Source organism: Artemia sp. Qi Xiang Cuo, chromosome 14, assembly GCF_049724085.1.
Source record: "Artemia sp. Qi Xiang Cuo chromosome 14, ASM4972408v1, whole genome shotgun sequence".
NCBI lineage: Eukaryota > Metazoa > Arthropoda > Branchiopoda > Anostraca > Artemiidae > Artemia > Artemia sp. Qi Xiang Cuo.
The window spans coordinates 33,171,414-33,315,592 of NC_142807.1; the positions used below are offsets into that span (position 1 = coordinate 33,171,414).

Genomic DNA, 144,179 nt, shown 5'->3' on the forward strand with positions numbered 1-144,179 from the left:
ATCGGATTCAGCGTATCAGAAAACCCTATTGCGGAAGTTTCAAGCTCCTATCTGCAAAAATGTGGAATTTTGTATTTTTTGTCAGAAGAAAGATCACGGATGCGTGTTTATTTGTTTTTTGTTTTTTTTTTTTTTTTTCCAGGGGTGATCATATCGATCCAGTAGTCCTCTGCTATCGTAAGAGGGCTCATTCGAACGGAAATTAAAAGTTCTAGTGTCCTTTTTAAGTGACCAAAAAATTGGAGGGCAACTTGGCCCCCTCCCACACTCATTTATTTCCCAAAGTCACCCAATCAAAATTTTGAGATAGCCATTTTGTTCAGCATAGTCGAAAATCTAGTAAATATGTCTTTGAGGATGACTTAATTCCCCTCAGTTCCCAGGGGAAGGGCAGGAAGTTATGAACTTTGCCCATTGTTTATATATAGTATTGGTTAATGGAAGTATAAGGACGTTTCAGGATGGATTTTTTTCTGATGGGGGTGTCGGAGGAGGGGGTTATGGGGGAGGATCTTTCCACATGGTATGTGTCCGCGGGGAAAGGGACTTTTTTTTGAGAGAGGGTGCCGGATTTCCCAGCATTATTTAAAAAACGACCAGAAATTAAATTAAAAAAAACTAACTTTTTCAACCGAAAGTAAGAAGCGGCATCAAAACTTAAAACGAACAGAAATTATTATGTATATGAAGGGGTTCGCCCCCTAGTCAATACCTCGCCCTTTTCGCTAAATTTTTCTTAGTAGTTTCAAAAGAGCTATCTATTCTAATTAACCCGCCTTTGTGATTCAGGTGTTTGTGATTCGAACAAAATTTGATCTTTAGCGTAAAGAGCAAGGTATCAAATAGGGAGCAAACTCCCTAATATATGTAATAAAACATACGAATATAGAAGTTCTTTACGTAAGTTAATTCTTAAGTTACGTCAGAACTAAATTTCGAGAAAGCCATTTAGCCAAAAAAGTAAAATCAATATGCAAATTTTTTTTAATTGTTCATGTACGGTGAGCCAAAATCAAAGCTGCATTAATTCAAAAACTTTCAGAAATTAATTAAAAAAAACAATCTTTTTAACTGAAAGTAAGGAGCGACAGTAAAACTAAAACGAACAGAAATTATTCCGTATATGAAAGGGGCTGTCCCCTCCTCAATACCTCGTTCTTTACGCTAAAGTTTGAAAAAAAAACTTTATTTTTTAAAACACTAAAAAACTTTAGCGTAAAGAGCGAGGTATTGAGGAGGGGACAGCCCCTTTCATATACGGAATAATTTCTGTTCGTTTTAAGTTTTAATGTCGCTCCTTACTTTCAGTTAAAAAAAACTCGTTTTTTTTTAAATAATATGGGAAAGCGCCATTCATTGCTTAGAATAGTTTGAAAAAAAATTTCTTTAAAGGAGTTTAACTTTTCATATGTTTTTTTTCAGTTTTTAGCCGCAATTTGTGTTCTGGTGCTGTAATTTGAAACGAGTCATGACTGCAAATATTTGAATTTAATCTATTTTCCCCACAGAGTTGGACGGAACCTATGAGCCTTCAGCCTAACCTTTTCAATCTCCAAAAGAGGATTTTAGAATCAACATTACCCACAAGATCCGTTTTCACACGTACCCACCTTTGAAATCTGGTAATTTTTCATTTTGTGCTTATATAGTATATCTATAATTAAGACTAAAGGTTAATTTATAGACCCTAAAACCGACCTATTTGTTCTAGCTTCCGGGTTTCATGCTCATAGAACACATACATAAATCAAACTGACTAGACCGCTACTAATGCTGAGTACCTCTCACTAGTTAAAAAAAGAAGAATAAATAGTGTTAGCAATTTTTGTATATGTATAGATCCAAAGGATTTGTCCCCGAGATACCTTGGAAAATGGTAAATAGTAAAAATGAGTCGTTTCAAACGGTTTTTGTTCAAAAGTCCAGAGTTTCCGGCTAGCACTAAACGTGAAATAAAGTACTCCTGTACAAACAGGTTTTTTTTTTCAAAGTACTGTATATTTTCTAAGAGAATTTTCAAAGTATAGTCCTGTATTAGAAGTCTTTTTATGACTTTTATGATGCTACAATGTTACTTCAGCAGGCAAGGGGGGGGGGTACGCGTACGACGCTATGTGCGATTCTTTGTAGGAATCTCTGTAGCATACTATATACTTTGAAACGTCCTTAAATCGGGGGTCAAGTTGGCAAATTCAAGATACCAAATCTGAATCCTAAAATTTGAGAATTTTCGCCAATGATGACTTTGAGACCTTAAGTGAACCTAAATGTTGTTATGTGCGAGGGACTATCCCTCTTTAAACCTCATCCATTACAATTAAATTTAACTTCTACGTTTCTAGAATAATTTGGCATTTTGAAAAATGAAGACCAGTGCCTCTAAAAGCACGACGGTATATCATTAAGAAATGCCGTTTATATATCATTTTATACCCTTTATTCCGATTCAGTTTTTGCTATTTTAAAAAGACACTTTTTATAGTCTACACTTACTTTTTATTATATTTTGATCAAAAATATATAGAACTGTTGCCTAAACAAAACTATTTAGACCATCAATTGGTCGCTTTTGAAGCAACCTGTAAAACGTCTATAGAAAATGTATTATGGTTACCCCCTTTGGTGTAACTTATAGAGATATGTTTAAGGGTTCAGTTGAATTGAACTGAAACTTAAAAGAATAAAATTATGCGAAATTATGTCCAGATTTACAGTAATCATACTTGCACCCTCATGGGCAACCTAATAACGCAGTCCCGGTCACAAGTGGTCGCAGTTTCAAACAGTGACAGTCGCAAGTAGTCGCAGCTACAGTCAAAATAGTAGCAGCAATAGTTGTCCGAAAAATTTCAAGTTCATAAGCTTAACTGCTCCTTTGCAGATATTGCAGATACGCCCTTTTGACAACCAACATGCACATAGACTGTTGATTTCGTTGAATATTCTCCTTAAAATTTCCGAAAGTGGTCAGAAATTCTTTACTTTGATTTTAAACATAGTGTGTTTGGATTTTTTTCAATATCCTTCTAATAATTTCCTGAAAGTAGTCGTAAATAAAAGAAGTTGCAGTCACAGTCGCGAGTAGTCCCAGATGCAGTCATAAGTAATCACCGTCGCAAATCATCGTAGCTGCAGTCGCAAGTACTTACAGTTGCAGTCGTAATAGCAGTTGCAGTAGCAGTGGCCCCAAAGGTTTTGAAGGGAAACATTTACGCTTTTTAAGATATTGCAGGTATGACTTTTTAAGTATTTTCGAAGACCACACTGAATTTCCATGACGTACAAATAACAGTTCAATAGGGACAAGTCCTTTTATTTGACAGTGAAACAACAAAAAAATCGGGATATTTCAGTCACATATAGAGTGGCCGTCATCAGTAGATAAACTGGCTCCAAATAAGGATTTTCCCTTGTATTACTGCCCAGTCAGGCAGGCCCTCCCAAATTTAATAGTGTAAGATAACCTATTACAGAAATTAATCTTTTGCTGGTTTCTTAGCTATTGAATTTTTAGATGCCACTTTCTTGGCAGGAGCTTTCTTGACTGATGGCGCCTTGTTGAGCGTCGATTTCTTTGCTGGTTTGACTTTTTTGGCAACAGTTGTTTTCTCAAAAACCTTTAAAGGTTTCTTTACAGGTTTACAGGGTCTTTACATGTTTCTGTTTACCTGCTAATGACGGCCTTGTATATATGACCGAAATATCCAGAGATTTTTTTTTTTTTTCACTGTCAAATAAAAGGATTTGTCCCTATTGAGCTGTTATTTGTACGACATGACTCCCAAATAGCTTGAATGTGCATCGTGTACTTTTATTAGCTCAACTTGCCCCTCAACATTCCCCTAGAGTTTCTGGTCAATGCCCTTAGCCTTTACGGACAAATCAAGGACCAAACATTGCCCACTCTCACAATGATAAACCCTGGAGGTAAAAAATAGGCAAACGACATAACTTACATTACTTTTCCTGGGGGATGTGGAGGGCATAATATCCCTAGATGCATAACTATTATGCCTTATGACTATTCTGAACAAATGTTTTTTTTCAAAATATCTATCAGTGTTAAGGGGGGCATCTAAAAGGGTAAGGGGGCTGGTTGTCCTCCAATCACATTCCAACATGCCTTGCAAGTTTCAACTAAATACCCCCAGCCGTTCCTTGGATACTGCTATAATATATTGAAGCCTTATGGCTATCTACTGTAGGCAATGATAGAGCGTTGGCTCTGATAATCATCCTAAGAAAGTATAACGTTTGATTAAATGTTTCTAATGAAATACTAGAACTGGGTGAAAAAATGACGTAGTTTCATAACTTCTCAAAGCCTTGCGAATTTAGAAATTGAATCCATTTTGAAAATGGAATCTAGAATTTTTTTACTTCAAGAACTATAACATATGCTTTAAAAAAAAAAAAAAAATTTGGTCTGAGTGTTTGTTTCAACCATTTGTTTCGCAAATTATGTTTAAACTTTAGAATATAATCATCCGCAGTGGAAAATAACGAAAAAAGTTATTTTGGAAGCCTGTTTGTTAATATGAAAATCTGGTTCTTACCAATTCAGCGCTCTAGTATTCATAAAAAGGGGTATCTGACAGATCGGGAGGGTTCTTGAGCCGCCTGCTAATTCAGTTTATGCATTTTACACCAAACGATGAAGGGTAATTTTTAAAACTATTCTTAAATCCTTAACCAAATATTGTTTAAAATTCAACCCTAGTACAGATTTTTAGGTGGCAGTTTAAATGTTGTAATACGGTCCCTACCATGGTCTTTTACCAGGGGAAATAACAAAATATTTAGAGTTAATTTATTCAACAGCAACAAGAACAATAGCAAACTTGAACAAAAAGAGTAAGGAATTGACCAATAAATCCCAACCACAAGGGCATTTGGAGTTTGAATGGGGGGAATTTAATTATTCATACTTATTTCTGTTGGTTTTAGGTATCGTTTACTCATCCCTAGTAATGCCTGCTATCTTGTAACTTGACTCGAGGAGTCGTTGATTTTTAGAAATCACGTAATACAGGATGTATGGCAAGCGTGACGATAGTGTTCTAAGCTTGGTAGAGCTGTGCCAAGCGCTGTGATACTATGCCATGGCTATATGGTATAAGTTAAGAATTATACTTTACTTAGAAAACCAAATATACTGAATGAGTTCTTTTTCTAGAAGTATTGCTATGCAAGAGCTAAATTTTGATTTAAATTGTCGGGTTTGATGGGGAGGTCGCAATCCTTGCACCTAAAATAGCTCTGGGTATGCAAACCTTTAAGAACGGCTGCTCAAATACAAGACCAGTTGATTTGGAACAAGAAGTATTCTTAAAGCGCCATAAAGATAATTTCTTAAGCCACATTTGCCTGCCATAATGTAAGAAAAGGAAATGATCAAAAATGGGGTTTTTAACGCCAAACGAGAATACTGAATAGTATTCAGCATTATTCAGTATTCACTATATCAAAAAACTAAAAAAAAAAAAATGAGGGCGCCGGAAAAATCTTGTGGGGGACAAGAGGTTTAATCAGCTGTAGGTGTCTAGAAAGCATTCAATTGACAAAACTAGAAGAAGCAGATTATTTAACAGCAAAATGTAACTTCTGTAAACTTTTAGGAATCACAGCAAATATTCAGAATTAATATATTTATCAAGGAAATGGGATTTGACTAGGAAATGGATTTTTGACAGAATATTCAGAATTAATATAGTTATCAAGGAAGTGGGATTTGACTAGGGAGTGGACTTTTGATAAAGTAATATTCGGAATTTTAATTATGGGTTTCAACCCGGAAACGCCCACTTCCAAAATTTACAGATATGGTTTTTGATTTGTTGATTTGTAATTCAACGGACCTTGGAAGTGATTATATATTGAATTTCTGAAGCGTTCAGAGTTAGTTCCTCTTTTGACTTGAGTTAGTTCCTCTCTTGTCTTGATGCAGTCAAGCTCTTGTATAGTATTTGCTTTGTATAATAAACACATAGTTTATAGTAAAAGAGACTCTTCTACCTCCTTCACGAGAACCCATAACTGAATGATTCGGCTACGTTACCAAAACGCTTATCAAAGTAAACCCTTTATCAGAAGAAAAGAAAGGTTTACAAAGTGGTGGCATCGGCTTTCCGTGGGGGTGGATTTGTCAGCAGTGCTAGTAGTGAACTTACAGCTAGTGATTTGTGGACTGTACCTGATCTTTATTGGACTTGAAATTTGGCGAGTTTCACACCTTACCTTTGCACCTGTGCCTGTACCCCTCACACTGTCTGTGAAGTTAATTCAACTTTTGTGCTAAATACGTCTGCTGTATTCAAGTAATTTCTATCGTCGCTAGCACCACAATTTTCCGCCTGTTTTTCATCTTCACTGCCTGAAAGCAAAGCCTGCTTACTTGTGTTGGGTCAATGGCGAAGAGACATTTCCGCCATCGGCGAGGCCAATTTCCGCCAAATGCCATCTGGCTTAAGTGACTTTGTTTCTTAAGCGGGGAATTTATTCTCCAGTCTACACCTAGGATTTGCTATTGTCACCGTTGCCGTTCGTTGCTGTTGCGATTTGTCGTCTTTGCCGTTTGTTGTTGTCGCCGTTCTCCACTATGCCGTTTACCGTTACCATAAACTAATGGCCTACATCAGTAAACTGTGACCTGAATAAATTACTGGAAATCAAAGAAAAGTGAATCAGTAAGTCGCGCATTCAGTTCGCACCGCGAATATAGGAGCCTTGCTAGGAGTATATTCATTGTTTAAAGTTTGAGTTTATTGTGCATTATTAATTACCAGATTTTAACCGTTTTCTGCTCGTTGTTTGCTTGCATAAAATGAGTCAAATACCTATTCTTGACCCTTCTGATAGTGGGTATAATAAAGCAATTGCTCTCTTATTTTTGAGGGAAGTTAAAAGTAAAGACATTAATGTCCCGGGAAATTTTGATTCTGAAATTGAAGACTATGAGCCTGGTCTAGTTGTAAAATTTTTTGTTGGAAACCTCTTGGCCAAACAAAAAACCGATAATGAGGGAGGGACTTCTGGGCAGGGTGCAATAAATGGATTATTGAGAGAAGAGGGTCATGTTTACAGTGAAGGTCGGGGTGTGATTGGACCTATTATGGACCCCTTAGCAAAAATTCCAGTTTTAGATAATCCAAAGTTTATCAAGCCATTTTTCAGCCAATTGAAAAGGGTGAAAGCGTTGATCAACTGGTCTGATAGTCAAATGACCAATGCAATTCCGTTGAGGGTCAAAGGACCGTTGTTGAATTTTTTTTAGGACAGGTACTTTATGAATATTGTAAGTCTAGAGGAATTGGAAAGAGAATTGACCGAGGCGTATTTGCCGGGAAAAACGGCTCGAAAAAAATTTAAGGAAATAGCTGAGCTCAAGCAGTCAGCTAATGAAACAGTATATCAGTTTTATATGAGAATTGAGAGTGCAGCGAAAGCTTACGGGTTTGAATTGGGAACTCCAGCTGTTTTTCCCGAAGGGATAGCTTTGCATTGTTTTGTTGAGGGCTCAAGGGTGAATATAAAGAGGTATCTATTAGAACATGAGGAGGAGTATAGTACTTTGAAATAAGCGTATAAGGTTGCAAAATGCTATGAATCCATAGAAAATGCAGTTTTAGAAGAGAAACAGGGATTTTTATCGGCTGCCGTAGGGTTTGTCATGAGAATGACAGGGCAAGATGAGGAACTTCGTCGAGGCTGGCACGACGTAAAACGAGGTCAGGGAATAAGAGGTCACAGAAGGTCATTTGGTAGGGGATACAGAGTTAGAGGAAGAGGTCAGGATAGAAGTTATAGTGTAGATAGTGGAAACAAAGGATTTGGTTACATGTCCCAGGGAAGTGGTAGTAATACTCCCGCTACCAGAGAGTGCTACATATGTCATAGTACAAGTTATCTAAAGACAGATTGCCCAAATATTATCTGCAACAACTGTAAGAAAAGAGGATATGTGGCTAGGTTTTGTTCAAAACAATCAAGGGAAGTGCAGTATTGAGATAGAGCCTACTGTTTTGTATGTGAGAGTAAGGAACACAAAGCCTATGATTGTCCTAGCTGATACAGGGATCAGGACAGCTCTCAGGGAGCAGGCTCTACAGGTATGAATCAGGGAAACTAGAAAGCCATATAGTAAAAGAGGAGTTGGTATCTGATGTATTTGAAAATTCTCCTCATTGTGAATATTTGTGTTACCTGGGATTGAAATAGATTATCTCGGATTAGAATTACCAGAGTTAGCTCGGTTTCAGAGAAGAGACCCTGAGTTGAAGAGAGTCATTGAGGATCTTGAGTCAAATAATTGGGGTGATAATTCTTTGAATGGCATTCACGTTGGGATACGTGGTGCTGGGACTGGTGAAGGGGTGGACTAAGTCGACAGAGGGACCAGCCTCTAGGTTATAAGAAGGAACCTGGAAGGAGTGTAGTTCAGGGGATCCTGGATCAGGAAGGCCTGGACTTGGCGGGGAATGGGGTAGGCGGTGGATCACCGAGCCTCAGAAATCCTGCAGGTAGCGCGCCTAGTGAGAGAGATGCAAATTTGCCGAAAGAGAGTAATGCACATTTGGGCGACAAAGAGAACATTTCATGTGTGAAGAGAGATGACGTCATGTGTTCAAAGAGAGAGAGAGACTTACCGTTGTGGTTGGTTAGAATTTTTGACAGTTTATTTATGAAGGATGATGTTCTTTATTGCTATCCGGTAGGAGGCGTTGGCAATGAGAAAGGGTACGCTAGAACATCTAGAATTGTCTTGCAAAGCGTCCTAGTAGATTCCGCAATAAAGCTATCGCATGATCATTTACTTATTGGTGAACATATGTGTAAAGTTTCTGTATTCACCTCTCTGTGAATTGTCAGCTTCTCTGTAAAGTGTGACTTCTTCTCTTTGGAGTCTTATGGTAGCGTTGGCCTATTATCTTGATTCTTCCACTGGATGATGCCTAGAGCCTCTAACCATCACAAAGTTTATGTTTAAGAGCATAAAATGTTAATTTGTACATTTAATACAATGAATGTACATACGGCGAGGACAGATACAGAATTCGAACTGACTCAAATAATCTAAATTGGTACCTTATACGTTATTCAGCACAATATGCAGATACACGTCCGAACATTTGACAGAACTGCTCTATTTTAATCTGTCAACTTCCAGGAATTATAGAAAATATTCAGAATTAATATAGTTATCAAGGAAATGGTATTTGACTAGTAAATGGACCTTTTGACATATACTTAGAATTTTAATTATTGGTTTCAACGCAGAAAAACCCACTTCCAAAGTTTCCAGATTTTCCCCGGGGTTTTCAAAATCTAAAAAAAAACGATTTTCTATCCTCAAACAAAGGTACAATTAACAAGAGCATAAAATAAAATACTGACACTAAAACTGAATCAACAAGTCACAAGATATTATGTTTTTCCAATTGGCACTTTCATTTCACTTTATATTGTCATGCTGAGTTCGCATAAAAGTCGCATAGCTACACCTAATAGGAAAATTTGCACATCGTCAGAATATCTTTTAAAAGAACTTAACAGAACACTTAAACAAAAATGATAATCTTCAACTGAAACACAATGAGATTTTCCTTTACTTTCCTTTTACCAAAGCTTCAATTCTTTTTTTCGAAATTATTCGGTTCTTTTACTATTTATAAGATACCAAAAGGAAGTAAATATATCATTTGAGAAAGGTTGGTAACACATCTTTCGCTTGTCATTTTTATCTTTCTATTTTTCCTATTTCAAAGAAAGCATTTCTCGTGTCCAGTTAATCACCGGAAAAATCATCTATTTCTTCAGTTTGACTTAAAATCAATTGCTAACACTGTTCATACTGCAATAAAACACTAATCTTTATAATCATCTTACTCTACTTATCTCTATAATTGTTTTAATGTTCTCTATAATAACCTAGAGGCTTATTACTCGTTCTCCTATTGCTTCTCCTAAGACTACTTGATTCTCCACTCGAGCCTACTTTAACCTCTTTCCCCTTTATCTACTTCTACACTAACTAGACTAGGCTCCATTTGAACCTCATGTTGTTCGCTAGAAACGGAGCTATCCTCCATTATTTCTTAAGTTACTACTGGAGTCTCCACTGGAAGCTGGTATACAGATGATGTTGAATCGTTTCTCTTATGCCCACGATTCTCTAACTCCAATACTACAATTCTTGATTCGTCCGATATTGATTTATTTGTTATTACTGGTAGCTCAAGACAATTTTGAACTACCAAAAGTTTCTCACCCGGAAGCTGACGTAAGCTATAACCGTTGCTGCGTTTCTCTTTATCATTAGATTTTACTTTACTAGTAACAACATTAGTTTTATTTATCATATAAATTTTCTCCAGAAAAAAAGGATTCAAACGTAAAAAAGTTTCTGAATCCTTTACAGGCTTTATCAGACTACCGTTTACTGTTCTTCTCACAGAAGTCCCTAAAAGTTCTTGTACCAAGAATAGTGAATCTTTTAAAACTTTTAAAATTATATATGGTCCACGAAATTTAAGCTTTAAACCCTTGATCTCCCTTGGATTCTGAGCTTTATCTTGGACATAAACTAAGCTCCCTTCTCGAAAAACTGGCAATTCAACAGTATTTTTAATATATTGTTCTCTTTGAGATTTTCTCTGTTTTCCTATTTGTTCACCACAAATTCTGTAAATCGTGAATAAATTCCTAACTAAATTAACCATAAAATCCTCATAATTGTCAAAATAGTCAATTGAAGGCAATGAATATCCAAAAACGAAAGAGGCTGCCTACCAAAAATTACGTGATGTGGTGAATATTTAGTTGTGGAAGAAATAGTAGAATTTAATACATTCTGAACGAAAGGCAAATAAGTATCCCAAGAATTGGGATGATCCTGACAATAAGCTTTTAATACGGATTGTGTTACCTTCACACGATTCTCACATAACCCATTCGATTGAGGATTATAACTTGACGAAAAATGATGTTTAATTTTTAATTTTTCACACATCTGTGAAATGAGATTTGAACAGAAAGACTGATGGGAATCAGTGATCAAAACTTCAAAAAGACCAAAGTATGCTATCACTGACTCGCAAAGGAAATTACACATAGCTTCTGCTGTTATCCTCGGCTCAGCTTTCAGGATACAAAATTTTGAAAAATGGTCAACGCCAACTAAAATATGAAAATTTCTGTTTTCAGTAGGCCCACATAATGTGCCCCCCATGGGACCAGCAGAGTCCACTGAAAACACACGGAATGGGTATTTTGGCTCTTCATTTTTTCCTAACGTAGGTTTGACGTTCCGATGCATTTTATTCCTACGTAAGCACAAATTACAGTTCTCGCAATACTCTCGAACTTTTGCACCCATTCTATCAAACACAAAGATACGGCTCACTCGATCTAATGTCTTTTCCATAGACATTTGACCACCAATGAGTAAGTGATCATGAGCCAGTTTTATTGCCGAATCTACTAGGACACTTGGCAAGAAGATTTTAGCTGTTCTAGGGTACCCTTTGTCCTGGCCAACACCTCCTAGCGGATAAAAATAAAAAAAACTTTCCTTTAGAAATATGCCGTAAAACATATTCAATAGCTAAGACACAGAAGTTTTATATGTTATTTTCTCTGGCATGGAACTCTTATCCGCCCTGTCGACGTCTCGCACGGAACTCTTTTCCGTCCTGTCGACTATTATTGTTTTCTCTGGCCCGGAATTCTTTTCCGCCCTGTCGACTTCTGGCACGCTTTTTTGCGTCCTGTCGACTATTTTTTCCTCCGGCACCGAACTTTTTTCCGCCTTGTCGACTTCTGGCACGCTCTTTTCCGCCCTGTCGACTATTTTTCCATGGTACGAAACCTGCAGGGTTTTCGAGGTTCGGTGCTCCACCGCCTACCTCTCTCTTGGCCCATGGGAGCTCAGACCTTCCTTTCCCAGGATCCTCTGAACCCGTTAACCGCTCAGACCTTCCTTTCCCGGGATCCTCTGAACCCGTTAACACCTGGTCCCTCGGTCGACCGTCGTCCGCCTCTTCACGAGAGTCATCTCTCGACACAACGCCTCATCACGTTGGTTCCTAATAAATTATAATTTATCTGGTCCCTCGGTCAACCATAGTTCGCCCCATCACCAGCCTCGTCTCTTTCGACACAACGCCTTATTACGTCGGTTCCTAATAATAAATTTCTCGTATCTGTTGATAATACACCTTTCTAGATCTGTGCCTTATAAAAAATTGTCAGTTTCTCGTCATAATTTTTGTTTTTTTTTGTCCTAAAGTTTCTGCTTAAATTCCTAATATGACCCCTACATCCTGCACTAAAAAAAAATCTACCTATCCCCCTGGTCACGTTTTACGTCAGGCCAGTTCTGACGGAGTTCTTCATTCTGTCCTGTCCAACGAAATTCAGCATCTACGGTTGCTGAAAAAATTCCTGCTTTTCTTCACCAATTGCTTTTTCAATAACTTCAAAACGCTACGCTGTCTTATACGCTTCAAAGAGGGAATTGTAATCATCCTGGTATTCTAATAAATATCTCTTAATATTTAGTCTCGAGCCTTCAATAAAACAATCCAGGCCTATACTATCAGAAAAACCTACTAATCCGCCATACCCAGATCGATATGATTTTGTGGCAATCTCCACCCTCTTATAAAACTGATACACTGTTTCATTGGATGATTGCCTCAATTCAGCTAAATCTTTGAATTTCTTTCCAGCTGTCTTTCCTGGTAAATATGCATGTGTCATTTCCTTTTCAAGTTCCTCTAAATTTATAACATTGGAGGAATCCCTATCCTCTAAAAAATTAAGTAATGACCCTGTTACTCTAAGTGGTACTGCATCTATCACCTGTGAGTCTGACCAGCCAAGCAGTGTTTTCATCCTTCTCAGTTGGCTAAAAAAAGGGTTTATAAATTTTGCATTTTCAAGAACTTGAATATTTCCCAGGGGATCCATTACTGACCCAATTACTCTTTGATTCAAATTCTCCTTGTTGCTCTTATCCTCAATAGGTGCATCTGTTATACCGTCCTCAGAATTATCCCCCATATTTACACTACTTCTTACAGTGGCATTTTCTTTGGCCATTAAATTACCCACAGTAGTCAAAAATTTTTCGATTGAAGTGGGATTATAATCCCGACTTGAAGAATCAAAATTCAAAGGAACATTTAAACCTTTACTTCTTATTTCTTTCAAAAAGGATGAAGCAATATCTTTATAGAATTCAGGACCTGAAGGATCTAAAATTGGAATTGCGTTCATTTTAAACGAGAAAAAAAAATATTAATAAAACAAATTAATTAAGTCAAAGCTGTAAAAACAAGACAAGACCGTTATTTAACACTCCTATCGGATTTCCTATTGGCGCGCAAACTTAATATGCATGACTTACTTTCGTAAATTGTCCTTCAGCATTCTTCACTTCTTATCAACTACTGGACTCTGGAGCTAGACTCTGAAATAGAAGCTGAAACGTGGAACTGAAGCTGGAACCTGGAACTGAAAATTCTCGTTTTTGATAAAATAAATTTGAAAGTCAGAGAATTTTGTGAGAATTGTAGCGTGTGTCTGCGTAAAAACAAGCTTCATCGAACAGTAAAACCAACTTTAGGTCAGAATGAAGATCCGAGGTATCCCTTTCGAATCTTTTCGTTGGATTTTGCAGGTCCAATGGGAGGTACGTTTTGGTGGGCCTACAGAGGAAGGGAATTCACATATTTTGGTAGGTGTTGATCATTTTTCAAAGTTCTGCGTTTTAAAGGCTTTGCCGAGGATCACTGCTGAGACAATGTGTAAATTCCTTTCTGAGTCAGTTATATCTTATTTTGATCTTTTCGAGGTATTAATCACGGATTCTCATCAGTCTTTCCGATCGAAGTTGATTTCTGAGTTGTGTCGTAAATTGAAAATAAACCACCATTTTTCCTCTAGTTATAACCCACAGTCTAATGAGTTATGTGAGAATCGTCTGAAAGTGACAAAGTCTATTCTGAAAGCTTATTGTCAGGAGTACCCAATTTTGTGGGATAACTATTTACCCTTGATACAGAACGTTTTGAACTCCACCGTTTCTTCAACAACTAAATATTCACCAGATCAAATAGTGTTTGGTCGACAGCCTCTTACCTTTTTAGATATTCAGCTTTCAGTACCTACTGTTGATTATTTCGATTCTTACGAAGATTATATGATTAACTTGGTGAGGAATTTGTTTGGAATTTACAGGATTTGTGACGAAGAAGTAAGAAAGGAAAAGAAGGCTCAGACTTTACAATATAAAAAGAAAGCTGTAGATTTACCAGTTCTGACGGAAGGAGACTTGGTGTATGTTCAAGATCGCGCACAGAATTCTCATGAAATCAAAGGTTTAAAGTTGAAATTCCGAGGTCCATATATTATTTTGTATGTTTTGAAGGATTCGTTGTTTTTAGTCCAAGAGTTGTCTGGGTATTATTTAAGGAGAACTGTTAATGCTCGTTTGGTGAAACCGGTTAAGGATACAGAAACCTTCTTGAGTTTTAACCCGGTGTTCAGACAAGAAATTGAGAAAATAAAGGACCATAATAACATTAATGAGAGTAAGGGAAAGGAGAAAAAGATTTTTGAGGCTAAGGTTACCCACAGCTATAGTTTACGGAAAAGACCAGGGCTTGTAACACTATTGGGACAATCTGAGTCCCAACTTCCTCTAGCTGATTCTACCCAAACATCTAATTCTGCAACAGAGACCAGTTTAGAAGCGAGAGAAGATGAACTGGATCTAAGAACATTGGAAACTGAAATAAATTTTACGGGGTCTGAATCTGAGGTAGGTAACTCAGAGCTCGACAAAAATTCTGAACAACCAGAAATTTATTTGCTACAGATACCAACTATTCAGCATCTTGATGAACCAATTATGACTCAATTTAGGTTAGAGCAGAGAAAAATATAGGTAGTTTTGAAGTTAGGGAGCCAATTGCCGTAGGACCTTCTAGACCTAGTATACCTAGAACGGTAAGTAGACCAATGAAGTCAAGAGAATTTTACAAAGAATATTAGGAAATATAATTTGGTAGAGATAGTGCTGGTATTTTTCTTCAGATTTTTTTTATAGAATAGGACATTGGAATTTCTTCATTTTTTTGTCAGTTGGAATCTATGGTTTTTTTTTGGAAGGGTATATTTGGAAGTTGATTTTGGGATTTGCTGAAAGCTCATCAGCTGACAGTTAGAGAAAAAAAAATCAATTGAATTGAAAAATAAAAGAAAGGATAAACGCCTTGCTTTGTTCCTTGGAATATTTTAAAATCTTCATTTGTTTTTTTAAATATATGAATGGTTGTCTTTATTGACTGGCATTTATTGTAATGGTGTTTTTTCTTTAATGTCTACTTACTTGTTTAATCTGTACTGTGTATTTATTAATTAGGTGTAGGGAATGCGAGTTTTATGCGAACAAGATTGCAAGCGTGACTCAAAACAGTGCCACTTTATCAGTAGAAGTGACCCTAAAGGCACCACTGCTCACCCCTGCTGCCACCTACAACTTTTTTTAACACCATATATTGACACGAGAACCACGTGGTTTATGGTTTTTTTCCGTGAGAATGAAAAAACATAAACTTTCTCACTTTCATGGATGTCAACAGCAATTCATGACTGTTTTATGGTTTTTTTCATTGATAATTGAAAAACAGTAACTTTCTAACTTGTAAAACAATAAACCACGTGGTCCTGTCACGAGTAGCACCTGTGCTGTCGACCTCAATTCACCTATCGTGAATCAATAATTCCCCTTAGAAACAACAAATTAATTTTCCCTTTCTTGACAGATCAATCAATCAATGACATCATCTGTCAGACTTTAAAAATTTTCGCCTAGAAACATTTCTCCAGGAATAGATCCAAAATCATTAATGTCTTTGCCTCGGGAACAGTTCTACTGGTCGAACTCCAAAGGATATTAATAACCCCCGGCCATGGAAACAATTAGGCAAGAAACATCTTAGCGATGAATTGTTTTATCGCGCGAGAAGGTTTCATATTAATTTGAAATGCATTAGCACAGAGATGCCAATAACAAAGGAACACGCTGAATTTGCGTTTATGGATTATTTGGGCGAAACCGTTTTAGACAGGTTATGGAACTATTTCGGCGAAACAGATAGAGACATTTTAAAAGACGATTTTTGAAGAGATTTTGGAGGAGGTTTTGAGTGTGGTCGTTATAATACACAAGTTTCATTTGAACAGTGTTGTGAGGTCCTCTAACCCAACCCCAAAGGGTCCCAATCCTCCTACCCCCACCCCGAAGGAAGCCCCCTGTCCTAAAAGGTCCCCCAAGCTCCCAGAGCCCCAGCCCCCCCCCCCCAAACGCCCTCCTCAGACCCTCAAAGACCCTCCTCTGGTCCTCAAAGGGCACCCGGATCCCCAAAGGGCACCCCGGACCCCAAAGGCCCTCCCCCCGGTCCGCAAAGGTCCCCCAAGCGCCCCAAGAGCCACCGGCGCCCCCCAAGGCCCACCCAGACCTCCAAAGACCATCCCCGGGCCCCCCAAAGGCCCATCGATCTCCCAAAGGACCAACGGGGGCCCAAAGGCCCTCCCCGGGTCCTCAAAGGTCCCCCAAGCTCCCACAGAGCCAACCGGCCCCCCACGGGTCCTCCCCAACACCCTCCCGGGACCCCCCCAAAGAGTCCCCGCTCCATTTTTTTTTTAATAAATTTTTATTGCGTTTGTATATATTGTATGAACAAGTTACATTCATAATGTCATTAATAAACCCATTTTCCAACCTCAAATAGTCCCCTCCCCAATTCGTAAATACTTTCTTAAATTTTTTAACATGGTATTTTTTTAACTTTTTACGTATCTTAAAATGACATTAAATATGCTTACGGCTCTACCAATCGTACTATGTGATTGTTCATGGACACGACGCGGCGTTTCCACTGGTACTCTATGTTAGATTATCGACACTACCTAGTTTATTGCATGCATTAAATCAGTATTTTTTACGCAGTGGAAGGATCAACACACAATTCATATCTGTAAAAAGTGAAGATGAATTATTCGACGAAAGTATGTGCACATGAAAAAATCATTGTCGTGTTGAACGCTGACAAGGAGAAATACCTGAACTATGAAACGAGTGCAAGTTGAGATCTTATTGTCAATGTATGCATACGTTGTCATCACAGTGAGGAGTTAAATTCCTTTGGTGTACCCAAGAATTTCATTCGTGTAAACGGTGGATATGCAAGAGTATCATTACCAGAGAAATTAGTGCTCAAAGAGAATGCCAACTTAAAAATAATTGTTGATGATAGGGGACAACTCCTTGCTACGGCTTCTGGTAACACATTACCTGTTGATAAATCCTATCATCCTCTTTCCGGTATTAGCATTTCAAAGAGAACAAGAAAAAGACAAGCATACTCCTGCACCAACATCATAAATCATATCTTGTCAATGTGTCAAAACTGCCATCTATGTAAAAATAATGTGACAATAGACAGTGAAATCGCAGGCAGAATAAAAAGGACATTAGCAGACAATATCATCAATGAATATACAGATGAATTGACGGAAAGTGAAGCGCAAGTGTACTAATAATGTGTAATAATGTATTTAACGTATTTTTATATTAATATTCTACATGTCATTATTTCATTAAAAATATTTTATTCATTATTTTGTTAAGTGTTCATTATTTTAGGGTATGCTAGAACGTCAATCGTTCAAAATATCTATTAAAAAGGTCAGAGATGAAAGAAAAAGAATTTTTAGAGATAAAGGTACTACTAGCAGACTCAATTTTTCATAGAAGATAGAAAAGTTCAAGTTCTCTTCTGAATTTTACCATAGAACACATTTCAATTCTAATTTCACCAGAGAAAATAAAAAGCTTTTCACTTCAGTTTTAAGTTCACCGAGACATAAAGAAATTTAAAGTTCACTTCTAAATTTTTCTGTAGAAGATAGGAAAAGTTATACTATGATTTTGATTATTTTCTATGAAGGTAAAAAGTTCTAGTTCATTTTTAAATTTTCTCAACGAAGTGAAGAAAAGTTCAAGTTCTCTTTTTAATTTTACCAAAGAACACACTTTAATTCTAATTTCTCAGAGAAAACAAAAATCTTCCGCTTCAGTTGTTTATTTCACAAAGACATAAAGAAATTTAAAGTTCAATTCTAAATTTTTCGGTGGTAGATAGGAAAAGCAATACCGTACTTATGAAATATTTTCACGGAAGATAAAAAGCTCTAGTTCAATTTAAAATTTTCTCAACGAAGTCAAGGAAAGTTCAAGTTCTCTTCTGAATTTTACCAAAGAACACGCTACAATTCTCATTTCTCCAGAGAAAACAAAAATCTTCCACTTCAGTTCTTTATTTCACAAAGACATAAAGAAATTTAAAGTTCAATTCTAATTTTTCGGTGGAAGATAGAAAAAGTAATACCATACTTGTGAATATTTTCACGGAAGATAAAAAGTCCTATTTCATTTTTATATTTTCTCAACAAAGTGAAGAAAAAGTTCTAGTTCTCTTCTGAATTTTACCAAAGAACACGCTACAATTCTAATTTCTCCAGAGAAAGCTAAAATCTTCCACTTCAGTTGTTTATTTCAAAAAGACATAAAGAAATTTAAAGTTCAATTCTAAATTTTTCGGTGGTAGATAGGAAAAGCAATACCGTACTTGTGAAATATTTTCACGGAAGATAAAAATTTCTAGTTCAATTTAAAATTTTCTAAACGACTTAAATGAAAGTTCAAGTTCTCTTCTGAATTTTACCAAAGAACACGCTACAATTCTCATTTCTCCAGAGAAAACAAAAATCTTCCACTTCAGTTCTTTATTTCACAAAGACATAAAGAAATTTAAAGTTCAATTCTAATTTTTCGGTGGAAGATAGAAAAGGCAATACCATACTTGTGAATATTTTCATGGAAGATAAAAAGTTCTAGTTCAATTTAAAATTTTCTCAATGAAGTTAAGGAGAGTTAAAGTTCTCTTCTGAATTTTAAAAAAGAACACGCTAAAATACTAATTTCTCAGATAAAACAAAAATCTTCCACATCAGTTCATTATTTAACAAAGAAATAAAGAAATTTAAAGCTCAATTCTAATTTTTCGGTGGGAGATATAAAAAGTAATCCCATACTTGTGAATATTTTCATGGAAGATAAAAAGTTCTAATTCAATTTAAAATTTTCTCAACGAAGTTAAGGAGAGTTCAAGTTCTCTTCTGAATTTTACCAAAGAACACGCTACAATTCTAATTTCTCCAGAGAAAGCAAAAATCAACAACTTCAGTTCTTTATTTCACAAAGATATAAATAAATTTATAGTTCATTTCTAATTTTTCGGTTGTAAGATAGAAAAAGTAAGAACATACTTGTTAATATTTTCATGGAAGATAAAAAGTTATAGTTAATTTTAAAATTTTATCAACAAATTTAAGGAGATTTCAAGTTCTCTTATGAATTTTACAAAACAACACGCTACAAATCTAATTTCTCCAGAGAAAACAAAAATCTTCCACTTCAGTTGATTATTTCACAAAGACATAACGAAATTTTAAGTTCACGTCTAATTTTTCGGTTGGAAGATAGAAAAAGTAATACCATACTTGTGAATATTTTAATGGAAGATAAAAAGTTCTAGTTCATTTTTAAATTTTCTCAACAAAGTGAAGAAAAATTCAATTTCTCTTCTGAATTTTACCAAAGAACACGCTACAATTCTAAATTCTCCAGAGAAAACAAAAATCTTCAACTTCAGTTCTTTATTTCACAAATACATAAAGAAATTTAAAGTTCAATTCTAATTTTTCGGTTGGAAGATAGAAAAAGTAATACCATAATGGTAAATATTTTCATGGAAGATATATAGTTCTAATTCTTTTTTAAATTTTCTCAACTCACTGAATTAAAATTCAATTTCTCTTCTGAATTTTACCAAAGAACACGCTACAATTCTAATTTCTCCAGAGAAAACAAAAATCTTCAACTTCAGTTGTTTATTTCACAAAGACATAAAGAAATTTAAAGTTCATTTCTAATTTTTCAGTTGGAAGATAGAAAAAGAAATACCATACTTGTGAATATTTTCACGGAAGATAAAAAGCTCTAGTTCAATTTAAAATTTTCTCAACAAAGTGAAGAAAAATTCATGTTCTCTTCTGAATTTTACCAAATAACACGCTACAATTCTAATTTCTCCCAAGAAAGCAAAAATCCCCTACTTCAGTTGTTTATTTCACAAAGACATAAAGAAATTTAAAGTTCATTTCTAATTTTTCGGTTGGAAGATAGAAAAAGTAATACCTTACTTGTGAATATTTTCATGGAAGATAAAAAGGTCTATTTCAATTTAAAATTTTATCAAAAAAGTGAAGAAAATTTCAAGTTCTCTGCTGAAATTTACCAAAGAACACGCTACAATTCTAATTTCTCCAGAGAAAACAAAAATCTTCCGCTTCAGTTGTTTATTTCACAAAGACATAAAGAAATTTAAAGTTCATTTCTAATTTTTCGGTTGGAAGATAGAAAAAGCAATACCGTACTTATGAAATATTTTCATGGAAGATAAAAAGTTCTAATTCAATTTAAAATTTTCTCAACAAAGTGAAGAAAAATTCAAGTTCTCGTCTGAATTTTACCAAAGAACGCGCTATACTTCTAATTTCTCCAGAGAAAACAAAAATCTTCCGCTACAGTTCTTTATTTCACAAAGACATAAAGAAATTTAAAGTTCAATTCTAATTTTTCGGTTGGAAGATAGAAAAGGTAATACCTTACTTGTGAATATTTTCATGGAAGATAAAAAGTTCTAATTCAATTTAAAATTTTCTCAACATAGTTAAGGTGAGTTCAAGTTCTATTCTGAATTTTACCAAAGAACACGCTACAATTCTAATTTCTCAAGTGAAAGCAATAATCACCTACTTCAGTTCTTTATTTCAAAAAGACATAACGAAATTTAAAGTTCAAGTCTAATTTTTCGGTTTGAAGATAGAAAAAGTAATACAATACTTGTGAATATTTTCATGGAAGATAAAAAGTTCTAGTTCATTTTAAAATTTTCTCAACGAAGTTAAGAAAAATTCAAGTTCTCTTCTGAATTTTACAAAAGAACACGCTACAATTCTAATTTCACCAGAGAAAACAAAAATCTTCAACTTCAGTTGTTTATTTCACAAAGACATAACGAAATTTAAAGTTCATTTATAATTTTTCGGTTGGAAGATAGAAAAAGCAATACCATACTTGTGAATATTTTCATGGAAGATAAAAAGTTCTAATACATTTTCAAATTTTCTCAAAAAAGTGAAGAAAAATTCATGTTATCTTCTGAATTTTACAAAAGAACACACTACAATTCTAATTTCTCCAGAGAAAACAAAAATCTTACACTTAATTTCTTTATTTCACAAAGAGATAAAGAAATTTAAAGTTCATTTCTAATTTTTATTTTGGAAGATAGAAAAAGCAATACCATACTTGTGAATATTTTCATGGAAGATAAAAAGTTCTAATTCAATTTAAAATTTTCTCAACGAAGTTAAGAAAAAGTCAAGTTCTCTTCTGAATTTTACCAAAGAACGCACTTCAATTCTAATTTCTCCAGAGAAATCTAAAATCCCCCACGTCATTTCTTTATTTCACAAAGAGATAAAGAAATTTAAATTTCATTTATAATTTTTCGATTGGTAGATAGAAAAAGTAATACATTACTTGAGAATATTGTCATGGAAGATAAAAAGTACTAGTTCAATTTTAAATTTTCTCAACAAAGTGAAGAAAAATTCAAGTTCACTTCTGAATTTTACCAAAGAACACACTTCAATTCTAATTTCGTCAGAGAAAACAAAATCTTCCACTTGAGTTCTTTATTTCACAAAGACATAAAGAAATTTAAAGTTCATTTCTAAATTTTTTTAGATGGAAGATATAAAAAAGCAATACCATACTTGTGAATATTTTCACGGAAATAAAAAGTTCTAGTTTAATTTTAAATTTTCTCAACGAAGTGAAGAAAAGTTCAATTTCTCTACTGAATTTTACCAAAGAACACAATTCAATTCTAATTTCTCCAGAGAAAATAAAAATCAACCACTAAATTTCTATATTTCACAAAGACATAAAGAAATTTAAAGTTCATTTCTAATTTTTCGGTGGAAGATAGAAAAGGCAATAGCGTACATGTGAAATATTTTCACGGAAGATAAACAGTTCTAGTTCAATTTTAAATTTTCTCAATGAAGTGAAGAAAAGCTCAAGTTCTCTTCTGAACTTTACCAAAGAACACGCTTAAATTCTAATTTCTCAGAGAAAACATAAATCTTCCACTTCAGTTCTTTATTTCACAAAGACATAAAGAAATTTAAAGTTCAATTCTAATTTTTCGGTTGGAAGATAGAAAAATGAATACCATACTTGTGAATATTTTCACGGAAGATACAAAGTTCTAGTTCAATTTAAAATTTTCTTTTCTACATGTTTAAGTTAGGTTAGATTAACTTGTCATGAGCTCTCATGATAAGTTAACCTAACCTTTTCCGGCGAGTATGGTTAGGTTAGGTTAGGCTAGATTAAGTTAGGTTAGATTAGGTTAGGTTAAGTTAGGTTAGGTTAGCCCACGTACGCGTCACTTAGGTTAGCTTAGGTTAGGTGAGAGACAGGCAAAAAGTTAGGTGTATCATTAGGTTAGGTTAGGTTAGATTAAGTTAGGTTAGATTAAGTTAGGTTAGATTAAGTTAGGTTAGGTTAAGTTAGGTTATGCTAGGTTAGCCTACGTACGTGCGCGTACGTAGGCTAACCTAGCCTAACCTAACTAACCTAACCTAACTTAATCTAACCTAACTTAATCTAACCTAACTTAATCTAACCTAACCTAACCTAATGATACACCTAACTTTTGCCTGTCTCTCACCTAACCTAAGCTAACCTAAGTGACACGTACGTGGGCTAACCTAACCTAACTAACCTAACCTAATCTAACCTAACTTAATCTAGCCTAACCTAACCTAACCATACTCGCCGGAAAAGGTTAGGTTAACTTATCATGAGAGCTCATGACAAGTTAATCTAACCTTACTTAAACATTTAGAAAAGAAAATTTTAAATTGAGCTAGAACTTTGTATTTTCCGTGAAAATAATCACAAGTATGGTATTACTTTTTATATCTTCCAACCGAAAAATTAGAAATGAACTTTAAATTTCTTTATGTATTTGTGAAATAAAGAAGTGAAGTGGAAGATTTTTGTTTTCTCTGGAGAAATTAGAATTTAAGCGTTTTCTTTGGTAAAATACAGAAGAGACCTAGATATTTTAGAATAAAAATATATATAAATTATAAGTGTTTTATCCAATATGATAGTCCTTTAATATATTTAAAATGTAATATCGTTAAATGTAGATATTACACATAACAATAATAGATTACATATATTGTTATTTCTTTATGTTTTATATATATACATTAAGTGGGGGATTTTTGTTTTCTCTGGAGAAATTAGATTTGTATTGTGTTCTTTGGTAAAATTCAGTATAGAAATTGAACTTTTCTTCACTTCGTTGAGAAAATTTAAAATTAAACTAGAACTTTTTATTTACGTGAAAATATTCACAAGTATGGTATTGCTTTTTTCTATCTTCCATCGAAAAAAATTTAGAAATGAACTTTAAATTTCTTTACGTCTTTGTGAAATAAGGAACTGAAGTGGAAGATTTTGTTTTCTCTGACGAAATTAGAATTGAAGTGTGTTCTTTGGTAAAATTCAGAAGTGAACTTGAATTTTTCTTCACTTTGTTGAGAAAATTTAAAATTGAACTAGAACTTTTTATCTACCATGAAAATATTAACAACTTTTGTATTACTTTTTCTATAAACCAATTGAAAATTTAGAAATGATCTTTAACTTTAATTATATATTTGGGAAATAAATAACAGAAGTGGGGGAGGTTTTTTTTATTAGTTGTCCGTCGTCGTGTAGAGAGGGCTTTGTTACAATTAAGAAGAGAACTAGAATTTTTCTTAACTTCGTTGAGAAAATTTGAAATTGAATTAGAACTTTTTATCTTCCATGAAAATATTCACAAGTCTGGTATAGCTTTTTCTATCTTCCAACCGAAAAATTAGAAATGAACTTTAAATTTATTTATGTCTTAGTGACATAAAGAACTGAAGTGGAAGATTTTTGTTTTCTCTGGAGAACATAGACTTGTAGTGTGGTCTTTTGTAATATTCAGACGAGAACATTAATTTTTCTTCACTTTGTTGAGAAAATTTTAAAGTGAAATAGAACTTTTTATCTTCCGTGAAAATATTAACAAGTCTGGTCTTTCTTTTTCTATCTTCAAACAGAAAAATTAGAAATGAACTTTAAATTTCGTTATCTCTTTGTGAAATAAATAACTGAAGTGGTAGATTTGTGATTTCTCTGGATAAATTAGAATTGTAGATTGTTCTTTGGTAAAATTCAGAAGAGAACTTGAGTTTTTCTTCACTTTGTTGAGAAAATTTTAAATTGAACTAGAACTTTTTATCTTCCATGAAAATATTCACAAGTAAGGTATTACTTTTTCTATCTTCCAACCGAAAAATTAGAATTGAACTTTAAATTTCGTTATATCTGTGTGTAATAAAGAACTGAAGTTGGTGATTATTGTTGTCTATGGAGAAATGAGAAGTGTAGCGTGTTCTTTTGTAAAATTCAGAATAGAACTTGAACTCTAATTAACTTTGTTGAGAAAATTTTAAAATGAACTAGAACTTTTTATCTTCCATGAAAATATTCACAAGTATGGTATTACTTTTTCTATCTTCCAACCGAAAAATTAGAAATGAACTTTAAATTTCTTTATCTCTTTGTGAAATAAATAACTGAAGTGGAAGATTTTTGTTTTCTCTGGAGAAATTAGAATTGAAGTGTGTTCTTTGGTAAAATTCAGAAGAGAACTTGAATTTTTCTTCACTTTGTTGAGAAAATTTTAAATTGAATTAGAACTTTTTATCTTCCATGAAAATATTCACAAGTATTGTATTGCTTTTTCTATCTTCCAACTGAAATATTATAAATGAACTTTAAATTTCGGTATCTCTTTGTTAAATAAAGAACTGAAGTGGAAGATTTTTGTTTTCTCTGGAGAAATTAGAATTGTAGCGTGTTCTTTGGTAAAATTCAGAAGAGAACTTGAACTTTTCTTCACTTCATTGAGAAAATTTTAAAATGAACTAGAACTTTTTATCTTCCAAGAAAATATTCACAAGTTTTTGTGTACTTTTTCTAACTTCCAACAGAAAAATTATAACTGAAGATTAAAATTCTTTATGTCTATTAGATATAAAGAAATGACTTCTTGGCGTATTTATTTCTCTTTTGACCTGATACTTTTAGAGAGTTCTTTGGTAAAATTCAGAAGAGAACTTGAATTTTTCTTCACTTTGTTGAGAAAATTTTAAATTGAATTAGAACTTTTTATCTTCCATGAAAATATTCACAAGTATGGTATTGCTTTTTCTATCTTCCAACCGAAAAATTAGAAATGAACTTTAAATTTCTTTATGTCTTTGTGAAATAAAGAAATGAAGTTGAAAATTTTTGTTTTCTCTGGAGAAATTAGAATTGTAGAGTGTTCTTTGGTAAAATTCAGAAGAGAACTTGAATTTTTCTTCACTTTTTTGAGAAAATTTTAAAATGAACTAGAACTTTTTATCTTCCATGAAAATATTCACAAGTATGGTATTACTTTTTCTATCTTCCAACCGAAAAATTAGAAATGAACTTTAAATTTCTTTATGTCTTTGTGAAATAAAGAACTGAAGTGGAATATTTTTGTTTTCTCTGGAGAAATTAGAATTGTAGCGTGTTCTTTGGTAAAATTCAGAAGAGATCTTGAATTTTTCTTCACTTTGTTGAGAAAATTTTAAAATGAACTAGAACTTTTTATCTTCCATGAAAATATTCACCAGTATGGTATTACTTTTTCTATCTTCCAATCGAAAAATTAGATATGAACTTAAAATTTCGTTATGTCTTCGTGAAATAAGGAACTGAAGTGGAAGAGTTTTGTTTTCTCTGGAGAAATTAGAATTGTAGCGTGTTCTTTGGTAAAATTAATAATAGAACTTGAAATCTCCTTAACTTCGTTGAGAAAATTTTAAAATGAACTAGAACTTTTTATCTTCCATGAAAATATTCACAAGTATGGTATTGCTTTTTCTATCTTCCAACCGAAAAATTAGAAATGAACTTTAAATTTCTTTATCTCTTTGTGAAATAAAGAACTGAAGTTGGGGATTTTAGCTTTCTCTGGAGAAATTAGAATTGTATAGTGTTCTTTGGTAAAATTCAGAAGAGAACTTGAAATCTCCTTAACTTTGTTGAGAAAATTTTAAATTGAACTATAACTTTTTATCTTCCATTAAAATAGTCACAAGTATTTGAGTGCATTTTATAAAGGCCACATAAAAATTATAATTGAGCTTTAAAGTTACTTCTGTATTTGTGAATTAATCAACTGAATTGTATTAGTTTTTTTTTCTCTGTTTAAGAATACGTTTAGCGTTTTGTGTTGTAAAATTAATAAGAGAAATTGAAATCTACTTAACTTCTTTGAGAAAATTTTAAATTGAACTAGAACTTTTTATCTTCCATGAAAATATTCACAAGTATGGTATTGCCTTTTCTATCTTCCACTGAAAAATTAGAAGTGAACTTTAAATTTCTTTATGTCTTTTTGAAATAAACAACTGAAGTTGAAGATTTTAGCTTTCTCTTGAGAAATTAGAATTGTAGCGTGTTCTTTGGTAAAATTCAGAAGAGAACTTGAACTTTCCTTGACTTCGTTGAGAAAATTTTAAATTGAAATAGTACTTTTTATCTTCCGTGCAAATATTTAACACGTACTGTCTTGCTTTTCCTATCTACAACCGAAAAATTTAGAATTGAACTTTAAATTTTTTTATGTCTTTGTGAAATAAACAACTGAAGTAGAAGATTTTAGATTTCTCTGGAGAAATTAGAATTGTAGTGTGTTCTTTGGTAAAATTCAGAAGAGAACTTGAACTTTTTCTTCACTTCGTTGAGAAAATTTTAAATTGAACTAGTACTTTTTATCTTCCATGAAAATATTCACAAGTATGGTATTACTTTTTCTATCTTCCACCGAAAAATTAGAATTGAGCTTTAAATTTCTTTATGTCTTTGTGAAATAAAGAACTGAAGTGGAAGATTTTTGTTGTCTCTGGAGAAATGAGAATTGTAGCGTGTTCTTTGGTAAAATTCAGAAGAGAACTTGAACTTTCCTTGACTTCGTTGAGAAAATTTTAAATTGAACTAGAGCTTTTTATCTTCCGTGAAAATATTTCATAAGTACGGTATTGCTTTTCCTATCTACCACCGAAAAATTTAGAATTGAACTTTAAATTTCTTTATGTCTTTGTGAAATAAACAACTGAAGCGGAAGATTTTTGTTTTCTCTGAGAAATTAGAATTAAAGTGTTTTCTTTGGTAAAATTTAGAAGAGAACTTGAACTTTTCTTCACTTCGTTGAGAAAATTTAAAAATGAACTATAACTTTTTACCTTCATAGAAAATAATCAAAATCATAGTATAACTTTTCCTATCTTCTACAGAAAAATTTAGAAGTGAACTTTAAATTTTTTATGTCTCGGTGAAATAAACAACTGAAGTGAAAGCTTTTTATTTTCTCTGGTGAAATTATAAGTGAAATGTGTTCTTTGGTAAAATTCAGAAGAGATCTTGAACTTTTCTATCTTCTATGAAACATTGAGCCTGCTAGTAGTATCTTTATCTCTAAAAATTCTTTTTCTTTCATCTCTGACCTTTTTAATAGATATTTTGAACGATTGACGTTCTAGCATACCCTAAAATAATGAACACTTAACAAAATAATGCATAAAATATTTTTAATGAAATAATGACATGTAGAATATTAATATAAAAATACGTTAAATACATTATTACACATTATTAGTTCACTTGCGCTTCACTTTCCGTCAATTCATCTTTATATTCATTGATGATATTGTCTGCTAATGTCCTTTTTATTCTGCCTGCGATTTCACTGTCTATTGTCACATTATTTTTACATAGATGGCAGTTTTGACACATTGACAAGATATGATTTATGATGTTGGTGCAGGAGTATGCTTGTCTTTTTCTTGTTCTCTTTGAAATGCTAATACCGGAAAGAGGATGATAGGATTTATCAACAGGTAATGTGTTACCAGAAAGCCGTAGCAAGGAGCTGTCCCCTATCATCGACAATTATTTTTAAGTTGGCATTCTCTTTGAGCACTAATTTCTCTGGTAATGATACTCTTGCATATCCACCGTTTACACGAATGAAATTCTTGGGTACACCAAAGGAATTTAACTCCTCACTGTGATGACAACGTATGCATACATTGCCAATAAGATCTCCACTTGCACTCGTTTCATAGTTCAGGTATTTCTCCTTGTCAGCGTTCAACACGACAATGATTTTTTCATGTGCACATACTTTCGTCGAATAATTCATCTTCACTTTTTACAGATATGAATTGTGTGTTGATCCTTCCACTGCGTAAAAAATACTGATTTAATGCATGCAATAAACTAGGTAGTGTCGATAATCTACCATATAGTACCAGTGGAAAAGCCGCGTCGTGTCCATGAACAAACACAGAGTACGATTGGTAGAGCCGTAATCATATTTCATGTAATTTTAAGATACTTAAAAAGTTAAAAAAATACCATGTTAAAAAATTTAAGAAAGTATTTACGAATTGGGGAGGGGACTCTTTGAGGTTGGAAAATGGGTTTAGGAATGACATTATGAATGGAACTTGTTCAGAAAAGATATAATAAAGCCATAAAAAAGTATAAAAAAAAATGGAGAGGGGACTCTTTGGGGGGCCCAGGGAGGGTGTTTGGGAGGACCCTTGGGGGGCCGGTTGGCTCTTTGGGAGCTTGGGGGACCTTTGAGGACCAGGGGAGGGCCTTTGGGACCCCGTTGGTCCGTTGGGAGCTCGCGGGGCCGGGGGGGGGCCGGGGGTGGGTCTTGGGAGGTGGGGGGGGGCCGGGGGGGGGGCGGGGGGCTCGGGGGGGGGGGGGGGGCCCGGGGCGGCCGGGGGGCAGGGCCTTGGGGGTCCGGGGTGCCCTTTGGGGATCCGGGTGCCCTTTGAGGACCAGAGGAGGGTCTTTGAGGGTCTGAGGAGGGCGTTTGGGGGGGGGGGGGGCGGGGGGCGCTGGGAGCTGGGGGGACCTTTGAGGACAGGGGGCTTCCTTCGGGGTTGGGGTAGGAGGATTGGGACCCTTTGGGGTTGGGTTAGAGGACCTCACAACACTGTTCAAATGAAACTTGTGTATTATAACGACCACACTCAAAACCTCCTCCAAAATCTCTTCAAAAATCTTCTTTTAAAATGTCTCTATCTGTTTCGCCGAAATAGTTCCATAACCTGTCTAAAACGGTTTCGCCCAAATAATCCCTAAACGCAAATTCAGCGTGTTCCTTTGTTATTGGCATCTCTGTGCTAATGCATTTCAAATTAATATGAAACCTTCTCGCGCGCTAAAACAAGTCATCGCTAAGATGTTTCTTGCCTAATTGTGTCCATGGCCGTGGGTTATTAATATCCTTTGGAGTTCGACCAGTAGAACTGTTCCCGAGGCAAAGACATTAATGATTTTGGATCTATTCCTGGAGAAATGTTTCTAGGCGAAAATTTTTAAAGTCTGACAGATGATGTCATTGATTGATTGATCTGTCGAGAAAGGGAAAATTAATTTGTTGTTTCTAAGGGGAATTATTGATTCACGATAGGTGAATTGAGGTCGACAGCACAGGTGCTACTCGTGACAGGACCACGTGGTTTATGGTTTTCCAAGTGAGAAAGTTCCTTTTTTTCCATTCTCAATGAAAAAAAAAATAAAACAGACATTAATTGCTGTTGACATCCATTAAAGTGAGAAAGTTTCTGTTTTTTCATTCTCACTGACAAAAACCATAAACCACGTGGTTCTCGTGCCAATATATGATGTTAAAAAAAGTTGTAGGTGGCAGCAGGGGTGAGCAGTGGTGCCTTTAGGGTCACTTCTACTTTTATCTAAATAGCCTTATGAAAATTTTAACTCTAGAAATGTGAAAGAGATAAGTGATCGAAAATTCACATTTGGAACCATGAGAGAACTACAAGAAAAAAGTTTGAAACCATCTAGAGTTGGGTCACTCCTTCGAGACCCTGTGAAGTAATTCTGAATACTATAGAATTGTCTGTGCATATTTTTTTTTTCGCCTTTTAGTTGGTTTTTATGTTGGTGTTGGGTGGCTCAAACAAGGAAACTCATAGTGTTTGGAAAATTATTTTTGGTACAAATAGTTTCAAAAAGGGGGGGGGAATCTGTAAACTTTTAGGAATTACAGCAAATATTCAGAATTAATATAGTTATCAAGGAAATGGATTTTTGACAGAATATTATAGTTATCAAGACAGAATTTTTGACAGAATTAATATAGTTATCAAGGAAATGGGATTAGACTAGGAAATGGACTTTTGATAAAGTAATAATCGGAATTTGAATTATGGGTTTCCGGACCCGGAAAGGCCCACTTCCAAAGTTTACAGATATGGGGTTTTTGATTTGTTGATGTGCAATTCAACGGACCTTGGAAGTGATTATATATTGAATTTCTGAAGCGTTCAGTGTTAGTTCCTCTTTTGACTTGAGTTAGTTCCTCTCTTGTTTTAATGCAGTCAAGCTCTTGTATAGTATTTGCTTTGTATAATAAACACATAGTTTATAGTAAAAGAGACTCTTCTACCTCCTTCACGAGAACCCATAACTGAATGATTCGGCTACGTTACCAAAACGCTTATGAAAGGAAACCCTTTATCAGAAGAAAAGTAAGGCTTACACTTCATAAACTAACTGCAGCCGCAAAGAAAACACCAAAGCGTCATTAACTTTATCCAGCCGATTTTTTAGAAGAAATTCCAAGAACTTTATAGCCTTCTTTTAGCTTTTAAAAACCTCGATTTTGATCGTTTCCTTTTCTTACATTAAAGCATCATAAAGCTCTAGCGTAAAGAGCAGGAAGTTGAAGATGAGTCTTTTCTCTTAAGTTCTATTGTCACTCAATACTTTAACTTGAAAACGTTGTACTTCATTTTTATTTAATCTTCATAAAGTACCTGACATTTTTTCACAAAACTAATGCTTAATTAATGCTATCTCACTAAAATCACGGACATGGCATTTTCAATTATGCGATTGGGTTCCAATTCTTAAAATTTTTACAACTAATATGTGCTGCAAAATATGAAAAAACGCAATAGTGACTGTGTCCACAGTTTCCTGTAACTTCTGCATACTTGGCCTGTTGACAGCTATTTAGGTAATTTCCGTCCACCCAGTAAATCTTTCTTCATGGGTACCTATATTATGAAAGTACTTTGTGATAGATAATTTTATTTTCATTCAAAAACATTCACAAATGAGTTATTAACGTCTAACACAAATACAGCAATTGGACGGCCAAAACGGGAATGAAAGAATTGGAAAACCAAATAATGCTTAAACAAAACTCAGTTCTGGAAGTAATGCTAAAATAAAATTCTTCCACTTAAAGTGTAGAAGAAACAGCAAAGCACCATTATGACCTAGCGAGGACCTTAAGTTAAAACCTATATGCATGTCAGAGTACAACATTTAACTGCATTACGTTTGAAAACAACAAAAAAATTGTTCAAATAAATCTTGAAAACTTTGAACGAAAGTATCGATTTACGAAACTTCGATGTCATACGCATCGAAGGTTACGTTTCTGGGCGTAGTTCGTTATAAATTAGACCCTCAAACTGTTTGGAAGTGTTTCATTAGCCAAGAACAAGCAATTAAGATCACAGAATCAGGGGGAGGGGGGAGTAATAAAAGGGAAATCAAATGGAAAAGGTTATATTAGAAATCAAGACAAAAACTGAAATAAATTCTAATGTTTAAATTAATCTTAACTGTTGTAGTAGCAACATTAATCGTTTAACAACTTAATCACTGGACCATCATAATATACAATTTATTAAACAATATAACATACTAGACAGGGTATTTTAGTATATTTACAATAATTTATCCCTAGCAAATCTAGAAAATAATAATAATTTGATAAAGCTACGTAGCATGGTTATACATACATAAAGAAATCACATACAAGTAACATAGTTACAGACAAAGGCGGTTCTAGAGCAAAATCTTTGGGGGGGGGGGGGGGGGAATCTGAGAATGGCACCAATAATCGACCAAATTGACAAGTTTGTTTTTAAAAAAGGGTACAAAAAATGAAAAAAACAAATGATGGCGCCAGAAAAATCTTGTGGGGGACAAGAGGTTTAATCAGCTGTCGGTTTCTAGAAAGCATTCAATTGACAAATTAGAAGACGCAGATTATTTAACAGCAAAATCTAAGTTCATAAACTAAGTGCAGCTGCAAAGAAAACAGCAAACCTTCATTTACTTTATCAAGCCGATTTTGTAGAAGAAATTCCAAGAACTTTATAGCCTTCTTTTAGCTTATTCAAGCTTCAATAATTTTAAATTAGTTTTTGGCTTTTATTTTAGTGCCAAACTTAAAATATCTGTGCCAAATTAGATGTAAAATCCGGATAATGACAGCAACATTAGATTTTATCTTCATAGATGATAGATTTCCTTGAACCTAATTTTCTAAGTTGATTGTTCCTATAAGGACCACATACTTCTTAAATGCTTAAATGGTTCTGTGTGGTTGATCAATTAACTTTTGGAGGGGAAAAAAATTTCTAATCTTATTAAAAAGTCAACATAACAGTGTAAAAGGCTCTTAAACACCCTGGATCCTGAGCACCGACACGTTCAGAATTTCGGAGGAAGGGAGACGATGAAGGGTTCAACAGACACTAACACAGGAAATTATACAGAGGATGGGGATTCACTTCTACGAGTTCCCCTCAAAATCAAGAGATTTTATGATTTTTTCTACAGTGATTGGGACATTTTTTCCAAAATCAAGTCTCAACTCGTGAATAGGGAACAAATTTCTGTATTCATACTTGACTATATTCAATATTAAATGACTGATTTTTCCAAGTAAAGTGCATCATCGGTATTAACATTTTTGGGAGGGTTAGGAGGTGGTCGGATCTAATGGCTGGATTCTAGACACCGATCTGGGCTTAGCGCTATTTCAAGTACTCATTTCAAATTCAAGCTACAGAGGTAGAAGATTCAAAGATAAAAAAAAATGCGTCGTCAAAATTCCACCATATTTCACTGAAAGGGCCAACAACAAAACTTTGTGACATCAAGTTTTCACTTAGCAGGGGATATATAATAATCAATTCCTTTCTATTGCGAGTTAAACTAACTTTGATGGAAAGACACAAAATACAGTAAATACATATTATCATCATTCATCCGTCGAAGTATCGAACTCCAGTTAAAGCAGAAATCATCGTGGAGTCAGCACCCTGCTCATCATTTACGTCCCATCGAAAGTTTCCAAAACGACATTCAGATAGGCTGGTTATCTCCTTATCTTTTTCTTCAAGCATTTCATCATTCCTGTCGTATGTTAAATTCTGTGACAATTGTTGATTTACAGAGAAAAATGGCTCAGATGTAGCGCCATTGTTATAGTAGCCGTAATCTGAAAATAAAGTTAATAATATAAAAAATAGAGTAAAAAGACATTATAAGTAACTGAGGGATTAAAATTAATACTGGAATAGTTTTGTCATTTGACCGTTATCAATATTGTTAAATAATGATGCAACAATCAAGAGTGCAATAATGCAACATGTTTTCAATATTTGAAGCTTTTACTGTATTCGCCACCACGACATAAGAAAAGAAAATTTGCACAGAATTTTAATGCTCGATATATAACGGCCATGCTGGCCTTGCAAGATGAGGGGTTGTCCGAGTCTACTGTTTCGAAGTTTAACTTATTCCATCATCTTTTCCTATATTTCTTTGCCTAATTTATTGTATTCTTTTTCATTTAAATTTGATCTTTATATTTGTCTACTCCACTTTTACTTGTATTTTATAGTGGGCTGTAAATGCATTGTTATTATTGTTTATAGCGCAATCTGCAACACTTGGAAGACATTTGAAATAGTGTCATTTGTATAAATTTATGCTGCATAAGTCTTCCAACTATATATTAATTGAAATTGTTAGCATTTACGATTTTTAATTCTGAATATTCTTATGATTTGGTGTTTTTGTAGCTTAAATTTTAACTTTGTATATATACATTTATATCTTTAGCGCCAGTGTTGTTGTTGGGTTATGGGCTAAATATATAGGCGTTTAAGCTCAATCTGATGGTGCATATAATTTATTTAATATTTAAAAGCCGCCCGAGTGATTGTATGAGGAAATTGTAGTTGTTCTAGCAATGCAAAGCGGAGTCTTCTTTTTCCAAAGACTGTCTGTTACTTATGCTTTCGATTATAACCCAAATATCTTGTGGAGAAGCCTTTTCTCCGCAAAGCAGTTTTTCTGTGAAACTCTTACAAAATATATATATCATTTTTATGGTATATGGTATTGAGCAAGAACTTGCAGCAAGGAGTAACACAGTCTCAAACCCTATCTCCGAAAATTGTCAACTAAAAGCACAAAAAATTAACAAATTGGTAGCTTCCAGCCTCCAAAATCTTCCCCTTTTACCCCTTGAGCTTAATTCTAGATTCACTTTTTTCCAGACCCATGTTATACGGTGTGCTTGGATTCCGTCTTGCAAATGTTCTTGTCAAATCCGTCACTAATCCTTGTGTCCTCTGTAACACAGATGGCAATTTGACAAATGACACAGACTAATAGCGGATTCTGCAAATCTTCTAAGGTCTCAAGGGAAGTGTCTTTTGATTAACTCACCGGGTAAAGAAAAAGAAGTAGAAATCTATGGAACCGTTTTTGAACGACTTTACATTATGGTATATAGTAAAATACTTTTATGGAAAAACCTTGCGATATTTTTCATGTCTGGAAGGCCCAAAAAACGAAAATTTGCAGTTGCAGTTACTATAAATGATGATTCTTTGGAACCAACACCTGAACTAACGTGTCAAAAATGAAAATGAAGAGCCAAGACACAGGCGGTTAGAATATATTCGAAATATCACCCCCAACCAAAAAAATCTTTTTAATAATCCGCCCCCCCAAAATAATTCCTGCATACATACCTGATCTTGCCTATATACCACTAGACCAGCATCAACCTGACCTTTTTTTTAATTCCGTAAAGCGTACGCAAAAATATACCAGTTAAAACTAATTTCAAATAGGCTGAAAAGTTGAAAATTCAGCTTAAGTTGAAAATTCAACTTAAGCTGAAATTTGAAGACTATCAAATAAAATGAAGCATTATCCTAATGTTTTTTATTTTGCTAATGGTCTTTTTTGTGTACACTGGATGACAATTTGCCCTGTTCAGTTCAATCAAAATATTCTATAATCTAAATTATGGCGATTCGATTGCCTAGCATTAAACATCATTGAATAGTTCTGGAAAATTTGTAGACCTCACATAATTTCCTAGCTTAATCGACGAAAAGAATCATGCTTTTCAGCCCACCTTAAGATTTTCGTTAGCTAACTATTAATAAGGCAATAAAAGTCCAATAAATCAGTTCCAGAGTTTGATAATAGGTATCGTATTAAATTAGAAGATCGGTAATTGTTGGGTCGGTACGTGTGAAAAAGGATCTAGTTTAAATTGACAATTTTATTACACCCTGCGGAGAGAAAGCTCCAATTAAGATCAGAGTAGTAACTGGGAAGGGGTATGTAACAAAACAAACGTCCCGAAATAATTAATATAATAAAGAACATATAGAAATAACCGAATTTCAATTAGTAATAGGTGTGAAATATCAATTTTATTCATGTAATATCAAGTCCATGGGGGATCTTTATTGGTCTTCGTATATTCTATTGAAATTTAATGTACCTTTTTGAAATATAAACTATATTCATAAATTTGGCCTATAGTCCACAATTTCTGTAAAAACTGCAGATATTAGAGTCTAACCTCTAAACCTCCTGGTTCCAGGAATTGGCTACCACCTCAAGGTCGTAAGGCGACTTAAGACAAAGATTATTTCAAGCCAAACGGTTTGTATTTGAAAGTTTTTACTTACATATTGAAATATAGCATTTTAACCGTAAGCCCCTTACATCTTTTTCGGACTAAACCAAAATCGTCGGCATAAGAAAAAACAAGACGAGACCGAAGTGTTGTTCCCAGAACAAAATTAAGAGATAAAATGAAAAATCATAGAAAGGAGTTGCTAAATCAACCCATGAAGTAGCTTTCCTGTTTTTAGGACTTGTTAGTTGAGTAACCCATGGTTCTAAAGTAAAATTAATCTCCTAAATGTTTTCAGGACAGCAATTATCTAAATTTAGTGCGAAAAGTGTTTTTTTGTGAAGAGAGACCGACGGCCCCAGCACCGGATCCAGGGAGGGGCGGGGGAGGGGGGGGGGCTTGGCTCTCCTAGCGTAGTCCGAAGTAGTGTAATTTACTTAATTAAATCAAGTTTGCGTTAATTAAACTTGCTCCTAACGCAAGTTTATCGGTTCAACCTCTTTTGCGCCCCCACCCCCTCCCTAAAAAAATACTGGATCCGCCCCTGGACGGCTCCTCTCATATATAGAATAGTTTTGGTTCGTTTATTTAACGTCGCTTTTTACACTCATTTGAGAAAAACTAGCAAAGTTGAAATTAATTTGATAAAAGACACCAAGTGACAAACCCCTAATTTATCAGGGGACAGAACTTACTCAAAAAAGTTCATAAGAGCTTATTCAAAAAGTTCATAAGCTATACTGACGTACTTGTCCAAAAGTTAAGATTCTCTTAACCTTTTATATGCTTTTTCAGGGAACCTATCCAGTAATCATTGCCAAGGCAGGGCAGTAGTACCTTATACATTGGACCATCAGACTAATTTTACCTGACTTCACAAGGAACTCACAAGATAAAGTAGTGAAACAAAATAACGTTTCTACTCGCTAAAAGAAAAACAAAAATAGCCCAAGTTCGGGTTAGAAAGGTGACCACTTTGATGAATGAGAAACATGAACAGGGATTCCATCATAGATGCACGCAAACAAAACTGAGAGGCGTTAAGGTATCTCCCCCAAAAAGATCTAGGGGTTGGAATATCTCTTGTTTCTACTGATATAAATGATATTTACCAGAAATGGTTGCGCGTGTCATGCATCTACCAAAGCCTATTCAACACAATGTCAATATTTTACAATTTTTCACATTGTTTTGTATTACTCATATGTCTTGGGCCAAGCTTGAAGAACCGGGGCCCTCCAAATCAAACTGATACGCACGTGCCTATTAGGGAGTTTTTCAGCCTTTATATCTAAGCTCTAGAGTATAATTGCATTCAAATTTGAAAGACTGGTGAGCCATTGAATTTGGCATGCTATTTACATATTGTTCATCCTTTAGATAATGCTACAAGACATAGGCTACATTTAAACAGACACATTAAATATAGACTTCAACTCTTAACAGTAAGCTTAAACTAATTCTCAAAATAGATTACCTTTTTGCTTGGAGTATAGGCCGTACTAGCAGTAAAAAACTGATTTAGTCATAGTCTTTAACAAATTATTTCCTGAGGTGCCACAATACAGGGATGGCTGATGTTTCGACAAGACCCTTCTCCAAATTGTATTCAGAAAAACGTTCCAAATTGTATTCCAAATTGTAACATCAACTTATGAGTCAATTTATTTGCTTCACACAATTTATCAGTCAAAGAATGACATTTTTCGCAACTGATGTTGCGAAAAATGTGACATGTTACTAGCAAAAAATGCGACGATAGTCAATATAAACTTTGCCTTTCTTAAAAGAATTAAGCCATGGCACTAACAGTTCTATACGCTAAAAGCTAAGGAGACTTTTGGACCCTTGCTCACTCCCTTGAATCTCGGGATATTTTGCCTTTTCGCTATAAGCCTCCATTTAGTGGGCCTACGTTGTGCATTTATTTCTGAATCTCATCCCCCCCCCCACCCCCTTACCACAGAAAAAAAACACGTACATTCTCATGTGTCTGTCAACAGTACGAACTAGCCACAGGGCAGGGACGTGGATATTATTTTGTTTGGGAGGTAATCATAGCTTGCTTCTGGAGCGGTGAAGGGTCCAACTAATATTAGATTCTTATTTAGCTACTTGAGAAAAATTATATATACATTTATGTCTAATTATTCCTATTTAAAAATGATCTGAAACCCCCGTGGCCTCTTCTAGCGAGAGACCTGATTAAATGCTAAGTAATTAAACTATGAGCTCACCGTTGTTTGGGAGACTAGACATAGGGGAGCTGGTTGACACTTCTGTCGTTGGCACCCAAGTCCTCGCAGCTTGTAAATTAGTTGGAAAGGATGTATAAAAAGTAGGCACGAAACGTGTTTCCGTTGGTGTATACCCTTGGTAGTTGTAATTTTGAAAGGAACAGTCGCTATAGCTATTACTCCATGCATTTGTAGTTCTGGAGTTGAATGCATTCCGATCCCATTGGCAAAACACCGGTGATTCCGTTGATAGTCGGCCTGTCCTAAAATAAAAAATAGTACGTGTTAATATTTATTTTGCAGTATACGTAAACCTCGATGTAGGTTTCGGTACAAAATCCGAATCTGACTTTATAAGTGCTGCTATACCGAGACGTATACACGGCTTCGATCCCCCTACCATCGAAATCCTAATTTTTTTCCGAATTTTTGCAAACATTATATTTAAATTACAAAGTGAAATTATTATTATCATTACTGCCTCCATCTACCCCTGAAAGAATTCTACATGCGTTCCTGTTTAACAAGCAAGGCTTAAGCGTATTTTAGGATTTTTGGAATTTTTTTCATGTAACTCACCAGACAAGTGCGTAGGATGGTTTCTAACCCTCTTGCACCTTCGATTTTTCAAATAATTTCTAATGTTCTTCATAGACTTCACTAGGATTTCTAGGATTGATGGGAATGACACCTTTATTTGGAAAATTATTTAAAATTTTTCTAACATTATTTTAAAACTATTTTCATGTGAAAAAATGTTTTACCTTTACCTGCTAACATAGTAACAGGCAAAGAAAAACTAAGCTAATTCAAATTTCGAAACGAACAGAGTAGATGCTATACACAGGATGTCGAAGCTAGATCGCAAAAGTTTCATGGCTATTTTCTTAGTTTTAGAGTTTTCCAAATGCTACTTTCTTACTTGAGGAATCAGAAAAGAAATACCAAATTGTAAATAAATCGATGGAGTCGAGAAAGATTTTAAAAAGCAGTCATTACACACATGACATGATTTTTAGGTCAACGAATGTCTTCTAAGTGAAACCAATTCACAAAAACCTGTGACACTTAGCTTTTAGTGGCAGCGCCTAGCCTTGAAAAATGTATATCCCAAGAACAACAACATAAAGAAACAAAACAGATCTAATAAACGGAATTTGATTACACACTGTTTAAACAAGTTTTGACTACTTCCAATTCAATTAAAGAATTAAAATAAAAAGAACAATGTATTTTCACAATGATTTTTCTAACAAACAGACCGAACTCCACTCTTGCAATTTTGTAGAGTATGGGATTCAGGAATGAATGATTTCGCAATTTTTTTCAGTTAACTGTTATTTTGCATTCATATATTATTATCATTATCCATTATTTTATTATTTGTCACTTATTTTTATTTATTACCAAAACTTATTTTCCAAGAAAAATCTTATCAAATTATTTTTTCTTCAAATTAGTCAGTTTTGCATGCTATTAACACGAATTTAAAGCTGATAATACAATTTCCTAGCAAGAAACCTTCTATACATATTTTAAAGATATATTGACCATGCAGTCAGTAACTAATTAATGTGATTTGAGAGGGGGTAGGAGGAACCGTCTATTATTGACACAAAGAACATCTTTCAACAAAAAGTTCAGACTGGTGACAGATTTTGAAGGGTAGGGAGGGGGCTGCGATTTTCTATGAGCTATGTTTAAATTTAGGAAAGTTGTCAGCTTATCTTATTTGGACTACTCTTTTGACTGTAAATATAAATCTCTCAACCCACACATTTTTCTTCATGAACAAGTGACAATTTCGACTGCTTTTTATGCCAGAATTACAGAGTAATAACGTAAATATTCGATATTTCTCTATTTTGTGTCATTTTGGAACAAAATAAAGTGGAATTTTAGACTCTTGTGTTTTAACAGACTGTAGAAAACAAATTAAATTCTTGTGCAATTTTACTCTGTGAAGTAGTCTTAGAACCCTATGGTTTTTTAAGTACAAGTTTACAAAGCGATGACTACATAAAGAACGAATTTATTATGAGCAACACCAAATGTAATTAGAAAAAGAGCAATTAACTAAAATATGAGGAGTTTAACCCATTTGGCAAAAACCACTTTAAGCTGAATTTGGCTTTGAAACAATAAACTGTTGAAATGACTGCCGACCACTGCACAGTCACGGTTATGAAAATTTAAATAATAGTTAACAACCGCTATTAGAAGTTTTTTTTCGACTTTTCGACAGAATCTGAAAATGTGGAGGAGGGCATAAAATATAGGATCGTCGTAGGTGGCTTTACTCACCATAAAGCGTCTTAACGGTAACCGAATATTGAAGAGAATCAGAAAAAGGATCAGTTAAATCATTTTATAAATGTCTTGTAGGCGTGTTCCGTAACTGTCACTTTTTTTGTATGTTTTAGGCGAGTAATTGTTTTGCTACACCAGCTAGTAGGTCATTTCCAAATTTAATTCTTTGAAATTGCAAGTCAATGATATTTGGTCTAATTTATAACGGAAGATGCAACATAGAGTAAAAGAATACGAAAATGCCTTTCGGTAACAGTGGAGTTTCTGTTGCTTTGAACTAAATACTATAATCTTTGAATTTTTCCTATATTATATTCAGAAGTTTTTTGGATCCCAGACCCCTCTCCCCTTAATTGCTAGACATATCCATACACTATATACAAAATTTGCAAAAATTGCGGCAGTATGGCCTATGAAACTGGGAAGCTCTAAAATTAGCTTTTTAACAGTTCTATGCCAATGGACGATCTAAGAATTTTCGATGTATAGCCTTTCGATACTGTTTGAACCCCAAACTGATGTTCTTTTACACAGAATAACTTAATTCGACACTTTCTCAAGTTCGATCTATTTTTCTCTTAAAATCAACACGAGAACTAAAATGTCAGTCAAAAAGAGCTTCTTCTGAAATCCTACCACCACCGGTTGAATGTGATTAACCCCGTAATAAAAAGAACAAAACAACAACAGCAACTCATCTGTGACTCATCTCGAGTGCAACTGAACAAAAGCAGTTTGTAATCTCCATTTTGAAGAAAAATCTCACTTTTGGGTTTGTTTCTGTTTTTTGTTCTAAAATTCCGCACATCTTCATTTGCTTAAAACTTATTACATATAACCTCAAAATGAACGAATTTCACATGTTTGAAATAAGATTAAGAAGCATTGTTTTCTAGACTTGCGATCTTAATTGACAATGGATCTTCACTTGCCGTAATTAGAGTGAACAATTTGACTGAAAATTGTTACCTGTTTTGGTCCATTTCAGAATGTTCAATGGGTTCGGTCTTGGGGGATATTTGCGGTGTAGGAGGAGAGTTCAAGTCTTCATCTTCTCTTTCAAACGTTCTTTCGCATGCTATATCAGCTCCTTTCATTGGAACTGCCGAAGATACTTCATACCCTCCATTTCCAGGTTCAGGACTGCAATTTGGTGTTGTTTCCGGTGTATTGGCCTCAGTTTTAGGCCCTTGGTAAATATGAAAGTTCACAAAAAAATTCTGTTGGCTGTTTATGTTTTGATTGTAATTAAAGGTGTTGTTACTAGTTTCTTTATAGGTGCCATTCCCGCCATAGTTGAAGTCATCATCCGTTTGTGCTTGTTTTTGCGCTTTCTCTTCTGTTTTTTTCCTTTTCTGCTGTTGCTGAACGGTTACAGCAATGCCTCGTTTAGCAGAGGGCTTTTTTCGCCTAGGTCTGTACTTATAGTTTGGGTACTTCTGCAAATGTGTTATTCTCAAATGTTCAGCTTCTTCCACAAAAGGACGGCGATCTTGAGGTGCCAAGCTTTTCCATTTTGCACCTGAAAAGTTGCAAAGCACCGTTAATATAAAAACTAAAACTAAAAAGTAAATACAAAATTGGGATTTCTCTTTTTTTTTTTTTTTAATTGCGTGGTATCAAAATAAGGCCAAAGTAGATATAACAAGGGAAAATAAAATAAAACATAAATTAAGACAAATAAAGTGAAGTTTGTTCATTTACGAGTTATAAACTTCCTTAAGACCATTAGGGTATATAAAAAAAACAGTAGTTTTGCTGAAAAGTGTCGTAACCCAGACATTTTCTCCTTCCTTTCGGATGATTAAATAAAAAAACAAGTTTTTTGAACTGAAAGTAAGGAGCGACATTAAAACTTAAAACGAACAGAAATTATTCCGTATACGAAAGGGGTTGTCCCCTTCTTAACGCCTCGCTCTTTACGCTAAAGTTTTTTATTGTTTTAAAAAATAAAGCTGTGTGACAGAGGCAAACTTTAGCGTAACGAGCGAGGCATTGAGGAGGGGACAGTCCATTTTTTATACGGAATAATTTCTGCTCGTTTTATGTTTTAATGACGCTACTTACTTTCAGTTAAAAAAGAACATGTTTTTTTTATTTAATTTCTGAACGTTTTTTAATTAATGCAACTTTGATTTTGGCTCACCGTAAATGAATAATTAGAGTAAAATTTGTATATTAATTTTACTTGTTTTGGCTAAATGGCTTTCTCGAAATTTTGTTCTGACGTAACTTACGAATTAACTTACTTAATTAACTTCTATATTTGTATGTTTTATTACGTATATTAGGGAGTTTAACCCTAGTCAATGCCTCACTCTTTACGCTAGAGTTCGAATTTTGTTCGAATAACAAACCCCTGAATCACAAAGGCCGGTTAATTAGAATAGATAGCTATTTTGAAAGTACTGAAAAAAACTTGTAAACGGCGAGGTATTGACTAGGGGGCGAATCCCCCCATATACGTGACAATTTCTGTTTGTTTGAAGTTTTAATGTTGCTTCTGACTTTCAGTTGAAAAAACTTGTTTTTTTATTTAATTTCTGATCGTTTTTTAAATAATGCTTTGAAATCCGGCGCCCCTTCATAGAAATGTCCCTTCCCCCAACGAAACATCTCCCTTGGAAAGATCCTCCACCGTAACCCCCGCCCCCTCCCCACCCGAAAAAATCCCTCCTGATAAGTCTATATACTTTCCATTAACCAGTACTATATGTAAACAATGGGCAAAGTTCATAACTTGCAGCCCTTCCCCCGGGAACTTTGGGGGATTAAGTCATCCTCAAAGACATAGTTATAAGGTTTTCGACTATGCTGAACAAAATGGCTATCTCAAAATTATAATTGGATGACTTCGGGAAAAAATGAGCGTAGGAGGGGGCCAAGTTGCCCTCCAATTTTTTGGTCACTTAAAAAGGGCATTAGAACTTTTAATTTCCGTTCAGATGAGCCCTCTCACGATATTCTAGGACTACTGGATCGATACGATCACCCCTGGGGAAATAAAAAAAAAAAAAAAAAAAAAAAAAAAACACGCATCCGTCATCTTTATTATGACAAAAAATAAAAAATTCCACATTTTTGCAGATAGGAGCTTGAAACTTCTATACTAGGGTTCTCTAATACGCTGAATCTGATGGTGTGATTTTCATTAAAGTTCAATGACTTTTAGGGGTTGTTTCCCCTTTTTTTCGAAAATAAAGCAAATTTTCTCAGGCGCATAGCTTTTGATTGGTAATCACACCATCAACTTATATATTTGCAATCAGCATGAAATTCTGATTCTATTGATGTATCTATTGGTATCAGTTTCGGTTTTTAGAGTTTTGGTTACTATTGAGCCGGGTCGCTCCACGAACTATTTGAAACATTTTAAATGAGACATGTCTTATCGGTAAACTATTTCTTATTTGTAACTTTGACGTTGATTGAAGTTCGACATTCGGAATAAGCCGAGAATTGTAGTTGTTTCCCTGATTAATAAAAAAAAAACAATATTTGATACAAATTCATAATCACAACTTCCGTAAAGGAAACTGTGTCTATCAAATCTTGTCAAGACCTAAAGGAACTATAACAAAGTAGGAGCCATTTTTTTTTATTTTTAGATAATATAAAAAGTTTTGCAAACATTAAACTAAAAACGACAATAAATGTCGAAACAAAATTAGGGCACTATCACCCAGCAAACCTCCCAAAGGGTTAGCGTGCTGTCATTTCCACTTCATTGAAATTCAAATATTGCTTAGTTTGAAAGTTCTGTTTAAAGGAAGTAAATTTTGGCGAAAATTATTTGCTTATTGCACTATTAACACTAATTTCATTGTTATAAATATACTTAGATCGAAAACATTTTTTTCTTTGAGGCTTGAACAGTATTTGGTGATTTCTTCCTTTTTCTTAACCAGGGAAATTGTGACAAAGAAAAGAAAGCATGTTGAATATATATATATATATATATATATTTTAGACAAAGCCCAAATCCTACTTCTAGCCTTTTTGAAGATTCGAGGGGAGGGGGAGGGGGGTATGCAAAATCTGAACTTTTTGGGGATACTTCCTGTTCATTGTTTATTATGAATTCTGTCCGTCTAGGTTTGACATATTCTAAAAACTAATTGCTGCTCATTTTACGCTTGGAATTTAAGATTTGCGTAAAATAATTTGGTTTTATTATTGTAATTTACATTCAAAAAAGCTGTTGCAGGAGAAGTATTGACCAGAATAGTAGTGGAAGGAGCAGTCATTATGTGAAATTTCGGGTTGGAAGTAGTCGATGTAGCAAATATTGCAGTAAAACTGTCATAGTTGAAGGGGTTCGGGTGGGAATAGTCACAGTAAAAGTTGTCCAAGTAATAGTAGGACTGAATGATTTCGACAAAGCAAACATACTATGTTGTAGGGTGAATGCCTTCTGCAGTATATAGCTAAATTTCCCCTGGATTTCAAATTATAGTTGTATTTATCATTGACTTTAAATTAATTGACCTAATCAATATTCCGAGGTTCTTGTAGCCTTCTAGGACAATTTGCTAAGTAATCCGTAGACTACAAGAAATCAACAGAGGTGCAATATGTCCCTACGTGCGAAATTGGGGATTGGGGATGCTCAAGAGGCTTTATATGGTCATATCTGATATCAAAGTAAACGTTTTAGAGTTGTAGCAAACGCAAAATTGGGTTCTGGAAATGGCCTTAAAGTTTTGAGAATGGCAACAGGAATTATTTTTGACACAGTCTGCAATAAATAGCGGGAATTTAAAAAGTTATTTAGCAAGAAAGAATTGGTTTGTCAAAGTCAGAATTTAGCAGCATCTTGAAAAACTTCTCATAAAATAGGCTGCAAAACTTCCATTGTGGCGATTCAGATTGAAAAAAAAAGATAACAAAGAAGGTTTTTCTCAAATGGGTGTAAAGTGTGACATTAAACTTTAAAGGAATAGAGATTATCCTACACATTGGAGGGGGGAGGAGGGGGAAATTTAAATCTGCAACAAAAAGAGATTTTGCGGTTTACCCAAACACAGTTTTAATTCATTTCTGAAGGAAGCCTGATAGCATTTTTTAGTCTCCTCTATGTACCACTGAGTTTAGCTATGTTTATCCTTTTTTAAAGCAGAGCTAGTATAAGATACACTTACTTCTTTGCCAAAACTGAAATACCGTGAAGTATTTGCAGGTGGCTCGACATAAGTGCATGCAAGCACTTTTGGAAAAGCAGCAATTTATCTATTTAAAAAGAAAGAAATAAAAAAGCTTCGATTAATATTGATCACCTGTCCGAATTTCAAAGTTCCTTTTTCTCACTGAGCCGCATACTTCTGTAATACTTTTATTCCAGTTTTCTTTATCTGTTGCGGCAAGTATGACAAGGCGGTGAAAGAACCGAAAAGCAATCCAATTTCCAATGAGACATGTCCAACTAATTTATTAACGTCTAAATTTTGGACACAGAGAATTTATCTTAATTTTCTTGACTTGATCGATTACTTTATGGTATCCTCTCCTCAATAAACTTCCGTCTTTTTTTTACTTACGTTGAACAAAATGAATCAGGGTTCTAAATACGTATAACTTGGTAATAAAATAGCCGAATGTTTCCTTTCATGTTCTTGATTATATTAAAATGTATTTTGCCGCATTAGCGCATGCAACCAAGTAAAAATTGACTAGAAACTATTTTTAAGTGACCAAAAATATTGTAGGGCAAATAGCCCCCCTCCCTACAGGCCCCCTCCCCCAACTAGTCCTATAAAAAATTTGAGATAGCCATTTTGTTTAACATGGTTCAAAGGTCCAATATATATGGTTTTGATGATGATATGGCCCTCCATAGTCCCCGGGGAAGGGCCTGTATGTGGAATCGGGCGTATCGATATCGCGCATATCGGTATCGTACGTATTGGTATCGCATGTATCGTATCGCGAATATTGGTATCCGCTGTTGTTGTTTTTTTCAGTCATTTTCTAGGCTTATTTTTTTAAAGCATGTCCCGGCAAGGTATCATGGTTGCAGCGATAGCTGCAACCTAGTAAAGAGCGAACCACAGCCCATAGTAACCAAAAGTTAAAAAACGTTTGAAAAAAAAACTGCGTAGTGAAAAAAATTCCCATCTGACACAGACTCAGGAACGCTAACTATTATTTCGGTTCGTCTTAAAAGTAAATGTTTATTGCGAAAAGAAATTTATGTTGATTTCGAAAAAAAATCCTCACACCCCTCAAAAATGGCGTCATATAAAATGAAAAGTGTACCATTGGAATCAACATGGTCAAAACCTTGTACAGGGAAGTTACAGTCCCCCTCTCTTAAAAAAAAGGAAAATAAATTTTTTACATCGGCAGCACTTATCTGTCTCCCGTTTTTTTTTTTTCTTTTTTTTTTCAACGGGTCTAGAGGGCTATCAGAACATTATAGAGAGATTGTTAACGGCTCATTCAAAAGCTATTTCTCATATCTACGTCATTTTTATAAATTTTGTCATCTGCAAGTGCCATATGGCACTAAAATGGCGCTTGTTGTGCTATTGCTCAAAGGGTGGCACTGTGGCACTAACAGATTACCCAAACATCGCTGGCAGATCTTTTGTAATTCATATAAAAGATACTACTTATATTTACACCTTTCATATAAATTCCACCATCATCAAGTTCAAATGGCACTAAAAACGGCACTTTTTGTGTCGTGTCTCAAGTGGAAAAGTTGCACTGTAAAAAAAAAAAAAAAATCTAATTTCCAACAAAATGTTTTGCTCGAATTTAAACAAGTCAAAAAAATCCAATTTTTCTGTTGGAATTGTGACTTGCTTATTTAATTAAAACAAGTCACAAAAAATCCAATTTTTCAGTTGGATATGTGACTTGCTTATTGAAATCCAGCAAATTAATTAAATTATTAAGATTTATGTACTTTTCAGTAGAAAAAAACTTGTTTCATTTAAAAAAGTTGGGGAAAGACCCGAAAGCACACTTTGCGGGAATGTGCTATCAAGTCAAATTTATAAAAAGCGATTAAGCTTAAATATAAGCTTTTAAATGAGCCCTTAAACAGCTTTCGTTTGTTGCAGAAGCCTTATAGTTTCTGCTTGTCAGTAGCTGATTTATAAAGCCCTGTCTTCATTATGGCTTTTTCAGGTGAAGTCGACCGAGTAAAAACAGCTTTTTGCTTATCGAAAAACAAACGTCCCTGAAAAACATGTATTGTTTTGTTAAGTATGGATAATGAACTTTGTGTTATAGACTAAAATTTTTTTGTAGATATCAAGGTTGTTTGTAGTATTTTCTAGAGGTGTCTTATCTCCCCTAGATCGGTGATAATTAGAAATTATATTAAAAATAAGTTTTCAACTGAAACTAAGAAGTGATATTAAAACTTAAAACGAGCAGACATTATTCCGTATAAATAAAGAAGATCATGACAGCGTTGTTTCTACATTAAATTTTAATCAAAAACGAACAACGATTAATTTAAAAAAAACAAAGTTTTCCGAGGGAAGTAAAGAGCGAAGTTGAAACTTAAAACGGACAAAAATTATTACTTCACAGCCTATTTAACATAGAAATATAACTAGTACAAATAAACCAACTAATTATGTTTCTCTATGCTTTTATGATTATACAAAACTAGCGCTTTACTGAAAACACAAAATAATATAGGAGTTTTGGTACAGTAAGTGCAAACCAATTAAGGACACCTTTTATAGAAAAAAATATTATCAATCCCTTTTAGGATCAATCCCTTTTAAGATAAAGCAACAATCCATTTTAGAATTTTCTTTATTTTTTTTACGTTTAATTTTGTATCACTTCTGCACAATGGCTAAGTTCAATGACTGGCTCTCGTTTTGGTTCTTAAAAGGACATGTCATGATTAGTTTGTACACAAGTTGAAATTAAGGCCATCTTGATAGTATTCGAACTACAGACTAGCTTTAGAATTTGTATCATAGCTGGAAATTCACTCTTGTATAGAGATAAATAATCGGATTTCCAGAGTTCATATTATATCTTATTTTATCTTCACTTCAGGTGATACAAAAGCCTATTTCTTATAGTTTAAGACTTTATACTACCCACAATTGGAATAATAGCTGGTAAGAGCAAAATACTGCTGTATATATCAGTTCAATGTTACAGTACGCTGTTCAATGACTTCGCGGCCATTAAAAAATATGGAGTTTTACGCTTATGTTTTTAAGATAATTAAAACTGTATACTGAAAGTTACTAATGTCACAACTGGTGTAAGACTATGAAAAAGCTTTATATATTCGTTTAGTGTTGTCAGTCTACATACTCAATTTTGACTCTTAAATCAATAATCCTGTTTTTTGTACTTGACTTTTGTGTGTTCAGTAAAGCGCTTAGTTTTGTATAATCATAAAAGCATAGGGAAACATAATTAGTTGGTTTATTTGTACTAGTTATATTAATATATATTAAATAGGCTGTGAAGTAATAATTTTTGTCCGTTTCAAGTTTCAACTTCGCTCATTGCTTCTCTCGGTAAAACTTTTTTTTTTAATTAATATTCAAAAGAGAGCCAAGCACTGCAATGCTATTTGAAAAGCTCCAATTTCGGATTTCAAGTTCAGATATTTTATCCTTTGATTTATCGAAATGATATTAAAATTACAATAAATAGTAAGTTAAACTTAGAGCGAACAGAATATACTGCACATATGAGCACGGTTTACGCCTGCTATGTCTTGCACAGATCAGAAAATCCTTTGCGCTTTACTGAAAACAGTCATTTTTTTCAAGCTGTGAGTTTTCATTTTGTCATGACACCAAAAAAGAAGAAAAAAAAATAATCATCATATTAATCAAGGCTACTGAAAAGATCTTATGAAATGCAGTTTGACTGTTTCATATATACATATATATATATATATATATATATATATATATATATATATATATATATATATATATATATATATATATATATATATATATATATATATATATATATATATATATATATATATATATATATATATATATATATATATATATATATATTGATATTCTTTTCCGAAAGTATCAGCAATTGTGTATTTATTAGCTCTGTAAAACAGAAAACGTTGAAAAGTTTATTTTGTTTTCAGCAAAGTGCAAAAAGTGCAAATGATGTTCCGGTCTTTACAAGGTATAAGCCCTGTTCCTATGGATGGTTGTTTCTGTTTGTTTTTACATATCTACTCATAGTTATGTATGTTCGTTTTACAGCTGAATTACTATTTGGCTTTATTTCCACTCTCTTAGGTATAATGTAGCTCTTTACTTTTATTCGGATAACTTCCTTGGTGGAAAAATCTTTTTAAAATTAATTTGTGTTCGTTTTTAGTTGATGCAGTTTTTTTATTGGATTATAAAAGTCATATTCGTAAGCTTTTTTCAGTTTTCCTCCTTAAGAATCAAAATTTCGGTATACTATTTGTAGATTGGACATAATTTTGCAACAGGTTTTGATAATAACTGCACTATAGAATTTTGGATAGACGGGTTAGTGGAGTATTATTCAAATTAATGGATTGAATATCTACATAATCTTTGAGCTTCTATAGAGTTGAAGCCATTCTGGCCGCTATCATTTTACAACCCTGAGTACAGACAAATGTCAATCGACCACCCCCCTCAACAAGCCCTAAAAACTTCGACTTAACTTCCTTGGTCGTTCTTGAGATATCGCAGATAAACCCTTTTGACAACCTTGAATGCACCTAGTATCTTTTGATTTGGTTCATCATCCGCAATATGTCCTGAAAGTCTTGACTTAGCCCTCCCTGAGATATTGTAGATACGTCCTTTTAACTATCTAGATTCATGTAGTGTCTTTTGATTCAGCTCATTATCCCCCTTAATAATGCCACGGAAGTTTCAACTTAATACCCTTAGATATTCCTGAGATATTGCAGATACGGTCTTCTAATAAGCTGGATACCCACTTTGATTTAGTTCAACATTCGCCACAACATGCCTTGGAATTTTCAACCTAACAAACTTAGCCGTTCCTTAGATATCGCTGATACGCCTTAAGACAACATTGGATCCACGTTGTAGTTTGATTTAATTCCACAACAACATGCCCTCTTCAAAAGTAATACCCTCAACTGTTCCTGGAATGTTGCACAGAAGCCTTTTTGAAAATCTAGATAACCATAGTCTCTAGTGATTTAGTTGTACATCCCCTTTAACTTTCCCTGAGACTTCCAGCTTAATACCCTACTGTTTTACTGAGGAACTGCATATATGTCATTTTGACAACCTGGATGCACTTACAGTCTTTTCATTTTGTTCACTAGCTGTAGTAGGTGCAGTAGTAGCAGCCCCAGTCGCTGTAACAGCAGAAGAAGCAGTTGTAGTCACAGTCACGGCTGCAATCGCCGTAGTAATAGTAGTATTTGCAGTGCCAAGTAGTCGCAAGCACAGACATAAGTGATTGCAACGGCAAGCATTCACAGTCAAAAGTAGTCAAAGACTTGAGTAGTTGTTGTCGTGAGTAGTCGCAAGCCCACAATCGCAAGGAGTCGCATTAAAAGGAGTTGCAGTCACAAGTAGTTGTAGTCGCAGTCATAAGTAGTCGGAGTTAAGAGTAGTCACTTCCGAAGTTGCGAATAGTCCTAGTTGCAATTGTGAGCAGTTGTGGTTGCAAATTGTCGCAGTCACAAGTAGTTGCAATCACAACTGTATCTAGACGCCGTTGCATTCGCAATTGGTCATGGTCGTGCTCGCAAGCAGTCACAATCGCAAGGAATCGCAGTCACAAGTAGCCTAGCACCAGCCACAAGTAGTCATAGTCGCAAGTGGTAGCAACCATAAGTAGTCACAATTGCAAGCAGTTGCAGATGCAAGTTGTGACAGTCGCGAGTACTCGCAGTCATATGTAGGTTCAGTCACAGTTGCAGCCATAAGTAGCCGTTGTCGTAGTTGGAAGTAGTTGTGGTTGCAGTAGTTGTAGTAGCAGTGGTGGTACTACTAATAGTAGTTGCCTAGTAGTATTAGTAGTATTATGAGCGTTAGTAGTATACAGAGTGCCTTTTAATTAGTTCGACATCCCCTCAACATGCCCTGAGAGTTTCTACTCTAAGCTGTTCCTGAGATATTGCTGATATACCCTTTTGACAATCTGCTTGCAAGTAATGTGTTTTGATTTAGTTCAACATCCACCTTAAAATTCCCTGAAAGTTTCACCCTTGTAACCTCAGCAGTAGTAGTAGAAGATAGTAATAATAGTAATAGTGGCAGTAGTAGTAGCATGCGCGAACTACCTTTTGATTAGTGTGTCATCTCCCTTAAAATGTCTTGAAAGCAGGGCCGTATCCAGGATTTTTCCAGGGGGGGGGGGTTACAAAAAAACACTAAAAAACACATAAAAATTTGTTTTTGTTATGTTTTTACGATTCGGAAAAACATTTCGGGGGGGGGGGGGGTCAAACCCCCAAACCTCCTCCCCATGATACAGCCTTGCTTCAAAGTTACAGCTTATTACCCTAAACCGTTCCAGAGATATTATTGATTCACCCTTATGATACCCTGGATGCATATAGTGCGCTATGATTTGGTCAATCATCCTATTAAACTTCCTTGAAAGTTTCACCTTAATATCCTTAGCCATAGTAGTAGTAGCAGTAGTAATAGTACTATGCATGTAGGGCCCTTTGGTTAATCCAACATTTCCATCAATGTACCCAGAAAGCTTTACTTCATACCCTAAGCCGTTTCTGAGATATTGCTAGCACGCCTTTTTGACAAACTGTATGTATATGGAGTGTTTTGATTTGGCTCAACACATCCCTCAACATTCCATAAAAGTTTGAACCTTATAACTTTAGCCTTAATAGCAGAAGGTGCGGTAGTAGTAGTAGTAGTGATAATATTAGTAGTGCTATACAAATAGTGCTTTTTGGTTAGTTGTACATCCCCCTCAACATACCCTGAAAAATTCAACTCAATACTCTAAGCTGTTCCTGAGATGTTGCTGATACGCTCTTTTGACAACCTACATAAATATAGTGTGTTTCGATTTAGTTCAAAATCCTCCACAACATTCCATGAAAGTTTCATCTAGTACGCTTAGCCTTAGTAGTTGTAGTAGCAGTAGTAGAAGTAATAGTAGTGGTAGTAGTTTTAGTGGTAGTAGTAACAGCATTAGTAGTAGTAGTAGGTTGCAGAAAGTACCTCTTTGTTAGTTCAACATACCACTAAACATGCACCGAAAGTTTCAACTTAGTACTGTATGGCGTACCAGAGATGTTGCTGATACGCCCTTTCGGCAGCTTTGTGCACATAGTCCGTTTTGATTTAGTTGAACATCCCCCCAACATTCCCTGAAAGTTGATCTGAATATCCTTAGCGTTAGTAGTAGTAGTAGCAATAGTGCCATTAGTGGTAGCATTAGTAATAATAGTAGCATTAGAATAGAAATATTGGTTTTTGGTTAGTTCAACATCCCACTCAAAATGCCCTAAACCCTGAACGTTTCAGCTTAATAGCCTAAGCCGTTTCTGAGAGATTGCTGATACGCTGTTGTGAAATACTGCATGCAAATAGTGTGTTTTGATGTAACTCAACATTCCCCTCATCATTCGATAAAAATTCCCATTTATACCCTGAACCTTAGTAATAGTAGTGTACGCATATTGCCCTTTGGTTAGTTCAAAATCCCCCTCACCATGCCTTGAAAGTTGCAACTTAATGCCCTAAGCCAGTGGTTTTCAAACTGTGGTACGCGTACCCCTTGGGGGTACGCAAAATTTTGTAGGGGGTACGCGGCAGGCCAACAAAAAAATAAAACAACTCTTTAACTCTAGGACTGGCAATTTTATTTATATTTTAGCTATAGTTTACTCAGTGCCGGTAACTGAGAAGGGGTATCTAAAATATTTTGTGGGTAAAAAAAGGTACAGCGCCTAAATAAGTCTGAGAACCACTGCCCTAAGCCGTTAATACGATAATACTGACACGCCCTTTTGACAATCTGCATGCACATAATTTGCTTTAATTTAGTTCAGCACTTCTCTCAACATTCCCTGGAAGTTTCACCTTAGTATCCTTCACCTTAATAGCCTTTTCGAGACCCCAAATTGGCCATACCCTTCTTTCCCAAAAACAAATCCTAAATGGAAAAAATGGGCAAATTGCAAAACTTACATCCCTTGTTAGAAGGGATGTGGGGGGGGGGGTCATGACTATTGGGAGTCCTGTCATCCTTAGAGGCATAGTTATTGGACCTTTCGACTATGCTAAATAAAATGGCTATGTAAAAGTTTTGATCGGATGTCTTTGAGGCGAGGGCAGTAAAAAGAGATATAAGAGGGGGTTGCCCTCCAATCCCTTTTGACTCTTAAAAAGAGCACTAGAACTTTCACTTTCAAATAGAATAAACCCCCTCCGAAGTTTCTACGAATAACTCCTTCCATACGAAGTGGCTTGGTAAAAAAAAGTAAGGAAATCATAGAGCTCACTTTGCTTTTTACTTAGGCAGCACAAATAATTTCTTGGTTAACATTTGAAAGATCTTAAGCCGAACTGGCCAGCCATGACAAAAACCAAAAAAGAGAAAAATCTAAATTAAAAAAAAAAACAACAAACGAGACTGCGGCCAGTGGAGAGACAAGAAAAGACAAATGCAAAACAACGCGAATATTTCGCCTGTATCACAAACAAGGCGTCATCAGCACGAAAGACAGAAGAAGACCAAGATAAAAAAAGACATGTTAAAACTAAAAAAAACAATAAAACCACCACCAAAACAAAAAATATACAATTGGCGCAAACTGATCCACGTAGGGAAAAGATGCTAATATGGAGTTACTTCAGTGAGAACACCAGAGCAACTGCGGAAAAATAAAAAATGGAAATTACTTTAACTATTCTTCAATAATAGCCAATAAAAGGAATATTTCGCAACATAATAGTTGAATTAATTTCTATCTTTTGTATTTTTCCGCAGATGTTCTGGTGTTCTCACTGAAGTAACTCCATATTAGCATCTTTTCCCTAAGAGGATCAGTTTGCACCAATTGCTTATTTTTTGTTTTGGTGGTGGTTTTATTGGTTTATTAGTTTTAACTTGATTTTTTTTTTTTTTTTTTTTTTATCTTGGTCTTCTTCTGTCTTTCGTGCTGAAGACGCCTTGTTTGTGATACAGGCGAAATATCCGGGTTATTTTGGATTTGTCTTTTCTTTTCTCTCCACTGGCCGCAGTCTCGTTTGTTGTTTTTTTTTCATTGAGATTTTTATATTTGTTAGTTTTGGTTAACATTCGTAATTTTTAAATTAGTGCAAGAAACTGATTATTAAAACTGCAAAAATCACAGTTCATTTTTAGGGCTTATAAACATTTATGAAACTAGAGGCCCAATTTTTTCTTTTTATGAAAATAACGCCCACCTGGCCAGGATTTATGGTTTCAGTTTTCAAGTTGTTCAGAAAAATAAAATTTATTGCCTTTTTTTAGGGCTCAATATTCAGTCTATCCAATATTTTTTTGTTTTCTTATGAATTAGGGTCCCCTTGGCCAGAAGGACACTAAGGGACAAGTGTCGAACCAATCAAAAAAAAATTCAGTCCCCAGTTTTGAGGGCCCTTGCCCCAACATATTTTTTGTTCTTGTAGGTTCCTTCGGATCGATAACTTACAGGTAAGAACTTCAGGTTGTTTGGAGAAAAAAAATTTTTTTTGGCCCTTTTCTGGAGGAAGCAGTATTTTTCTGCTTATCTTGTGCATTGGGGTCCTCTTGACCCACGGACTTAAGTATATAAGTTTTAAGCAGATTAGAAAGAAGTTCTTGCTCCCTTTTTGACCCTTTTTATGGAGGGGGGGGGGGGGGTGCCCCAACTTTTTTTACATTAGGTTCTATTTGACCCAGGGGCTTGCAGTTGTAAGCTTCAAACTGATAAGAGACAACGACTTTTGGGCCCATTTCTTGACCCCAAACTTCCCTTCTACTTCCCAACAAAATGCATCGTCCCCTTAACCCAAGAAACCATTATTGACGGTTTCAGGCTAATCAGAAAAAAATGGGCCGTTTTTGGCCCCATGTTAGGGGGCCCATACCCCAACAAAGAAAAAATGTTTGTCCTTTTTCAGGCCCCCTTTTCGGGGATCCAAGTTTTCTTTTCTATTATTCTTGTGCATTGAGCTTCCTATGGACCAACCGATCAAGGGCGGATCCAGGATTTTTTTTAGGGGGGGTGCAAAATAGGTTGGTCCGATAAAGTTGCGTTAGGAGCAAGTTTAATTAACGTAAACTTGCGTTAGTTAAGTAAATTATATTACTGTAGACTACGTTAGGGGGCACCCCCCCCCCCTTGCCCCCTGGATCCGCCACTGCAACAGATATTGGGGCTTGGAGGACTTGAAGGTACAAACTCAAGCCAGACGAAATAAAATTGACCCTTTTTAGAGTCTTATTTTTTTGAAAAAAAAATTGAACACGCATCGCATTATCTTCCTTCTCAAAAAAGCAAAGCTCCACGTTTTGCAGATAGGAGCTTGAAATCTTTTGATGAAGGTCTCTATTATGCTGAATTCCATGGTGTAAGCATCATCAAAATCACTTGTGTTTTGAGGGTGTTCCCCTTTTTTCGTTAATCCAGCAAATTTTTTCAGTCTCGTAGCTTTTGATGGGTAGCTTTAAAGTTGTTGAATCTGATCTATTTTCAATCACCATAAAAATGTGACTGAGTCACTCTTTGATGTATATAGTGTCATCAAAACTACCTTTTTTTAATAGTTTGGTTACTATTAAACCAAGTCGCTCCTTATTTACAATTAAATAAAAAAACAACTTTTTTTTAACTGAAAGTAAGGAACGACGTTACAACTTAAAAAGAACAGAAATTATTCCGGATATGAAAGGGGCTGTCCCCTCATCAACACCTCGCTCTTTATGCTAAAGTTTTTTATTGTTTAACAAGATAGAGGTGTGAGAAAGTAAAACTTTAGCGTAAAGAGCGAGGCGTTGAGGAGGGGGCACACTTTTGTAGATAGGAACTTGAAACCTCTGCAGTAGGGTTCTCTGATACGCTGAATATGATGGTGTGATTTCCATTAATGTTCTATAACTTTTAGGGGGTCTTTCCCCCTTTTTTTGAAAATCAGCCAAATTTTCTCAGGCCTGTAACTTTTGATGGGTAGGATTAAACTTAATGAAACTTATATATTTGAAATCAGCATTAAAATTTGATTCTTTTGGTGTATCTATTGGTATCAAAATTCCGTCTTCTAGAAATTCGGTTACCATTGAGCCAGGTCGCTCCTTACTTACAGTTCGTTACCACGAACTGTTTGATTCGTTACCAAGAATTGTTTGAACTTGAGCAAGCACGAACGGCTTTGGGAAGATTTAAAACTAGACCTTAAAATTTACGTTTCTCAACAATCCGAATATTCCGCATAATATCAAATGTCTTCATTCTTAGCACAGCAGGGTTTAAAACCAATTTTGGACGACAAAGGTTATATGTAATATCCCCCTGGATTTTATTTTCCTATTTATTTTCAACAAAAACTAAGGCTCTAGCTGTAAAACATTCACTCTAAAATATATCGTATTTGCTCAAGCTAATTTTAAGCGTATAAAATAAAAAATGTGGCCTTAATAATTCACGTCGTAGATATTACTAGCGATAGAAAGTGGAATAACAAATGACATAAAGATTAAAATAACAGGGGTCCCATCAACTAGCCCTCGAAGTAGAGATTTTTATTGCATCCTCATTTGCCAGAATTGAGTAAAAATAATTTATAACACTAGGCCTATCAACCACCGAACCGATTAAATTTTACAATAAAGGCGTCTACTGTAGTTTTAATGCTAGCCTGCTATAGTAATGTCAGAATCGAGTCACAATAACTTCGAGTCGTTGCAACTCGTAAAGAATAGGGATCCTTGAATGAGGTATGCAGACAGAAAAAAGAGATATGTGGGAGAAAAATAAAATGACGAATTAAAATATATGAGACACGTCCAAATAAAACTGGTAGAATATGAGCTGTTCTGCGCCTAGTTTCAATAATGGACATTGTCTTACTGCGTTCTCAGTCAATCTCTCTTCGTTTACTAATTAGTTGTTCAAATTTTATCTTAGATTGAACAAGGTAGTCAGTTATTCATTAAATTGCAACAACTTTTTTATAATCAGGAATATCTGTATCGATATAATGGTCCCTATAACGACTAGAAACGTTTTATCTTTTTTGGTAGATATATTTAAGTAAATATTCTTAGTTCGAGATTCACATGGGTTGAATGCTTTCCACATAACTCCATTAACCATGCTAAAGTATTTTCAACATAGGCTAATTGAATTTGTCTTTAATGACTATTAAAAAGTTCAAGAAAATCAAAGAGAGAAAACCGTTTTTAAAAGTATGCCTTCACTGTGGTGATGGGGCCACCCATAATAGACAGCATGGCGGCGTTCGTGATTCTGAGCGATGAACCATGCCTGTGTCAGTAATAATCAAATTGATCTTGTCGTGACCAAAGTCATGGGAATTTAAGCTTGACTTTATCAAGATCAGGCACCAATCTTTGGTTGCAGGTGAACTATTTGGAAGAATAATTTGTTATTTTAAATGACAAATAAATTCAAAATGTATTAATAACCATTTGCAAGAAAAAATAGACAGAGGAATTCCCCAAACACTTTCGAATATATTTGTTTTTCGTCCATTTACCTTTCTTGCTTAGGGGCAGTTAAGGGCTATAACGACTTATGTCAAGATTCGTTGTTATAGCGGGCAGTATTTTCGTATCAGAATACAGACGAGGCTATTAAAAGAATTCTACCATTGCATAATTGCCAGGAAATTGCCGCTTTGCTGGAAATACGGGACAAAGAGAAAGAACAACATAAGCCACAAAAGAATTTAGTGGTTGATTTTTTTTTAAAATAATTATTTGTTGGGAAGGGGGCTAAGAGGGAGAAGTAACCTTTTTAAAATTAAATCCTATTTTTTCAGGTTTCGAACTAACTTCACTTTCATCTTTTTTTGTCTCTTCCAACCACAGTTCTTCCTGTGGTAACACCTAGTAAACTGAAACTTTTACACCGTTTAAACAGTTTTAACGTAAAAACAAAGTTTTAACATAATAAAATTATTTGTAGGAAGATTTGCAGTATCATCTAAATGTTTTCATATTAAAGAGGGATATTAATATGTTGAGAATTTTGCGATTTAAGGTTTGATCACAAACAAATTGCTACAGAATGATTTGCATATACTGAAGATAAGGAAAAAAATTGACATTTTAGGGTTTTCTATTATTTGATATTATCCTTCAGAGTCAGCACACAAGTGGTGACTAAGTAAAGTGTGATATAAGCTCCTATGTATATTTTTTTCCGGCAAACTTCATAAGATGGGATGGTCGTAGAAACTTGAGAGGGTCTTATTTGGTCGACAATTGAACCAATCATTCTCCATGCTCTTTTACCCCCGCCCCCCCCCTTTATCAGACATGAACTTTGAGATAGTCATCTTACTCGAATGGTTGATAATTAAAAACTTAAGTTCTTGAGAAAAGGACACCAATGCAACTACTTGAGCAAGGGCACCAAATTATGCAATTAGACCATTTTTCACAGATACATTTTAGCAGAAAATTTGTGGGCAAAACTAGAATCATCAAGATAACTTAAATCTGTATAATTGACGGTACAAACTGAACCAATAACTCTCTCTCCGTACCCTCCCTCCTCCATCGCCAGCCCTTTAGCAGATAGTCGTTTTATGCCATATTTACACCAGAATTATGCAAGAATTACATTATCATTCCATTTCATTCCATGCAAAACAATCCAAGCTTTTCTGTTTGAAGCAAAAACCAGCTAAAACCAGGCTAAAGATGGACTTGGCGAAAAATCAAGCAAATTCCTAACAACGGTCCAAATACGAGCTAAGTCCTAATTTTTGTGCATAAGCAAACGAAATCCAAGCCACGGATGGGCTAATTGCAAAAACGAGCCAATCCCTAAATCGGTGCAAAATTGAGCTGATTTCAGACACAGTAAAGCTACAAATTAAGCCCTGAATCAGGGCAAAATCGAACCACATTCTAAATCAATGCACAGACCAGTTAAGTTCTGATTTGGCACAAATATAAACTAGGATAATTAAATAATAAAGTCGTGGAGTATAAACAGCATATAAGTCAGCTAAGTTCTGACTCCGTGCTTAAACGAGCCAATTTTAACCTACGGAGTGGTTTGGCGCAGAACAAGCTAATTCTAAGCTGCATTACGACTTGGTACAAAATCGAGATAGGCCTAATTACAAGTTGCGGACTGACTATGTGGGTATCAGGGAAATAGACAGGTTGCGCCTTGTTTGAACTGCAATCCACAACGGTTTTGAACCTGTATGGCTAAAGAATCAAAGTGGGAGAGTGGGTCCTCAAGCATTAGAAATTCAAAAAAATCGAATACTGTCATTCAAAAACTATCGACTGCAGAACAATTCTAATTCAGTTTAGGATTTAGCACATAATCCTGTTTTATCAAACTTGAAAATCAAAATTCTCCTTTTTTACTTCAAGGTTACAAATAGTAAAGAGTGAACCACAGCCCGCAGAAACGGAAGTATAAAAATGCGTTTTGAAAAAAAAAATCCAATTAGAAAGAATAGACATTTGAAGCCGATTCAGGAATAGTAACTTTTATTTCAGTTAATCCTAATAGTAAAAGTTTATTGTGGAACTATTTTATGAGAATATAAAAAAAAGACCCTGAAAACTCTCAGAAATGGCGCCAGATCAAAATGAAAAGTGCTGCATTGTAATCATCATGGTTTAATATAAGAGAATTACAGTACCCCACCTTGAACAATAAGAAAATCTCTTTTTTGCATGGAATGCACTGATGAGTCTCTTTTTTTCTTCTTTCTTTCCCAGGGATGATCGTTCCGAACCAGTGGTCGTAGAATGATGGGGAATGGATTATTTGAAAGGAAGCCTCTATACGTAGTGCCCTTTAATAGTGACAAAAGATCTCGTGCCATAGCCAAATGGCGTTTTCTGAAATTTTGTGCCACCATTCTTGCCCAAAAGGGTTAAAACACCAGAGAATAGAAATTCTAAAGTTTCAGATCGATCTTTAATGGTCTAAACCCCAAATATCTTGTTTTGAGCCCCTCCCCTTTATATTGAAAACCAGCGGCAAAAGTGGCATTTTCTTCCGTTTTGAGCCACAGAACACGAACTGTTGCCCAAAGGGGTTCAAAGTTCCGCCAAATGAAGATTCTAATAGACGCAATCGATTTTACATGGTCTAAAATTTAAAAAAGAAGGGTTGAGCCCCTCCCCATATTGAAAGACGGCTCTAAAGTAGGACGTGACTGCCGCATTTAGCTCTGTGTAAATTCATATAGCGTAACCGGTAACGACATGAGTACTGCCTTGATTACCAAGGTTTATGATATATCGTCAGCAGGTGCCAGATGATTCAAGTAAAAATGAGATCGTACCCATGCAAAGTAGCCTATTTTAACTCTTTGCGCCACAAAACATTATTTTTTTCCTAAAGAATGTCAAGAGGCTGTAAAATATAAATTCTAAGGTGGCCATTAGCGATTTGCCACTGTCTGAAACCCCAAGCATGGGATTGAGCCCCCTCCCTCCTATCTTAAAAACTGGATCTAAAGCTTGACGTCAATGCTGCTGTGAAATCCATGTTTATTCATAAATGGTTAGATATTTGAGATGTTTAATGGCTCATCAAAGCTTACTGCTTCTATCTACAACCAACACATGTCTTACTAAGTATTCTGTTTTCTGTATTATTGTATTTTGTTATCGGAGCAAAATATTGAATGGAGTTTAAATGGGAGCTTCATAATAGACTGTAGTTTGAGCGCAGGCTACTGGTCTATCAAGCTATATACTAAGGGTCCCAAATGCATGTTTTCAAGAGTTCATTATGTTTCATTGGATATTTTTTTAACCCTGGATAGTGTCCGTCTATAAATCGTAATCCAGTTGAAATAAAATGGGCACAAAAAGACTCTAATGCCACCAATAAGCTATTAAAGTATGTCGTTCAATCCTTCAGGAGTCTAAAGTCACTATAACAAGCACAGTTTGGTAGACATTCCAACTTTCGTACTTTTTGACATGATGTAAATAACAGTAATTCACAAAAAGAGTAACATACTGTGAGAAGCCAAGTAGATACTTTCCCATTGCAGGTCATAAGGCTACAAGTGAAAATTACATCGTTTAAATGACTCATTACCAGAAAGGAAGTTAAAAAGGAAGTATACGTGACACAAAATATATTTGCCCAAGGTAACTATAGTTTTATCACACCTATATAATTTTAATTTACCTGCTTAATTATTTATGCTCGAGCTGCTTAAATTTAAAAAAAAAAGTATTTACCAGAAACCCTATAACCTGTCAATAATGAAATCTTGTGACAAGCCATTATAGAAAACTCTGGATATTTAGCATGCCTGTTTCTGATCTTCGTATCCAGACCACATTCATAAATACTACTACTGACAGCAACCCATCACAGGCAAAGGCCACCTGAATCCCAAATATATGTACAGCTTCACTTCCTTCAAATCTTTTCTGAAAACCTTCCCCCGTCCTATTTGGGGATGTATTGCTTTTCCTTTGGTCTCAGATACATTGCCAAGAACGGCCAAAAAGTGCAATTTCTGATAACCTATTATCGTTCATCTTCAAAATACGTTTAAGCATTCTGATTTTTTCTTTCATTGAAGAACTAGCATCAGTGTGACAGAATCAAATTTTTGGTGTAAGGATAGCCAATTAAAACTATTCTTTGACCATTCCGCTGGAATTCATGTGGCGTATTTTCCTCAATTTCTGAAGCCAAGATTAAAGAAAAATGTTTCAAAACTGTCGTTGTTGTGGTTCCTAGTATACTAATCCTGGTTGGCTCTATTGAAAACATATTATCAAAGAAATATTACAAATTTTGTGGGCCATTCACTTTCCTAAATCAAATTCTATGTTGATAAACTTACGAATTTTTTTCTGAATTTCCTGGTGCACTATAGGCCAACACAACTGCGCAAATTGATGTAGGCAGCCTCTTGTCTAGGGGGGGGCAGCCAATTCTGTGATGGAAAGGGGGAGACCTGAAGTTATATCGGCAGTTCACAAAACCTCATATCGCCAGCAAGTTCTATCTTACCCTTTAAAATCTTAATTCATCAATAATCACCAAAAATAATAAATCATCAATTAGCTTCAGCATTAATCTTCCTTTGACTACTATGCTCTTATTATCTTCTTGCAATACTATAATATAATAAACCCACTATCCTACTTCTAATTTCCAGACACCATAAAAGCGATTTGACACAAATCACATTGCGGTTAGATAACAGTTTCATGTTCTAAGAATTCATTCCAAAAGTTTAAAGCTGGGCGATATTAAACATCAAAACTGATGTATCTGTATATCTGACCAAAAATCAACAGTGAATATAGAAAGGTAAATTTTGATATCGGAAATGATATTTGGAAATTTCTGTTTATTTCCAGCTTTCTCAACCATCTACCAGTGAACATCCGACAGAAAAATTCCAACATACGAAAAGTTCTCGTAAATTTGAAGTTCTAGGGAAGTGAAGCTGCGCCCTTCCCTCCACCCATGGCTGCGCAAGCTCCTCCTCAATCTATTCAGACTTCACTCTTTGCCTTACAGAAACAAAATTTCTCTACTTTATAAGTTTTTGTTCTCCGTTACACTCTAAAAGATCCGTCTCACACAATTAGACAGGAGTTTTTATTCTCTTGGTGAAAAGATATTTTAGATCAGGAAAGATTTCCGTCGCGATTTTTTAAACCCAGGATTTTCTGGCTTATTCTGAATTTATTGCTGATTTCTGCAATAATTCAGTACTTAGGGACAAATTACCATAGCAGTCAACCGAAATAACAGTTGGAATTCTTTGTGCATAATCTGCACCTATACTCGTGATATCTTAGAATGTTAAAGCTTCTAAAGACCACCAAAATTGTAAGTTAAAAAAGGTGTTCTATCACATTTCACTTATCTTCTTCTTTTCCAGCGTTTAGAGTCTTCGAGATGCACTTGCCCTTCAAGACTTCTTCGTTTTGGCAGTCGAAACTGCATACCGAACCTTCTTGTAGGATTATATCTAAACTCAAATTTCCCATAGGAACTCAGTGGCTTTTTGAAACACCGATTTTTCAATTTCACTCGGAATGTTGCTGTTGAGACTTAAGCTGTATATGTTGGTTTTTAGTAATAGAAGATATAAGTTCTTTTCTCTGCGGTGAGATGAAATGGCAATCAAACAAAATATGTTGAAGAGGTTGTTCATAGACGTGGCAGGATCTGAAAAATTAAGCCATTTCTTCATACGATAAAATTGTTAATTAAGGACAACTGTTTGGCATTTTATTCCATAGTAAAGAGTGTCTAATAAACTGCTTCTAAACGGAATCATTATAATCAGTTTCCTTGGGACAGACTAAAGGTGCTGCTGAAGTCGTAGATTGTCATTATAGTGTTAGGGTTTTTTTTGCGCGTGCTGGAGAGAGCTGAGGCTTCTTGGGTGGCTTTGTCAGCATGGATTTGTAATAAAAAAGACAGTTTTTTCTTTTAAACAGTCAGAGGAGATATGACAGTAAGCTAACGCTAATATCCTCCTGAGACCTGACCATAGAAATACTTTTCCGATTATGTTCATTTCTTTATAGTTGACTTAACAAAATCTTTTTGACCATTGATCAACCAAAAAAAAAAAGTTGACCCCCCATCTCTCCCTCTGGAGGATGTCCACAGGTGCGGACATTGGGTCCCTTTTGACCTAAAAGTATAGTAAAAATCTGTTTCGTCTATTAAAAAAGATTTGTCAAAACGTTGAAAACAAGACATTACTCTTCATGAAATTTCTCGAAGCAGTTGTTGTCTCGTGTCAAGCAGAGAAAGCTTTTACACTGCGAGCTCATCCATCTTGACCTTTAGAGCATCCAGGCCTTCTGCACCGGGCTGCGTTCGCCAAGTCACAAAATTCTGGTAGATGCAGTGCAGCTCTGGCATGTGGTGGATTGATTGGCCTCTTTTTCACGCTCAAAACACGGTGCTGAGTTTCACCCAAGAGTTGCTATTTTCTTGAACTCGTGACCCCGAGCTTCCAGAATTGAGCAAACATTCGGCCACGCTGAAACGAAGGTCAATGATCTGTTTGAGGTCACCAGAAACTTCTGGGCCATGGCCCTTCAGCTCATAAAATGCATTGGCTAGTGCATCATCCACAAAATGATGAAACAGACGCACAGTCCATTTTTTAGTACGCGTCTCAAACCGGTAATAGCTAACCATACGGTCCACAAGGTCGACCCCACCCATGTATGTGCTGTAGTTGGAGTCTACTCGTGGACATTTGACCTGCACGTAAGACCCCTGGCGCGCTGTCATACCGTTCGACCTCTGTCTGCTCTTCTATGCCTTTGCAGTTTGAAGACAGAAGAACCACTTTCTTATCATACCACTGGGTCACGGCTATTTTTCCATCTGAGCGCATAGACATGACAGAGGTTCCTCTGCCCTTTCTTTTCATTTCTGTTTCGGTAAAAAGCGTTGGGCTGTTGGCGCCCAAAGGGTTCTTCATAATAGTTCTGGTAGAATTTATTTTTCTTTCAGCCAGCATGTTGAGGAGCTTAACAGACGAGAAGAATTGGTCAAAATAGAGGTATGTACCTTCTGGTAGGGTCTCAGACAAGCGCAGTACGATCCCAGCTGGCAGGCCATGTGCTGCAAGCTCTTCTCCAAGGATTGTGGCTCCCTGGTAGATATGGAAGTCAAGTATCAGCCCTGAGGAGATGGCAAGGACAAAATTCTTTGATCCAGTCGGATTGGGCTTGTTAGGGACATATTGCTTGAAAGTCAACATACCCTGGAAGGGTATCCTCTGTTCATCAATTGAACAGTTCCTGTCACGCGGCAACTGGAGACAGATATTCCTGAAGTTGTCAAGGATCGGCTTCACCTTCCAAAGTCTATTTTCGGTATTTTCTTCGTCTGAGATTTCTGAATCAACAACGAACTTCAGATTCAACCGGATTGTGAAGAATCTGTCTCGACTCATCTTTTGCTATATGGCTTCCACCCTAAACTTCCCAGACCAGTACATGCGGATCCGAGGAAACTCGAGGTTCCCCATCAGGATGACAATACCAACAAAATTTTTAGCTCGTCTGGATTTAAATTCAAGTTTTTGTGGTGGGCCAACTGATAGTTGTAGTTTATGCAAAAAGCTTTACGTTCAAAGAAGCTCTTCGGGTAATATTGCAAAAGGAATTGTTCTGTACTCTAGTCGTCGTGGTCATGGAAGTGAGCGGGACCCACGTCCGGGCCACGATGATGATTGAACCGTCGAGACTTCCTCCAGGACAAGGTTGTTGCTACTTTGTCAGCCTTTAAGTGTTTGGCTTGGATTGCTAAGGGTACGTCATCATAAGATTATTCACTTTCAACATCTGGAAGAACAGCATAACAGCTTGATGACGGAATGGCTGCAACAGCTCGTTCACCATCACAGTCTGAAGACGACAAAGATTAGTTTTTGATCCAATCCTCCTCATCATCTAAATCAGAGAGGTCCAGGTCACTCTCATTGAGCATTCGGAGGGCGTCATCAAGGGAAACTACAATGAAGGAACAGGTTCAGTAAGCTTAAAACTAATAGGTTGTGGCCAATTTAGTAAATAAAACAATCATAGGACTCTGCTATCCCCATTAGAATCGAGATTTGAACTACGAAAAATCAACCCTAGCTTTTTACTCGATTGGAACCGCTTGTCCACAGACTTGGACATGGAGGTTTTCTAAGTTCCAAAAGATGGCACTTATTAAACTAACTGCTTTTAAAACTATCTAAGCACTGTCTGCAATCAAGAGAGCCTACTTGATTTTTCTCACAACTCCCTCACCACTTTTTTTTTCTTTTTTCTTCCCTTTGCTTGTTTTCATCTCCTTTTTTTAGCCTTTTCTTTTCTAGTTTGTAAAAACACCGCTAAAAGTCGCAAAAACTTCCTGAAAAAAATCACAGATGACATTTCAGTGCCAAAAAGCACGTTGAAACAAGGAAACCTTTGCTAGACGGCGAGACCTTTGTACGAAAAATATTTTACGGGGATGTCTACAGACGTGGACACCAGATCTCAGGAAGATATACTGCAATATTTATCCTAATTTTTCAATGAGCTAAAGGTAGGCTAGAGAGAACTAAGCATCAAACTTGAATCAAGATTGCAAAACAAAGGTTAGACGGGCATTTATGTTGGTACGGGCGAAAAAAGCGTAAAAAATGTAAACAGTACTAAGTGTCGTGATAAAAGAATTTATGATAAATATTATTCTGGGCCGGTTAACACCCTCAAAGAAATGCCATGGATTCGTTTTCAGTTCTGCTGCAAACCTGGTAGCGACCACCTCTTCAACAAGTAGAGGTAGGCTACTGTTTTTAGCAGAATTTTTAGCCCTTGAAACAGGATTTTAGTATTACATCCGGGAATTTTGTGCACCTCAAAGTGTCTGCAATCGGAAATGAAGAGGGGAGACTGAACGAGCTTGTACACAGCTCTAAAAAGACGAGATGTTATTGTTAATACTCATGATATTTTAAGCGACCTTGGGAAGAAATTTAGACATGTCAAAATACAGAAAGCATTAACAGTGTTTGTTCTTTATTGTACCTGATTTGGAGTTTAGCAAGGCACCGTTGCTTGCTCATAGAGATGGAGAATGCAACAATAGTGTGTTCGATTGCTAGTAAGTTTTAAACTGCCAGTGTCTTTTAGATGCTGTCCTTATATCCTTATATGTATAAGTATATATATATATATATATATATATATATATATATATATATATATATATATATATATATATATATATATATATATATATATATATATATATATATATATATATATATATATATATATATATATATATATATATATATATATATATATATATGACAAGGGAATTGAGCTTAACTCGCTGAAGTTAGTTTTAGGCTTAAAATGGTGTCTGGCGTATTCTCCGCAGAATATTCCCCCGGAACAAATTCAGTCCGCCCATACCCTGATTCACAGAAGAATAAACGTTCATGTGTAATTTCTCTAGGTTAAGTTGTATCGAGATTGATTTTATTATTTTTAACTAGTTAATTCGTAAATAGGTACTCCTGGACTATACAAAGACAACCTTACTCTCCTAAAAATCCAGTTCAAAATAACAATATTTTTAATTGAATATACTTGATATTTAATTACCCTTGTCCAACTGTCAGATTTTATTTTGACAGTTTTTTTTTCCGGTTATTGAGTGTCTAATTTCAATTAGCAGAGGATTTGAGGAAAAATATATTAAGGGCACTGTGAAGGGGAAACGAATTTTCCCAAAGTCATGACCTATCTTAAATTGTTTTTTTCACACCAGAAAATGTTACTATGCCAACTTTCAGAAAACAATTCTCCTGCCATGTATTAGAATGACTAAGAGATAGTGATAAACAAACATACAAATGCAAGTTAAATTGTAAAAAGTATAAAAAGTCGTGAGACTCTTTAATACGTTTAGTAATCGTAGGAAACTCAAACCTGATTAGACTAAATTAGAGCTTATTTAGAGCTAAAGCGTAAAATAAAATTACTCCATGGTACCAAGCAAAGTGGGAGTGTTATTGCTCTCAGGTCAAGGTTCGAATAACTATTTCGCCAATAATATTCAAGAAGGGGGACAGTCCAAGAAACATGAATTATCTGAATGTAATTGACTCTCATACCTAACCTGCTGGTCTAGACCGACCTCCAAAGCACATTTGAAAGATAAATTCGATCTAATGACTTTGATAACGGGAAATCTAGTGTCATATTTACGAGTTTTGTTACGGGCCTAAAGGGGTTGCACTATTCACTTTTCAAATTTATTTATTAATTTCTGATGGAGATCATTAACAATATTGTAATTAAACAGCTGTTTAGTAAGATATATGGAATGTAGACTGGTATTTTTAATTGATAGGGTTTGTAAAACTGTATTTTTTTATTTGCCTATTAAAATTCAAGTTATTGTCGATCTTCAATAGATAAAATTAAGAGGCATAGTGACGAAAAATAATTTAACTGAACCTGGTATTGTACAACCGACATATGTAAATCTAATACAACTTTATTTTTTCTTGACATATAATTCACTTTTTAATGTAACTTATTTCTTTCTTTTAGATTCCCCCCTACCCCATCCCCGATATAAATTCATCAGTTGCAATTTTCCCATACATTACTACAAGAAGATTACTGACTTTAGAAAAAGGGAGGGAAACACACCCAGGAAAGGTTATGTTCCATGAAGGGTTCCAGGAAAATTATGCTATTTAAAGTTTCTAAGGGCCCTGAAAAGTATTTCTCAACATCATATTGACAAGACTTGAAATAAACTTATTAAAAAAAAACATTGAACATTATCCTTCGTGAATCGATAGCAGTAATAGAGCATACTCAATGATCAAATCTAACTTGAGGATGGTTTGAACCTCAAACCATGATTTTGAGCCTAACTGGCCCAGAGAGGACCAATATACGACTGGTGGAAATTCTGATATATCCAATCAGTTTAAAACTTACAAAACTTAAACCCTTCATTTACTTTTCTTTATTCATGTCACCTTTTTTTCTTTTATTGCTACTAATAGTATTACTTTGCAAAACCTGTAACTGCATTTATGTGGCTTCAACACTTAAAAAAAAACAAAAAAAACAGACAATCTATAAATTCGGGTAGTTAATACTTAACAGATTAAATGCGTTATAATCTGTTTAATCCAAATACAACCAATTGCCCATATCCAGCATTTGTCTAGACGTGTTGCAAGGTGGCCTTCTATCAAAGAGCATCCCTTCATCAGTGGCCCCAATTTTTGTTTTCGATCCAACGTCCCTCTGTTTACTTTAAACTTCCTTCCTCCCAAGTAACTCATTAATACCCTAAATTGGCCCAAATTAAAAACCTGTCATTACGTCATCCTACGCAGCAATACATTAGACAATTAGACGAAGTTTTTTATTTCTATTTTTTTGTTCATTTTTGGTCAATCATTAGACAAAAAATGTTCAAACCCTTTTCAATTATCTTTATTTTAGGAAAAGCTGAAAAAAATACTTAATATATAGATGGTAATATTAACTGATGAAAAATATGGCTATATTTTTCTATAAAAGAAATGAAAAAAATTATTCACCGACAAAAAAACTAAATAAAGGCAAGAGATATTTGAAAAAATCCATTTCCGTAATTTCCAAACAAGGACTGAGTGAATGAATAACTAAACATATGCAGATTCCTCTTTACACAAATCGATCTCAATTCAAAATTTCAACAAGATTCAAACAATCAACTTCCCCCACATTCCTAAAACTGCATGCAAAACTTACTTATTATTATTACTGTTATAACTTACTATTACTTACTAATATTATTACTCGGAGTAATCATATCGATCTAATGGTCCTAGAAGATCCGCAAAGTGCTCATTAAACAGAAATTGAAAGTTCTAATGCCCTTTTCAAGTGATCCAAAAAATTGGATGACAACTAGCCCCCTTCCATGCCCCTTCTTTTCCCAAAGAAATCTGATAAAAATCATCAAATAATATATTAGAAGATGTATATTATTTGATTTAAAGAGGATAACCGACATCCTGAGAGTAAAGGCATAACGTTGCTTTAACTCTCAGGTTGTTGGTATGCTTAATTGTTTCTGACACCAGAGGCATTTTTGCTAAGACATTACCTTGCAGCTCTGGCTCGTTCTCTTTCCAATGATAATATCTGCATAACACTGTCACCAGTACTAAAGCTCTATCCTTTGGCCCAATGTATTCTCCTGTTATTCCTGACAAAGTTATCTACCAGCTAGTTTTCAAATTATCAGCACGTTTTTAAATTGCCTTCACTATCTCTTCGAAAACTTCTATTCCCCTTCTTTTCTGCCTACATCCTATAGAAAATAGTAAATATTCCCGAACTGATCATACCAGCGGCAAAGTCGCGACTTATCATCTCCACGTATTCTCCTAATACTTCCTCAAATCAGCAGTAACTTATACATTTGGTAAAAGGAATACCCTTTTATTTTCAGTGGTAAAAGTAATGTGTACTTTAGAAATTAGACCCTCCAGAGCCGTTGATATCGCACAGGGCGCCGACGAAGCCCTTGGTTGCTTTTTTTATCTATGTTTTTTTTCTATGATTTTACGAATCCTATTTCGGGTACTCATTTATACTTTTATTCTTACTCTTTATCCCTGTGTTCAGTCTATATTCTTTTCTATCTCTTATTAATTCTCTCATTGGTCGGAAAACGGATTAGAAGGTTTCGATGTACATGTTAATCACTTGTAATCCTCGTTCAATTTTTAGTATATATTTATTTGATATTTTCAAACGGAGTGCCTTTTCTCCATTCCATAAAGACCTAAACACCACTGACTCAAAACTTGCTAAGAAGTTCTTTTTTTTAAGTAAAACCTATTTGAATGCCATAGAATGGGCATGCAAAATATATTCACATATTCAGCTTGGTGGAAATGGTAAAGTTTCCAATGAGCGGCATGATTGATAGTTGCAATACACTTTACTGAAAGTTCTCTTCCACTTTAAATGCCTGGGTCTCCTACCAGGATCTACTGAAGCGAAAACTCTGTACATTTAGCTCATTTTTAATCGATATCCATGACATTTCAGCCCAGCTATTCTAATTGTCAACAAGCCCCAAATCCCACATTTTACTTTGTTAACCTCAAGCTTGGTTAGGTCACAACACTTTCTGATACTTGCTGAAACTTGCTGAGAAGTTCTTTTTTTTAATTAAAACATATTTGAATGCCATAGAATGGGCATGCAAAATACATTGATATGAAGTTCTTTTTTTTTAAGTAAAACATATTTGAATGCCATAGAATGGGCATGCAAAATACATTCACACATTCAGCTTGTTGGAAATGGTAAGGTTTGCAATGAGAGATATGATTGATAGTTGCAATAAACTTTACTGAAAGTTCCCTTCCACTTTAAATGCCTAGGTCTCCCACCAGGATCTACTGAATCGAACACTCTGTACATTTAGCTCATTTTTATTTGATATCCATGACATGTCAGCCCAGCTATTCTATGTGTCAACAAGCCCCAAATCCCACATTTTCCTTTGTTAAGCTCAAGCTTGGTTAGGCCACAACACTTTCCGATATATTGGATCGTCGCTTCCATGTCCTTATCCTCACTAGTGAGCCTAGTCAAGTAGTCAACAAAGGCCATTACTTTCAAAGTCTGATCCAGCAAATGAATTCTCCCTAGTTCCTTCTTAAGGGCCTTTAATAAGGGATCAAAACATATTTTGAAAAAGAGAAAGCTATGTGGACAGCCCTGTTGCACCCCCAACTCAGTCTGAAATATTTCTGAAGTCATTCACTGATAAATATAAAAAGATCCTGCTCTTTATACGGTGTTCTGATCCATTCTATAAAGTAATCGCAAAATCCATGTTTTATATTAAAAATAAGATATTTTTTCAGGTCGATTTGCTAAAACTTCTGAAGGGATTCCGTAATTGTAAGGGGTATGTTTACCAGCTTCTAGTTATTTAATCGAAGTCAGTAACTGACACCAAAGAAAGTCCCCTTTCTCCGTTATCAGTTTGACGGTACATCTTCGAGCGATTTCATTCCGAGGGTTCTCAGACACGAGTTTAAAAAGAAGAAGAATATTTTTCCTCAAATCCTTGCCTTGTAGCACGTTAGTATCATTTTCTAGTAGGTTTTCCTGGACACTTTTTTGTTTGTTTTCTTTCCTAATCTTTGCAGATTAAGACAAAAAGCAACAAAAAACATGTGTGATCATTTTTATTCAATTCATTAAACTTGGTGGTACAAATCCATTCGTCACCCACCACTTCCTTTCCAGGTAGTTCTAGTATGATATGTAGTCTTCTGCTTTCAATTTGTAGTCTTCTTTCAATTTGTCAAACAGATCGAAGTCTTTTACAAGTCTTTTCAGTGTGCCTGATCTTGTTTTGCTTATGATATTTGTATTTCTTTTACTTAGTACACAATTGAAACCCCCAAAGTAAATGAGGTATTAATTGGCATACGAGGAGAAATAATTTCTACGAAAAAATGACTCTTTATCTTTTTATGTTACTTCCTGAAGGAACACAAACATTAATGCTCATAACTTGTCCTACTGGATATAGTATTGTTATTCTGTTTTTGTCCGTCATAAGGTTTTCAGTCGTAATTTCGACACCACTACACTCCCTTTCTCCACTATAATATATGTTCTGACAGAAAATTTTGGATTTAGGACATGTATGTTAACCAAGGGCGGATCCAGGATTTTTTTTTAGGGTGGGGGGGCGCAAAACAGGTTGATCCGATAAATTTTGCGTTAGGAGCAAGTTTAATTAACGCAAACTTACTTTAATTAATTAAATTACACCACTTTAGACTCCACTCGGGGGGCGCGCGCCCCCCTCGCTCCACCTCTGGATCCGCCACTGATTTTAACTGTGGCAGTTTCTTGAAAAAATGAATATATCTACGTTTTCTGTTATAATGAAGTACTTGGTTCTCTGTGTTTTTTATGCTTCATTCAATTTTGGTTTAGCTTTATTAATTTCTTATTGTTTCTTCAACGCAGGGTTTTCTTTATCAGTTTTCGTTTCATCTTCTTTTTCTACCTCGCTGTTTTTTTATTCTTTTGTTTTGTGTTTCTAAGGCTTCTCTTCTTTCCCCTAGTGATGATTCTAGTATCCGTTTTTCCCTCATCTGATATTATGCTGTTCTATGCTGTTCCTAGTTTCTTCCTCTTTGTGTTTGTCTTTCAGTTCTTCTGATCTTTCATTGTTTTTTCTTTTTATTTCTTCTTAGAACGAAAAGCCGCAAAAGTCCAAGTTTCTAAGCATACGAGTGCAGTCCATATACCCTATTGCAGTCGAGCTTGACTAGATGGGCTTTTAGAGGACAGTTTAAAGCTTCTTTGAATGTGTTGATTTATTTGAAGTTGTGTTCATCAACGCACAATATTGAGTTGATGCGCACCAGCTAACGAGAGGAAAGTCAGTTGAATGTTCGGTGAACGGTGGACCTGAAAACTCAAAGACAGCGTTCTTAGGCCGAAATATTTAAATTTCTTGCGAGATCGTGGGCCAAATTAATTAGACTCGCAGGGAAAGGCCTTCACCCACTGACTTTTGACAAGGGAGAATTGAACCACAGGGGATTTCAGGCCTGAAATGCTTGAAAAATGGCCGTATACACAGGGGAGGGGGGCGGTTTCAGTCCCCCGCCCCCAAAAAATAATTGTCCAACTCTTAAAAGCGTGACAAAAATGCATATAATCAAATTTTGCATGAGTTTTTTTTATAGTTTTTTTTTTGTAATCCCCCCCCCCTGAAAAAAATCCCCCCCAAGCAAAAAATTTCCAATATTCCCTAAGCTTGAGTACCATGTACTACCATATTAGTTAATAGTGGGGAACGAAAGTGTCGTTTACCAAAAAAATTAGAAACATGTTTTAATGACTCAACCTCATTCTGGAATCATAGCCGAACTGCTATTAATTTTATATCAGCACTATTTACATTTCGTTATTGTTAAGTGTAATTCCTTAAGAATGTGGTACTAGCTCAAAGGTAATTGAAGGAAGGAGAAATAAGCTCTAAGATTACTTTTTTAAAGTTTTATTAAATAAAAAAAAAACTTCAAATAAAATAGAAAAGGTGGTCTAAGTCCTATTTTACTGTATCAGACCAAAAGGGATAGAAAAACATCCGGAGAGCCTAGCTTACAAAAAAATGGATACCCGAACAAGGAGAATTGACATGACATCAGTCCAAGTTGTATCTCTTGAGAACTCACATCCATAGCTGGAGGGGTAACAATGGCTAGAAACAGGCATCTAGCATGCAATTTATTTTGACGGAAGCAAAACTGTCGAAACCACCAAATATAGATGAATACTATGAAAAATATGAACAGCTTCATAATTTCAACATTTAGACAAGACATTAGGATCAAAAGACCTCCAATTTGCGTTTTGTAAGAGCTTGACCAGAAAAAAAATATTTCTTAATTTATCCAGACATTGCTTTGCAGAGCCAAAAAACAATTGTTTACTTTATGTGATAAACGTGTCTATAACTCAATCCATCCGTTCGCGGTAACGAACTGAAAGTAAGAAAGACTCGTGCTAATAGTAGTTGAAGCTCTAAGAAAATGCGATTTATAGCAATTGGCGCATCAAAGGAATCAATTTTTTATAGTAGTTCTGAACATGCAAGATTCAATAAGTTTGAAGTTACCCATCAAAAGTTACCAGGCTCAACATTTTTTGCAGACTTAAGGACGAAAACACACCCAACTAGAGAATAATCTTGAACAAAAATTACACCATCAATTTCAGCCTATTGCACAGGTTTCAAATCCCTATCTACAAATGCAAAGTTTTGCATTTTTCCCCCGAGCAGGATGATCATGGTTCCGTGTTATTTTAATTTCCAGGGGGATCGTATCGAACCAATTGTACTAGAATATTAGGAGAGCATTCATTCAAAAAGAAACTAAAATTTCTGAATCCCTTTTGAATTATCAAAAAAGGTTGTGCAATACCCGAGTGGCGTTTTCTGATATTTTCAGGCGCAAAGCCACTAATTTGGCCCAAAGAGGGTCAAGAATATATCGAAAGAAGTTTCTGAGACAGTCAATCAATATACATTGTCGAGGCTTGATAAAAGATATTCATTTGGGGCTAAATAAAATTATATAGAGTGGCATATAATGACTATACATCGACTATCACAGAGATGGGAAAGTGTGCATGAAGTCTCAAAAAGCACGTCTAAATTTCCGAACTTTCGGTGAGCCTTCGGAAGGGGAAAAAATTAGGCTCTATTCTCCCTTTATTCCCAGAAGTATTTTTGTCCTAAAGCTGTAATATGGGTGTTGCGGGATGATAGCTCCCCTGTTATTGCAAAAATACCTGTTTCGTGTAACGTCAAAGATTGCATTCATTTGTTTATTGAACAAACGGGAAGAGATGGAAGGGAAATCATGAGAAACTTGGCATAACTTTAGGAATAAAAGGATGAGCTCCCCAAAAAGGGGCGTGATTATGGTGAGTTATCTTCAATGAAATTAAACATGTATGAGAACCCTAATACCCCTATACAAAACATGAAATTCCCTACTTTTCTGGAGAAGGATAGTCACTCGTGCGGATTTGTGTGTTGTTTTTTTTTCTTAGGGGTCATTATGTCAAACCAGTAGTCTTCAATAATTAAGCGAGGGTTCAACCGAGTGAGTATTTAAAGATTTAGTGCCCTTTTTTTTATCAACATAACAGATCACACCACAGAAAAGTATAACTTTCAAGCAACATAGCCCGTTAAACATCAAATTTTTGGCCAATTTGGACAGCAATATTATCAAGCAAAAATTCTGAGAAGTATTCCAAGGGTATTTATTCTGCCTCCCTGTCTCAGAGGCTATATAGGCGTGCAGTATACATTTTGGCCTTAAGCATACATGTAGTATAGAAAAACGGACAAGTATTGTACATCGTTTATCCAACAAAACTAACGGCTATAGAGTAGCCTACCACATTGTTGTACAACATTTATTAGGGTGTTAGCCAGCACATTTTCTTATGGGAAGGGGTTATCTAAGCCCACACATTTTTTCGAATTATTGTTTTACAGAATTTTACTATGATTTAACGAGCGGGCTTTGAGGAGGAGCTAGTTCTCCTCATGTTCAGCATAACCCGGGGAATTGCATTAAAATCGAACAGAAATTAAACAAAATAAAAAATTTTTCCAAGTGAAACTAAAGAGTGACATTAAAAATTAAAACCGACCAAAATAATTCTGTTTGTGAGGGCGGCTGTCTCCTCCTTAGTCCCGCTGTCTTTACGCTAAGATTTGACATTTTGTTCCCAATGCTTTAAGAACCAATGTTCTAATAGAAGGGTATTTGGAATAAATTGGAAAAGCTCAAGAATGGAACAGCTCATTGATACGCATTTGCTTTTAACAGTAAAGTTTTCAGTTTAAACGTTCAAAAGGCAAATAGCAAGTAAAACACTTTCAATTATCAATTAACTACATTTGTTGCGGTTATAAAAATGCTCTCAGTAAAAGAACCATATAACTTAAGCCTAAAGAGGTGAGGGTTAAAGAGGGAACATATCCCCTCATATAAGGAACAATTTCAGTCCATTTAAAGTTTTAATGCCACTATTTACATGCATTTTGAGAAGCTTGCTTCTTTTTGTTTAATAGCCAAAATCGACCAACGTATTGAGCAAATAGGATTGCAAAGAATTGCTATTCGGATTTCTCAAAAATTTAAAAAACTTACCTTAGAGAAGCCGGTCTATTTAAAAAGAACAGTAAATATTTTGCTTTTATCAACATTTTGTTTTCTACTTTTAATAAGAGATGTTGCAAAATATCACCTGTAATCATGTTAAATATCGTAAATTTCTTGATTTTAAAATTATTTACCTTGGAGCAAATAATACCAGAGTGAAACTGGTAATTACGTGGTTCACCGCTTATTCGCACGGGCTTCAGAATCAAGCAAATTCCTAATAAATTATAATAAAAAACCTGCGTTCAATTAAACTTGCGAGGGTATTTAATAGCCACCCAAATAGTTTACCTCAAGCGGGAACTAACGAAAATAGCTCTCGGTAGGTGAACAACTAGAATTTGCAGGTAAGGAATGAAGCTAACACTAAAGTGTGGTGATACCTGTCCACGATAAAGGATCAAAAATGGAGAGTAAATAGTCGCCCCGATTAGAAAACCATTTAATTTAATACAGAAAGTAATGAGCTCTATATTTTTCTGGGTACCATGGATGTTAGAGGCAGGAATATTTGGATGTCTTAATAATGGCTGGAAAGTTTTGGACTTTTAATATCAAATGACATTCGAAATACGGAAAAAGTACGTTTTTGGTCGCTCATTTTAATAGTTAGATTGAAGCCATTTACCAGAGTGTTTTGGTGTTTTGAAAGAACAGCAAAAAGGGATACAAAGTGATAAATCCAATTTAGACCTCCTCGTACCTGTTCGATTTGATTTGATTCCTAATATCAAATTGAAAACAAAAACCATTTTAACTGAAAGTAAGGAGCTACATTAAAACTTACAGCAAACATGAATTATCCTATATATTAAGGGGTGGCCGGCGTTTACCCCCCGGAAAATACGGCCTCGGAAAATACCCCCCCCCCAAAAAAAATACCCCCGGAAAATACCCCCCCGCGGAAAATACCCCCAAGGAAAATACCCCCCGCGGAAAATACCCCCCCGGAAAATACCACCCCCGGAAAATAACCTCCCACAGAAAATACCCCCCGCGGAAAATACCCCCGGAAAATGCCCCCGCGGAAAATACTTCCCCCTCCCCCCCCCCCTCCCAAAAAAAATACCCCTCGTGGAAAATAAGGCTTTCCAAATTTGAGAATTTTATTTGAGTTTTATTTTTTTTATTTCCGTAGGGGGATGGAATTTTGGTGCCTGTATATTATGCGCCAATCACTCAAGTTTACGCTGTGTAAATTTCGAGAACACACCGGGTTTTTTTTGTTAGTTCCTTCGTTACTTTAGAAACAAATTTACGCTATAGATTTGCACATTAGGGGGGGGGGGGGGTAAGCATAACGGGTCTGAATGCAAAATTTGTTTGGTACAATTATTCTGCTTATTAGATAGATAGACAAACAAGTGTATTTTAAAGCCAAATATGCGGCCATGAACACAATAAAACAACATAAATGAATATAGTGAAGGGGGGGGGGGGTGTTTAACCCACCGAAAAATGCCCTCCCCCACTAAAAATACCCCCACCCAACCCTCCTTCTTAAAGTAACCCCTGCAGAAAATACCCTCGTGGAAAATAAGGTTTCTAAATTTGAAACTTTTATTTGAGTTTTTTTTTATAGTTTTATTGAAAAGTGCTAAGGAACGGGAAAAAGAGGAATTTACACACCAGAAGTGTCTTAAAAACTTAAAAAAAACACCAATCTATTTGTGTTGAAAAGACTTCCACATGAACTTCTGCAATTTTTGGCAGTAGCGGGTGCCAAATTAAAAAAAATTGAAGAAGAAAAAAAGTTTAGGCAAACAATCATCAAAATTAAGCTAAAACATATGGCAACAAAAAGTTTAATAAGGTTTGGCTATCCTTCGAAAGGATAGTTGACATTGGGAACCAACACATTCTAAATTGTTTAAGTTTTTACGGACAAAAGCGTTGTCAAATTCTACGAGTTTGTTTTTCTTATCTTCCAAGTGTAAAACTACCACAAATCACCATTAACAAATAAATGAAACCCAAAACTAACAAAAATTACAATGGATAGTTTAGTCAAACTCAAAACGAGCAAAAAGTAAAAGGAGTATGGCTGACAACACCCATGTCTTCTTTTTTGTTTTGGGTTCAATTGATTTATTTATGGTGATTTATGGTAGTTTTACTCTTGGAAAATTATTTGAATTTATTTCTACTCATTTTTGGCTTAACAAGGCCATGGGCACCGACAAGGGGTGGGGAAGGGGGCAGGGGGGCATGGTCCCCATCTGGAAATTTGGGACTTTATAGTAATTATAAGGAAACCAGAGGAAAAAAAGCAGAATAGGGAAAAACCATGGAAAAAATATTTGTTGCCCCATTGTTGGCTGCCTGCCAATAGATTTTGACCCATAATAAGGAAAATTATAAGTTCTAATTTGTGATTGAGTGACCCCTAACAAGTTTTTCATAAAAATTTTTTCTATATGATTTGGTTGGAGCAAAGAAAAAGAACAAAAAAACAAATTCTTCATAGTAATGAATGGTAAGTAAATAACGACCCTTGTCAATAACATAATTTAATAATAGTATTTAATACTTGGAAAAACGGTCATTGAAAAAAATAACTTAAATAAAACATTGCATTTACTTTGTGCTGGGATTTTTTTTTTTTTTTTTTTTTTTTTTTTTTTTTTTTTTTTTTTTAGTTGAAAAAATTTCCAGATACCTCACTAATTTTTAGTGGTCATATACCTAGAAAGTATTGTTTTCTTACTTCAAACTGTCCAAATACTGTACCCCCCGGAAAATCCCCCGTCCCCTCCGTGGAAAAGAAGGCTTTCCAAATTTGAGATTTTTTTTTGAGTTTTATTTTTTTAATTTCTGTAGGAGGAAGGAGTTTTGTTACTTGTATATTATGGGTTCAAACATTACGCTAAAGTTCAAATTTTGTTCGAATCACAAATCCCTGAATCACAAAGCCTGTTTAATTAGACTAGATAGCTCTTTTGAAAGTACTAAAAAAAAAAAATTAGCGTAAAGACCGAGGTATTGACTAGGGAACGAACGCCCTCATATACGTAATAATTTCTGTTTGTTTTAATTTTAATATTAATCCTTTCTTTGAGTTGAAAAAATTGTGTATTTTAATTTAATTTCTGATCGTTTTTTTAATAATGCTGGGAAATCCAGCGCCCCCTTCATAGAAATGTCCCTTCCCTCAAGGAAAGATCCTCCCACGTAACCTAACCCCCTCCTCCGACCCCCCCCCGGGTAAAGTAGTATCCAACTACTTTACCCCCTCCCCCCCTTATATGCAAATATATTGCCCAAATTATATATTTCCCATATATTCTGTCGCTTTTCTTTGTCTTGTCTCGCGCTAAGCTGAAAAAAAAACTAGTTTTAATGTTGCTCCTTACTTTCAGTTGAAAAATTGTTTTATTTTCTTTATTTAATGAAGATTAGAGAAATAAAATTTTCTAAGGGCAATAGATGTCAGATTAAAGTAAATAGATTAAAGTAAAATTTAATAGATTAAAGTAAAATATTTAAAAATGAAAAAAAGTAAGTAGTTACAAAAAACACAGAAAGCTATAGCCTACTTACAAAAACTAAGATACAAACTCCCAGCATTAAGTTCTGTCGAGCAATGCCGAAGTGTTGGATGGATATTTTTTAACAATATCGACAGTTTTGAACTTGGTTATCAAACACCAAAATATTTAATGCCTTTAAACTTAGTGTTTATAAAAAGTAACGCATTATCAAAGTAGTTTGTTCAAAGTAAAACATCAAAACTAAGATTAAGAAAATCAAATAAAAATATGTAATTCAATATTTTTTGTTTAATTTTGAATGCCAAAAGCCAGTATATTTGACACCTTTAAACTTCATAACTGTAAAAAATCAAATTTTTTTTAAAGTGACAACTAAATAAATACCATCACTCTTGGAAAAAAAAATTGATAATAAAACACAAAAAACGTATCCGTTCAGGGAAATACAGAAATATAGCCTTCCGTCCAGGGGAAACATTTCTGATTATTAATAAAAAAAAACTTTTTCCACAAAATAAGTTTTTCAAGGAAAAGTAAAGAACTCCATTAAACCAAAAATAAGCAAAAAATAAAATCAAATAATCTACCAAGCGTGAAAATAACACAAATCAGCATCGATAAATAAATGAAACCCAAAACGAACAGAAATTACAATAAATAACCGAGTCAAACTCAAAACGAGCAGAAATTAACAGAAGTTGGGCTCAAAACCCCTATGCCTTCCCAAGGCCAGAACATAATTTGCACTTTACTGAAAAAAACTATAAATGTTTTTACTTTTATAACTTTAATAAATCAAATAGTATTAAGATTTTGATTACTAAATATCAGTATATGTATATTAAACTGACAATGACATTCATTTGTATTTTTTTCAGTAAAGTGCAAATTATGTTCTGGCCTTGGGAAGGCATAGAGGTTTTGAGCCCAACTTATGTTTATTTCTGCTCGTTTGAGTTTGAAGCGGTTATTTATTGTAATTTCTGTTCGTTTTGAGTTTCATTTATTTATCGATGCTGATTTGTGTTAGTTTCACGCTTGGTAGATTAGTTGATTTTATTTTTGCACATTTTTTGTTTAATGGACTTCTTTACTTTTCTTTGAAAAACTTATTTTGTGGAAAAAGTTTTTTTAATTAATTTCTGTTCGTTTTATAATGACAAAGTCTTTTCAGACAAAAAAAAAAATAATACTTTAAATCTTTTCGTTTTTTTAAAGATTTATAGTTTGGCCTGCTATTTGTATACTGGAGAAAAATTTTTCAGCAATGTTTAACAACATACACACTCTTAAAAATCTTGACACAAATAGAACCGTTTAATTTAGTTTCACACCTCGTCTAGTTGACCTGAAATGGAGAACTTGCTACCATTCGCAAAAAAATCTGTATACTTCCTTTGATAGCTTGGATACTACTACTACTACTACTAACAACTCACCGCAGCACCAAACCCTCTGAGGCCACCACAGCTACGCACGATCCTCCTCCACCCAAATATATTCAAAGCCCCCTTTTTACACCCGCTCAAGAAGTTCCCATTTCCTTTAAATCTTTCTTTATGACGTCCTCCCACCCCAGATGGGGACGACCTGCTTTCCGTTTAGCCCTAGACGGTTGGCCGAAAAGAACAATCTTCGGCAATCTGTCATCTTTCATCTGCAGAACGTGCCCTAGCCACCACAACCTTTCTTTCATTATATCCCTAGAAAGTGGTATTGAACCTTAGTTTTCGTATAGCCTATTGTTTGACATACGGTCAGTCAGCCGGGTACCCAGAACAACCCTTAAGCAGTTCATCTGGAAAACATCTACCAAATCTTCATCCCCTTTTCAGACTGTCCATGCTTCAGAGCCATATTTGACCACTGTCATCACTGTGGCTTCTAATATTCTAATCTTGGTTTGCAGACTTATCTTCCTATTCTTCCAGCAATTTTTTTTACTGTGAAAAAACACCCTGAGCCTTGGCTATTCTATTTTTAACATCTTCACTGCTCCCACCATCTTTACTAATAATACTAGCAAGGTAAGTGAAGCTGCCCACCTGATTAATTTTTTCATTACCCAACGTCACCTTTTCATCTTCACTTATTCCTAGCCTTAGTGACTTAGTCTTCCTAATATTAATTTTCAAACCAATTCTAGCACCCTGACCTCGCAAAACCTCTAAAACTTCATTCATTTTAGCTTGGATACACTTACGCTATTTTGATTTGGTTAAATTTTAAGAGCAGAAGCAGCCCCGAAAGTTTGAACATAATACCCTCAGTCCTTCTTGGGATACTGCTGAGATGCCTTATTGGAAATTAGCATTAACACAGTGCATTTTGATTTAATCTTACGGCAACATTTGGTTTTTAAGCATAAAGTCAAATGGGAGGGTGGGGGTGGTAGGGGGATTAGTTTACCTCGAATAACTTTCGACTATTAAAAAGGGCATCAGCCCTTTCTATTTTAAATCGAATGAGCCCTTTTCGAAGTTCCTACTACAATTCCTTCGATACAAAGTGCCCTGGTCTAAACAACGACAACAAAATAATACATTATACCCACATCGATCTTTACTATAAAAATGTCAAGCCGTCCAATCAGTTTCGACTATTAAAAAGGGCACTAGGACTTTCGATTTCCAATCGAATGAGCCCTTTTTGAGTTTCTACGACAACATTTCCCATAAACACATTATATCCCCAAGGGCATAAATTACAACCCTTACCCTAAGGGCTGTGAGGTTGGTTGTCATCCTCTAAAACCTAATTTCCAGAACTTTGAACAACTTTAAAAAAAATGGCTATCTCAAAATTTTGATTGCATGTGTCTGGGAAAATGATGGGCATGAGAGGGGCGTTAGTCTTTCTCCAATCAATTTCAACTATTAAAAAAGGCACTAGCTCTTTTAATTTCCAATCAAATGAGCCCTTTTGAAGTGTATACAAAAACGTTTTAAATAAAAACCTTATATTCCCCCAGGGTATAAATTACAACCCACACCCTGAGGGCTGGGGGGTTGGGGGGATGTCATCCTCACAGACCTGATTTCCAGAATTTTCTACTACGTTGAACAAAATGGCTATCTGAGAATTTTGATTGGATGTGTTTGGGGGAATGGTGGGCGTGAGAGAGGGGTTATTTGCAGTCCAATCACCTTCAAATATTTAAAAGGGCACTAGCCCTCTCAATTTTCAATTTAATGAGCCCCTTTTGAAGTTTTTATCATAGAGTCTGTATCATTAAAAACCTTATATGCCCCCAGGGCATAACTTATAACCTTCGCACTGGGGATTCTGGAGGGTTTGTCATCCTTAAAAACATAATTTCCAGAACTTTCAACTACGTTGAAAAAATGGCTTTCTCTAAAATGTGATTGAATGTGTTTTGAAAAATAGAGGGCGTAAGGGGGGGGGTTAATTACTCTCCACTCACTTTCAACTATTAAGAAAGGGCAATTTCAATTTCCAATCAAATAAGCCCCTTTTGAAATTTCTACAACAACTTTCTATACAAACCTTTAATGCCCCCAGGGCATAACTTACAACCGTTGCAGTGAAAGATCTGAAGGGGTTATCATCCTAATAACCCCTCTCATATCTCAAAATCTCAAAATTTGGATTGGATGTGATTGGGGAAATGGTGGGCGTGAGAGGGGGGTTAGTTGCCCTTAAATCACTTTCGACTATTAAAAGGGCAATAGCCCTTTCAATTTTCAATTGAATGAGCCCTTTTTGATGTTTTTACAACATCAATTTCAATAAAAACCTTACATGCTCCCAGGGCATAACTTAAAACCCTTGCCCTGAGGGTTGTGGGGGAGATGGGTTGTCATCCTTAAATACCTAATTTCCAAAACTTTCAAGTACGTTGAATAAAATGGCTATCTAAAAAGTTCGGGGAAATGGTGGGCGTGAGAGGGGGGTTAGTTGCCCTCAAATCGCTTTCGACTATTAAAAGGGCACTAGCCCTTTAAATTTACAATTGAATGAGCCCTTTTTCAAGTTTCTACGACAAACATTTTAATAAAAACCTTATATGCCCCCAGGGCATAACTTATAACCCTTGCCCTGAAGATTCTGGGGGAGTGTCCTGCTCAAAGGTATAATTTCCTGAACTTTAAACTGCGTGAAACAAAATGGCTATCTAAAAATTTTGATTGGATGTGTTTGGGGAAATGGTGGGCGTGGAAGGGGTGTTAGTTGCCTTCCAATCACTTTTGACTATTAAAAAGCGCACTAGCCATTTCAATTTCGAACCAAATGAGATGTTTTTGAAGTTTCAACGACGACGCCTTCAGTAAAAACCATATATACCCCAAGGGTACAACTTAGAACCCTTGCCCAGAGGGCTGTGGGGGAGTGCCCTCCTCAAAAACATAATTTTTATCTGGATATCCACAACACTGAACAAAATGGCTATCTAGAAATTTTGATTGTATGGGTTTGGGGAAAAGGTGGGCAAAAAAGGGGGGCTAGTTGCCCTCAAATCACTTTCGGCTATTGATAAGGGTACTAGATCTTTGAATTTCCAATTGAATGAGCCCTTTTTCAAGTTTCTACGACAAAGATTTCAATAAAAACTTATATGACCCCAGGGCATAACTTATAACCCTTACTCTGAAGACTGTGATGGGCGGCGTGGAAGGGGTGTTAGTTGCCTTCCAATTACTTTCGACTATTAAACAGGGCACAAGCCATTCAATTTCTAATCGAATGAGCCCTTTTTGAAGTTTCTACGACAACACTTTCTATAAAAAATTTATATACCCCCAGGGCATCCTTGTCCTGAGGGCTGTGAAGGGTTATCGTCCTCAAAGACCTAATTTCCAGAACTTTAAACTACGTTGAACAAAATGGCTATCTCAAAATTTTGATTGGATGTGTTTGGGGAAAAGGTGGGCGTGAGAGGGGGGTTAGTTACCGTCCAATCACTTTCGACTATTAAAAACGGCTCTAGCCCTTTGAATTTCCGATCAAACGAGCCTTTTTTGAGGTTTGTATGACAATGGCTTCTATAAAAACCTTATATGCCCCCAGGGCATAGCTTACAACCCTTGCCTCGAGGGTTGTGGGGGAATGTCCTCCCCAAAAACATATTTTCTATCTGGAAATCAACTACGCTGAACAAAATGGCTATCTCAAAATTTTGATTGGATGTGTTTGGGAGAATGATGGGCGTGGGGGGGGGGGCTAGTTGCCCTCCAATCACTTTCGACTATTAAAAAGGGTACTATCCATTTGAATTTAGAATCGAACTAGCCTGTTTTGAAGTTTCTATGACAACGCCTTCTATAAAAACATCATATGCCCCCAGGGCATATCTTAAAACCCTAGCCCCGAGGGTTGTAGGGTAGTGTCCTCCTCAAAAACATATTTACTATCTGGAAATCAACTACGCTGAACAAAATGGCTATCTCAAAATTTTGATTGGATGTGTTTGGGGGAATGATGGGCGCGGAGGGGGGGCTAGTTGCCCTCCGATCCCTTCCGACTATTAAAACAGGCACTAGTCCTTTGAATTTCCAATCAAATAAGCCTTTTTTGAAGTTTCTACGACAACGCCTTCTATAAAAACCTTATATGCCCCCAGGGCATAACTTAAAACCCTTGCCCCGAGGGTTGTGGGGGAGTGTCCTCCTCAAGAAGATATTTACTATATGAAAATTAACTACGCAGAACAAAATGGCTATCTCAAAGTTTTGATTGGATGTGTTTTAGGAAGTGATGGGCGTGGGGGGGCTCTTTTTCGGCCAATAACTGTCGACTATTAAAAAGGCCACTATCCCTTTGAATTTCCAAACTAATGAGCCTTTTTTGAAGTTTCCTCGACAACGCCTTCTATAAAAATCTTATATACCCCCAGGGCATAACTTAAAACCCTTGCCTCGAGGGTTGTGACGGAGTGTCCTCCTTAAAAACATATTTTCTATCTGGAAATCAACTACGCTGAACAAAGTGGCTATCTTAATATTTTGATTGGATGTGTTTGGGGGACTGAGGGGCGTGGGGGGGGGCTAGTTGCCCTCCAATCACTTTCGACTATTTAAAAGGGCACTAGCCACTCCAATTTCCAATCAAATGAGCCCTTTTCAAAGTTTCTACGACAACTCCTTCGATTCGAAGTGCCCGGGTATGGAGAACCCCCCCCCCCCCAAAAAAAACAAAAAACAATACATTGTGGTACTCTTGCAATACAATCGAATGTTGACGGCATATTTTTACCGAAATCGTCCCTTATTAAGTTGTTTCCCTTGTGTTTTCTATAATTATGCAAACTTTCTTGTGTTCTAAAACTACACTAATTACGAATAAGCAAATACATATTTAAGATCACTATAAAAAGCTGATTCTTTGACTTAATGATATCAATAGTTAGGCTCTTATACCTTTGTTAATGGCAAGGATCGTTATTTACTTAGGCTACCATTCATTACTATGATTTTTTTTTTTTTTTTATCCAACCAAATCACATAGAAAAATTGTTTGTGCAAAACTTGTTAGGGGTCACTCAGTCACAAATTAGAACTTATATTTTTCCTTATTATGGGTCAGAATCTATTGGCAGGCAGCCAACAACGGGGCAACAAACATATTTCCATGGTTTTTCCCTATTCTGCTTTTTTTCCTTTGGTTTCCTTATAATTACTATATAGTCCCAAATTTCCAGGTGGGGGCCATGACGCCCCCTGCCCCCTTTTCCGGTGCCCATGGCCTCGTTAAGCCAAGAATGAGCAGAAATAAAGTCAAATAATTTTCCAAGCATAAAACTATCACAAATCACCATAAATAAATGAATTGAACCCAAAATGAACAGAAATATGCATATCAAACTGACAATATACGTAAAGAGCAAATTATTTTCTGGTCTGAAGAAGCCATGGGTGTTGTCAGCCATACCCCTTCTACTTTTTGCTCGTTTTGAGTTTTACTAGGCTCATTATAATTGACTAGGCTCAAGATATTTATAGATCTATTATAATTTCTGCTAGTTTTCGGTTTCATTTGTTTGTTAATGGTGATTTGTGGTAGTTTTACACTTGGAAGATAAGGAAAACAAACTCGTAGAATTTGACAACGCTTTTGTCCGTAAAAACTTAAACAATTTAGATTGTGTTGGTTCCAGGATTGCCACCCTGGTCTGGAAGAATTTACTAAATCTAAAAGGAAAAATTTACTAAATCGTATCTGTTTTTACTAAATGCTAAAAAAAAATTTTGCGCCTGCGGCTACCGCCGCACGCGCACAATCAAGCATCGATTTTTACTATAGGAGGATAATCAATAGGATTTCCACAATCTTTTTTGCTTTTTTCTTCTTCTTTTTTCTCTTTTCTTTCGTTTTCTAGTATGATTGAAAAATCCGGAAACCTATAAGTTCGAAAATCCTTTTTTTATTATTATTTGGATGTACTACTGGATAGGCTTCATATTCCAGATGCGGTGTATCCAAGACGTCAAACAATGCTCTGGAATCTTAGATTCTGGAAATCCTGCTGGTGAAGCCCGGCTTTAAATTTATCAATGGTCTTCGGGTCATAAAATTCAGATATATTGAAAAATTAAAAAAACAATCAACGGAGAAAAACAGCTACAACTCATATTCACGATATTACTCATATTCAGGCGATGGAGTGCTTAGAATCTCAAGTGTGTTTGAAAGTGACGGCTTTTGAGATTTGTCCCCCAGTTTCCGTTTTTAGGTTTGAAATCTAAACCATTCAGTTTTGCTTTTTTAACAGGAAATTTGCCAGTTTTAAACGCTAGTTGGGCTGGTCTTTAAATAAGGGATAAGCTGCTTACAAAGATTTCCGCCACATTTTAAAGAAACTAATTTTGGAGTTTTTTTTTACATATTTTTTCTGGATCCTCTCTCGTTCGTATTAAAGGGAATCAAAAACCAAAACAATCTATACCACTTTAAAACGGAAACGACGTATCGGCTACCGGTTTAGCTGTAAAAATATGTAAATTAAAAAGTGCACCTCAAACTGGACTAGGGTGCCAAGAAAAAGAAAACTTATATAACATGCAATAATTAGTTTAAAAAAGTAACACTGTGTCAATAGTCTTAAGGTCAGGCAAATCATACAAATTGAAAACTGATAAGAAAAATATGTAGTCACAATTAAAAAAAGTCGCACTTAAAAGGCGTTAAAAGTCACAATAAAAAAAAGTCGCACTTAATCGTCCTCGGCTTCATCCGAATTTAAAGCATCCACGAGTGTCGAATTCTGACTCAAGGGATCTACTTGTTTCCATTTCTTGATAACCCGATTCAAATCGCTGAGGATCACCCAGTCATGTACTCCACTTGACGACCTAAGAACAAGTTGCTTCGTTTTCATCAGGGACGAAACACTCGAGACATTTAGCCAATTCCGGTTTTTAGTTTTGATGACCGACAAAATCAAGCACTTGAATGGGGCAAGCTGCAGAGAGTCAGAAAGAACTTGGGCAATCATGGAAAAGGTTCGTTTCCAACAGCGTCTGTCCTGATTTTAAATAGTTTGCCTTTCAAAGCGGGCATCAAAAAGAAGCCGAGACAAAAGTAGAGATTTTTAAGCGCTAGGGTTGACATCAAATCGCAAAAATGAGAGCAATAGCAGCCATATTATCTATCGTAATCGAAACCAGATTTTGTAATGAATGGACCCTAATTTTTTTCCCTGAAATCATAGAAAATAACAAAAGTTGTGTTTAATACAAATCATGACTGTTTACTAGATTTCGGGAAATTTACTAGATCCTCTAAATTTACTAGTTTTTTTTTACTAGATCTAGTAAAATCCTACTGACGGTGGCAACCCTGGTTGGTTCCCAAAGCCAACTATCTTTTCAAAGGATAACCAAACCTTCTTAAACTTTTTGGTGCCATGTGTTTTAGCTTAATTTTGATGATTTTTTGCCTAAATTGTTTTTCTTCTTCAATTTTTTTGTTTAATTTGGCACCCGCTACTGCCAAAAATGGCAGAAAATTATATGAAAGTCTTTTCAACACAAATTGATTTGTGTGTGTTTTTTTTTTAAGTTTTTAAGACACTTCTGGTGTGTAAATTCCTGTTTTTCCCGTTCCTTAGCACTTTTCAACAAAATTAAAAAAAAACTCAAATAAAAGTTTCAAATTTAGAAACCTTACTTTCCACAGGGTATTTTCCACGAGGGTATTTCCGAAGGAGGGGGTATTTTCCGCGGGGGTTACTTTCAGAAGGAGGGAGGGGTGTATTCTTCGTGGGGGAGGGCATTTTTCGGGGAGTTGACCCCCCCCCATTCACTATATTCATTTATTTTATTTTTCTGTGTCCATGGCCGTATATTTGGCTTTAAAATACACTTAATTGTCTATCTATCTAATATGCAGAATAATTGTACCAAACAAATTTCGCATGCAGACCGGTTATGCCCCCCCCCCCTAATGTGAAATTCTTTAGCGCAAATTTGTTTCTAAAGTAACGAAGAAACTAACAAAAACACCGGTGTGTTCACACCGGTGTATTTTACACAGCGTAAACTTGAGTGAGTGGCGCATAATACACAAGTACCAAAATTACATCCCCCTACAAAAATTAAAAAATAAAGCTCAAATAAAATTCTCAAATTTGGAAAGCCTTATTTTCTACGGGGGGGGGGGGGGGGGTATTTTTTTATTTGGGGGGGGGGGTGTATTTTCCGAGTGGAATATTTTCCGGGGGGTATTTTCCGCGGGGGTATTTTCCGGGGCGGTATTTTCCGCTGGGGGTATTTTCCGTGTGGGGGGGGATTATTTCCGTGGGGGGGGTGTTTTCCGGAGGGTATTTTCCACGGGGGGTACTTTCCGCGGGGGGTATTTTCCAGGGGGGTATTTTCCGCGGTAAAGAATTTTCTGTGGGGGGGGGGGTATTCGCCTAGAACCATTATAAGGGGGCTGCTCTCACCTCAAAATCTCCACTGTTTACGCTAAAGCTCGTCTAGTCTTTCCTGGAAGTTTTTGGAATACACCCAATAAGACAGTAGTTAATTGCAACTCTTTTATTCACTGATTGTTTTTCAAAACATTGAACTAGAAATTTTATCTTTTTAAGCAAATAAAACTAAATGAGTATTTTCTATCTCGAAGCATAGTGGTGAATGGCTTTTGTGTTACAGCCTTCATTCTTGAAGCATAAGAACTACATAAAGAAAAGGTGAACTATAGCATAGAGAGTGAAGCATTGAGGGAAGGGCAGTTTCCCCACTACAAAAAAATGATTCCTGTTTATTATAGATTCTTTTACCTTTAATTCAAATATATTCACTTCATTTTAAGTTCTTTACCTCACTTCATACCTTCATTTACAAAAATATATATTTTTAGGGTACTGGTCTAGAATCCGGTAAGTGCGCGATGAGTGAGTTTCCGTTAATGCTAATGAAATAAAACAAAATAGGATGAAAATATAACAGTTTAGAAACAAAATTTGGGCTAAATATTTGCACATTAAGGGGGATGGGGTAAAGCATAGCATATAATAAATACGTAACCTAACCTAACCCAACCTAGGTGCCTTTTAGTCCCCCTAAACCCCAAAAAAATTAAAAGTTTAAATATAGTTCCCGTAGTGAGAAAACCTTTGTTTATGCCTCACAAGGCAGCGAAAACTTGTTTTCATAAAGATCTTTGCAGTACAATTGTCGCACACTTACCGGATTCTAGACCAGTACCATTGTTAGTTTAATATGTTTTCCGTTTTTTCCAAAAACTATGCAAATCTTCTTATGTTAATAACTTTTGAAATGTAGCTTCCAACTTGAGGAGTTTCAATTATTTGGAATCGATAAAAAAAGATTTTTTTTCAATTTTCTATTGTTATAAAAATTTAATTTTTTTAAGTTTTATTTTTACTGACAATTGACTCTTCGCCTATCGTTCACCACTACGAAAGGGTTTTCTTTATATCAACAAGTATTGAAATGACAAAACTTAGCCCTTCAACTTTGAAAGTGCTCTAAGAAAGAAAGCACATAAAAATGTTGGTTGGCTTTTACCATGTTCGAACCACAGTTCATATAATTATCCAGTATGATCATTCTCTATCTCACCCATTATAAAAACCCGGACCGGGGTGCGAGTGCTCTAGTGAACGTTTTTGCAGACATAACCATAAGCGAAGTCAGATCTTTTCACTGGTAGACAAGTCAGACTGTGATCTCATCGGAAACAAGTGGAAACTCCCTATTACGAATAATGTAATCTGTCGGAAACAATCGGAAACAGACTAACCCGCATTCCCGCTAATGCAGAAATAAGTGGGAGGAGCTTTTTGTTCGCACCGAGAACGAAGACCAGAAATAATCTGCGATAAGCTTACTGGATAATTATATGAACTGTGGTTCGAACAGAAGAGGGCTTTGAAGAAGAGTTTAGCGAGGTGAAAATTATACCTCTCCTTTCTGAGGCCTCTTGTCACAGTATATTAGAAGAAACATTGGCAAAAATCGTAAGTAACTTGAAGTCCAAGGATAATAGCACTAACCAGAAAAAATTATTCGAACACACAAAGAAAATAATTGGGCTATTTTCACGAAACTTGTATTCTAAGATTAGAGGTCTATTTCATTTGGACAAAAGCTAATGTTTACGCAATTCGACTGCAAACAATGAGTCTTTCAGTCTATTCCATCACATTGATTTTCGCTTTGAAAATGACCTGGAAAATTTTCAATAAAGAAACCAGTAAATATGACAAATTAGCTGACTATTCAATTGTTTTTGCGGGGTCAAGTTCTGTTGCCAAGGCAATTTATTCAAACCATTTTTTTCTTAGCCCTGAATGGTAATTCTGCTTCTTGAGTTGGTTCTATTTTTGGTAGTTCTTAATTCTCAACGGATTAATGAATTATCTTTCCGTTACACTTACAAACAAGATGACAAGAGGCTCATATTCTAGGCCTGGTTGAGCTGTCACTGCAAATATCTTTTGAGAAAATGTAGAGCGTAACAAAACTATGTCATGGATCAGCAACAAGTTTTTTTGTTTGTTTTTTATGCCTAAATTTTTTCAGGTTTTCCTGCTTTATTTGTATCAATAGCAAAGGGAATTGTTGTTTGACGCAAAATTAGACCCAATCAAAGCCAATTCACAAATGCCGAGATTTAGCTAGCACTTATTTGAGCCAATCAATTTTTTTCATAGAATTTTCTATTTGGTTGGAAAATTCTATGAAAAATTCTGATTGGCTCAATTTACCGCTAACTAAATAATGGTGTATGTAAAACATTATTGTGAGTGGTCCTTGAGTAAGGCAACGAGCCAAAACTTTTTCCGTATAATCCATTTTTAGCAGAAGTTAAAATTGATCAAGATCAGAAATTCAGCCTACAGGAATTCCGAAAAGATCATTAGGTCAAACCTAAACAAATGCAACTAACTATAAAGTACAATATTTTCGGTTAATGGTTTTCAAACATCTTTCCTTTCTAAGAGATTTCATTTTAGCTCTTTTAAGCAGGGCAGAAAAGGCTTTAAAACGGCCCTTATGCTTGAAAACGACATGGTAAACAGTCCGGCCCAACTAAAATGGCTTGTTGTTACAGAATTTCTCATAACGTCTCAGAACCTTATAAAACACAATCTACACTGAACCAAACCAATGACAATCTTTGCGATGCCATTGAATTTTTGGAACTAAGTAAACATTATTTTATAGGGGGCTCGTGAAGAATTACTTTTAATATATCTCCAAAACTTCATCTAGTTCACAGCAGCGTCTCTGGTGCACATGAAGCCATCTACTACATAGTCCCTTCTAACCTCTTTCCACATTGGAAACCCGAGAACTTCGATGCATAAGCCGCGATATTATTGTAAAATTGAGTCAGAAAAAGCGATTCCTTATTCTCAGGGATTAGAATATAAAAACCAAATTACATCACGCAATACAGTATGAATATTCTAAGCACCGTCCTTTTATGTTGCTCTCAAGACTTTGATTCCGAGTCCTCGACGCAACATCACGACCCTTCGTCCCTGCACTTCCGTTTGAAAATCAACGTAAGCCCGTGCTCTTGAATTTTCTGAGACAAAAATTGGTATTTTAAAGTCTATTGCTCCAATAAATATTTTAAAAGAAAATGAGACTGCCAATTAGCCTTTCTTCTAACTGTGAAGATTTGATGTTGTTTGTGCGCTTGGCTTCGCTTGGGACGGAGGTGATACGTCCACCCTGATATTTGAGGAAAGACAAAAATCGTATTTTAAGTCACAGTCTTAGTCTCAACAATGATTTCAAAAGTTTACACTCAACACTCAGTGGCACCAATTCACGAAAATCTTGGGGGAGGACAAAAGTATTTTTCAAAAAGTATTAGCGGGAGGGAAATAATTTTGCTTTTTTCCGGTTTTTTCTATACAAATACCAAAAAAGGGATTTTTTAATGGAAATACAAAAAAAAAATTGATATCAAGGAGGAAGCAAAAGATTCTAGAAGGTCGGGCTAGATACCCTCCTCTCCATTGTCGCCGCTGTTTATACTGTGTAAACTGCTCGGAAAAAATAATTTGCGATTTTTAATTAATTTTAAACTGATCTTAAGTATAACATAATTTGTGATCCATATTTTCTTAATTGACAAGATAAAAAAAAAGCCAGCATGAAAGTGATGGGCCCAAAAATCTATCTGCAAGTAATATTCAAAATTCAAATCAAGCAATCAAAACATTTTACCAGTGTCCATGATCCCGTTTTGGGAAGGGTCTAACTCATTTCAAGGAAAGTTTGATTATGGAATCGGCTTTTTTGGCATCTATGCTATCTAATTGAAAAGGTTTAAATGCAGCCAAGGGTTTTTTACTTTAAGAAAGAGGGGGGGGATGTTCCAGTCACCTAAAACCAAACAGCTGCTAAATTACTGGCTTCAATGCCTTGGAAATTTTTGCTTCTCTGATATGAGAATTTCTGAAATTTTTCTTTACAAGCTTAAACCTTAAATTCAAAGAAATTGCCGGCCAACCATCTAGGACCAAACAAAAAGCAGGTCGTCCTAGAGTCGGGTGGGAGGATGTCGTAATGAAAGCTTTAAGGGAAATGGGAACTTCTCGGGGGGTTTAAAGAGGAAGGCTACGAATAGACTGGGATAGAGGAGAAGCGGGCGTAGCTATTTTTGCTTCAGACGGCTTGGTGCTGCAGAGACTTGCTAGAGGTAGTAGTAGAATTTAAATAAATCTTCCTCGGCAACCGTTTTTAAAAGATTTCAGGAGGTTGATTTCCCCAGTTACCATTTTATGTTTATTTCACTTAAAGACAACCATGTTTTTTTATAGTCTATTGTTCTATTAGCCGGGCAACACGCATCGACAAAAACAAAAATCTGATAGCCATTACCCGGTAATAGGATGTCTGACGCAGCATAAACAAGGGTTTCTCACTCCGGAAACTATATCTAAACTAGCCTAGGTTAGGTTCCGTATTTAATATATGCTATGCTGCTTTACCCCCACCCCACCCCCTAATGTGCAAATATATAGCCCAAATTTGTTTATAAACTATTGTATTTTCCTCTTACTTTGTTTTATTTCACTAGCATTAACCAAACTTCACTTCTCGCGTGTTGCCCGGCTACTACAACAGTACTTTTTTTTGTATTCTTAATGCTACACTTTTAATATTCTTTCACATGGTTAAATCCGACAAGATACACCACACTAAAGCAGTAATAACCATAGAACACAAAACGTTTGAATTAGATTTATAGAGTCGACAGAGGAAGAGGTAGCTACCCCAAATTAAATATTTTCTGTACATTTAGTCATGCGTCACTCTTGTTTCAACCCGTGTAGGCCTACCTGTAAGTTGAATCAATGCGGACGAAATTAAGAAACGGAAAAACACATGGCAAATATTTAATTTGGTCTATATATATCCATATTAGAGGGGAGTATAGGGTACTTAAGCACTAGACGGTCACTTTTATATATTGGGCAAGGAAACCAGTCACGAAAAACCCGCCAGACGGGTTAACTGCAAGAGACCGCTACAGAGAAATGCAATGCAAAGCGTGGTTTTCATTGCATTTACGATATTTAAACTGTTGTTTTTGGGGGTTTAGGGGGGGGGGAAGGTACCTAGGTTAGGTTACGTATTTAATATATGCTATAATTTACCAAACACCCCCACCCCTAATGTGCAAATATATAGCCCAAATTTGCTTATAAATTATTATATATTCATCCTATTTTATTTTATTTCATTAGCATTAACAAAACTTGACTTCTTTAGCAGTATATAGAAGTGACTAACTAATGCTTAAGTACCGGGTATAGTATAGTGAAAGCTCCTTCAAATTGTGCTAATTACAATTGTTTGGAATACTGTGAAGTAAGAGCTGTTTTCTTAACATGTTTCCTTCTCAATAGCCCCAATTGTTGGATTATATCTAGTTTCAGCAACCTTCTCTTTATACCGTTAATTCGCAGTGGAATTAGTTACTTCGGATTAAGCAAGCGAAAATGACATGCATCAAGCATATGTTTGGTTGAAAACCCTTTTGGCCTAGAACGCATCCAAAATTAGAATTAATTTTCTAAATCGTAAAGTATTTCAACAACTCCACCCACTAATCAAAGCAATGAGACTAAAGCAGAATCAGCCAATGAACTGCATCCACTATCTAACATCCATCATCAGGACGACAGCAACAAAATTTACCACTTACTGCTTGATTGATGCCCATTTAAATGTCTTTGGCATGATGTGCATGAAATTCTTATCTTGTCTTTTATTGGTGGCTACAACTTTCACCACGCATCGCGCTTTTAAAGATTTTGTGGTTTAGAAGTCATATGAAACAAGCAATGATAATGCTCGAAAGAAGTTGTAAATTCTGCAATTGCGTTACGGGGCGCCACCGCTCCTATTACTTTATTTTCTTGTGAATCTAGCTCGGAAATGAAGAGTCGGGAAAAAAATCGAATTTTTTTCCGGATACGGGGATCGTGGACAGGAAAGAATTTGTCTCTGAATTTCAGAAAAATTCAAGTCAATACCCCCCCCCACCCAAAAAAAAAGAAAAAAACATGGAATTGCCTTTTCAACGTCTCGAAATAATGTATCTTCTAGATTTCGAGCGAACGAACTTCAAAAGCTTCGATTCGCAAATATTAAATTTTGATATATGAGGCTTGAGAAAAATCTGCTAGATTTTCAATTTTGATCATTTTTTTTTGTTTGCATATAAATCTTGAGTCCAAAGCTAGATCATCCTCCTCTAGGACATCCTCCCCAGTGCGTAAGTGCCTGTGTCGTTTTTTAGTTCCTTATAGACTGGGAAACAAATTCTTTTGCAATTATTAGTATTTTATTATGCGAGGACTCACCATGTTGAGTCGAAGGCCTACACGAATAAAGGCCTACCCACTCCATCCTATTAAATTAGGACCTAGATCCCTAAGAAATGGTATAAAATATTGTTATTATTCTATTCTTTATTAGAATATGTGAAAATCATTTAAAAAAAGGAAAACTGGGAGGAATAAGGCAATTAAGCCAAAATCCCTTTTGAACCGCCTTTCTTAAGATATAACGCTTGAGGTTCCTGTTTATTTCCAATAAAAAAAATTTATATATATTTATATATATATATATATATATATATATATATATATATATATATATATATATATATATATATATATATATATATATATATATATATATATATATATATATATATATATATATATATATATATATATATATATATATATATATATATATATATATATATATATATATATACATAAATATATATATATATATATATATATATATATATATATATATATATATATATATATATATATATATATATATATATATATATATATATATATATATATATATATATATATATATATATATATATATATATATAGACACCGTCTAAAATCCCTTTTCCGATGACAAAATGACCAAGTTTTAGTTTCATTAGCATTTGGGTCGAAAATGCACTCTGAAGCACAATAAGCAATAATTAATTGCCGCTGGTTTCAATTAGTGTTTTGGAACATAATTGAATAATTACACTTGCCCCTTGAACGCCAAAACTTAGAAACATTGATTACAATAAGCTTTTTGGACGAGGGATGTACAGCAGCCTTTCCACAATTTAGAATGTTCTAAGATGTTTAAGGGCATTAAATACTTTAAATGATCACCCTATCTCGTCTATCATAAACTTTTTTTTAATGTGTGGCCAAACTATTTTGAATGGATTGTGTGGTCTTTGCCATATAACTTGTAGAGCTTAGATAAGAGATCCGAATAGAAAACTACAAGCTGACACCAACTTTCCCAGAAATCTTAGAAAAAAACATTTAACTTCTTCCGTTTTGTAATGGAGATAGAGACATCCAAGTTCAATGAAATTTAGCTCATTAACCGAGTTTAATGAAATTTAGATCATCAGAAAATGTGAATTTCTTTCTCACTTTTTTTTTATTAAACGGAGCAGAGTTTTCCTATTAAAGTTCAGGAAAGTTCCTAAAAATATTCTAGCATACATGGTAGGAAAACGCTAAAATTCAACCCAAAGGAAATATCATTTGAGCTATAGGGCAATTTTGGGATTTCCCTGAAGTCCTGCCAGCTTTGAGTTCAAACCATGCCGACACAGTGGACGTAAAATTTATTTGTCGTTCTAATCAACTTGCATAGCTAAACCAGAGATTCTAAATAGCTTTCGATGGTGGTTATTCCCCTAGTAGAATTTGCCCTTTTTCTTTGACAGTCAGTCAACGCTGTAGCTCGCAAAATGATTTTAAGGTATCGAATCCCTTTAATAAAAGATAAACACAGACAAGTATGTTATCCACTTGTAATACTTTTTTTTGCATAAAACTTGTTACTCTAACACGAGAAAAGATGGTAGCCCACAAAGATCTTGGCACTTTAATTCTTCTTCTGAAGACGCCGCCTTGGAAAAGACTTACATGATGCTAAGTAACGATATATTTCAAATACATTGTCAAAGGATACCGAAACAATATGTAACACCAAAAAAATATTATTACCTCTTCTGACGTTCAATATCATATGCATGCTTTTTAGCAATAAAATTCTTGAAAAAACTTCATTCTCAGACAATAGAATTTTAAGAGCTTTCAATGAAAATGTTTGAAGAGTATCTCCAACGGTTCAGCGTTTTAAAGTATCACTTATTTTAAGTGAAAAAATAACTTAAAACTAATAATTGCCTATCATTTTGCGCCAACTAAAGTTTGACTTTGAAACGACGAGGCCGTCCAGGTGAGAAGCAACCATCAGTAGAAGCAATTTCTATGTTCATTCACAGATTACCCGTGGACATAGTAAATGTCTGTTAGAAGGCCTTAAAATTCATAGTTTTACAAAACGGTTTTTTATTCAAGTTTTAGTTTAGCAAAAACTTGAAAAACCAGGCTGCTTAATGTGTGCTAGTCCTGGACTAGACTTCAACCTCAGGATTTTTCAATTTCATGCATTTTTTTTCATTCTGTTCCAATCCTAGCGTGTTTTTTTTTCTTTTTTGGTGAACCAAAAAACTGCCACCTTTGCAAAATGTAAACCTATGTATTCTTATTTGCTCGATATGCAGGGCCGAACCTCCAGCATTTCTATTGGGGGGGGGGGGAGAGGGGTTCATATCCGGATAGTCAAGGGGCATGGGATACATAATAATTTTTCTCCACTTTATTGGGGGGGAACAACCCCCCCCCCCACCACACACACACAACGCCCATGTTTATGTGTGGTAATGCTGAAAAACCTCGACTTCGGTCACAACCTAAAATCTAATTTGAAATAGATTTTTTATTTCTTACAGAAATGTGTGGTGTTCACAAGTGTTGGGTAACAAGTAAGTTGACTCCGAAGAACTGAAAGCAATAACTGGAATAAGGTATCCATAGGATGTCAAAAGGCGAAGACTACCCCCTTTAGCAGAAAATAACACATGGAAAGACATTATCTTCCGAAGTTGAACTTTGTATAATGGAATAATTTAGGTTAGAGAAGAGAGACCTTGCTGTTTTGGCTTGGTTTACTTGCGGTTTTCTTTGGGCCTAAAGCAAAACCAATTTATGTCAAATCAGGCGAGAAAATATTAGGCAATTAGCTAGCTGAACGGTGCGATTATTTTGTCTGATTCCCCTGGGCAAAATCACTATGTGACACATTTTAAGCTCTAAAATTAATTACGCTGTTACTTCAGTAATTGCTTAGATAGCAGTAATCGATTTGATAGAGCTTAACTTGTGCTTAATGAAAAGAAGCTGATATTAGAGAACGGTTGATAACTTTTTATTTTTGAGAAGTACTTTGGTCTCTAGCTTCAACTATTTTAGCTTTTAAGGGCAAATTTTTGTTGTTGTCAGAGTACGAACCTCTATTTCTATCCAAACCCTTACTAAGATTGTGCTTTACATTCCCTTTTGCACATTTCAAGCAACAACAAAAATAAGCTGTTTTTAGTAAAAAAAGCCACTTAAATGTTAACATGTATAATTATTTTCTCATAATACCTGCATATATGGTATTTTGACTACCCCATTGGATATCTCACGATCATATATTTTTAAAAAATTACTGCTACTGCACAACTCGTCTTAGCAATCAGCGACTTGACTATTGACATGCTGGCGAACACTCATCGTCCATAGGCTGCTCTTCCCCTGTCAAGGGGAAGAGGTGTGCAAGATTCTATCTTGGCCACCTTCTATGAAATCCTCATTGAAGTTCAGGTACTGTTTTTTCTAGCACTATTAGTGGCAATGTTAATTACAAGGTGATTTACTCATCCAATGGAAAAAAAATATTCAAAGAAACTCATCCCCAATAAAGATGGTAATGACCCAAAAAAAGGTTTGGAGCCGGTATATCCCGGTGAGTACTACACTCAAGCTCTGTATAAACACTCATCAGCGCCTAAAGGACCTGACGAACAAAAACAGGACCTCGATTCCTAAGCTCATCCAGTTATTATTCGAATCCGATGCACTCTGCTTTTGCATTTGTCCCTTGCTGGATACTTGTGAAACATTTTATGTGAATACTGCAAAAATCTTACACAATTCCCACTGCATGCAAGGCAAATCCACTTCAGAATCTCATTACTAATACTGAATTGGCTCAAACCACCCTAAGCGTACAGAGTGGCGTTGGTATTCCATCACTAACCCTATTCCATAATCTTTTTTTTTTTTTTGTCGGGCAAGATCTCCGATCATAAGTTAGAAAATGGCTAAATGAGAAATTTGGTTGAAGCTGAACGACTTACCAAGCATCTTACTAAGGTCGGCATTGTGGAGATCTGGATTTTCATTCGCTAGCCTTTTCCTCTCTTCTTTGGACCAAACCATGAAAGCGTTCATGGGTCGACGGACTCTTTGCTCTTTGGTAGTACGTCTTTCTTCTTGCATTGCGTTGTAACCAACTCGTCCATTTGTACCATAAGGATATTGTGACGCCATCCATGGGTTCTCCGAGTAAGCTTGATTGATTGAAGATTGACGAGCATTATACAAAAACCCGATTTGCTGATGCAATGGTGCTGATGATGAATAATAAGCTGTAGTTGGTGATGGTACGAAATTTAGATTGTTGTCCATTGTTGAACTGAAAAGAAACAGCAGTATTACTTTAAATGAACAAAGGTACAGCCAGCAACAAAGCGTGTAAAACAAATCTTCATATGTGAGGGGCCCTTGGCCTAAAGAGCCCAAACAATAAAACTATTGGTACTTACGGGTTATTGCAACCACACCAAAGAAGTAAAGCGGGGTTAATCATAATAACATATACCAAAATATGATGAAAATATAATACTTTAGTAACAAAATTATGGTAACTACAAACAGAGAAATATGGAAAGCAGGCCACCCAGAACGCATCATATAAATACCTAACCACCTCTATATATTAAACATTTAATTAAAATATACCTGCATATATACCATTTATCTCGCTTAGGCTAAGCTGATTATCTCCAAGTCGACACAGAAAACGGGCTTAATTGCAGTTCAAGAACAAAATGTAGTCGCTATAACACGCAAGTACCCTAGAATGTACCAATGAAGGTAAGCAGTGCAGTTTATGTTATTTCTAAGGCAGGTATGTATACAGAAATATATTTCAAAAAGCCCTCTTATTCTTGGAAGGAAAGGCAATAAAATTTGAGTCGCATACAAAAAACAGGTAAGTTTTGTCAAAACTCGGAATAATATTGAGGAAATCATAGGCAGCTTCTGGTTATATGGGGGGGGGGTAACTTACCACAATTTTAAATATATACCTAGTCATAGTTTTTGCTGAACCTCTCTCACCACGAAGTGGTTCGAGCTTTTGTCGGCTCTGAATTGCAGAGTAGATTGCTTTATGCAGTCATGCAAGAGTTTAAAGAAACTGGTCTCACTGCCTACAAGAATCGAAGTTTATCAAACAGAGAAAATTTAAGAATCCACTGCCAGACACCTTCTCGTTTGCTCCCCAGTCCTGCTGAAGCGACAGAATCAGAACTTGGAACATTTAACCGGTTTTCTACGATAAAATCTTGAGTTCCTGTGATTATGCTTCCTGATATGCAAATAAGAGAACTGGTAATTCAAGAAACAGTAGCACCAATTGAAGGAAGGAAATACCCAAGATTCCCTCCACCCTAGATTGGAAAATATCTTTTTTTGGTAATTTCATTGAAAAATGCCTTTTTTGACACTTTCATTGAATAAATAGAAAAGAACAAAATTACAATCCCTAGGTTTCTAAAAACACAATTTTGCTCCTCAGCCCCCTAATTCCTGCAAATTGACACTATTTTTGAGAAGCTAAAATGTTGTTGTCCACCAATTTTCAATTGAACGCCTGGTCGCCTATGTCAATCTGTCAAACAAGCAGCTAGAAGTACTTATTTGATCATGCCGTCATTGGGCCTCCTCAGGACATGCGCAAGCTAAGACAGTTTTCAGTATTCCCCCCGGCCATTCAGCGTGTCCCCAGGTGGCGATAGGGAACGCCCTACAGATATGTAGGGTACCTCCATAGGAGGCTTGGGCCAAGGTGAGACCTGACCACCATCGTGGGAGGATCTTCCATAGGAGGACAACTGTGGCAGGGCGTAAGACCCAGATCTATGGACCACGGCCTCTGCAAGGACCCTTTCGGGGTACCTGCAAGACTGAGGACCTTGCAGTCAACTCTATTCCCACTTGAGAAGTGGAGCCCCTCGAGGAAGATATAGCCTAGTAAACGATAGAGCATTCGCACGGGACTCTGACTAATGGATAATCCTTCTGGGCTTCGTCTGTTTTGAGGGGCGTTTTCAGGCTGAAAATCCTCTTCCTAGCTAATGTATCTACTATGCGCTGCCTCCCCGTAATAGCATAATTTTAGGCATGAATATAGCAAATTTGTAGGCATGAATATATAATGAGTCGGAGGCAATAGGCTTGAGACTATCTGTGCAGGATTTCGACTCTTGTTGATAGAAGAGTATCGCCAAGTGCTGAAAACCATGTTGTGACCAAGATGGGCCCAGGAATGCACAGTCTCCATTCATGCTGGAGGTCCCAAGGACTTCTTGCTGTCCGGTTCTAAGCCGGCTTAAGCGCTTCGATTTAGACTTGATTTAGACTTGATCCCCGTCCTGCACTAGTATCCGGGATCATTTCTTTTCCTGAGGCCAAAATAATTTCAATGATTTAAAGAACATGAAAATTGGGACTTGGAATGTTACGACGTTAAAAAATAACTATCGTATCGACATTTTGACTGACGAATTCAGACGATTCGAATAGGACTTATTAGGAGTTTCAAAGCTCATATCCCAGGGGTAGGAAGCATGAAATTAGGTGATATAGAATTTGTTTACTCAGGCAGGAAGGAGGGGGTACATAGACAGGGAGTAGGGCTCATGATGAATAAGGAAGCTGCTAAGTCTTGCTTAGGCTGGGAAGGTATTAATACTACTACTACTACTAACAACTCACCGCAGCACCAAGCCGCCTAAGCCAATACAGCTATGCACGCTCCTCCTCCATCCCAATCTATTCAAAGCCTACCTTTTTACACTCTCCCAGTAACTTCTTATTTCCTTTAAATCTTTCTTTATGACATCACCCCACCCCAGATGAAAACGGCCTGCTTTCCGTTTAGCCCTAGACGGTTGGAAGAAAAGGATAATCTTCGGTAATATGTCGTCCCTCACCCGCACACCATGCCCTAGCCATCTCCACCTTTCTCTCACTATAGCCCTAAAAAGCAGGATTGAATCACATTTTTCATACAACCTACTGTGTGAAATACGGTCAGTCAGCCGGAAACCCAGAAGAATCCGTAAGCAATTTCTCTTGAAAACATCTAGCAAATCTTCATCCGCTTTTCGGAGCGCCCATGTTTCAGAGTCATATTTGACCACTGTAATCACAGTAGCTTCTAATATTCTAATCTTGGTTTGCAGCCTTGGCTATTCTACTTTTTACATCTTCACTGCTCCCACCGTCTTTACTAATAATACTACCAAGGTAAGTGAAGCTGCCCACCTGATCAATCCTTTCCTTACCGAACGTCCCCTTTTCATCTTCACTTATTCCTTAGCCTTAGTGACATATATATATATTGCTCAATTCATAAGGGCCATGTATGTAACTGACTCTAACTGCATGTCATTAAATAAAAAAAACAAGTTTTGTTTCAGGAGTCGTCCTTAAAGAATTGAGACGAAATTCAAAATTTAGCTTAACTAGCGAGGTTTTAAGGAGGAGATACCTCCCTTTATGTAAGTATTGATTTCTGTTCGTTTTGAGTTTTAATGTTGTTTCTTACTCTCAGTTGAAAAATCTTGTTTTCTTATTTAATTTATGATTGTTTTTTAAATAGTCCCAGGAAATCTGGCCCCACTTTCACGGAGAAATATCCTCCCCACGGATATATCCTCTATAACATTCAATCCCGGTGAAAATTTACCCAGGGCAATTAGCCTTAACAACTCCATGAGTAAAATTGAGACGGAATAGAGAAAGCAAGAAATATAAAAAAATGTACAGGAATTTTGGCAAATTCCCCTGATGTGTAATTTACTCAGACAAGTGCAGCCCCTGGTAACTTCCCTCCCCATGAAAATTTCCCCCGTGAAAAAACCCCCAGCAGAAAATTCGTCTTCCCACCCTAAAATGTAGGCATGCTTCCAAATAACAAATACTATGCGTAAACAATGGACAATATTTATACCTTAAAGACCTTTCCCTTGGGGCTGTGGGGGGCGTCATATTATATCCAAAGGCATAGTTATTGGGTCTTTTCAACTATGATGAACAAAATGGCTATCTCAAAATTTTAATCGCACGGTTTTGAGGTAAAAGGGATGGGGGAGGGGACCTAGTTGCCCTCCAATCTTTTTGGTCACTTAAAAGGGCACTATAACTTTTAATTTCCGTTCCTGGAAATTAAAAATGAGCCCTCTTACGATATTCTAGGACCACCGGGTCGATACGATTACCCCTGGAAAATAATAATAATAAATTAACACGCATCCGTGATCTTCCTTCTGGCAAAAAATACAAAATTCCACATTTTTCCAGGTAGAAACTTGAAACCTCTACAGTAGGGTCCTCTGATACGCTGAAGTTGAAGGTGTGATTTTCATAAAAATTCTATGACTTCTAGGGGGTGTTTTCCCCTTTCTTTTGAAAATAAGGCAAATTTTCTCAGGCTCGTAACTATTGATGGGTATGACTAAACTTAATGAAACTTATGTATTTGAAATCAGCATAAAAATCCAATTTTTTTAATATATCTATTGATATCAAAATTCCGTTTTTTAGAGTTTCGGTTACTATTGAGCCGTATCGCTCCTTACTTACAGTTCGTTAACACAAACCGTTTGATATGGAGACAAATAAACTATAAAATAAATGTATGAGCGGTTGCCTGCTAACAAAAATCTTGTATACTATTTCACACAAAGACGCATGGCTTGGCGAATTTGTGCCTCGAATGGTAGAACATGTGGCCCTCTAAGGTGTAAGCAAGACGGCAGAAAGTGAGCACTCCTGATGTGTATTGTAAAATATAAGATCTTACAAAATTCTGATAGGCCATATGCTACCTAAGATTAGGCTAAGAGCTCTGCTGGTTGAGCTAAACTGAAATAAGTTATATTTTCATTTAAAGACAAACTTTGAAAAATAAGAAAATAACTTTCTTGTGATCTGTAATTCAATGAATTAGATCCGACGGTTCAGAGCTAGACTAACATCAGCAGAAAGCAACAACAAAATTTGATCAGCTACAGCGTAATCAAACTGTTCATAGCAAAGAACAGTAAGTACGGAGCGACTCGGGATAACAGTTACCCACCCAAACTATTAAAAAAAAATGAAAACGAAAACAAATTAAATGAAAAACAGTTTTCTGACATCAAATCTTAAGAAAAACTGAAATCATTCCGTATTTGAGGGAGGCTGCCCCTCCTCAATCCCCTGCTCTTTACGCTAAAGTTTGGCTTTCTGTACCATTTCTTTAAAAAGGGCTGCTCAAACACAAGAGTCATGGAATTGGAATCAGAAGTATTTTTAAAACACTATAAACTTTAGCATAAACAGCAGAGGGTTGAAGAGACGGCAGCCGCCCCCAAATACGACAGAATTTTCTTTTTGTTTTCAGTTTTAATATTGCTCTTTACTTTAATTTAAAAAACTTGTTTTTTTATCTAATAACATAAAGGATTACTGGCTCTAGTCACTAGCATTGTACCTGCAGTAGTTACTCCTAGTAACAACTCCTACTACTACTACTAACTCATTGCAGCACCAAGCCGCCTGAGGTCAGTATAGCTACGCATGCTCCTCCTCCTCCACCCCAATCTATTCAAAGCCTCCCTCTTTACAGGCTCCCAAGAAGTTTCCATTGCCTTTAAACCTTTTCTTACTACATTCTCTTACACCGTTCAGGGACGACCCACTTTTCGTTTGGCCCTAGACGGTTGCCCGACAAAGACGATCTTTGGCAATCTGTCATCCTTCATCCGTAGGACATGTCCAAGCCGTCTCATCCTTTCTCGCCTTATAGACCTAGAAAACGTAATTGAACGACATTTTTCGTACAACTTGTCACTCAGTCGAGTACCCAAAAGAATCCTTAGGCAATTTCTCTGGAAAACATCTATCAAATCCTCCCCCGTTTTTCGGAGCGCCCACACTTCAGGACCCTACTTGACCATTGTCATCACTGTAACGTCCAATACTCTAATCTTGGTTCGCAGGCTTATCTTCCTGTTCTTCGACACTTTTTCAAGTGTAAAAAAAACACCCTGGGTCTTTGCTATTCTACTTTTAACATCTTCACTAGAACCACTGTCTTTATGAATATTACTACCTAGGCAAGTGAAGCTGTTCACTTGATCAATCTTCTCATTGCCCAACATTACCTCTTCCCCTTCACATATTCCTAGTCTTGGCGACTTAGTCTTCTTGACATTAATTTTCAAAGCCATTCTTGCACCATGAACTTGCAAAACCTCTAAAAGTTCATTCTTTTTTATAACATTTTCATCGAAGACTCTTAAATCGTCAGCATAATCTAGGTCACTAGGAGACTAACTCATAGTTACCTATAATTGTAATACTTATGAGTATTGAAGTTAAACTCACAAGGAAATAAGGATTAAATTTCGGTTATTCACTGTTCCATGTCTCAGATAATTGGTGTTAATTTTTATTTATAAAAAAAAAAAAAAAATAGAAAAAAGGTAAATACCCACAGAGCATTTCATTGTTTCATGATTATTTTCTAGGAACGACTGTCAAATTTTTTTCGGTGAAATCATATCAATAACAAATAAGGAACTTCTCAAGGCTTGTCCAAAAACAGCTCTTTTTTTCCGAGTTGATACTGGTCTATCTACCGATCTCCTGCTCAAACTGTATACGAATATAAGAAACATGTCAATATCAGTTGGGTTAATATCTCCCTAAAATCACAATACTCAGACTTGAGGGAGCGGAACCTACATTAAACTTCGTTAAAATAGGTTAATATCGACGACAAACATATCCATGCAAATCTAACAGAAGAATGGACTACCTCCCCCACCCACCCACCTTTAGAAGACCAAAAACACAAATAATGTAGAATCTACTGATGTACAAAGAGAATGAAAAAATTGTTTCAAAAAGAAGATTTAACCAATTTCTTACTCCCACCGGACTAGAATATTTTGAAGGATTGCACCCCATAACTACTCCACTCTGAAGTTTCTGCTAGTGCCTATACATATAGTAAGTTTTCTAGTGAATGTCTACAAGCTTAAAGAGATTCTTAAGGATACCTGCAATAAATTCATCTATAAAACAGTTCGTGGTAGCAAACTGTAATTAAAGAGCGACCCTTATAACTAGAAACCAAAATTCTACAAAGGCAATTTGTATAGCAGTATGATGCACACTTAAAGAATGTGTTTTTTCTGTTGATTTCTAATATGCAAGATAGATGTTGAATCTTGACGCAAATCGCACCACGAAATACTTCGTATTTGTGAACCATAGAACAGAGGTTACAAGCTGCTATTTGTGAGTGAGCCCCGACAAAGTATAGTCAAGGATACCAGTTTATTTGTCGTTGTTATTATTTTTTCTGGGGGCGATCGCGTCTAATTAATGGATAATGAGAGGGTTCATTGAAGTGACGGTTTTACTTCTAGTACTCTTTAAGTAATAAAAGAGATCATGTCGCGGTAAAGTGTCGATTTCTGTCATTTTGTTTTGTAAAACAGTAATTTTAGCAAGCATTTGAAGCAAGCATTCTACTATCTCCTTAGACACAATTAGACTTTTTAAATTACCCAGAAATTCAGAGGCCATATTGGAGTGCGATGGTGCATTTGTTCCTATACATGTACACAGTCCATAATAAATGAGCGGCTAGTCACAGTTAATTTATTTCCAGATTCCATAAACAACATAATTTTTGGTCCTACTTTCTTATTTTTGAAGGTGATCAGTAAATAAATACTTCCAAGCCGCAAGTGGCATTATTTTTTGCAATCTAAAATGCTTTCAGTTAAAGACTTCTCAACATAAAGGATGTTAAGAAATAAAAGTTCTTCGTTTTAATTCTAGTTTTTACTTTCATTAAAAAAAATAATAATAATAATATGATGAAATGCAGAAAAAAAATTCAAAATCAAGAACCGGGACCAAAAATATTTTTATTGCTTAGGCTAACCAATTCAAACAGCTATTCACACAGCAGCGAAAATAATTTCGAGTTTAAAATGAGAAACAAAATTCATGAAAGTTTTTCTTTGTTTTCTCCTTTCGTAATGAATTGTTAGCATTAATTGAATGCGTTTTGTTAGCAACGGTAGCAGCACGTGGAAAGATGTTTCTTAGTTTATATTACATGAAAAAACAAGTTTGTGTAACTGAAAGTAATACCGACAGTAAAACTTAAAACGAACAGAAATTATTCCGTATATGAAAGGACCTGTCCCCTCCTCAACGCCTCGCTATTTCAAAATTAAGCAAATTTTCTCAGGCTGATAACTTTTGATGGGTAACTAAACTTGATGAATCTTGTATATTGGATTCAGCATAATAAGCTGATTCTTTTGATGAATCTATTGATATTAATTCCGTTTTTCGGAGTTTCGGTTACTATTCAGCCGAGTGACTCCTTATTTACGGTTCGTTACCACGAACGGTTTGATTACTAGCAACAACTTCCTGTTCGATCCGAGTAAAGTATCTTTCCAATTGGATTTATATTAAACACACGAAAATAAACAACATGGCCTTACTCTTCATTTATTTTCATAATCGTTTTGTCCAAGTTGGCTTGAACCGCAATTTCATAATTATCATTTACCACATTTACAATTTGATCTTAACATACTTAAAGACTATTTTTTGAATCTGAATATAAAAATAACCAATTCAAGTAACTGTGTAAAAACTGAGTTTGTTTTGCTTGATTTTAGATTCCCTAGTAGAAAAATTGCTTAACTGACGCTAATCTGTGGCTATCCATCGACCGAATAGAGTAGCGATATATTTATCGGTGGCAATAAACCTATACTAATATTCGCAATGCAGAATTATTTAGACTCTTTGTTGGTTAGAATACAGTAGCGTAATTTTGTCAAATTCCTGGGGGGGGGGGGGTGCAAAGTTGGAGCTAATTTCCCAAATCAAGTAAAAGTGACAGTGAAAAATGAGCCACACAGTATATTAATGACAAAGATATACTAAAGAAAACTGACCCGTTTGTCTGGATGCTTGAATTATGCAGATTTACATTAGTTTTGACAATATTTTTGAAGAAGCAAAGTTCTAGCTTAAGAGGGCAAACTGGGGTCTGGGGGAGGGGCAAACTGGGGTATGGGTTGCAGTTGCCCCCTCCCTATAGCAACTACGCCCCTGTGTTAGATACGTCTTTATTAATTCTTTTTTAGTTATAGTCCACCTAAGTATTTTCAGTCAATCTTCAGTAGAAACAATTGGATGCCATTTCTTTCTTTCTTTTCCCAAGCATAGGTAAATGCATGTATAAAAGCAATAGTTACTATTGTGTTCTTCTATGTTTTAAGCTTAGAGAATCTTGTCTCATGAAAGCCAACTATGAAGATTCTCTTTACACTCTTAGGAGACAAGGTGCCATTCTTAAACGAATATGCACGTGTGCCAGGATCTGTCTTTCTTTTAAAATTTAAATAGCTAATAGCTTAAACCATCCAATCTCGAGATTGCTACCTCTAACGATGCCCTTTGGAGTTTTAACAGAGTCATAACGCTCTTGGGAATCAGATTTCTATGCCGGCTAACTTTTGTAAAGATTGGTATCAACTGTTTCTTTCCATTACGTTGTCAGGATTTATAACCTGATTTTCTTCCGAATACCTTACCTCAGCTATAGTAATTCAAAACGCGTTAAGTCTAATTTTTACTAACTAGGATTTATGGCCCACTTTCACAAACTAAACAAGTTCTATTGGTTGGTTTGACCCTGTTTTTCCTACCTTATTGCATTCTAAGGACATTGAATGAATTTGTTGTTTTTGTCTAAAATGCATTATATCCTGTCTTCTCGTTCGCAGAAAAGGTTTAAAAATGGAGCCTGTATTATCAAAATTGCTCATGCCGCACCATAGCCTAGCTTGCGCCTTTTTAGTACGCACAACTGGTTCTTCAAAACCATGAAAAATGTCGGAACATGCTTTCCTCTCTAATATAAAGTCGTGCCCCTTTTCATTAGCCGATTGCTCTGTGTAAAACTATAAAGTGACCAGGCATTGGCGCACGTAGCCTCTTGTCTAGGGGGAGGGGCAGCCGATTCTTTGATGAAGGGCGAGGGAGGGAGGGGGTAGCTGAAGTTATATTGCCTGTTCACAAAACCTTACATTGCCAGCAATATGTAATGTTTATTAATAAGTAATCACCAAAAATAATAAATCATCAATAAGCTTCAGTACGGTATTACTCTTCTTGGATTATCTATAAATTTTCAAGATATTATGGATAATTGCTTCTTGTTAGACTTTTATTCTATCATTCCAGCTGTTTATTCCAGCTTTTCAACCATCTACCTTTTATCAACTGCTTTTTTAGCCATCTACCTTCTTTCAACCATCTGATTTTTCAGCCATATCTAGTGTAAATTTGAAGTTCTAGAGGGACCAGCTGCCTCCCTTCCGTACGCCCACGTGACCAGGCGTTTTATTTAAGCCTGGTTACCAACATAAATACTAGCCTCGGGCGCAGATAATACCATGAAATTGCTTCTGAGTTCGAAAAAGTTCAGCGTTCCAGATCACAATTATTGAGCCTGCCTATTCGGGTCATAGAAAAGTGACTAATGCTTCTTCTTTGTGCGTAGAATCCGGTCTGTTTTCTGAATTTCTCCTACCTTTATAAAGCCCCTGGATATATGAATGCAATCTGGAAAAGAGGCTTTGGAGGGCGGGAAGATCTACTCTCTGATTATTATTGAGTAATGTAAACCATGGAAGTACTGTTATGCTTGTAGCAATGGGTTTCTGGATTCCTTTTATAGTCATAATACCAAATGTTGACAAGTCCACGTTATTCTAAGCTCAAGCATTTACAGTGGAGCTTCTTATCAACCTAAACATACGATAGAAGAGCTGTTTAGACAGCGTTGGTATGGATAAATCTACGGTAATGCGTGTAATGAAAAGTGGATGTAAATATATTTTTCAAATTTTACCGAGGGGCGAGAAAAAGCAATATGTCTTCCTTGCAATCTGTCTCTTGATGATCTTAAGCATTTACTATGTTTCTGGGATTATTTTTCATACTTAATAAGTTTTTCAAAGTATGATTTAAAGAGATTAGAGAAGATTCAATATTCTTTCTCACGTAAGAAAAAGAATTTAAAAAAGAAATTGAGTTATATCTATTGAGCCTGGTAAGAATGAAGTGACCTGACAAGATTTGAACAAATCGAAGCCATCGGCTTCCCTTCTATGTACTCATAGCTCTGGAAACGGCGGCAAAACGTTTGACCTGAATACTCATCCAAGTTCCTGTAGTTGATTCTTGAATTTTAAACTAATTTGAATTCTAGTTAGCTGAAGATAAAAGAGACTATCTCCCTAAGCATTGCCTTTAACATATATTTTTTAGACTACTTTTTAAATTGTGAAAACGATTTAAAACGGTTTTCTTCGTAACTGCACAGTTTTTATCCTTATTTTTAAAATTTTAAATATATGTTTTTCCTGCTCATTTCCTGTCCCTCTCTTCACCTATCTAGTCTTGACAGGTGCCCTTCCTTAATAGTTAAAATATAAGACCTATATTGAAGCTTGATTGCTCATCAGTTCGAAAAAACGATAATGAAGAAGGCAAGAAAAAAAAACTTGACTGCCGCGGCATTTTTCATGGCCAAATGGCCATATTTTTTACATTAGCGATTTTATTCCAGTTTTAAACCAAAAGTAGCTTTCTGGATCTTCGTCCATTCATTGCATCAAACGTGTACTGTTTTTTTTTTTTTTTTTTTTGTATTAGTGCCGGTGTCGAAAAAAAGCTCTAGGGTACTAGGTAGGACTTTTGTATATTGTAGGATATAAGGATATCAGTTTAGTGGTTCCACTATCTATCTGGAACCAGTGTGAAATTCTAGAAACTACTTTAAAATATGTAAAATACATGCTTATATCATTCCTAAATGGACCCCACTAAACTTTACCTCCCACCCTTAATTAACAAATATATAGTCCAAATTAAGTATTCTCAAAGAAATTTAGATAATGCGACTCTTTTCTTGACATTAACTTAACGGCAAACGGTAAACAAGCGGCGGGAAAAAAGAGTTACACAATTGAAAATTCCTTGAATATATATAATTCGGGCTCTATTTTTGTCCATTAGGGACGGGGAGGGGGTAAAGTTTAATGGTCTAAATTAAGTGATAATATAAGTAAATTGTTTTAGGATGTTCTAAAGCAGTTTATGGAATTCTATTGTGTTTCCTTGAGGAGAGTTGTAGTACTAGCTGTTTCCGATCTGAGTAAGTAGAGTATCTTCGTTTAGACTTTGAGATGTGAACTGACAGTATCCGAAGCGTCTCCGTAACAATTCTAGCCAAAGTTCATGCAAAATAAAGTAACTTAAAAGTCCTTAATTTTTCTAAGTATTTTTTTTTTAAATAGAATCTTAATTGTGGCAATGTACAGGGTTCAGATCTATCTTCTTAAATAACAACGCATATAGAGACTTTAATTATTAAATACCTTTCAACCGGAGAATAAGTCTTCTATTTTCTAGTTATCCTTGTATTATTGGCACAATACAAGTCTTTGAAGCACCACTACCCACATCATAGCTATGATATACACTGTCTTATACTAAGTTGGTACTTCCAGACATTTGCGAGGATTGAGAAGAACAAGGCGGTCCCAAAAATTGTAAAGTCGAAATGGGTTGTCTCGCTCCAGTTACGGGCATCGCAACTTCTGGAAAAGTTGGCTCGTAACTCATTTTTCCAGTTAATTCTATTGTTATGTACAAAATTAAATGTAACAAGAAAAACAGTGACCTAAAACGTCGCATGGTTTTCTTTATACTTGACATTTATGACATCCGAAGCCTTGAAATTATTGTTTCAGTCTTAATATCATAATCAATTCTAAAAAGAGTATCCCATCTAGACCTGTTAGAAAAAAAAATACACATGGGAAGCTAAGAAAAAAGAAGAAACTAAACCTTAGCAGTACCCCATGGTTGTGCAAAAGATAGTATCGCAATATCGGAAGAGGACTAGTCCAAATGGAAATTGAAAGTTCTAGTGCCCTTTTAAACAACAAAAGAGATCATACTGCAAGAAAGTGCCAGTTTCTGCCGTTTTATGTTGCAACTCAAGATTTTGGATATAAAGAGTGACATTGATACTTAAAAAACATAAATTATTCTAAATACGAGGGAACCGTCGCCTTTTCGACCTCCCTCGCTCAGTACGGTAAAGTTTTGCTAGTGCTAAAATTAATAAAAATTGTCCTGTATATTTGGGGAGCTCCCCTTAATCCTTACTCTTTACTTTAAAGTGTTATCGTGCTTTACTGAAAGCATTTATGTTTGCAACAAATTGAGTTAACAAATAACTAAATTTATTTATTTTATCTGTTGGCTTTTAAATATTTGAATGGGAAATTGAATTATTTAAAGGAATGTGGATCAATAGGCTCTTCTATTCTAGGGGCATTATGAAAAGCACTTTTATGCCGTTTCAATTTCCTTAATTTCTAAGGTCCTTATTAAAGTATTGGAGAAAGAAAAAGTAAAACTTTATCATAAAGTGGGAGAAGGGTAAAAGGGGCATACCTCTGCATATATGGAATGATTTATGTTCAGATAAGCACTAGTTAAACTTTATTGTAAAGAGTGGGGGTTGGGGATGCAGGCCTACCTCGTATAAGGAATAATTTCTGTCTTTAAGTTCCAATGTTGCTTTTACATTCTTTTGAAGAACATATTTTTTTTTTTTATTTAACTTACAAACGAAGTAAACTACTTCTCTACCATTAAAGAAGCTAATCGACAACAAAAAAGTCTCTATAACGCATTTGCTGCGCTCACTGAGGTTTGTGCTATCGATGTGCACTGAAAGATATAGAAGAACTTTTATCCCTTACATAGTTGACATTTTCAACCACTGAATCTCCGCTGCCTCCCCCACCTCACTCACTCTTTACCTCATAGTTATTAATTTTAATACCCATTTTGCAAATTTGGGGGTTTTATATTTATGTTTGTTAGTCACCAACTAACTTATGTTTTTGTTTTAATTCTACTTTATCCCCTTGTTAATTTTACGAGTTTTTTTTTTTTTTTTTTTTTTTTGGGGGGGGCATTTTTTCTGACTTTAGATTGGCCTTCTAATTTTATGAGTTTACTTTGTACTTTGTTTTTGTTTTTAACGTTTTTACTTATTTGAAATTGACCCTTTTATAATTTTATGTTGTTGTTTGATTGTTTGTTTTTGTTGTTGTTTTTTTCGCTGTATTTGACGCTAAAGTGCGAATTCGGACCTTTTGGGCTTGTGATTTCAGCAATAAATCTTATCTTATGTAATCACTTTCATTACGTGTGCTCAAGTAATGGAACAAATTGTGAATACGGACTTTGAACTGTAAAAACATTGACTGTGCTGTAGCAAGTCTGCATTTCACAGTTTGAAAACTAAGATAAGAAACTAACCTATTTGTCATTTCTAGTGTGAAAACGGACTGGAAAGGAAAAATATCATATTTTTGCAAGTCAGTCGAATTTCGATGCAAAGGGAAACCTTTGGTTTAGGTAAGCTGACTTGGTTTAGGCTCATTCATTTTCTACTTCTAAGCCGTTTTCTAGAGAGGACTTAACATGGTCGTTTTTTTTTTTTACAAATATAAAGTATTTCAAAACAACTAAAATTGACAAAATAACACTTTTAGAGAACCAATAAATGAAAATTAAATCTTATTGAAAAATATTAATTTTTCCAGTTAGTGGGAAAGCATATACAAGTTTTGCGTGGTATTCTCCTGTGTGATTATCCAAAAACTCTGTAAAACCAATTTTCGGTGCTACTGCTTTTTCATTGTACCCAAGGCGAAAAGACGTATCTCACACCTCAATTTAATGAGTTGTATAGGGATAAACATCCCTGTAATGTGACTTCCTCCACTAGCCACCATTTCAAAGGAACCGGTGGCATCAAAACACGAAAATATTGTTGGTGCAAGGATTTTTTTCCGATTTTTAAAATTAAGATTAAAAAAAATCATACCCCACCCAATTGGCGCCACAAAGAGGTACATTTCTGTACAAGAGATATAAGGGACCAACCGCGATTGCAGCAAAAGAGGTTTCTGTAGTCCTCACTTGAAGACTATACCACACACAATTATATAGTTCTTTATAGCCTATACCTCTGAACTATGCCAATGGAACATCCTTCGATATGTCATTGGCATTCCTCTAAAAGGTTTGATTTTTTAATTGCGTTTGGTTGCAATGTTATGTTATTTTTGTTGTAGCCTATCTTTAGAAGTTATTTTAGTTTGATTTTTCTTATGTTTGGCTTTTATTCTTGTCAGGTTGTTGCAAGCAGGTTTCTAAAAAATTGTTTAGTTAATTACTTTAAGGTATTTTGAATGGTATTTTGGTATTTTTTAATTACTTTAAGGTATTTTGAATTTACAATAGAAATATATATGAAAATATGTTTGTGCTACAAAAATCTTCCTATAAATCAACCTTTTTCAATAGTTTATTTGAATGATCCCAAACCGTATGAGACTTGTGGTTTGAAGTTTAGTGGTGCATATATCAGCACAAGTTTTGTGGTTTTACGGTTTTATGACACTCAGTATCAATTATTTACTGACAAGTATATTTCACTTGAATACTTATTCAATTCAGTGATTATTTTGAGATAAATTGTGGTCTTTCATTGGATGGAAAGGGCTGATTGACTCCATAACATATCTAAAATGGTAAAACCTTAAAAAGAAAATTTATTTATAATTGTTAAGCTGAGATGAGCATAACAGTAGGAAAACATAGATTAACCTTGGAAAACAAGAGAGAGCTTTATAAATTCCTCGCTCGCGATAGGTAAATTATGTGGAAACTATTTAATGCAGTTATTTCATCTGTACCCCTATTTGCAGGGACGTTTGTTGGGTTGGGAGGGGTCAATTGGGCAGTTGCCTCCTCCACTTTCCCCAATAATTCGGAGAAAAAATTATTGTATAGCCCATGCCCCTTGACTATCCGGATATGGACCCTTCTTGCCCCATTCCTTCCCCCCAAAATACTGGAACTATGCCCCTCCCCATATGGTAAATAAACGGATCACCTGAAGATAGATGTGATTTTCTTTTCTTTTTGTTTGACTTCTGACCAGCATTGCCCACCAACACACTTCCTGTGGTTTCAAGCCTCATAAAACATGCTAAAATCTAAGTATATACGAAACCAACACTTTTACAAATAAAATGATATGTAATTTCTTACAACACGGTAAGTGATGCCTGAAATAAGGGTATATGGTAGTATAAAAAAAAGGAAATCATAGCCATTGTTACATTTTCATCAGCTTAAGGAAATAATAACAACATTAAAAGCAATAATAACTATAATGTGTTGAACAGAAAAAGATAAAGTCGAAATACAGTCTTACTAGGCCAGTCAGCATTTCAGCTATACGGAAGCCAATATTTAAAAAGAAAGAACGAATCAGAGGTGGGATATCAAAGTAGCATATAGAGGAAAAGAAGTATTTTATTTGATATCTTTTATCCTTGAACCGAAGCCAATAGTAGTAACAACACAGTGCCATTAATCAAACTTATATTATAATAAACTATGAAATAAAACTATCCTTAAATAGATTCAATGGACTAAATTATGCGGTACCTTGAACTACAAGTAACAACTCATCATTTATTGGTTGGATTTACTTTTTCAACAGAAAATGTTTCGCAACAAAAAGAGTCTCAAAATACTTTTATGAATGATTTTTGTACTCAAAACTCTTTATTTTGAATTCATCTTTCCAAATTGTCGTCTCATTCCTGCTTCTTCAAAGGATCATTCCCTGCTCCCAAGTATTAGCAAACGTGAAACTGAATTCTGGTACCACGCCCATTAGTACATTTTAATATGTAATTAAATAAAATAGTTTTTGAAATGAAAGTCATAATCAGCATTCGAACTCGAAACAAACATCAATTATCCTGAGTATGAAGAAGGCTTCCACCCTTCTAAAAAAAACAACACACACACACACATAAAACACACACACAAACACAGAAACACATACACGCACACACAAAAATACACAAACACACACACAGAGTCGACACACTCACAGAGACGATACAGACAAAAAGACGACACAAACACAGAGACGACACACACACACAAACACAAAAAAAATCATACACTCACACAGACACACAAACAAACACGCACACACACACACACAAAATCATACACTCACACAGACACGCAAACAGACAAGCTCACACACACACACACACACACACACACACACACACACACACACACACACACACACACACACACACACACACACACACACACACACACACACACACACACACACACACACACACACACACACACACACACACACACACACACACACACACACACACACACACACACACACACACACACACACACACACACACACACACACACACACACACACACACACACACACACACACACACACACACACACACACACACACACACACACACACACACACACACACACACACACACACACACACACACACACACACACACACACACACACACACACACACACACACACACACACACACACACACACACACACACACACACACACACACACACACACACACACACACACACACACACACACACACACACACACACACACACACACACACACACACACACACACACACACACACACACACACACACACACACACACACACACACACACACACACACACACACACACACACACACACACACACACACACACACACACACACACACACACACACACACACACACACACACACACACACACACACACACACACACACACACACACACACACACACACACACACACACACACACACACACACACACACACACACACACACACACACACACACACACACACACACACACACACACACACACACACACACACACACACACACACACACACACACACACACACACACACACACACACACACACACACACACACACACACACACACACACACACACACACACACACACACACACACACACACACACACACACACACACACACACACACACACACACACACACACACACACACACACACACACACACACACACACACACACACACACACACACACACACACACACACACACACACACACACACACACACACACACACACACACACACACACACACACACACACACACACACACACACACACACACACACACACACACACACACACACACACACACACACACACACACACACACACACACACACACACACACACACACACACACACACACACACACACACACACACACACACACACACACACACACACACACACACACACACACACACACACACACACACACACACACACACACACACACACACACACACACACACACACACACACACACACACACACACACACACACACACACACACACACACACACACACACACACACACACACACACACACACACACACACACACACACACACACACACACACACACACACACACACACACACACACACACACACACACACACACACACACACACACACACACACACACACACACACACACACACACACACACACACACACACACACACACACACACACACACACACACACACACACACACACACACACACACACACACACACACACACACACACACACACACACACACACACACACACACACACACACACACACACACACACACACACACACACACACACACACACACACACACACACACACACACACACACACACACACACACACACACACACACACACACACACACACACACACACACACACACACACACACACACACACACACACACACACACACACACACACACACACACACACACACACACACACACACACACACACACACACACACACACACACACACACACACACACACACACACACACACACACACACACACACACACACACACACACACACACACACACACACACACACACACACACACACACACACACACACACACACACACACACACACACACACACACACACACACACACACACACACACACACACACACACACACACACACACACACACACACACACACACACACACACACACACACACACACACACACACACACACACACACACACACACACACACACACACAAGTGTGTGTGCGTGTGCTTTGTGTGTACATTTATAACCATAAATGTACGCTTGAAAATTACCGCTTTGCGTAACGATAAAACAATAAAACAGTGTTAAACTGGTGACAGAGAAAACGGTTCTCCTCCCCTGGAGTCATCTCCCTTCGTCTTTCTTCAAATTAGGAATGTTATTCTTTATCCTTTTAAAGCTACAATAACGTCTAAAAACTATATCTATTATCAAGGTGCCCTCTGAAAATGAATGCTACTAGGACGGTTGAACCTATTGTTAGGATAATGGGAAATAACCATAAATTTATCTTAATGAAAAAGGGGTATTTCCTTAAAAGCTCTTAATATGGTTTAAATTGTATGTAATATCGCTCCCCCCTCCCCGAGTCTCTGGGGGGCTTTGGGCTAAAAGCCCCCAGTTTTCTATAATAGATGGTTCTTTTTTTTGTGTATATGATAATATGACATTTTCATCTTTCATTTTTTGTCGTGTTTTTAGCTTTTTGTCGTGTTTTATGTTTTATTGGTTGTCAATTTGTTTTTATTTTGATTGTCTTTGTTTTTAAGATTTTTTGTTTGGTACGAGTTAGACACTCATTTCCCCTTTATTAGTATCTTGAATGCAAATACCCCCCCCCTCCGTAGTGTATCAAATTTGGCAGTAAACACGCCATTCTAACGACTGCCAAAAATGGGAAATCTCACTAATATCAGGTCACCCATGTGATGGGGGAGGGGGTGGTGTCACATGGGTGAAATTCTCTGGTAGTGTGGAGTATTTTGCGGGGCGTTATGATTGGCTTGGGGTGCAAGAAACTTGAATCACGGGATTCAAAACCATAATTTTTAATAGGAAATGCCTGAAAGATTTCTTGGGGGGATGTAGAGATGTCGTGGGGGTTGCTTAATATCATCCATAATTTACCAGTGTGGTATGCATTGTCATTGACTAATATATTCTAGAGCTTAAAGATAAGTCAGGAGGTGGAGCCTATTGTTAGGATAATTTTTAAAATTCATAAATTTATACTAATGAAAAAGGAGTATTTCCTTAAAAGCTCTTAATATGGTTTAAATTGCATCCAATATCACTCCCCCTCCCCTATCCTGAGGGTTTGCAGACTAGAAGCCCGATTTTCTATAATAGATGGTTCTTTTTGCGTATATTAACAATGCGGCTTATTTAACTTTTATTTTTGTCGTGTTTTTTAGTTGTCTTTTTTATGTTTTATTGCTTGTCAATTTGTTTTTATTTTCATTGTCTATGTTTTTAAGATTTATTGTTTGGGACGAGTAAGACACGCATTTCCCTTTATTAATATCTTGAAAGCAAATACCCCCCGGAGTGTATCAAACTTAGCAGTAAACACGCCGTTCTAACGACTGCCAACAAATGGGGAATCTCAGGTGTCGTGTAATAGTTGATTTTAGAATATGGCTCAAGATACAAAATGTTGACGAAGGTTTCATGGACGACTTGCTTGGGGTACAGTACCACTGGAAGGGAATGACCTTTCAAGTCCTGGCGGGGTCAAGGACTCTAGAAAAATAATGAATGGTGTTTCGAGTGAAAAATGAAACACCGAAGAAGAAAGGCTTTTGGCCGAAAAATGTCAAAATGGTATTATCCGGCAGTGAGGGATGAACAATCAGTGTGTACCACCATTAATTTAATGAAAAAAGAATGCTTTGGGGGTTTCGGGTGTCGTTACGTTATAAGCGGAGATTCCCCCATGGGTTCCTGAGGTAGGGTTACGCAAAACTGCGTCAAGCATATTAGACCTGTCCGTTTGAAAGTGGGTAAGTCGTAAGACATCATTGGAGTCCAGAGGAGTGTGTCAGGGACTCCAGTGGGTTGTGTTTCCTTTAATAGAACAGGTGACTGCACTGTGCAGGTTAGAGGGGCTGGTAGCTCCACTTCTCTGCTTTTTTAAAGGCGAGGGTGTGGTGCGTGGTGTAACATCCGCTTGAAACGGGGGTGTGCGTCGTGACGTCAGAGGGCATGCGCTAGAAACAGGGGTAAGGAGTTAGGAGGTTATTATTAAAACTTGTGTATTATACAGAATCTTGCCAGGGCTGTCATAGAAAAACAAAGGGGGTGTGTCACCTGACCTTTAAACTCTTGCCAAGGGCGGGGATGTCACCTAGAAACAGGTGTGTCGCGTGACGTCAGAGGGCATGTTACAGAAACTTAATGTTAATTTTTCTGTGGATGCGTTTGAAAACCAATGCTATTCTCCCTATGTTAATTTCCCTACGTGTGTCACAGAAACTGGAACCCCCTCACTACTGACATATATACTATACAGAAGAAAAAAACTTTAAAATGTATTGTTTTTTTAAATTTTAATTAAAAACCAGTTTTTAATACAAGGAAGGCTTCTTAGGAATCCAAAAGAGCGGAAAAAACAATCAGTATCAAAGTCGCCAATTTCAACTGTTTTAAAGGTGACAAAACAGATATAGGCAAAGGGCATTATGAAAAAAATAAGCTTCTAAGTTCAAACTTATATTAAAAGTTTTTACCCAGATAACTGACGAATTTTGTGGTACAGTATTTGAAGTTTTGTATACAGTAATGCTCGATGAAAAAAACTACTAATTTTGATAATTATTTATGTTAAGAATATATAGCTAATAGATAATTCAACTATTATGCAAGGGTTCTGAAACGCCACAGCCATTTCGTTTCTATCAGATTTCTACTTCTCTTCATGAATAACGAAGAAGACCAGTTTCCAGCCAGCGACTTGTGAAGTTTTGAACTCATGAAAAGGCTCGAACCTGTTGTAAACTTAAGCTGTGATTTGAGAAAGACTGATAAAAACATTAATGTTCACGGTCAACACTGATCACGCCGGCGGCGCGCTGCCAACATCTTACCGGCGGCGTGGTGGTGGCGCGCTGTTTTTGTCCCCGTCGCCAGTAGTAATCATTCTATATATTGAAAAGGGACATGAAAAGGGACAAGAAAAACCCTCTATATATTGAAAAGGGACAAGAAAAGGGACAAGGAAACCTACGCCTGATGCATGAATATGCGTGTAGTTTAACCGGTACATTGGGTTACCAGGGCCAGTTACCTATTACTATGAACCCTACATGGCTCGGCAGACAGGTTTTCTAATGTGACAGAACGACTAATGTTTTTGAAAAGGGTAATTACTTCTAAGTTCAATAACCAAATTGAACTTCCGATGGTTAAGAAAGCGTAACGGGTAATTAAAGTATGAGGAATGGGATGCTATAATTAGAATGGTTTTAAGTTGAAAATTGTGACATAAAAATAACTCTATTTGCGAATTTTTTTCGAAAAGGTATTTGCGTGAAGGTATTGCGTTGGTTAAGAAAGCGTAACGGGTAATTAAAGTATGAGGAATGGGATGCTATAATTAGAATGGTTTTAAGTTGAAAATTGTGACGTAAAAATAACTCTATTTGCGAAATTTTTGCGAAAAGGTATTTGCGTAAAGGTATTGCGTTGGTTAAGAATGCCTCAAGAATGAGGAATGGGATGCTTGCATCAACAATACAAAGAATATGCTCAGATACTTAATAGATTTGACACCTACAAGAGACATTGGTAGAAGTTATTCAAAAGCCTAATTGAACAATTACGATGCAATGAAATCGTGATTTAACATCGATATACCTAGCCGACACGGTCTGGATAATAAACAATCAACGTTTGAAAAGAATTTCAACTTAAAAATAAGTGGCTAACCAATGTGTTGAGGGGAAGGAGTTGCATAGAGGGTTGAGTTGAACGATGGTTCAGTTAAAGGGGGTACAGTTACACGGGGGTTTAGTTAAATTGGGTTGAGTTGCACGAGGGTTCAGTTAAAGGGGATATAGTTACACAGGGGTTTAGTTAAATTGTGTCTAGGTGCACGAGGGTTCAGTAGCTCGAGGGTTCAGTAGCATGGGGATTCAGTTGTACAGGGTTTCGGTTATACAGGGGTTAAGTTCTTGCGCTGTGTGTGTCGCTTTGGGATGTGTGTGTCTCTTTTGGCTGTGTGTGTCTCTTTAGGCTGTTTGAGTCTTTTTGGTCTGTGTTTGTCTCTTTAGGTTGTGTTTCTCTTTGGACTGTGTGTGTCTCTTTGGGCTGTTTGTGTCTCTTAGGGCTGTGTGTGTCTCTTTGGGATGTGTGTCTCTTTGGGTTGTTTGAGTCTTTTTTGTCTGTTTGTGTCTCTTTAGATTGTTTGAGTCTTTTTGGTCTGTGTTTGTCTCTTCGGGCTGTGTGTGTCTCTTTAGCCTGTGTGTGTCTCTTTGGGATGTGTGTGTCTCTCTGTTGGATGTATGCGTCTCTTTGGGGCCGTGTACGTCTCTTTGGGCTGTATGTGTCTCTTTGGGCTGTGGGTGTCTCTTTGTGATGTGTGTATGTCTCTTTAGGCTCTGTGTGTCTCTTTGGACTGTGTGTCTTTTTTTTGGGGGGGGGGGGGGTGTTTGAGTCTTTTTGGTCCGTATGTGTCTCTTTGGGATATGTATTTTATCTTTGGACTGATTGAGTCTTTTTTTGGTCTGTGTTTTTCTCTCTTTGGGTCGTGTTTCTATTTGGGCTTTGTAGGTCTCTTTGGGCTGTTTTTTTGTCTAAGTTGTCTATGTGTGTTTCTATTTTGGGATTTTTGTATATGTGTGCTGTTTGAGTCTCTTCAGTATGTTTTTGTGTGTATTTGTGCTGTTTGAGTATTTTTTTTGGTGTATGTTTGTCTCTTTGGGTTGTTTGTGTCTCTTTGGGCTGTGTGTGTGTCTGTGGGCTATGTGTGTCTCTTTGGGCTGTTTGAGTCTGTTTGGTCTGTTTGTGTCTCTTTGGGCTGTTTGAGTCTTTTTGGTATGTGTTTGTCTCTTTGGGCTGTTTGCGTCTCTTTGGGCTGTTTGAGTTTTTATTTGTTTGGTCTGTGTTTTTGTGTCTTTGGGCTGTGTGTGTGTCTCTTTGGGGTGTTTGTGTCTCTTTGGGCTGTGTGTGTCTCTTTAGGCTGTTTGAGTCTTTTTGTTCTGTGTGTGTATCTTTGGGTTGTGTGTCTATTTGGATTGTGTGTGTGTCTCTTTGGGCTGTTTGTGTCTCTTTGGGCTATGTGGGTCTCTTTGGGCTGTTTGAGTCTTTTTGGTCTGTTTGTGTCTCTTTGGGCTGTTTGAGTCTTTTTGGTATGTGTTTGTCTCTTTGGGCTGTTTGCGTCTCTTTGGGCTGTTTGAGTTTTTATTTGTTTGGTCTGTGTTTTTGTGTCTTTGGGCTGTGTGTGTGTCTCTTTGGTGTGTTTGTGTCTCTTTGGGCTGTGTGTGTCTCTTTAGGCTGTTTGAGTCTTTTTGGTCTGTGTTTGTCTCTTTGGGGTGTGTTTCTCTTTGGTATGTGTGTGTGTCTCTTTGGGCTGTTTGTGTCTCTTAGGGCTGTGTGTGTCTCTTTGGGATGTGCGTCTCTTTGAGCTGTTTGAGTCTTTTTAGTCTGTTTGTGTCGCTTTAGGTTGCTTGAGTCTTTTTGGTCTTTGTTTGTCTCTTGGGCCTGTGTGTGTCTCTTTAGCCTGTGTGTGTCTCTTTGGGCTGTATGTGTCTCTTTGGACTGTGTGTCTTTTTGGAGGGTTTTGAGTCTTTTTGGTATGTATGTGTCTCTTTGGGCTATGTGTTTCTCTTGGGGCTGTGGTCCCTAAACAGTTCATGATAAAAAATAGTTTGGGACAAAAAAAAAGGTGTCTTTTTGGTCTGTGTTTGTCTCTTCGGGCTGTGTGTGTCTCTTTTGCCTGTGTGTGTCTCTTTGGGATGTGTGTGTCTCTCTGTTGGATGTGTGCGTCTCTTTGGGCCCGTGTACGTCTCTTTGGGCTGTATGTGTCTCTTTGGGCTCTGTGTGTCTCTGTGGGATGTGTGTATGTGTCTCTTTAGGCTCTGTGTGTCTCTTTGGACTGTGTGTCTTTTTTTTGGGGGGTGTTTGAGTCTTTTTGGTCCGTATGTGTCTCTTTGGGATATGTGTTTTCTCTTTGGACTGATTGAGTCTTTTTTTGGTCTGTGTTTTTCTCTCTTTGGGTTGTGTTTCTCTTTGGGCTGTGTATGTCTCTTTGGGCTGTTTTTGTGTCTCTTAGGGCTTTGTGTGTGTCTCTTTTGGGTTGTGTGTCTATTTGGGCTGTTTGAGTCTTTTAAGTCTGTTTTTGTGTCTATTTGGGCTGTTTGAGTCTTTTTTGGTGTGTTTTTTTGTATTGGGGATGTTTGGGTGTCTTTGGGCTGTGTGTGTTTCTTTGGGATATGTGGGTCTCTTTGGGCTGTTTGTGTCTTTTTTGTCTGTTTGTGTCTCTTTGGGCTGTTTGAGTCTTTTTGGTCTGTGTTTGTCTCTTTTGGCTGTTTGCGTCTCTTTGGGCTGTTTGAGTTGTTTTTTTTGGTCTGTGTTTGTCTCTTGGGGCTGTGTGTGTGTCTCTTTGGGGTGTTTGTGTCTCTTTGAGCTGTGTGTGTCTCTTTAGGCTGTTTGAGTATTTTTTGTCTGTGTGTGACTCTTTGGGTTGTGTTTCTCTTTTGGTTGTGTTTGTGTCTCTTTGGGCTGTTTGTGTCTCTTAGGGCTGTGTGTGTCTCTTTGGGATGTGCGTCTCTTTGAGCTGTTTGAGTCTTTTTAATCTGTTTGTGTCTCTTTAGGTTGTTTGAGTCTTTTTGGTCTATGTTTGTCTCTTCGGGCTGTGTGTGTCTCTTGAGCCTGTGGGAGCCTCTTTGGGCTGTAGGTGTCTCTTTGGACTGTGTCTGTCTCTTTGTGATGTGTGTGTCTCTTTAGTCTGTTTGTGTCTCTTTGGACTGTGTGTCTTTTTGGAGGGTTTTGAGTCTTTTTGGTCTGTATGTGTCTCTTTGGGCTATGTGTTTCTCTTGGGGCTGTGGTCCCTAAACAGTTCATGATAAAAAAAATAGTTTGGGATAAAAAAAAAAGGTTCAGTGATACGTATTTCATGGGCTGTGTTTGTCTCTGTTTTATGTGTGCGTCTCTTAGGGTCCGTGTGCGTCTCTTTGGGCTGTATGTGTCTCTTTGGGCTGTGGGTGTCTCTTTGTGATGTGTGTGTCTCTTTAGGCTGTGTGTGTCTCTTTGGACTGTGTGTTTTTTTTTGTTTTTTTTGGGGGGTGTTTGAGTCTTTTTGGTCTGTATGTGTCTCTTTGGGCTATGTGTTTTTCTTTGGGCTGTTTGAGTCTTTTTGGTCTGTGTTTGTCTCTGTGGGTTGTGTGTCTCTTTAGACTGTGTTTGTCTCTTTGGGCTGTTTATGTCTCTTTGGGCTATGTGTGTCTCTTTGGGCTGTGTGTCTCTTTGGACTGTTTGAGTCTTTTTTGTATTTTTGTGTCTCTTTGGGTTGTTTGTGTATTGTATATCGGTGTTTGTCTCTTTTGGACTGTTTGTGTTTCTTTTTACTGTTTTTGTTTATTTTGGCTATGTGTGTCTCTTTTGGCTGTTTTAGTCTTTTTGGTCTGTTTGTGTCTCTGTGGGTTGTTTGAGTCTTTTTGGTCTATGTTTGTCTCTTTGGGAATGTGTTTGTCTATTTGTGTCTGTTTGTGTTTCTTTGGGCTATGTGTGTCTCTTTGGACTGTTTGAGTCTTTTTGGTCTGTTTGTGTCTCTTTGAGCTGTTTGAGTCTTTTTGGTCTGTGTTTGACTCTTCAGTTTTAAGTTCACCATGACATGAAAAATTTAAAGTTCAGTTCTAAATTTTTACATAGAAGATAGGAAAAGTTATACTATGATTGTGATTATTTCCTATGAAGATTAAAAGTTTCACTTCAATTTTTAATTTTTCTCAAAGAAGTGACGAAAAGTTGAACTTCGATTCTAAATTTTCTCAATGAAAATGAAACAAGTTATTGATAATTTCTATTTTCCCAAAATAATATAAAAATTTTCCACTTCAGTTCAGATTTTTCCCAAACAGATGAAAAAATTTAAAATACTGTTCCAAATTTTCCATAGAAGATAGAAAAGCTCAAGTTCTCTTCAGAATTTTACCACAGAACATAAGTAAATCATAAGATTTCAATATAAAATAAAAAGCGTTCACATCAGTTTTAAGTTCACCATTATTCACGAAATTTAAAGTTTAATTTTAAGATTTTTCATAGTAGATAAGAAAAGTCAAGTTCTGAGTGTGATTATTTTCCTTAAAGGTAAAAGTTTCACTTTAATTCTAAATTTTCTTAAATTCGATTCCGACCTTTCTCACAGAGATGAAAAAATTTAAAGTTCTGTTCCAAATATTTTCCCGGAAAAGAAAAGTTCATCTTCGATTCTGAATTTTCTGAATGAAAATGAAATAAGTTATTGATCAATTCTATTTTCTTAAAATAATATAAAATTTTCCACTTCAATTCAGATTTTTCTCAAAGAGATGAAAAAATTTAAAGTTCTGTTCCAAATATTTTCCCGGAAGAATAAAAGTTCAACTTCGATTCTGAATTTTCTTAATGAAAATGAAATAATTTATTTATCAATTCTATTTTCCCAAAATAATATCAAAATTTTCAACTTCAGTTCAGATTTTTCTAAAAGAGATGAAAAAAATTTAAAATACTTCCAAATTTTTCATAGAAGATAGAAAAGTTCAAGTTCTCTTCTGAATTTTACCAACGAACACAATTCAATTCTAATTTCTCAAGAGAAAATAAAAAGCTTCCACTTCAGTTTTAAGTTCACCATGACAAAAAATTTAAAGTTCAGTTCTAAATTTTTACATAGATGATAGGAAAAGTTATACTATGATTTTGATAATTTCCTATGAAGATTAAAAGTTTCACTTCAATTTTTAATTTTTTCTCAAAGAAGTGAAGAAAAGTTCAACTTCGATTCTGAATTTTCTAAATGAAAATGAAATAAGTTATTGATCATTTTTATTTTCCCAAAATAATATAAAAATTTTCCACTTCAGTTCAGACAAAAGTTATACTATGATTGTGATTATTTTCCATGAAGATAAAAAGTTTCATTTTAATTCTAAATTTTCTTAAATTCAATTCCGACCTTTCTCAAAGAGATGAAAAAATTTAAAGTTCTGTTCCAAATATTTTCCCGGAAAAGAAAAGTTCAACTTCGATTCTGAATTGTCTCAATGAAAATGAAATAAGTTATTGATCAATTCTATTTTCATAAAATAATATAAAATTTTCCACTATAATTCAGATTTTTCTCAAAGAGATGACAAAATTTAAAATATTGTTCCAAATTTTTCATAGAAGATAGAAAAAGTTATACTTTGAAATAATTCTAAATTTTCTTAAATTCAATTCCGACCTTTCTCAAAGAGATGAAAAAACTTAAAGTTCTGTTCCAAATATTTTCCCGGAAAAAAAAAGTTCAACTTCGATTCTGAATTTTCTCAATGAAAATGAAATAAGTTATTGATCAATTCTATTTTCCTAAAATAATATAAAATTTTCCACTTCAATTCAGATTTTTTCTCAAAGAGATGAAAAAATTTAAAGTTCTGTTCCAAATATTTTCCTGGAAGAAGAAAAGTTCAACTTCGATTCAAGAAAATAAAAAGCTTCCACTTCAGTTTTAAGTTCACCATGACATAAAAAATTTAAAGTTCAGTTCTAAATTTTTACATAGAAGATAGGAAAAGTTATACTATGATTTTGATTATTTCCTATGAAGATTAAAAGTTTCACTTCAATTTTTAATTTTTCTCAAAGAAGTGAAGAAAAGTTTAACTTCGATTCTGAATTTTCTCAATGAAAATGAAATAAGTTATTGATCATTTCTATTTTCCCAAAATAATATAAAAATTTTCCACTTCAGTTCAGACAAAAGTTATACTATGATTGTGATTATTTTCCATGAAGATAAAAAGTTTCATTTTAATTCTAAATTTTTTTAAATTCAATTCCGACCTTTCTCAAAGAGATGAAAAAATTTAAAGTTCTGTTCCAAATATTTTCCAGGAAGAAGAAAAGTTCAACTTCGATTCTGAATTTTCTTAATGAAATGAAATAAGTTATTGATCAATTCTATTTTCATAAAATAATATAAAATTTTCCACTTCAATTCAGATTTTTCTCACAGAGGTTATGCTAATAACGCGAAGGTCGAGGGTTCGACCCCCTCACGAGCCATAGTTTTGACCTTCGTATGGTAACTCCATAAGTTATTTTAGGGATATATTTTATATCAACATGCAAAGTCGACGTAGCTTTATTTTATTTTTAAGGTTCATTTAGACGAGGTTACGTGCGCGCACGTAACGAAAGAATCGAAGTTGAACTTTTCTTTTCCGGGAAAATATTTGGAACAGAACTTTAAATTTTTTTCATCTCTTTGAGAAAGGTCGGAATTGAATTTAATAAAAGTTAGAATTAAAATGAAACTTTTTATCTTCATGGAAAATAATCACAATCATTGTATAACTTTTGTCTGAACTGAAGTGGAAAATTTTATATTATTTTGGGAAAATAGAAATGATCAATAACTTATTTAATTTTCATTGAGAAAATTCAGAATCGAAGTTGAACTTTTCTTCACTTCTTTGAGAAAAATTAAAAATTGAAGTGAAACTTTTAATCTTCATAGGAAATAATCAATATCATAGTATAACTTTTCCTACCTTCTATGTAAAAATTTAGAACTGAACTTTAAATTTTTTATGTCATGGTGAACTTAAAACTGAAGTGGAAGCTTTTTATTTTCTAGAATCAAAGTTGAACTTTTCTTCTTTCAGGAAATATTTGGAACAGAACTTTAAATTTTTTCATCTCTTTGAGAAAAAATCTGAATTGAAGTGGAAAATTTTATATTATTTTAGGAAAATAGAATTGATCAATAACTTATTTCATTTTCATTGAGAAAATTCAGAATCGAAGTTGAACTTTTATTTTTCGGAAAAATCTTTGGAACAGAACTTTAAATTTTTTCATCTCTTTGAGAAAGGTCTGAATTTAATTAAAGAAAATTTAGAATTATATCAAAGTATAACTTTTTCTATCTTCTATGAAAAATTTGGAACAATACTTTAAATTTTGTCATCTCTTTGAGAAAAATCTGAATTTTAGTGGAAAATTTTATATTATTTTATGAAAATAGAATTGATCAAGAAGGGTGTTCATTGTCATTGAGGTAACTCAGACGTGACTATCGTACATTCTTTTCCGGTACTACAATTGGTGCATCGCTTTAAATGTAGTCGACTTTTAGAGAAGTTGCAGAAAGGACACGAAAACACATTAGAAATATGGTGGTTCTTTATATAGTCGTTAAACATAATCAAGCCAATAGTGTGACTTTTCTCTGAACTGAATTGGAAAATTTTTACATTATTTGGGAAAATAGAAATGATCAATAACTTATTTCATTTTCATTGAGAAAATTCAGAATCGAAGTTGAACTTTTCTTCACTTCTTTGAGAAAAAATTAAAAATTGAAGTGAAACTTTTAATCTTCATAGGAAATAATCAAAATCATAGTATAACTTTTCCTATCTTCTATGTAAAAATTTAGAACTGAACTTTAAATTTTTTATGTCATGGTGAACTTAAAACTGAAGTGGAAGATTTTTATTTTCTCTTGAGAAATTAGAATTGAATTGTGTTCTTTGGTAAAATTCAGAAGAGAACTTGAACTTTTCTATCTTCTATAAAAAATTTGGAAGCATTTTAAATTTTTTCATCTTTTCAAGAAAAAGCTTAATTGAAGTGTAAAATTTTGATATAATTTTGGGAAAATAGAACTGATAAATAACTAATTCCATTTTAATTAAGAAAAATCAAAATCGACGTTGAACTTTTCTTCTGCTGGTGCAGTATTTTGACCGGCACTTAAAATTTTTTAATCTCTGACAAAAATCTGAATTGAAGTGGAAAATTTTATATTATTTTAGGAAAATAGAATTGATCAATAACTTATTTCATTTTCATTGAGAAAATTCAGAATCGAAGATGAACTTTTCTTTTCCGGGAAAATATTTGGAGCATAACTTTAATTTTTTTCATCTCTTTGAGAAAGGTCGGAATTGAATTTAAGAAAATTTAGAATTAAAATAATACTTTTTATCTTCAAGGAAAATAAACACAATCATAGTATAACTTTTCCTATCTTTTATAGAAAAATTTATAATTGAACTTTAAATTATTTATGTCATGGTGAACTTAACACTGATGTGGAAGCTTTTTATTTTCTCTGGAGAAATTAGAATTGAATTATATTCTTTGGTAAAATTCAGAAGAGAACCTGAACTTTTCTATCTTCTATGGAAAATTTGGAACAGTATTTTAAATTTTTTCATCTGTTTGGGAAAAATCTGAACTGAAGTGGAAAATTTTTATATTATTTTGGGAAAATAGAAATGATCAATAACTTATTTCATTTTCATTGAGAAAATTCAGAATCGAAGTTGAACTTTTCTTCACTTCTTTGAGAAAAATTAAAAATTGAAGTGAAAGTTTTAATCTTCATAGGAAATAATCACAATCATAGTATAACTTTTCCTATCTTCTATGTAAAAATTTAGAACTGAACTTTAAATTTTTTATGTCATAGTGAACTTAAAACTGAAGAGTCAAACACAGACCGAAAAGACTCAAACAGCTCAAAGAGACACAAACAGACCAAAAAGACTCAAACAGTCCAAAGAGACACACATAGCCCAAAGAAACACAAACAGCCCCAACGTGACCCAAACAGTCCCAAAGAGACAAACAAAGACCAAAAAGACTAAAACAACCCACAGAGACACAAACAGACCAAAAAAACTCAAACAGTCCAAAGAGACACAAATAGCCAAAATAAAAAAAAACATCCCAAATAGACAAAAACACTCCAAAAGAGACAAAAACATACCAAAAAGACTCAAACACCCCAAAGAGACACAAACAGACCAAAAAGACTCAAACAGTCCAAAGAGACACACAGCCCAAAGAGACACACATAGACTTAAGAGACACAAACAGCCCAAAGAGACACACACAGCCTAAAGAGAAACACAACCCAAAGAGACAAACACAGACCAAAAAGACTCAAACAGACCAAAGAAAAACACATAGCCCAAAGAGACACATACAGACCAAAAAGACTCAAACACCCCCAAAAAAAAACAAAAAAAAACACACAGTCCAAAGAGACACACACAGCCTAAAGAGACACACACATCACAAAGAGACACCCACAGCCCAAAGAGACACATACAGCCCAAAGAGACGCACACGGACCCTAAGAGACGCACACATAAAACAGAGAGACACACACAGCCCATGAAATACGTATCGCTGAACCTTTTTTTTTGTTGTTGTCCCAAAATATTTTTTTTATCATGAACTGTTTAGGGACCACAGCCCCAAGAGAAACACATAGCCCAAAGAGACACATACAGACCAAAAAGACTCAAAACCCTTCAAAAAGACACACAGTCCAAAGAGACACACACAGCCTAAAGAGACACACACATCACAAAGAGACAGCCACACTCCAAAGAGGCACATACAGCCCAAAGAGACACACACAGGCTAAAGAGACACACACAGCCCGAAGAGACAAACATAGACCAAAAAGACTCAAACAACCTAAAGAGACACAAACAGACTAAAAAGACTCAAACAGCTCAAAGAGACACACATCCCAAAGAGACACACACAGCCCTAAGAGACACAAACAGCCCAAAGAGAAACACACACATCCCAAAGAGAAACACAACCCAAAGAGACAAACACAGACCAAAAAGACTCAAACAGACTAAAGAGACACATACACCCCACAGAGACACAAAAACCCCAAATAGAGACACACACAGCCCAAAGAGACAAACACAGACAAAAAAAAAAAAAACTCAAACAGCCCAAAGAGACGCAAACAGCCCAAAGAGAAAAACACAGACCAAAAAGACTCAAACAGCTCAAAGATACACAAACAGACCAAAAAGACTCAAACAGCCCAAAGAGACCCACATATCCTAATGAAACACAAACAGCCAAAAGAGACACACACAGCCCAAAGAGACAAACACACACGAAAAAAGACTCAAACAGCCCAAAGAGACACAAAAACAGACCAAAAAGACTCAAACAGCCCACAGAGACAAACATCCCAAAAGAGACACACACATAGCCCTATGATACACAAAAACAGCCCAAAGAGACATACAAAGCCCAAAGAGAAACACAACCCAAAGAGAGAAAAACACAGACCAAAAAAAGACTCAATCAGTCCAAAGAGAAAATACATATCCCAAAGAGACACATACGGACCAAAAAGACTCAAACACCCCCCAAAAAAAAGACACACAGTCCAAAGAGACAAACACAGCCTAAAGAGACACATACACACATCACAAAGAGACACCCACAGCCCAAAGAGACACATATAGCCCAAAGAGACGTACACGGGCCCAAAGAGACGCATACATCCAACAGAGAGACACACACATCCCAAAGAGACACACACAGGCTAAAGAGACACACACAGCCCGAAGAGACAAACACAGACCAAAAAGACACCTTTTTTTTTGTCCCAAACTATTTTTTTATCATGAACTGTTTAGGGACCACAGCCCCAAGAGAAACACATAGCTCAAAGAGACACATACAGACCAAAAAGAGTCAAAACCCTCCAAAAAGACACACAGTCCAAAGAGACACATACAGCCCAAAGAGACACACACAGGCTAAAGAGACACACACAGCCCGAAGAGACAAACATAGACCAAAAAGACTCAAACAACCTAAAGAGACACAAACAGACTAAAAAGACTCAAACAGCTCAAAGAGACGCACAACCCAAAGAGACACACACAGCCCTAAGAGACACAAACAGCCCAAAGAGACACACACACATTCCAAAGAGACACACAACCCAAAGATACAAACAAACAACAAAAATACTCAAACAGCCAAAAGAGACACACACAGCCCAAAGAGACACAAACACCCCAAATAGACACACACACAGCCCCAAGAGACAAAAACACAGACCAAAAAAAAAAACTCAAACAGCCCAAAGAGACGCAAGCAGCCCAAAGAGACAAACACAGACCAAAAAGACACAAACAGCCCAAAGAGACACAAACAGACCAAAAAGACTCAAACAGCCCAAAGAGACCAACATAGCCCAAAGAAACACAAACACCCCAAAGATAAAAAAACAACAAAAAGAGACAAACAAACACCAAAAAAAACACACAAACAGACCAAAGATACACAAAAACATACTAAAAATACTCAAACAGCACAAATAGACACACATCCCATCAGAGACACACATATAGACCTAATAGACACAAAAACACCCCAAAGATACACACACAGCCCAAAGAGAAACACAACCCAAAGAGACAAAAACACAGACCAAAAAAAGACTCAATCAGCCCAAAGAGAAAACACATATCCCAAAGAGACACATACGGACCAAAAAGACTCAAACACCCCAAAAAAAAGACACACAGTCCAAAGAGACACACACAGCCTAAAGAGACATACACACATCACAAAGAGACACCCACAGCCCAAAGAGACACATACAGCCCAAAGAGACGTACACGGCCCCAAAGAGACGCATACATCCAACAGAGAGACACACACATCCCAAAGAGACACACACAGGCTAAAGAGACACACACAGCCCGAAGAGACAAACACAGACCAAAAGGACTCAAACAATCTAAAGAGACACAAACAGACAAAAAAGACTCAAACAACCCAAAGAGACACACAGCCCAAAGAGACACACACAGCCCTAAGAGACACAAACAGCCCAAAGAGACAAACACAGCCCAAAGAGAAACACAACCCAAAGAGACAGACACAGACCAAAAAGACTCAAACAGCCTAAAGAGACACATACAGCCCAAAGAGACACACACAGCGCAATAACTGAACCCCTGTATAACCGAAACCCTGTACAACTGAATCCCCATGCTACTGAACCCTCGTGCTACAGAACCCTCGTGCAACTCTACCCAATTTAACTAAACCCCTGTGTAACTATACCCCCTTGAACTGAACCCTCGTGCAACTCAACCCAATTTAAGTACACCCTCATTTAAGTGTATCCCGTTTAACTGAACCATCGTGCAACTTAACCCTCCGAGCAACCCATCCCCCTTAAAACACTATTTAGGCCTTTCTTTTTAAGTTGACAATACTTTTCAAATGTTGCTTGTGTATCATACAGACCACATTGGCGAGATAAAGCTACGTCAAGTCACAATGTCATTCTATCGTTACTTTTCAATTAAGCTATTGAATACCTTTTACCAATGTCTCTTGTAGGCGTCAAATCTATTAAGTATCTGAGCATATTCTTTGTATTGTTGATGCAAGCATCCCATTCCTCATTCTTGAGGCATTTTTAACCAACGCAATACCTTTATGCAAATATCTTTTCGCAAAAAATCGCAAATAGAGTTATTTTTACGTCATAATTTTCAACTTAAAACCATTCTAATTATAGCATCCCAGCCCTCTTACTTTAATTACCCGTGACGCTTTCTTAACCAACGCAATACATTCAAGCAAATACCTTTTCGCAAAAAATTCGCAAATAGAGTTATTTTTACGTCAAAATTTTCAACTTAAAACCATTCTAATTATATCATCCCATTCCTCATACTTTAATTGCCCGTTACGCTTTCTTAACCATCGGAAGTTCAATTTGGTTATTGAACTTAGAAGTAATTACCCTTTTTCAAAAACATTAGTCGTTCTGTCACATTAGAAAACCTGTCTGCCAAGCCATGTAGCGTTCATAGTAATAGGTAACTGGCCCTGGTAACCCAATGTACCGGTTAAACTACACGCATATTCATGCATCAGGCGTAGGTTTCCTTGTCCCTTTTCTTGTCCCTTTTCAATATACAGAGGGTTTTTCTTGTCCCTTTTCATGTCCCTTTTCAATATATAGAATGATTACTACTGTCGCCACCGGTCTTCCCTCATCGGCGCGGTGCTGGGGTCTAGGGGTGGTTTATGACAATGATAAAGAAGGGAAGGGTGTGTTTTAAACACACTTGTATAATAAATTTATAACTATATTATAGTAAAAAAGCGATCTATGACATTCACCTCTCCAAATTGTTCAACCTTCCTATGGTTAAGAAAGTACCTCTTAGAGCAAAGAAATGTGCGCATCGATTTTTGAAATCGAGCGCATTTTTCTCATGTATGGGACCCCTCCATTAAGATGGGTAGAATTATTTCATGAAAAACTAATATTTTTTTTGATTTTCTAGGAGTTTCCACTCCTCCCCCCTACCAGCAAGAGGGCTAGGGGCAATGATGCTTTTCCCATGCAGCGGTTGGAGATGCTTGGTCCATCCAGGTCTGCACCTTCTGTCCAAGCTCGAACCAATCGAGCTACCAGCTACCACGCTGCCTGCCCAAGTTCCCAGCTATCGAGCTGCCACGCTGCCAGCCTGAGCTCACAGACATCAAGCTGCCACGCTGCCTGCCCATGCCCCAAGCCATAGAGTTACCACGCTGCCTGGTCAACTTGCTGCCCCGGCTGCAAAAACCTGCTACGTTGCTGTTTCGCCTGTACCAGCCCTGGATATGTGAGGTCCTAACATCCCAGACATTATGCACGGTCAGGGCCATCCTGGACCCACGTCAAAGCACCGCCAGAATTTGAAGAAGTAAGTAATTTTTTCAACCTAATAAAGCTATCTTTTTGCTAATTTTTCTACATAAAATAATGATGTCTTTTTCTATTCTCTGCCCACTAAAAGCATTTTTTCATTATTTTTCCAAAGTGATATTGTTATCTTTTCGCTAATTTTTTATTTTTCATTATACACTAGAAAATTAAAGGTCCAAGTTGTATGCCCCCTTCCCGTTGGTTTTAAAAGATTCAGTCCCCTCGGAAATAAGTAAAATAAGGTTTTTTTTACCATTTTTCAGGCTTTGAAGGGAAGTTTTAGGCTAATAGGTGCTTACTCGTTAATTTTTTTACCTGTCAGAGACATTGAAACGTTTTCTTGTCTTTTCACTAATATATTGACTTTTCAGGTTCCATGCTCCCTTCCCTCCTAGTTTGAAAAAACTCTGCCCCTCAGAAACAACTAAAACAAGCTTGTTTATTCATCTTTTAAGTGTCTACTTGCTAGTTTTTTGGGGGGAGTCATCTGCCCCTTTTTTTTCAGCTCCAGTCACACTTAAAATTTATATTTTCCTTTTTTAGAACGCTTTAGATCAATTAACTGAGGACCATCTCAGTAGGCCCCTAGGAACTGCACTGGTAGAAGAAGCCTCCGAGGAAATTATGGCTTGGGCCGATGATTTTATTGCTGAATGGCCAGAGGCAAATCCCCCCTCAATAAGTTCTTCGCGACTATTTTAAATACATTCAAAAGGCTTTATTAGTAGTGTGGGCATAGGGGGTTACAGTACCAAAGTTACCATTCAATGCCTCATGATACAATGATGCATTCCAACGAGTAGTATGGTATTTATGAGTACAAGGGTTCTTGGTACCCATCAATGCTCCATAATACACTGATTCATTCCGGTAAGTAGTGGGGCTCTAAGATTTCAAGGACTCATGGTACCCTTTAATAATGCAATGTTTTATTCTAGTGACTAGCATGACTTCTATACTCATTCTCTTTTTTATAGGGCAATGCCTTCCAGTAAGCTAATATGCTCTTATTATTCTTCTAGGTTCACACACAATCTTCTCAGGGGACCTACAATCTCTATGAGGAATTAGAGTCGCTTATGGTCATGGAACAGGTCCCAGTGACCAGAGAACATGAGGGGGGCTTAAGTGCGGCGGTGAGTCCGGATAGTGTAGCTCCCACTGACTTGAATTTAGATGCCTTTGTGCGGGGTCTCAACCTTGATATAGACTATGAATGGGTCGAAGAGCTGCCATCAAGTGAGGCCAAGACAGCGCCCGGCATGGATAGTGATTTAGGGGAGCAAAGTTGTGCTGGCTCATCTCCAGCATTACCAAAGTTTTATTTAACAGATACCGCTTTGCGCAACATTCGCGTGTAAAGGGCTGAGTTCGGTGACCCATTCAACTCCATAACAAGCGGTAGTATCCATACGGATCCAATCAACGTAGCACACTCCTATGTAAGCATTATTCGGGCACTTCTCCAAAACCATATGTGGGAGACGGGTGGACGGTACAGTATAAAAGCATACAATACACTTAAAATCATTTTTTTTCAATGCATGTTCGAGTGTTTTGCGCTAGCATTACATACAAACAAGAATGCAGACGCTTCACCCGGACTTGCATAATTTTGAGGGAGTTTCTTTCAGATTTGGCGGGGGAAATATTTAATAGGATGGGGGTTACAATGAGAATGAAAGTTGGTTGCTTGTTTTGTTTATTGGAAAATTAGAATTAAGTATTACTAAATTTAAAAGGGAATTTGTTTAAAGAGGTGGGAGGGGGAAGCTAATTTAAAAAAATATAATGCAAATTTAAAGAGGTGTAGAGGTGTACAACACTTTCGTCCTTGTGGCGGAACCTAAGCCCCACAAGGAAAATGCTGTTAATGAGACAATGTTGGACGAGTGGACAGTTAATGGCGGTGGGGAGGGGCCATAATTTCCGAAAGTAGATTTTAATTGTTTAAAGGGGCATTATCCAGTTACACTCAAGGGGATAGATATTTTTGAAAAGGCAAATGAACATTTGAAAATTGGGTTTACAGTTTTACAATTTGACGAAGAATATGAAGAAGGGGAACTTAGTGATAAAAAACGATTAATATGTTCCGTAAAGGCACCGTCCTTTGAATCACTGAAATACTAGGTATGGCTTCTTTACTAACCTGCCAAAAATCCTGAGTCAATTGGATATTTTTTTTACATATCCACATATTAGCAGGATTTTAAGTGAGGGTAAGAAGGGGCGTGGGGGTACCTGCAATTACTGTCCTACGTCTCTATCAAGATTCCGTAGCGAATTAAATTTAAAAAATCATTTGAAACACTGCAAGCTCCATGGAAACAGTTTCATACCAGTCATACCAGTCTGCGGAAACAGTTTCAGGGGACAATGCCACCTTGCGGTTCAAAATCTTTCAGAACACGCTGTTGCAGAACAACAAGTTGTCATTGGACATTGAGGCTGCGCTCACGGATGTGGACGATCCGTCAAATTTGAATCTTGTTAAAGAATATGAAGCTATTGCAATCTCTTTTGCCCACGCACGAAGAGATTCAAGCAGTACCATGTAATTGGTAGATTTTGTTGAGACGTTGGCAGGGGAGGATTGTGTTAGCACAGCTATAGTTGCTCTTATTAAAACAGCAAATGGGGCAATTTCCCGGCTGCACCATACACAGTATCCAATGAATCCATCACCAGAAGACGAGTTGGTTATTAAAAATCTATATATAATTTGCGTCGATTTCACCTCTGGCTGTGAATAACCTCTTTCGTCATTTGGAAGGAGTCAACGAAGCGATCCTGAGTTGTTCCGTTTCCTTAACATGGAGTTAACTGGTCAAGCTGATGCAAGTGGGAACAAATACGTGTTTCGAAGCGTCTGCTTATACAGTAAAGCTATTTGTCGAGACGGGTCCGTACATTGCCGGCTGCTGGTGGCTAAAAGCTTCTGTGAACAAATGATGCATTTTTAGTGGCCCGATATATATTCTTATATCAGGCAGTTCATGAACAGCTTTTCTTGCCGCGAAAAAGAAGCCTTTTCTGGCTACGTGGTTAGTGTGAGAAAAAATTAACTTTGTTTAAAAGTGGCTCTGCCATCCTGTTGTGGAAGGGAAGGGTATCATAAATTGCATACATAATGATAATTGTAATTAATCCTTTTCCATGTAAAGCCTTTTTGTATTTGTGTTATTGCATCATCGAGTGTCGAGATGACTGAACTGGACTATAATGAACTTTGGTGTGATTCATTTTGTTAGTTGTGATTTGTCTGCCTAAGAATAAAGAAGGGATTTGTTGTATTTGGATAGTTTATTGAAACAGAGAGAAATTAGTCGGCAACACCCTCCCCACAGAAAATCCCCCCCACAGAAAATTCACCCCCCCCCCAAAAAAAAATGTCTGTATACTTACCTATAACATGTACAATACGTAAACAAAGAGAAAATTTCATTACTTACAGACCTTTCCTCAGGGGCTGTGGGGGGTCTTGCTATCCCCAAAGGCATAGTTACTGATTTTTTCAACTAACCTGAATAAAACGGCCATCTTAAAATTTTGATCAGATGACTTTGAGAAAAAATGGGGTGGGAGGGGGGCTAGTTGCCCTCTAACCTTTTGGTCACTTATAAAGGACTCTAGAACTTTCACTTTTTGTTCGAATGAGCAGTTTCCTGATTTTTTTAGGAATATCCGTTGGATTTGATCATCCATGAGGAAAGCAAAACGAAAGAAAAATCAATAAACCCGCATCCGTGATCTTTCTTCTGGCAGAAATTCAAAATTCCGACAGCAATTTTTTCAGATGGGAATGGGAGCTTGAAACTTTTACAATAAGGTTTTCGGATACGTTGAATCTGACGGTATGATTTTCATCAATATTCCTTGACTTTTAGGGTTTGTCCCCCCCCCCTTTTTTTCAGAAATGAGGCAAATACTATCAGGCTCGCAGCTTCTGACGGTAACACTAACCTTAATGAATCATATATATTTGGAATCAGCATAATAAGCCAGCTCTTTAATATATCTTTTGATTTCAATTCAATTTATTTATAACCTGTCAAAACAAAAAAGAGCGCAGAGCCCCTAAAGAGTACTACATAATATATGATATGATTTATCAATACTAAAAGCTCTAATGGGCCATGGTTAATAAACATTACACTTCAAAAATAATAAATGAAAACACCCTTATTATAAACAAAACAAAAATAAAAATAAATCTAAAGAAAATGCCCAGTCAAATAATCTTTATAAATCTTTATGCTCCATGCCCAGTCAAATAAACCTTCCAAAATTCTTTATCCCCAAAAAATTTCTATCTCTTAATATATTACCAACCCATTCCTGTCTTTCGAACCACCCCGGTAAAATTTCCTCTCTCAAACCTCTTAACTCATTACATAAACATAAAAACATGAATAAGAGAAAAAAAGGAGAAAAGACAAGAAAAGTTGTAAACAGAACAAAAATAAGCAGTTTTTACAATCATAATAACATTATCATAAGATCCATAGCACAACACAATCATAAGACAACACAAAACACATAAGACATACAGTTACGGTTACGGTTAAACGGCGTTCCGTTTTTTAGAGTTTCGGTAACTATTCAGCTGCGTTGCTCCTTACTTACAGTTCCGCTACCACGAACTGTTTGATTGTGTTTTGATATGTATGAACTGAGAATTTTGCTGCCTAAACCAAGCATGAGTAAATAATCTTTTCCATTTTCGAGGTACTGTGAAAAAACAAGTCTTGTCACACCTCACTAGCCAGCGGAAACCTGTTTTTCATATAGCATTTTTGAAATTCTACATGTGGTCTTTCCCGCGTGTTTCTTGGATTCTAGACAAGTACCGAACTGTCTTGACTTACTTGACTTAGGGCTCCTGGTGATGGTCCAGCGTAGAGAGAGATGAGACTCTTTGCCTCCATTCCGAACGGTCCTGCGCAAGCGTGACTGCTTGCCTTAGGAAGCTTTAAATAAGTAGCCATAAAACCCTTTTTCTTTTAACATCTTCACTGCAGCACCTTCAACTTTAATTATGTTGAAAATGTAACACCCAGCATTTCTCATCACCCCATCTTGCAAACCCTTTCTTTTCAATACTATGAACTGGCTATACACGTCGATGCATGAAACTTACGTCAAACGGTTTACCTTTTTACTTCCTCTTGTGAGGTTTACTTCAAAAGGTTAGATTTTGTTTTTTTTTCGTTTTTTTATTTTTCTGGGCACTGAAGACGACTTGGCGGAGGTTTTTGTCGAAATATCCACTTATTTCCACTTCATATTGTTCCACTGGCTGACAACTACCCTCGTTTTTTCGGCTATTTGATTTTATTTTTCATCCATTATTTTCTTAGTATGTATTATTTGTTTATACAATTCATACGAGCGAGGTGGACGAGTACTTCCAGACAGTTTCATGAGTACCCTTGCTGCAGTGCACTCCTCCATAACTTGAGCAGAGGAGCCATTTTCTGTTTCCATTTTGCTGTCACAGGAGTCATTCACCGTGCGACATTTACGATTACTGAAAAATTGACAAAATGTAAGTATCGGAGTGTATAAATTTGTTATCACTTTTTTATCAGTATTTTAGTTAAGCTAGTGCGAGTTTTTGCAGAGTTTTGTAAAAGAATTATTAAATTTTCCCTAGGCACTGGAGAAGAATTAACAATCTAAGCAATAACTAGGTGGACATGGACTATGTTTTGCCTTCTTAATCTGTGATATAATTACTTATCTTATTTTAGAAAGATTTAGGAAAATAATATTGTATTATATTATAATAATATTATAAGTGAAATCAGTTTTCGTTCATAAGTTATCCAATAAATTTATATATAAATAAGTAAATGTGGGAAACTGGTTCAATTTAGCTAGTAATATTGCATTTGTAAACCCTGGGTTTATTATATCACAAAAAGTATTTAGATTAATTTTTGGTGGAGCTTTATAATAAAGCCAGTTATCATAAGATTCATAGCACATATACAATCATGAGACACAAGACAAAACAAATAAGACATAAGAATCATAAGAACAGAGAAGACCCATCGTGATTAAGTTTACTGGGAGGAAATTTGAAAACATTCGCTCTTGTATCAATAATTGCCGCTGGAAAGATGAGTTTAAACGGTTACTCCGTTCCGGTTAACGTTACGGTTAAACGGCATTCCGTTTTTAGAGTTTCGGTAACTATTGAGCCGCGTTGCTCCTTACTTACAGTTCCGCTACCACGAACTGTTTGATTGTGTTTTGATTCGTATGAACTGAGAATTTTCCTGGCTAAACCAAGCAGGAGTAAATAATCTTTTCCATTTTTGAGGTACTGTGAATAAAGCAAGTTTTGTCACATTGTCATGCATTATAGCTTTCGTTGTTAAAACATTGGTGAAAAAATTAATAACATGTCGCAGAGATTAGGAATTAAGGGGAACACCCCCTCTCCCAGATTTATACAGGTGCCTAATCCTATTTCCATCAAGATCAACTCATCTTCGCCGTATGTTTCG

At 35.9% G+C, this 144,179-nt stretch overlaps 1 protein-coding gene across 1 annotated transcript; it reads right to left on the bottom strand.

Annotated features, from left to right (window-relative positions):
• Positions 1-31,475: 31,475 nt before the first annotated feature.
• Positions 31,476-113,493, bottom strand: LOC148944386 (uncharacterized). Its single transcript, XM_089100843.1, has 5 exons — positions 113,364-113,493; positions 100,896-101,233; positions 41,666-42,218; positions 38,387-38,649; positions 31,476-33,698 (listed from the first exon to the last, which is right to left on the bottom strand). The coding sequence occupies exons 2-5, from the start codon at positions 101,224-101,226 to the stop codon at positions 33,463-33,465; spliced, it is 1,383 nt and encodes a 460-aa protein (XP_088956969.1). The 5' UTR covers positions 101,227-101,233; positions 113,364-113,493; the 3' UTR covers positions 31,476-33,462.
• Positions 113,494-144,179: the final 30,686 nt, after the last annotated feature.

Excerpts from the sequence above, each read along its gene's own strand:
- LOC148944386 (XM_089100843.1), bottom strand. The coding sequence starts at position 101,226 with ATGGACAACAATCTAAATTTCGTACCATCACCAACTACAGCTTATTAT. Across the intron at positions 38,650-41,665 it reads TCTGAAATGGACCAAAACAG|GACAGGCCGACTATCAACGG; the intron begins GTAACAATTTTC and ends TTTTTATTTTAG. Across the intron at positions 33,699-38,386 it reads GTCTAGTCTCCCAAACAACG|ATTACGGCTACTATAACAAT; the intron begins GTGAGCTCATAG and ends CTTTATTTTCAG.